The 144179-nt window shown below is 40.5% G+C and overlaps 2 protein-coding genes across 2 annotated transcripts; both read left to right on the top strand.

Annotated features, from left to right (window-relative positions):
- Window positions 1-36367: 36367 nt before the first annotated feature.
- ALG14 (ALG14 UDP-N-acetylglucosaminyltransferase subunit) lies at window positions 36368-119050 on the top strand (the record flags this gene model as incomplete). Its single annotated transcript, XM_084242665.1, has 4 exons — window positions 36368-36509; window positions 41143-41294; window positions 64663-64794; window positions 118820-119050. 4 exons carry the CDS (start codon window positions 36368-36370, stop codon window positions 119048-119050), a joined length of 657 nt encoding a protein of 218 aa, XP_084098791.1.
- A 3889-nt stretch (window positions 119051-122939) lies between these two features.
- LOC311177076 (small nuclear ribonucleoprotein E-like) lies at window positions 122940-123218 on the top strand (the record flags this gene model as incomplete). The annotated part of the gene is made up of 1 exon (XM_084242830.1): window positions 122940-123218. One exon carries the CDS (start codon window positions 122940-122942, stop codon window positions 123216-123218), a length of 279 nt encoding a protein of 92 aa, XP_084098956.1.
- Window positions 123219-144179: the final 20961 nt, after the last annotated feature.

Raw genomic sequence — 144179 nt, 5'->3', positions numbered from 1 at the left:
AGCCCCTTGACCCCTGCTCTCTCTCTTAGACAACTGAAGTTGCAAAGAGCCATTATTCTTTCCAACAAGGTAAAGGCGGCTTAGGAAGAAAGGAATAGGAACAGAAAGCTAATGACTCCAGATAGGCCAAACTCAAAGGCCACACACTAAGGATTCAAGTGGGAGGGAAATAAAGTGGCAAAAGGAGTCCAAGAGCTAGTGACTTTTCTAACTCAGTTTCACCCATACAACTTAAAGAAAAGATAAGCAAGGGGGAAAATTCTCTACTTCGTATATTACACACTAACAGGAAACAAGTTCTCTGTCGCCTTAACGGGATACACAAAACGAAGCGGCTTCCATTCTATACCATGTGTAGTCAGAGAGCAATATTTCATCTAAAACACACAATCCAAGATCCATTTCCCTCCACTCCATTGAGCAAAGATTGTGCTTAAGTAACAGCTGTTTCCCCACTTCACACATCCACTTCTAACATCCAAGTTCTTCCATCTTGTCCCCAAACTGATAGTGAATTCCTTAAAAATTATCAATGATCACTCTTTGGAAATGACGCGAGCGTTCAGGATCCCATTTCGTGGCTGGGTAAACCGAGGCATTTAGTTTAATAAACTTGCCCCGGGTTACCATGATAGAGCTCGAAACAGAAACCAATTTCCCCCTCTGACTCTGTGCCCAGTCCCTCTCCCACCACACTCTTCAGCACTCGGTGGCTGAAAATGGGACCCACTTGAGAAGTGCAGGGGTAAATAAAAGCGACTTGCTGGGGGGGGGGGGGCGGGGGGGGGACTTACCTGACTGTGTCCCGGCCTCTAACCAGAAAGCTCTCCCCGAACGCCCAAAGCACCCACCCCTCCCAGCCCAGCCCCGGCCGCCCGGATCGCGCGGGCGAGGAAGCGCGTGGAGCGCGGGGCGTCGGGCGGTGCGGGAGCGGCGGGCCCCGGGACTCCGCCTGCGCCCCGGAGGATGCTGCGCCCGCCGCGCACACCTGCTGGGGCCCGCCCCGGCCCCGGGGTGCCCCCCGCCCCCCGCGCTCGGGACGCCCACCGGCCCGGGCGCGGAGCCCTCCGCCGCGCTAGGCCAGGGGCGGGAAGCCGGGGCGCCCTGCCTGCGGGCTCCGCGGGGCGGCGCGGGGCGGCCGCGGGCGAGGGGAGCCCGCCGCCCTCCCCGAGCCCCCTCCACACCGCGTCACCTGTGCGGGGTCCCGGGGCGCCTGGCGCGCGGGCGGCGGCTGCGCCGAGCCGGGAGAGGGCGGCGGGCAGTTACAGGCGCCGGGGCATTCGGCCCTGCCCGAGGGCTCGCGCCGGCCAGAAGCACCCCTCGAATGTTCGGCGGGAGCCAGGGGAGCCGCCGGCTCCGGGCCGCTGGGAGGAGCAGTGGCGGAGGCTGCAGCTAGCGCCGCGGCCGCCGCGCCCGCCCGGACTGCGGGCTCGGGTTACCGCAGAGCGGCTCCTTAAAGGGGCCGCGGTGGCTCGGCTCGGGCTCCGGCTCGGGCTCGGGCTCCGGCTCCGGCTCCGGCTCCAGCTGGGTTCCGGGCGGTTTCGACCCTCGGCCAGAGTGGGCGGGGCCCCGAGGCCGGCTGTCGGGCCGATCTCAGGGTGCTGGAATTTAGGCACAGAATTCGGACTCCAAAATAAAAGCAACCCAGGTGGGCTGCATTGGATCCTGGAAAAGCACAGCTCGCAAGGGACAGAGCGTGCGGTTCCCTGGCGAAATTTCCAAAGCAAGTGACCGAACTCGAGAGTGGGGAGAACGATCTGAGTGTACCTGGTCTCGCCAGTAACCAAAATTATTTTTCAGATGTTGTCATTATGTTCCTGCCTTAAATGCCAGCATTCTGTGTAAACGGAGTGAATGGTTTACTCGTAAGGAGATAAAAGGGCAACTGCTGATTTTTCCTGCCAAGTTTGTCTTGGCCAGAGCCCTGCCCTATTCTTGCTTGGAGCTGCAGGTGTATTTCAAATGAGTAGGGGCTGTGTGTGCAAGAGGCTGTACTTGCAGCAGACTCCTCCGGAATCCTGGAAAAACACCCACAAGAATGCACCAGCACTCCACCTACACCCTGACCTTCTCTCAGAGCGTTTAAGTAGGATAAGAATTTTTTTTTTGGTGCTGGCTAAGAATTCCCAGTTGCCCAGTGCATAAACTCTGCCAGTAAATAGTAATTCTTCTGACCTGTTACCTTAAAAACTTCCCAGTGTTCTGTATCAAGATAGAATTGTTTTAAATAAAAGAGAACAACGAATTATTCTTAATAAAACAAAACATTTAGGCTGATACAATTTGCACAAAGCAATTAAAAATCTGTTTCAGGGAAGAGGTAAATTCTGAAGAAACTAATTTTAAGCACCTTCATTAATAACAGAGCAGTTATTTGTAAGAAAAGTCTCGCAGTAGAGGTAAATACAACTTACCTAACATATCCATGCACACAAATACACATACATTAGCTAACTGAGGCTCAATTTCTTCATCTGCAAAATGAGGATAGTAATTTAGTTATCCCTAAAGGCCCTGGTCTTGACAAATAGATCTCAGAATGACCTCAGAGAAGACAAAAGCTTTTCTATCCTGCAGGGATAGAACCCACACACACACAGTCAAGGAGGAAGGAAGATCCTGCAGCCCCCCAAGTGCATGTTTCTCTTACCCCCAAGAATCTCAAGCACCAGTGCCCTCTGAACATAGCCTGTCTCATCACAGTTGCTTGGCAACGTGCATAGACCTTGGTAACTTTGGTTTACTTGCCTATTGCTCTCCCCTACCTATTTCATAACTCTCCATGGGCAGGATGGTTGCATCTGCTTATCTGTGGGATTAGTCCTGCAAGTACATGTTGTACAACACCATCTCAGGACTCTGCCTCAAGAGTGACTCCTCCAAACACTCTCCTATGCTTGTCTCCAGTGGCTGATAATTGCTCTGTTCTTTCCTGATAAATGCACCATCATTATCTTTGATATGCATATTCCCTAACACCAACAGCAGTAGCTAGGGTCAAGTTAACCCACAGAAACCCACAGTACTCTATGTCCCACTGTATTCCTTCATGCTAGGCCTTTACAAATGCATCACAAAATCTGCAGGATTGTTAGAGGATATACAGAGCATGTAAATGAATACATCAATGACAAGGCCTGAGAACTAAAAGAAATTCAGTACAAGTTGCATTTTTAAACTTTTAATCAAAACTCAGTGACCTTAGGAGGTACAATATTAACAGCATATTTTTTCCTCAACATTTTTGATGCAGTTTTTCATCTTTAAAATATTCATTTCATTATTCATATTTAAATCTTTAATCATTCCTAACTTTTACCAATACTCCCTTTACCAGGACACTTCCCCGAACTTTATTATAGTACTTTTCCTGCATTTTAAATTTTAAATTTGAGAGCTTAATTGCACTGTTTATATTTCGGCTCATTGAAATAATTCAAGGATATAGTTCAGAGAAATGAAATTATCCATCCTGCTTAAAAGGAGAAATACAAATATGGATATTCATGAGTCCTGGTAATGTGTTTATGCTCAAAATTTTTGTTTTTTTTCTTTTCCCTATTAAAGAGAAGTTAGTTATTAGGTTACTAGTTATAATTAATATGATGAATAGTGTCAAATAAATTCAACTATTAAATGCTTTTGTTTGCAAAGGACAGTTTTATCCTAAAACAGCAAATCTTGGGCTTTTTAAAAAAACTCTATATTCTTGAGGTGTATTAAGAAACACAAAGAACTACTTTCATGTAATAATTATTGAAAGTTACTATATTAAAAACTGATAAGTTTTAAAATGATACATAGATTCACTTGATAGCAATCATGGATGTATTGCTTATTAACACAAGTAATATAAATATGGTGGTGGTGGTGGTGGTAGTGATGAAATTAGTTTGACCTTACTTGCAGATTTCAGAGACATCAAGAGTGTCATTTTGTTTTTAGATGTATTGCTATGAAATATAACTTAAAATGTGACTTTTTTGGTAACATCTGACTCTGTAAAGAAGCTATGAAAATTGCTAAATTCACTTAGTTTGACAGGCTTACTTCCTTGGTTTACTGATTAATGCCTTTGCCTAACATATGAAAGTTTATTCTTACCTCTCTATGCCTCCTACATAACCAAAATTCTGTCTTAATAAAATAATATTCTGTGCTCAAAAAAAAAGGAGAAATACAAAAATTGTTTTGAGACAAATTTGCCTGATAAAAATGTTTCCTAAAATCCTAAAGAGAGCCAATTGTATGGAAAATTGAGACCAAAAGCTTCTTCTTTTAAAATAACAAGGTAGGGCCTCCCTGGTGGTACAAGGGGTTAAACACCACACCATGAAGCAATCCATAACCTCTGAAGCACAAGTTCAATCCCAGGCCGGCCAGGGGGCAACCCACATGGCAAAGCAGACCTCTCCTGCCTCGCCCACTGCTCCCCTCAGCAGTGTTTCAGTCAGTCTGTCTGTTCTGTTCCCCACTTTGTCTCTGATGAATCCTCTCACCGCCCCCCCCCCCACATCTCTGGCCTGTACCCCACTCTTGTATGTATAAATAAATTTTTAAAAAATAAAATAAAATAACAAGGCAATTGAAACAAAAGTATTTTGGAAAATTGCCTGAATTCTTCACACTGCTTTGTTAGTGAAGATATAACCAAAATGGCATCAAACATTTTGATCAAAAAGGTTGACTTAGTAAAAAATGAATAACACAAGGTACTATTTTCTTCTTTATTGGCAGTTTTGGTGTGGCAAGAATTTTGTAGGTTTTTTATTTTATTTTTTTTTAAGATTTATTTATTTATGCATACAAGAGCTGGGGTACAGGCCAGAGATGTGTGTGGGGGGCGGTAAGAGGATTCACCAGAGACAGAGTGGGGAGCAGAACAGGCAGATAGACTGAAGTACACTGCTGAGGGGAGCAGCAGCTGAATGGGGAGAGGTCTGTTGTGCCCTGTGGGTTGCTCCCTGGCCCGCAGGGGATCGAATTCGTGCTGCAGAGGCTGTGACAGCTTCACAGGCTGCATCTTAATCTCTTGAGCCACCAGGGAGGCCCCAAATTTTGTAGTTTTAAGAATATTTTAAAATATATTTGTTTGTTTTTCAGAATTTCTCAAAAAGAAAGCATTTAGGAATATTAACAGTGATTATCTCTGGATGGATGAGATTCTATGATTTTTTTTTTTTTGTATTATATGTATTGCTTCTGTTTGCCTTTTTTTTTAAAGATTTTTATTTATTTATTTATTTATTTATTTATTTATACAAGAACCAGGGTATAGGCCAGATGTGCGGGAGAGTGAGAGGATTCACCAGAGACAGAGCGGGGAACAGAACGGGCAGACTGATGAAATACACTGCTGAGGGGAGCAGTGGGCGAAACAGGAGCGGTCTGCTGCGCCCGTGAGATTCTCGTTGGCTGGCCGGCAGGGATCGAACTGGTGCTGCAGAGGCTGCGGACAGCTTCACAGCACTATGCTCAACCACCTGCGCCACCAGGGGAGGCCCTCTGTTTGCCTTTTTAATGAAAATAATACATCATGAAAATTCAAATGGCTCCTAAAGATATAACAAAGAAGACCCATGAGTCCCATTGGCTCCCTGACCAACTTTCACTCATGTTCCACATGATCCTGCTGTGTGTTCTTCATTTCCTAAGTGATATGCTTAGACGAATGTTTCTTGATTTTCAGTTTTAGAGAGTATGTATTGAGAATTTCACTCTTTTACACACACTTTTGACTTCACTTTTCCTTGGAACATAAATACATATCCTCCATTCACCTCAATAAGTAGGGTTTACATCATCCTGATGATGTAAATATAATGCATTGCTGCTGAATCAAGTTAGGAGCCATAAGATTAACTTACTCTTCTGTTCTTCCTGGAATTAATAATTGCCTTGCTTTTTCACTTAATGTTTTTAAATGTATCTAAGCTGTATTTTATACAAATGCTTCAACATATCTACCACACTCTTATCAATAATATTTTCTAGTGCCCAAGCACATGGTTTTTAGCTTATTCTCTTATTTTATTGAATAGACCCCACTGGCTTATTCAGAGGGGTATAAAAGAGATAAAATTTTAGAGTGCTTGCATGTCTGAAAATGCCTTTACTATAGTCTAATCTCTGATAAGTTAGATAAGTTGAAGATCACTTTCCCTCAGGAGTTTAAAAGCATTGCTTTACTGTCTTCAATGTTGCCACTGAAGTGTCTAATAACTTTCTTGTTCCCATTCCTCTGTATCTGACCTGATTTTCCTTCTAGAATCTTCCCATATCTCTAATAGTCTGAAAGTTCATAATGATGTGTCTTAGAATGGGTCGTTCTTCATTAATTGTGCTGGGGACTCAAAGCTCTTCAATAGTTGCAAAAAAAAAAATATATTATTGCGATTTTTTTCTTCTATTATTTCTTTGTTAACTTCTCTCCCATTTTCTTTGTTCTCTCTTTTTGAACTCTTATTGATAGAATGATGGGATTTCTATATTATTCTGCAGATATATTGTCCTTATATCCTATTGATCATCTTTGTATCCTTTTCTACTATCTGAGAAGAGATTCTCAAAGAAGAAAGGTTGACTCCACTCCAGATATTTGATAATGTCTGGTGATATTTTTGGTTGTCACCATAGGAAAAAGGGGTGTGCCCTAGCATCTAGTGAGTAGAAACCAGGGATTCTGCTTACAATCTTACAACAGATAACCCACAACAAAGAATTTCCAGCTCAATTATCAATCAGGCCAAAACTGAAAAATCCTAAACAAGAAGACCTTTAATTTTCTGACTTTTAATCTGTTTCTATTTCAATCATATTTTTCATTTCCAAAAATACTTTCCCATTTTTTTGGTTAGACTTTGAGTTCTGGGAATTCGCCATCAAAAGATAAACTCCATTCTCCAGAAAGAAATTTCATCCCCCACAGAGAGATCAAATTGGTGTGGTACCATCAGGGTGAAGTACATGAACACAAATTGACTCTATGAGATAGGAAAGGGACCCAGCAATCCAACGAGTTTTATAAACGACTTTAAGGCAATCTCTCTTCTTAAGGCTTATGCCTTAGCCCTGCCTTCCACAGTACAGTGGATCTCCAACATGCTAAATCACCTCTAACCACTTAAGTTACCCCCTTTTCCACTTTGCTAGTGAATTATCTCTACTCCATCCAACTCTGGTTTTCAAAATCTCTCATTTGCTGCAGACTATTTTCCTGTTCTCTTTTTCCCTTGTGGCTTACATCACGTCAACCCCATTCTACATATCATTTGAGCTGCCTCTTTGCAAATGATAAGTGATTAAAATTTTAAAAAATTAAGGGATAGAAAGGGATTCACAACAGAGGAAAGGGAAGATCTATTTTCCTTAAAGTCTTTTTGAAATGTGCCCAAGAATTTCATGGATTTTTAAAATTTCACAAGTTAGTTATTGCCAATCACTAGTTTATAATTTTTAGACCAGTTTGTTTAATATCCTTCCATATATTTTTCCATAAATACGCACATGTATATACTTGAGGCTTTTTTTTTTTTAGTTTTTTTTAAAGATTTATTTGTTTGTTTGTTTGTTTGTTTATTTATACATGCACTGGGTACAGTCAGAAGCGCAGGAGGGTGAGAGAATTCACCAGAGCCAGAGCGGGGAGCAGAGCAGGCAGAAGGACCAAAGTACACTGCTGAGGGGAGCAGTGGGTGGCAGGAGAGGTCTGCGCGCCATGTGGGACCCTCCTCTGGTAGCCGGGGAGCAGCCGGGGATCAAACTGGCGCTGCAGAGGCTGTGGGCAGCTTCGCAACCCAGCGCTCAACCACTGCACCACCGGGGAGGTATACTTGAGGCTTTTTGAAACAACAGTAGAAAGGATTAAAGCAGTGCATATTATTTTGTAACTGCTCTGACAGCTCTATTCAATGGATACAATGTATTTAACCAATCTCTTATTGTTGGACATTTATGGACTTTACTGTTGGACCAAATTTCAGTTTTCCAGATAGAGCAAAGTGATAATTTGACTAAAAAATAATTTTAAAATCCAAAACCACTTTCAAATTTAATGAGGAAACACTAGTGGACTCATGCTCAGGTCAAGAGTTGAACAGGGGGATGCCCACTCTCCCACCACTAATAAGTGGTACCAAAGTTACTAATCAAGGGAACTGGTGAAAGGAGAGTCATAACTATTGGAGAAATTATGAAAGATCAACTGAAAAACTATTGTGAACAGTTGAAAAGTAAGTATGAGAACAGGATTAAAAATTAATTTATGGAAATCTGTGAGCTATACATGTGTCTGTATATATAGATTATATATATGTATTTATGTATATATGTCTGTTAAATTGTACACACATATTTGTATATACACACACAATTTATAATTGCAGCAAAAATTATAAAGTGCTTAGGAATAAATTTAACACGAATATGCAAAGCTTATATGAATAAAGCTTTAAAACACTCCTACAGAATCCAAAAGTAGACTTGAACAAATGAAAAGACAGACCATGTTTTCATATTGGAAAAGTCAATGTATGTCAATTCTCCCTAAATTTTAATTTTTAAATTTATCACAATCTCAATGAAAATACCAGGAGGCCATTTTTGGAACAGGTCAAGCTAACTCCAAAGTTCATGTGAAAAAATAAATAAGCAAGAATAGCCAGGAAACCTCTTTTTAAAAGGAAGACTAGCCTTCCAGGTATTAAAATATATTATAGGACCGGAATAATGAAACACTTTGAAATTGTTATAGAAATAGATGAATGGAATAGAACAGAAATTTCAGAAACAGACCTAAATAAGTGGCATGTCAAATCAGTGGAATAAGGGACTTTTAAATAAATGTATAACATTTGGGAAAAATTAATCAAATGTGTCTGCTATGCTTGTATAAATTCTAAGTGAGTCAAATATTTAAATGTAAAATAAGAATGCGCTAATAGGTGAATTCTCTTCTTACTTTGGAATGGGAAGGCCTTTCTGTGACTCAAAATGTAGAAGCCATAAAATATTAATAAATCTAACTAGTTAAAAATAAAAAAACTAGAAGTCCAAAAATAACATAAGCAAATTTGAAACACAAATTACAAACTGGGACAAAATATCTGGCACTCCAATCACAGATAAAGAGCTAAATTTCTTTTTTTTTTTTTTTTTTTTTTTTGGTGGGACCCTCGCCGGTGGCCGGGGATCGAACTGGTGCTGCAGAGGCTGCGGGCAGCCTTGCAACCCAGCACTCAACCACTGTACCACCAGAGGAGGCCCTAAATTTCTTAATATATAAAAAGTTTCTAGAAATCAAAAAGAAAAAAAATCACCTGAGAGTAAAACAGAGGTTACTACTAAACAAGTCAAAAAGATATATAAAAATATTAGCTTATAAATGGTTCTCATTCATAAAAGATATGAGAATTAAAACTAATCAATGTTATCCATAAACAAATTGTTATCCTCCTTTCCCATTATTTTCTGACTTTGGAGCATTCACCCCTCATGATATCCTCTTCAATTGGCTCTACCCAGAACCATTTTGAGAAAAAGTGGGAAGTTTATGAAGCTACATTTTTTTTTCTTAATTCTAGATCCTAAACACCTCATTAACAATAGACAAACATGGATAACATTAAAGAATCATCATTTTTTTAAGCAGATAAACTCTTCTGCCTTCATCTCATGTTTACTGTTTTGAAACATAAAAGAATCCATACATAAATATGATAAAAAATTAGAACAAACATTGTCCATGTCCTATTTCTATGAACAAATGTTTTTTTCTAAAACACAAAGTTGATTTCAAAGACCATAGTATAAAATCTCAGGATAAATACCTCCTGCCACCCACATCCTCTGCCAAATATATTCTAGTCCAAAAGAATCACATTTTTCTTGTAATATAAATCAATTATTTCAATGGTCATATACCCAAAGGACTACCTTAAAAACAACTAAAAAGATAAAAAAGAACAATTTTCATGACTATATTTTAATGACACAAAATATTATCTCCCTTTTACGCACCAATCTCCTAATATCATTAAGACTATTGTCTATGCACTAACATTACTATAAAATCAAGCCACCTCACACATTTAAATTAAATTCATTGGTAATTTAAGTTCCCTTTGCAGAGTCTCCATATAAGTTAGAGGCCTCCAGAATGACAAATATAATTATTTTCATATCAAAGGTGTATATGCTGCACTATTTACAATAGGTAAAACCTGGAAACAACCCAAATGCCCAAAAATAGATGACTGGATCAAGAAGATGTGGTGTGTGTATATATATATATATATATATATATATATATATATACACACACACAATGGAATATTATTCAGCAATCAAAAAAGATAAACTCATGCCATTCACAGCAACATGGATGGAACTAGAAGGAATTATGCTCAGTGCAATAAGCCAGAAGGAAAAAGAAAAATATCAGATGGTTTCACTTATAACAGGAATATAGGGGAACCAAATAAGACATCAGTGTAAAAAAAAATAATAACAGTATAAAACACAACAAAGCAAAAACAGGCAATTATAAATCAGAGACATACTGCATGGGAGAAGGAGGAAGAGGGATCAGAGGGAGGGAGGGAGGAGAGTAGGAGACTGTGGTGATGGTGCACTGGTGCCTTGGGGAAGGAAATTCTATAGGGACCCAGCCTGAGGGGGTGAGGGGGAAGCAAATATTGTTTAAAAAAAAATTAAAAATAAAATGTATATGCTGCATTGAGATCTCCCAGTCTTGAGGCTTACACTCTTTGCATTTTAATAAAAATAAAAGATTTTGCATTACAGCAAGTAATATTTTTGAAAAATTACTGGGCCTCCCTGTTGGCGCAAGGGATTAAGATGCAACCTATGAATCTGTCTGCAGCCACTGCAGCACCAGTTCTATTCCTGGCCAGGGAGCAACCCACATGGCGCAGCAGACCTCCCCTGTCTTGCCTGCTGCTCCCCTCAGCGGTGTATTTCAGTAGATCCACTTGTTCTGCTCCCCACTCTGTCTCTGGCGAATCCTCTCACACACCTCTGGCCTGCAGCCCAGTTCTTGTATGCATAAATAAATCTTTAAAAACAAAATAAACATTTAAATACAGAAGTTGAGTGTGGAGATACTAGACTTAAGCAGCCTGTTCGGCCACCATTCTTTGTTACCCTGCAGTTCTGCATTCCTTTACAAGGTCAGAACTGCCCAGTCAATCAGTCATAGCCAGACCTTACAAGGCACCTTTCAAATCAATCAAGAGCAGAAAGCTTGGTCACCCTGGTAAGGGTATGCATCATGAGGGATGACAGTACACCCTGGAGGGCTGTTGACATGTATTTATGACAAGGGACCCCGGAAGCTGATCAGTGGAATGCCTTGTTCATAAGATTAGAACCGTGGCTGGGGATCTGCAGTATGGTGTTGATAACAATACTTGGTCTTCAAGTAGATAAGAATTATCTGGTCAGCAGACTCATGTCTCCCTGAAGCCCTAGATGACAAAAACACATTCTTTAGTTTCACCCATCTTTTTCTCCTTGTCTTCCTATCCCCATGTAACTGAGGCTGTATGATTATTCTATCAATAAAAAGGCCAGGATCTTGCCTGTTCAGCAGCATCCTGCATTGTGTAGCCTGCTCACAACTCCTAATGTGTGGTATTGCTGAAGCAATGTTAAGGTTTTCAGAATTTGGACCTTTGGCAATAATCAGTTTGCAGAAAGAATGTTATCTGCACTGGTTCTTCCCTGCATGGCCACATGATCCACCAAACCATGCTAAGAACTGGGAGTTACCTTTGACTGCTTTCCTGACCCACAGAAGTTTAGAGTGTCTGTATTAGAGCAACCACCACCAAGTTAGTCTCCTGTGCTTCCGTCCTGCTCCCACTACTTCTTTTTTTTTTTTTTTTTTCATGGTCAAAGTCAATTTTTATTTGTTCTCTGATTTTCCCCCCCAATTTCTAAAAGTGAACCTGTTGCTATTTTTTTTTTTTAAATAAATTTTATTGTTATATTCCCCATACAATTGCAGCCCCCCCATTCTGACCCCAATCCCTCCCCTCCCGCCCCCCTAAAAGTGTCTCTGGTTCATAGTTTTTTGTTGATTTTGATTTTCACTATCTTATAGTTATTCATTTTCCTGGTCCCTTATTTAAGTTTTCTAGATTCCTGCTATGAGTGAGACCATCCGGTATTTTTCTTTTTCTTTTTGGCTTATTTCGCTGAGCATGATCCCTTCCAGCGCCATCCATGTTGCTGCAAATTGCATGTGTTTATCTTTTTTGAATGCTGAGTAATATTCCATGGTATATATGTACCACATCTTCTTGATCCAGTCATCTATTTTTGGGCATTTGGGTTGTTTCCAAAGCTTAGCTATTGTAAACAGTGCTGCTATAAACATAGGGGTGCAGGTGTTCTTTGGAATTGATGTTTCTGTGTCCTTTGGGTAAATACCTAGGAGTGGAATTGCTGGATCATATGGAAGCTCTATGTTTAGTAGGTCCAGAAATCTCCACACAGCTTTCCACAGTGGTTGCTGCTCCCACTACTTCTACTTTACCGCTATTGCTCTCCCCACTAAGAAAACAATAAGTATTTTCTGAATATAGAAACAAATGAAATCATATATTCACCCAAAGTCCGACTTTCTTGGACAAGCACCGAATTGTCAAAGCCCACCACCAATAGAAGAGGCAACGTTATGGCACGTGCAGGTCCAAAGCACAAACAACAGCCTCACAGCCATGTTCTGGGGGTTTGGTTAATGAACACACCCGGATTTTAAGTTGCTTAAAGACAAAGATTCTGTCTCATACACTTTTTTTTTTTTTGAAGATTTATTTATTTATATAAGCACTGGGTACAGTCAGAAGCGCGGGAGGGTGAGAGAATTCACCAGAGCCAGAGCGGGGAACAGAACAGGCAGACTGACAAAATACACTGCTGAGGGGAGCAGTGGGCATTGGCAGGAGAGGTCTGTCACACCATGTGGGACCCTCTCCGGTGGCCGGGGATCAAACCGGTGCTTCAGAGGCTGAGGGCAGCTTCGCAGCCCAACCGCTCAACCGCTGCGTCACCAGCGGAGGCCCCTGTCTTATACACTTTTCTTTCTTACTTGCACCCTGCAAGGTAGGTGCTCTGTGTGTATACTCCCCACATGCATTTTCCCTAATTTTCTCAGCATATCAAGGAAATCATTTGGGAAGTTCAAAGTTCTATGGCTAGGAGAGAATTTCAATTGATAATCTACATTCTGGCAAGGAAAAAAGCAAAAGAATGTTTCCCTTCATGTTTAATCATAGCAACTAGTTTAGGAGTTCACAAATGGGAATCAAGTGATTTAAATAACTGCTTTGTCTTTCCTTTTGGAGCTCCTGAGAGGAACTGTCTTCTGGTTTACAGTGGAAGTTCTGTACTAGGTGATATTATAAAGATTATCAGGATTTAGCTTTTAACAGTCTTATGCACACAGTATTTCATTAGAGCAGAAAAAGGAAAATAGTATTTCTAATACATCAAAAGGAACTCAATTTCAATTCACTTTATCATAATCCAAATTATTAATTTCTTCAACAAAGAATGCACATTGTAAGAACATCATGGGAAACTTTTAAAATTGCATAAATTCTGATTGCTAGCCATATAAGAAATTCTTGGAAAATAAGTAATTATTACCAATAGCTAAAAATACTGATTATCTAGACCAAAGGGGAGGAGGGAACAAACAGGATTAAAGTGCAAAACCACATGAGTCCTAAGTAATTTAGATATGAGTTTTCTAGATCTACCCTTCTTTGGTTTGTAATGACAATTTCAGCAATACAAACCAATCATCCTTTGACATTGGAAATCAATATAAAAATATAAATATTTAACCCAATGGCATCCTTATTACTGCTTCATCACCCTGAACCCAGAAGATGTAGAACTCTGTGGAAAATTATCTCCAAGTATTTCATGATTTTCCCCAAGTTTACTTAAGATTCAGAGGTTCTGAGGCATTGAATCGTCTCCCACTGGCTCTATGCTTCTTTCCTATATGGGAATTGAAAGATCATCTTCTGTTGGGAAAACTCCTTAAAGTTTAATTTCTTACCTAAGTAGCTCTGTCAAACAAATACAACTCTATACTTAAAGCAAGTCCTGGGGAAAACATTCTTCAAATAAATATACCTTCTTCACTCTCATTTCTTAATAAGCTCTTGGTTTCTCCTTTTTACATCTCCAAGTTTTGCTCATGCTGCTTCAAAAACACAGAGTACGTTTCTTCACAGCTTTCCTTATGAAAACTGTTCCTAATTTTAAGGTCCAGATTAAATGCCACTTTCTCCATAAAATTTACTGATTCCTCCGGACTTTTTCTCTTCCTTTTCTCTCCTGTGATTGTTTGTAACAATTTTCCTACAAGTGTTTCATTTCTCCTGCTAAAAATGTGGTAGCCTGGTTGTTCAATACAGACTACCTGGAACAGAGTAACTGGAGCCTTGTTCAAAACAAAAACCCCTCCTGAATCAGTGTCCTTTGTCACAGGACTCAGAAATCTGTGTTTTGAAAGCATGTTCCCAGTAAAGCACACGGCAAAGCTGGAGCCTTTAACTTGCAGAAATGGGAATTGAAACCAGTCAGATTGGGAGTTGCATTGTAGTTTTATCTCTGCTAAAAGACAGTTATCATACAAAGCTAAAGTGATTCTCATACAGACAGAAAGAGAAAAAGAACATTAAAGAGTTTATTTCACTCATTCAATGAGGGAACCAGGCAGATGTTAAACTGTCCAAAAGGGAATCTCAACAAGATAATTTACATTGAGTTGTAAAATATCTCAAAGACAATCAGATAACCCAGAAGGATGTGCAATATCTCAGACACAATGAAAGGCAGGAGTCAGATGACCTAGAAGGTATCCTCTAAGCAATGCAGAGATTTCTATTGAAACATGAGATTTTTCTACATCTCTTATTAGCTGTGTTGCTTTGAGTATGTTATTTAACTTTTGAGTTTCAAGCGGTAAAATCGTAATAAAATTTCATAATTAAAAAAGGCATGGGGCTGATACTTACCTAATAAAGCTATTTTGAGAACTAAATAAGTTCATGAGTGCCAAGAGCTTAGGACAGTATTGAGTGCATGCAACTTGATAAACATTACCCATTGCTACTGGTACCAGTAGTATTGTTACTCCTAACTCTAAGTCCCTTCAGATTCTCCCTGTTGTTTAATTAATTAATGTTTTCATTCATCAATCAACCAATACATGTTAAATACCTATTTGTGCTAGGTTTCCTGGATAATAAAATAGCTCCTGTCCTCAAGGCATCCAGGCTAAAAATGGAGATGAGAACTGAAATAATTACATGAGATATAATAAGTAAAAACAGAGATATGTGAGCACAATTGACAACATGACTAACATTGGCAGAATTTACAGAATATTTATAAAAATGCACTATCAAGGGCCTCCCCTGGTGGCACAGCGGTTGAGCGCTGGGCTGCGAAGCTGCCCACAGTCTCTGCAGTGCCGGTTCAATCCCCGGCCGCGGCAAGGGTCCCATATGGCACAACAGACCTCTACTGCCACACCTGCTGCTCCCCTCAGCAGTGTATTTCGTCAGTCTGCCTGTTCTGTTCCCCGCTCTGGCTCTGGTGAATTCTCTCACCTTCCCGGGCTTCTGACTGTACCCAGTGCTTGTATAAATAAATAAAAATAAATCTAAAAAGAAAAAAAAAGCACTATCAAGTAAATTTGAGATGAATCTTGAAGGGTAAGCAAGAAATTACTAAGGAAGCACAGTGTGCTAATAATTATTGTGCTAGATCATTACATGTGTTCATCTTATTTAATTCACACAAGAGCTGTATAATAACAACTCACTTTAATTGAGTACTCACTATGCGTCACTGCTGTTTTAAATAACCATCATTATCCTATTTTATGAAGGAAAAAAATCTAAGGCTTAGAGAAATCAAACAATTTTTCTAAGATGTTACAGCCAGTGAGTTACAAAGCCACAGTTCATCCCAGATAACCTCTTTGCAAAGTATAGGAAATGTAACTCAATTTAAGAATAGAAGAATCAAAACCCAGAGAGATTAAAGATTTCCTAGCAGAGGCTGACATTGAGTCTCTGATTTTTTTAAATTTTTTTAAAGATTTATTTTATTTGTTTATCCATACAAGAGCTGGGGTGCAGGTTAGAGATGCAAGGGGTGAGAGGATTTACCAGAGACAGAATAGGGACCAGAACAGGCAGATCCACTGAAATACACTGCAAAGGGGAGCAGCGGGTGAAACAGGAGAGGTCTGCTGCATCATGTCGGTCAGCTCCCTGGCAAGGATCATACTTGTGCTGCAGTAGCTGCAGATAGCTTCATAGTGCTGAGACTTAACACCTTGTGCCACCAAGGATCCCGAGTCTCTGATTTTAAAATACAGACCCCTGTGGTGGAAGACGAGACTCTAGAAAGAGGAGAAACATGCAAAACTCTAAAAGAATGGAAGAACCTGGCATTCTGCAGGAAGTAGAAATGTTTGGAACTCAAACATTTATGAAAATAGCAACAGAAGATGAGGTAACTAATGTAGGCAGAGATTGTGAAAAATAAATCATGCCACTCTAAATATTGCAGAATCTACTCATGAGAAGATGAGATAACAATGAAAGATTTTAAGCAAGGAATTGAGATCAAAGGTTTAGAAAGGGAGGCAGGGCAAATAATTATGAGACAGCAAAGGCTAGTGTTATTGAGATCAAGAGTTTTGACGCCAGACAACCTGCCATTTATCATGACCTAAGGTAAGAGAACCTCTTTGAGCCAGATACTCCTCATCTGTAAAGTGAATATAATAATAGGGTCATTACGAGGTTTCAGTGAAAGAACATTCGTAAGCACCTGCTACTTCAGATCTGGTGGACATTCAATACATGGTGATGCTAGTAGTCACAGTTGTTTACAGATACGTTTGTTGTGATACAAATACATTGAGATCTAGGTCTTTTTGAAAGCAGAACATGTTAAATATACTTACTGATACTCTTTGATGTACGCTTTTTAAAATTAACCCACTACTACTTGATTTGTACAGACATAATAGATTGATCTATATCCAAATAACAAAGCCCGAAGAGCACAAAGAAAATCAAGATTTCAGGAATGACATCCGCTTACCAAAAATTTATGTCCCTACTCTGGGACAAACACTGCATTGAGTAGTACATATATAACAATGGTTAAGGCACAAGGAGTTAAGAATCTACAATACAGTCCTTTTGGTTGTGTTTCTTTATCTTAGATCCCTGGCCTCCTCTCTTATTTATAACTTCACATTCACCCCTTGCATCTAATATTTACACTACTCTTGTAGAAGTCATCTTGATTTCCCTATTTTATTACCCTGACCACTTTGGACTACTTCCTTCCCTGGCTATTCCAGGTGGATGAATCATACTTTGCCTGATCCAAACCTATCCTCAGAACTCTACCCTAATTCCAAAACACCTTGTTACTAAAGTGACACCTTGTTACTAAAGTAATCAGTTCTTTCAACAGTTAGTACTAGAATTCTTCTCAGAGAAAAACACCTGTATGAGTCTTTATTAGTAGACTGTGTGCTTGCAATCTTGGGTTAGCAAGATACAGAATAATAAAAGACTATTCTACATTAGAAATTCCTAGGGGGTATGTTTATTGCTGTACCACTTATAATAAGTAAGCTATGGAAGCAACCCAAATGCCCAAAAATAGATGACTGGATCAAGAACATATGGTATATATACACCATGGAATATTACTTAGCAATCACAAAAGATAAGCTCATGCCATTTGCAGCAACATGGATGGAGCTAGAAGGTATCATACTCAGTGAAATAAGCCAGAAAGAAAAAGAAAAATACTGGATGGTCTCACTCATAGCAGGAATTTAGAAAACCCAAATAATGGATCAGGAAAAAGACTAATTATAATAAAGTAAAAATCAAAATCAATAGGCAACTATAAACCAGAGACACACTGTGGAGTGTGGGGGGGAGGGAGAAGGAAGTAGGATCAAAACAAGGGTGGTGGGAATTTTACGGGGACTATAACCAAGATGAAAATGCGTACGTTGTACAAAAATGAAAAAATGATGTAAAAATATATAAAATAAAATTAAAAAAAAAAAAAAGAAATTCCCTAGGGGGTATGGAAGGAGTTGGGGGAAAAAAGAAGGGGAAGAGACAGAAAGCAAATTTATAGTATACTTAAAATACTTCTTAAAATGTACAATATCCTAGGTTATTTGCATTTCTTTAACTCCCCTCACATCTTCCAAATCATCAGTAAGCCTTTCACTACCCCTAAGCTCACACCTCCCCATAATACACCCAGTGTGAGTGGAGGTACTGGTGGAGTAAGTGAAGAAATCACGGGGCTAAGTTCCACTGCTAGATCAAAAAGGAGCAGAATGGAGACCGCACACCCAGAGCCATAAGTCAATCCCTAAGCTGAACCCCATGTGCAGGAGTGGGGCCTAACGCAATACTAAAATCACAGAAGACTGAAAAACTGGCAAGACATTTAGGAGGCAAGACATTTATTTAAGAATAGTGTAATAAGGAATTGAACGAATGTTACTTAAAATACAACACAGATGATACCAACTGATATATGGGTCATGAATTCTTCAAACTCATTAGTGACTCTTGTTGTACCTGAGTTACTACAACAGTCTCCCTGGAACTGACAAATACTTTTTAAAGGCCCATATAGTAAATATTTCAGGCTTTATGAGCCCGATGATCAAACACTCAACTCTGCATTTAAGGCCTGGCATCAACTATAGATGATTTATAAATGAATGGGTATGGTTGTGTTCCAATAAAACTTTATTTACAAAATCAGGGGGTGAGCTTTCTGTTCTTTTTTTGTTCTTCACATCATAGTCAGGGTACTGTTCCTAAATGTCACTTCTCTGCTTAAAGACTTAAATGGTTCCCATTGTCTTTGAGATGAAATCCAAATTCCTTAACCAAGTAAATATTTCCTCCCATTATACTCTTCTCCAGCCTTTTCTGTCTTCTCACTCAATTTTTCAGCAATATTGAATGGCTTTAAATTTCCCCAAGTTCCCAGCTCTTTCTGCCTTCCACACATTCACATATACTATTCTTTTGGCTTAGAATATTTCTGTCTTCCCCCTGCCACACTCACTACCACCTCTCCCACTACCTCTCAGTTTACTTGATGCCTACTCATCCATATTTCAAGCTTCATATTAAATATAACTTCTCCCAGGAAGTTTTCCTTTATCTTAAATTCTCCTGGAGTAATTAGATTGCCAGTTTAATTGTCTGAATTTCCTTAGTTCAAAGTTGTGTAGGAATAAGAAATTGGTCTGTTACTCCCTATTGTATTCCAAGGTACACAATAAATAACTGGTGAATAATGGATTCTTTACTGATGAGAAAGGAAAAGACAAAGTCAACCTAAAAATGAAGGGGCCCTTCGAGGACTAATCAGGAGAGAATAAGCTGAGATGGCTTAAACTCTTCCCCCTAATCCAAAATCTGCTCCTACAGCATTTCCTATTTTCTAAGTGTCACTTGCAAAGAGAGTTAGGAAATGTACATCTTCTAAATTTCCTAATCTAGCAATCAAAGTCCTAATGGTTTCACTTCTGCCTGATTTCCAGTCTATTCATACTCTCATTGGCTCCTGATCTCCTACCTCTTACCTATTTATTTTGTTGTATACAATAACCTTATATATGTGGTAATTCCTCTTTCATTGTGACGTTGGCTCACTTTTCTGACCAATAGTCACATCTCATATATCACGTAGTGGGCATATTAGTGCCAAGCATACTTATGTTGTAAGTCAGGCCTATAGGGTTTAATAATTTAGTTTTCATTCAAGCCTCATAATACTATTATGAGAGCTTTCCATTTATTTGTCCCACTTTACAGCTGACAAAATTAAGACCTAAAGAGGTTAGGTTACTTGCCAACGTAATAGAGCAGCAATTGGCACAGCTGAGCTGTGACAGAAGGTCTGACTCCAAAGCTCAAATTTTGAATCTACAGGTAATTCCCTGAGGACGATGTCTGTTTGTCATCTTTCTGAATACTGTTTGTGCACAACCCCAGAATTATTCTACTGTACTCCTGGCGAATTTAATCCTGAATCTCATGGAAAGTATCGTTGAATCCAAGGCAAGCATAATAAGCATTTATTGAGCATGGTCACTGTGCTAAGTGCTATTCATTCATTTCCTCATTTCACAGACCCTAATAAAGATAAGGTTAGCTCTGCTCTACAGATGAGGAAATAGAGGTACAAAGAGAAAAAAAGGTCAAACAGTTAGTAATAGGAGGAGTGAAAAGTTAAACCTAGGTAGTCTGTAGCAACATGAATGGAGTTGGAAGAGATTGTGCTAAGTGAAGTAAGCCAGGAGGAAATAGACAAATACCAGATGGTATCGCTTATATACTTAGATATGGAATATAGAGAAACCAAAAAGAGGGTCAAACAAAGACAAACTTTAAAACAAATCCCTGAAAACTTACTATAAATTTGAGGTATATAAAAGGGGAGGAGAGGAAGAATGGGAGGTGAAGGGTGAAGGGGAAGTGCAATGGACTTGGTCAAAGACTACGGGATGGGTGCTTTGGTGGTAGGAGAGCTATGATAACCACACCTAAGGGAAGAAATCCTACATTACCAAAATGTTAACAAAGATGTAAAACTATGGTATTTTTAATATAAAAATAAGCCTAGGCAGCCTGACTCCAAAACCCAGGCTTCTGGGTAAGAAGTGAACACAAAGGGAATTGAAAAGTGTGGGTGAGATAGAGTGATTCAGGCTTTAATCATCCAGGACAGGGGATCATAACTAAGGGTATCTTATTTATTGCTGCCTAAACACACTCACAAAATTTCATGGCTTAAAAACAATTTTTGTTAGCTAACAATTTTGTTAGCTAACAATTCTAGGGGTCAACAGTTTTGGCTGGACTAACCTGGTTTTGCCTGGGCTCACTAATGTGGTGACAGCTGGGGCAGTTTGGAAGGGTTTTAATGGCCCAACATAGTTTCTCCAGCAGTCTAGGCTGACTTCATTGGGTGTGTGACTTTGGCTCAGTTTATTGTTCTACTGTTGCTGCCTTGAAATTCTTACTAATAGTGGAACAAGGAGACCTTCTGGGCCTTGCAGATTATGTTGTCAGATGACCTAGTAGTTGGTATTGGCTGTCAGCTGGACTTCTTTCTTCACAAAGCCTCTCATCCTCAAAGAAGAGAGCCCAGGTTTCTTCATTTAATGACAGAAACTTTCCAAGACAATGATGGCAAAGAACACAAGGCCTCTTGAGGTCTAGGTTCATGATTCCCACACCATCACTTCTGCTGCATTTTATTGACCAAAGCAAGTCACAAGGTAAGCCCAGATATAAAGAGGAAGAGATCCACACTCCATTTCTTGATGGGAAGACAAAGCTCAAGGGAAGATGAGCTCTAGGTCTAATTAGTATCTCTGAGGGAAGTAAAGTATTCTCTGTTATCTCTAGATATGGCCACATGTAGTCCAATGACCTCTTAACAAATTAAATATTAACCTATTAGCTAAAAAGAAAAGTCACAATGGAAAGGGACATGTACAGAGGGTGGGATGAGTTTGTGACCATTTGTCATAATCTATCACAGAGAAGGTACATGTTTAAGAAGAAATGAAATATTTTCAGTATTAGACATGTTATGATTGAGATTTCTCATGTGATAAACCCATGCAAAGATAGTCATGGATAAGAGTTCTAGAACAAAAGAGGATCCTGATTGGACATACAAATATAGGAGTTGTCAACATGCCAGTGATAGGTTTCCAGATAAACAAATCAGAACCTCCAGAAAGATGTCATTAATTAAGGTGAAGGTAAACAAAAAGATTTAAACTGTCAGACCAAATATCTGAGTGTACACTTCTTTCCATACATCTCAACTTCCCTAAGAGACCATCTGTAATCCTATCCAGTTTCTGTAGCCAGTTCAAGGTCTAATTAGTATCTCTAAGGGAAGTAAAGTATTCTCTGTTATGTCTAGATATGGCCACATGTAGTCCAATGACCTATTAACTAATTAACAATTAACCTATTTTTTTAAATGTTTTTTATTTAAGTTGCTATTAAGTTGTTTTTTTTTTTTTAAGATTTATTTATTTATTTATACAAGCACTGGGTACAGTCAGAAGCACGGGAGGGTGAGAGAATTCACCAGAGCCAGAGCAGGGAGCAGAGCAGGCAGAAGGACTGAAGTACACTGCTGAGGGGAGCAGCGGGCGGCAGGAGAGGTCTGCGCGCCATGTGGGACCCTCCTCCAGTGGCCGGGGAGCAGCCGGGGAACAGCCGGGGATTGAACCGGTGCCGCAGAGGCTGCAGGCAGCTTCGCAACCCAGTGCTCAACCGCTGCGCCACCAGGGAGGCCCAACAGTTAATCTATTAATGAAGAAGTTACTTGATCCCACTCACAATGCAATATACAAAAGTGAGGTAGAAATAGAATTACAATAAAAATTCCATTTGAAAAAGAATGTGAAACATGCAGCAACCAATAGTCCTTAGTACTCTTCTCCCAAAACATGAATTCCTACCTTGGCCATGGAAGACGTACTTGATTAGCCCATCTCAATGCTTTGGCTATATCTACAGTGCCCTGGTTTTACCCTCCTGGAGGTTCTTCCTTATCCAGTACTTCCCAGGTACAAAACTAAGTGGATATTGGGAAGTGTGATTCTCGGGAGATTGTCTGAGGACACAAACAATGGCTGGGACTTGAAGGTCAGATTTGTAGTTTCTTTAGCAAGACAATATCCTCAAAATTTAATAGGTTTCTATGCTCTTTTTCCCCAGTCTATTACATATGCTAGACTATACCCCAAAATCCGAAGCTAGCTCTTAAACTTTCTTAGTTCCTAGCTTCTAAGCTTTACTCATTGTTTTCTCATTGTTTTAATGGTGATTTCTTTGAAGTAATCTTAAAAAATAGATGAGGACAACACCTTTAATCTGATCTTCACAGCAAGGCTAGATGTCTGTCTTTGGCTGAGGAATCTTAATAGAAGGCCCTTAAGAAAGTCTGGAAAACAGACTTCTCTTCTATTTATTTACACTACAGAAATAGTTGGCTTTTCCAACCCTGTGAGTCCCCAGTTTTCTACCTACTATTTCTTTCCATCTCTGCATGCAAACCAATCATTTCTCATGTGAGCTCATTTCTTTCTCAAAAAAACTTTTCTAAACTCAGCAAGGAGCAACCATCATGTATTTATATTCTGGTTCTTTCCAAATGTTTTGCCTAAAATTCAGCCATTGAGTAAATATGATGAGACTTCCAAGTTAAGGAGGTAACACTTTCACCAAGTATTTTGCAATGACATAACAAGGATCACCAGTCTTCCATGCTGCATGACCCACTTCTACGCTACCAACTGATTAGGTAATGCTGTTTTAAGATTTTGTTAGAAGTTTATCATTTCCAGGCATCAATTTTTGTGTTAAAGGCTGAATTGCTACAACAAAGAGAACCCAGAATTCAGTGACATAAAGAAAATACAAGTTTCTTTCCCTCTCACATACTAGTTGGGCCTAGATAATAAACTGTTCTGTGAGGAGATTAGGACACAGATTTCTTCCATCCTGATCTGCCCTCTCATAGGATGTTTTTCTCACCTTTGTGGTTGCAGCTGGTTGTTGACATATCCCATGAGGGGACAGAAAGCAGTCCAGGCACGCCAACTTGTTTAAAAGGGTAAGACAAAGTTGTACTCATCACTTCTAGTAATATTCCATTGGCAAGACTTACCCACAAAAATCACACCTAGTTACAAAGAAGGATAAGAAATATAGTCTCCAGCTGAGTGAACAAGTGACCAGGAAGAAAAGAATTGTTTTCAGATTGACCATTATTCTGCCACAAAAAGGAAAAAAAAAAGCACCTAAAGTTAAGAAAACTCAGGGGAAAAAAAAGCTAAAGGAGGGAGGAGGTGGTAAATAGGGATTTTGTTTTTTTGGTTTTTTTTTTAAAGATTTATTTGTTAATGCATACAAGAGCTGGGATACAAGCCAGAGGTGCAGGGGTGAGAGGATTCACTAGAGACTAGCAGGGAACAGAACAGGCAGATTGACTGAAACACACTGCTGAGGGGAGCAGCGGGCGAGACAGGAGAGGTCTAGAGGTCTGCTGCACCATGCGGGTTGCTCCCTGGCTGGCTGGAGATCGAACTCGTGCTGCAGAGGCTGCGGATTGCTTCATAGTGTGGTGCTTAATCCTTTGCGCCACCAGGAAGGCCCGATTTTGTTTTTTTAAAGGGAAAAAGAATGACACTCTAGCGGAAAAAATGACAATCTATTTGGTAGGTGCCCAAGTGTCCGTGTTATTATTTGTAGTACTTTTCTCAACATATTTTAACATACAAGTTCTTTTTAATTTTAAGGGAAATAGATGAAGACCCAAGAAGATGTGAGGAGAATCAAAAGTCAATGGAGTAAAGACAGTGGGAGAAAAAAATTCAATTGCCAAAAGCAAGAAATCTTAAAAAAGGAAATGCTCTTTAGACTACAAAATCTAGAGGTTACTGGTGAATATTTATGGCAGAAGTTAAATTTCAGTGAATTAAGGAGTGAGCATGAATAAGAAAAATGAGACAGCAAGCATGGACTAATCCTTTTTAGAACATAAGAGATAACAAGTCATGACTAATTTCATTGCATGTGGACTAAGATGAGAACCAGTCTCAGGGGGCTGAGGTGGTGTGTGGTCTCTAGAAACTCAGACTGTCCACAGAGCTGGCAGCCCAGCATATTAAAAATGTGCATCTTGAACATCCGGAAGAACAGAGCACCCTGCCTTTCAGAGGTTGGTAAAGTTTTCCCAAAGTTCAGCACTACTCTTGGATGTGGTAATGGAAGCGAATAGTAATGGGTCCTGAAGCCTCTAGAAAGAGTATCTCCATCTCTACTCTCACAGCTGGTAATTGCCACTTCTGCATGCGATAGCTTGATCCTAGAAGAATAAAGGGATTCAAGGGAGGTGTGAAAACAAAAAAGGACCCAAAACACCTCAGCCACAGCTTGAGCTTAAGAAAAAGCCCTCTAACCCCCTTTACAATATCAATGCAGGGGAGGAGGTGGAAATTCAATAAATACGAATGGAGGAGAGGGGTAGGAATGGAGAAGAAGGAAATGAAACTTATAAACTTCAGGCATTTTTGTTGGTAGACTGAACTGGAAATATGACCCTTTTTACCCCAAACCCTCATAGGAGGGAACCCAGAATCAACTAATTCTGTTTAAAGTTGGTTGTATTTCTTCAAAGTGGCTGAGAATATAACAACCTTTTGTTCTTATATGATAAGGCCAAAATTCCTTTAAGGAAGAAAATTGTTCATGGACAAAGGATTAGATTCTGTTGTCTCTGAGGAAAATGAAATTTTCTTTTTTTATTTTATTTTATTTTTTTTAATAGAGGCATGTTTATTTATTTATTTATTTATTTGTTTGTTTATTTGTTTGTTTTTTGTTTATACATGCACTGGGTACAGTCAGAAGCACGGGAGGGTGAGAGAATTCACCAGAGCCAGAGCAGGGAGCAGAGCAGGCAGAAGGACCGAAGGACACTGCTGAGGGGAGCAGCGGGCGGCAGGAGAGGTCTGCGCGCCATGTGGGACCCTCCTCTGGTGGCCGGGGAGCAGCCGGGGATGGAACCGGTGCCGCAGAGGTCGCGGGCAGCTTCACAACCCAGCGCTCAACCGCTGCGCCACCAGGGAGGCCCGGAAAATGAAATTTTCTTACTGCAATTTCTGCTTATGTTCTAGATGGCACTAGTGGGAAGACAAAAGCAACTTTTGGGAGATTCATCTTTAACCTTACTTATGAGGTTTGAGCCCATGACCCTGTGGGGCCCCAACTGACTGGACACACACAAAAAAAATCATGGATGTTCATGCAGATGAAGTCTGAGGCATGCGTGGTAGGAAAGAAGGAAGCAAGAGATGAAGCTGAATGGTGGAAATGGCTGAATATTTCTGAAAGATAAGACAAGGCCACCAGGCTGAGAGGTTTCAAAGAAAGAAATGCAAGAAAGTGGGTAAGAGGCACCAGAGGAGTAGTTCTCTTTTTGAGGTCTAAGTCTGAAAAGTTCCTCTCATGGGTTGGTCTGTCAGGCTTTTTTAGAAAAGTATTGGAGAGCCACACGGTGGTAGCAGACAAGGAAGGCTGGCTAAGATAGAGCAAACCTAATATGTCCCATTTATTTGCAAGTTTTATCAGGAAAGGAACTGTTTTTATTTGTAGGAGGAAGTCGGGTCAGTACTAATTCCACCAAGCTCTCAGACCCTTTGTGGAGCTGCATAGTATAGAAGTATCCAGGATGCACAGGGCAGGGTCAGTCCAGGGCAGGCCTGTGGCAATCAATACCTGGCTTCTGTGGCACTGGGAGGGCCATATGCCGAGAGAAACCTCCATATGCTTGGAACCCATCAAGAACAAGCTGCTTAGTAACATGTTCAGAATGACCACCTCTCCATCTCTGAAATACAATTTTGCTCTGTGCTCACCAGACGACTTCAGTTCCATGAAAATAGCCCAATTGCATAAAATGAGACTGGGAGTGGAAAAACACTCTGGCAAGGGGATAAAAGGTGTGGTAAGACTGCAGCGCCATTTTAATGTGGTTGGGCTGTTCCTGACTGGTAGTTTAAAGGAGTTATGCTGAGTCAGACTGATTGAAGGAGGGTTTTATTGATTTTGCTTTTATTTTTTAATGGGAGAGACTTGAGCTTTATAGGCTAAGAGTAAAGACCAAATGAGAGTCAGTGGTTAAAGATTCAGGAAAGAGAGGGCATAATTGAAGGAGGAAACTGACCATAAAAGATTTTATTTAGTTTATAGCATCTTTTCAGAAAGGGAAATTTAGAGATTTTTTTTCCCTAAATTTCTAAGTTAAAACACAGTTATTCCAAAGTTGCCTAGGCAAATGCTAATCAAGCATTACAAACACTTACAAGCATTAACACTTGCTTGGGTTCATTTAAATTATCTTTGAACTTACTCCAAAAAATAGACATAACAAGCAAAGATCCCACTGGAGTACTGGTATAAAATGGGGAAATCAAATTTGAGAAACAGCTAAGTTATCTGCGATTTCTATCAAAAAAATTTGCCCACAAATTAATAGTCCTGTTTATAACAAATTGAGAATGGATTCGCAATGAGTAGGGCAACTAATGTTGATTACAGATGAACAGGATATTAAATAAATCATGGAAATAGTGAGAAACCAGGTTAAAGAACACAGCAAGAGTTATATATCCACTGCTATTGCTTTCACAAAACTTCCAAGAGAAAATAACACTAACCTTTAAAATTCTGTAAATTTTATTCTTCTTATCCTCTTCTTCTTAATGTACTTTCTGCATATGTACCTTCCCTAAGCAACATCTCTATGTCGCTGAAGCCATTAGATAGCCATAGAACATCCACAGGAAGTCAAATCAAAGGACCAGCAGTGTTGATTTAACATGGAAAAGCTTCAATTTCCTCACCTACAAAATGGGGATAATAATAGTCCTTAAGTTCATAGGATGGTTCTGAGAGGTAGTTGAGAAAGCACCTAAATGCCTACTGAATGGTAGCCTGCATGTATTATTATGCATATGAATTTCATAGGTTTGCCTTGTTTCTTCTTCATATAAAGTTAAGGAATAACAGAGTCAGATAAGAACAAAGACACAATGTGTGTGTGTTTCTATCAAGAACAAAAATCTCTGTGGCAACAGAAAAGGATTTCACAGAGGTATAGAAAAAATTGCAGATATAAAATAAAAAAGAAAGGGCCTCCCTGGTGGCGCAGCGGTTGAGCGCTGGGTTGCGAAGCTGCTCGCAGCCTCTGCAGCACCGGTTTGATCCCCGGCTGCCGGGCGAGGGTCCTACATGGCGCGCAGACCTGTCCTGCCACACCCGCTGCTCCCCTCAGCAGTATATTTTGTCAGTCTGCCTGCTCTGCTCCCTGCTCTGGCTCTGGTGAATTCTCTCACCCTCCTGTACTTCTGACTGTACCCAGCGCTTGTATAAATAAATAAATAAGTATTTTTAATAAATAAATAAAATAAAAAAGGAAAGGACTTTATGGAGGTGCAAGGCAGAGGCTTTGGGGCAAGAGAGGTTTGGAATAAGGAGCAAATCACTGAAAAGACTTCAAAGACCAACAGTGTTTAGTGCAGAAACAGAACTGTTTATTTATGGGTCTAAAACTGAAAATATGGCAGCTTTGAAAATTAAGAAGCTACTGTTGTGACTGTCATTAGTAAACAGTGTAACGTGGTATGAGACTTCTCATGAGAGAGTGGGAAGGCAGAATTTTTTAAATAAGACTCTAATGACTTATTGGAACTGATGCATTTGGGGAGTACAAGGGTAGAGATTTAGAAACATCTCTGGAAAAAGGCAGATGAGATGAGATGAGAAACTAAAATTAGTGTGTCTTAGCAATCTCATTGTAAATTTCTCTTAAACAAGGCTTGAACCACACTCTAACAACTCCTAGCTTTGTGACTCAGAGCAAACGATGTGATCTCTGTACCTTAATGTCTTCATTTGCAAAGTGAGGTCAGTTAAGTGTCTACCTCATAGGGCTGTAAGGAGAGTTAAATCAGTTGATCCACGATCTGACTGCCTAGTAGCATACAGTGAGCACACAATAAATGCCAATTAAGTATTAAACAGTTGCCTAAGTCTTTAAGGATTAGTATTCAAGGAGTCCTAGGAAGCGGCTTCATCCAGAAAAAGCTTGCGACTTAAACATATATATTTGACAAGGAAAAAAAGTCTTGGCTATACCCAAGATTATTTGGATTGTACTGGGACAATTTCTGTCACCCAGCCTTCCAGAAGATCTTAATGGTCCTGGTGGTCACAGTTTTGTCTCAAGTCCAAACTAAGAACTCCTTTCCAGCTTTATCCTACCTCCTCATGGGAAGCATAATGCTGACCAATGTGGTGTCCTGGACTCTTGCAGAAAAGCTTCAGTCTTTTTTACACATACTTGACTACTCTCATGAGGACTGAAGGTTGGTGGACTTTGATGGGAAGGGACCTTGCCACCAAGATGCCTGCCAGCTCATTAAAGCATGGGGCAGGGGGCTTTTCTCTAGGAGGCCCTGTTAAGAGTTACATGGTTTACATAGTCAGGCTCATTGTTAAGTCACTGCTGGGATGTTAACTGTTAGCACCTTAGCTAATAAGGCCCCATGCCCAGACCAGTGTGCAGCACATAATAGGTATTAGCAGAACTGAACTGAACTGAGCACCTACACACTCTCAGTGGGTAGGGATAGCGACCCATATCCCTATTTACTTCAATCCCCAGAAATCTCCCAGATCAAACATTAATTACTTTTTTAATCAATAAATAAATAAAATAAAAAAGGAAAGGACTTTATGGAGGTGCAAGGCAGAGGCTTTGGGGCAAGAGAGGTTTGGAATAAGGAGCAAATCACTGAAAAGACTTCAAAGACCAACAGTGTTTAGTGCAGAAACAGAACTGTTTATTTATGGGTCTAAAACTGAAAATATGGCAGCTTTGAAAATTAAGAAGCTACTGTTGTGACTGTCATTAGTAAACAGTGTAACGTGGTATGAGACTTCTCATGAGAGAGTCCTGGTGGTCACAGTTTTGTCTCAAGTCCAAACTAAGAACTCCTTTCCAGCTTTATCCTACCTCCTCATGGGAAGCATAATGCTGACCAATGTGGTGTCCTGGACTCTTGCAGAAATCTGACCCCATCCCCATTCATTACCAGTCTTCCAACCCTTTCACTGTACCGTTTGGATGTCCTGACTCATAATCTGAAAACTTCAACTTCTTTTTGAATTCTTCTGTACTTCCCTGCATAGCCTCCATCCTTCCTCAGTGTTTCACCAAGAGAGGGCATTTGTTTCTCACACCTGCACAGGAGGAGGGAAGGCATCCTTTTGATCCCTCTTGCCAATTCCAAAACATTTCTTCTTTCAAAAACTCCAGCTCCTTTGATGTTCTTGTCACGCAGTTGTACTATCCTGTATCAGGGTTCCCAATAGGAAGAAGACAACACAGTCATATTAGTTTAATTTGAAGGTGATTTTAAAAAGGGATGGTTTACAAAGGTGTAGATAAGGTAGGGAAGGCAAAAGGGATAGTGCATTAACTCAGGGCTAGTAATAGTGAAGCTGCTGCCACTCACGGGTATGATGGAATAAGGGAAGGGAGAATTGGGATCCAGAAGGAGAGACATGTTTAGGAATTTAGAGATAGCTACATTGAAAAGAGCAGATCTCTTCAGTCAGGGACACATAGCCTCCCTTCATCAGATCTGCTAAGGATCCCCACTGGCAAACCCAACCAGAACCCTAGAACAAGGAAACCTGTTGATTGAATCAATAGGTTTCAGCTCCTATGGCACGCAGTGGGTTTAGAAGTGTAGAAGATGGATCTGGAAGGATTAATGGAAGATATCTGGCTTATAACCAATACTTATTCATCCATCCCTACAATTACCCCCTATATGCCACCAGTAATAACAATATTGACTACAAGCACCACATTCACTACCACCTCTTACCACTATGGTTCACTGAGTCTAGCTCTTTCATTGCAATTTTTAACCTTCTTTAGGCCTTCAATTTGCTGACCTTACCATTCCACTATTCATTCCACTACCATTCCATGCTCCCACCTCCACTCTCCAGTCTTCACTTCTATTTTGGTCAGAGGAAATTCCACAGCCCTCCCACCCTTGAGAAGAAAAGTTCTCTCTTTATTCACAAGTCTAAAGTCTAACTCTGGTTAAAGCCAACAAGCTACCTTTTCCAATAGCGGAAAAATATATAAAATCATGCTGACCGGTAACTCTATATTACCACAAACTCTAAATGGGCATTCAAATTTCTGGTGGTCACAGTTTTGTCTCAAGTCCAAACTAAGAACTCCTTTCCAGCTTTATCCTACCTCCTCATGGGAAGGCAGAAATGCTATGCTGGTCCAGGTGGGTATGCCACTCTTGAAGATGATTGTTTCTCATCTTTTTTCTTGAGCCTCTTACACTTTGTACCCCCTATCTCCATATCCTCATCTATTTACCTGCAATTCCACACATATCCCAGGATCTGTATCCACAGATCTGCCCTCTCTCCTGTTACCATGAAACAAGGGTCACTCTTCCTCCTCCCAACTCCTCACTTGTGTGCCATATTTCAACCCTTTTCATTTTTTAAAGAAATCTACTCCAACCTCATTCCCTTTCTCTCCAATGTCAATTTTCCCCTGGTAGATCATTTTAAACATCAAATATAACAATTCCATTTTTAAAAAATAAGTTTCTTCAATTCCAAGTTTCCCTCCACTTCCCACCCAATATTTCCATCCCCTTCAAAGAAAAACAAAAATACAGGAACTGCTTTTCTTCATCTCCCATTCCTATCTGCCACAATCACAATTCCATGGAAATGCTGCTCCTGTTACAGTCCCAGTGACTTATCTATCCCCAAATCACCACTAACAGCATGTGATGTGAATTCACTCTTTCTTGAATCCTTTTCCTCAGTTCCTCAATCACATGGGCCATTTGTCAAGTGCTCAATAGGTACATGTGGATAGTGAACAACATGGTCATAAACACATCATCATTGCAGGAAGTTCTATTAAACAGGAGTTTAGTTGTCCTAACCTCCCTGCTGAGATAATCTCTCACTCAGTCCCTTGGCTTTAAATACCATCTATATTCTGAGTTCTAAATTTATACCTAGCTCCAACTCAAACTTCAGATTCATACACAAACTGCCTATTTGATATAACCACTTGAAGCTCTAACAGGCTATTAAAAAACTAACATCCTGAGCAGAACATTTCATTTTCTCCTCTTCTTTCCCCACCCACAAAAGCTTGTTTCTTTTCTTGTCTATCTATTATTAGCAAATGACACCATCCAACCAGTTTTGAATTCAAAATCTGGGAGCCATCTTGATTCCTCCATTTTTTTTTTAACCTCCAATATCTAATCCAACAATAAGTATTATTAATTCTATACATAAAATGTCTCAACTACTCCCTTCTACCTCCACTGTCTTCTTCCTAGACTAAGATTCTTGTCTGGTCTACTATCACACAAGATCTCCTATACCTAAATTTAGCACATAGCCCCTAGACAATTAGATATGTTGAATAAATAAACAAGTATAATCCTACTGAATAGTGCAAAGTAATCTTAACTTAAAAAAACTTTCATAATATTTATCAATAATAGATACTTTCCATAGAAACTTTAGGAAATAGATTTAAGAAGACCCTAAAAATCACCTTCCATACACTGTGATTAGTTATGGCTCAATGTCATGATTCATTTTCCCAACCACTAATACACTTTTCATGCTTTTCACAGCACTATAATTTACCTCCATGCATCTGTTATCTGCATTGTCACTGATACTCATTTCCCCCAAGAGACATTTTAGTTGTTACTTCTTACTCAGCTTATCTTTCCTGCTGAATCTAGTACAGTTTTGACCTCTTGATTATCTACACATTTGGGGTCTGTCACAGTCCAGAATTCAGCTCACCCAGCAGACATTTTTGGTTTTTTTGGAATACCCAACTTCGTTCCTCCCTTCAACTTTCTTGTGAGGAACATGGAAGAGTTTGACCCTAGGCTTAATTCAATACAACTCAACCAATAACTCCAAACAATATCTGCCATTGTCCCTCTTTGATTCTCTGCATTCACAGGGACCTCCTAAATGCCTGATCATCCCATTCACCCCAGCTGCATGCTAAGTGTGGTCAAGCTGATTTTTCCTACAGATACAGGTGACTACAGTAGTAAGGGGACTCCTGAATGTAAGGGTGTATACTGGGGCCCTGGAGAATAGTAATTATTAATGTGCCGGACATCTGCATTGCCTGGGTGTTTACAAAGTTATCTCTGGACACATCATCTTCACAGCAATCCACTCACTATTATTTACCTACCCAACAATCAGCTCCACCCTCCTGCAACTTCCTCCACTCTAAAAGAATGCCCATTTTGTTCCCTATCCACCTTCCATCCGATGGCCAGATTAAACAGGCAAAATGTCCTCTTTCTCCCTTACCCCAGCCAGTTTTGTGGTCTCATTCCTTTTAAGTGGCCAAGTGATATAAATATGGCCAGAAGTGAAAAAATCTGCTGTGAAGGGTTTTGGAAAAGGTTACCTCACCCTTAACAAAAGACCCAATAATAAGATACCTTTGGAGATTGCCTAGTTTGGGTATAATTTCTGAGACCTCTAAAGTCTTCTTTTAAATTTAAGGGGACTCTCTTCATTTTGGTGGTGGGCTGTTTTGTGTTATATGTTCTGAGAGGATTCCTGCTGCATTTGGAAGTGAAAACATTCTCGGCCATAACAGTTGATAGTGAGAGGTTGAAGATGGAATCCAAAAGGAAGGCAGGCCTGGGCTTTCAGCACCCTGTGTCCCTGCCCCAAAGTGGCACTGGGAATGCTTCCATAACATTTGCCTTAGATACCCTAAAAATCAAGTGGGTTGGGATTTGGACATGCTCAGTAGGAATGGTTAAAGGCTAATGGTACTGTAAAGAAATGAAACTTTAAGAGATTGAAACTAGATCTGTTTCACTTATTTCCTAAACTGGAACTCTTGGGTGCTGTAAGTCCTGGATATACAACAGATAGCAGTACTTTTCTTTAATGCATGAAGATGGATGACTCTTCAAATTAAAGATGGAAGCTGACTTTCTCACAAGAAATGGTTTATAGTAACAGCTTACAAAACTGTAAGAGGCATGGGGCCTCCCTGGTGGCGCAAGGGGTTAAGATGCAAACTATAATGCTGTCCACAGCCACTACAGCACGAGTTCAATCCCCAGCTAGGGAGCTACCCACTTGGCGCAGCAGACCTCTCCTGACTGACCCGCTGCTCCCCTCAGCAGTGTGTTTCCGTTGATCTGCCTGTTCTGTTTCCCACTCTGTCTCTGGTGAATCCTCTCACCCCCCTGCACCTCTGCCTGTACCCCAGTTCTTGTATGTATAAATAAATAAATCTTAAAAAAAAAAGTAAGAGGCAGCAAAGGAAAGAGTTAAATGTTTTTCTTCTAACATTCTTAGATACTTTGCTAGACTATAAACTCATGAAAGCAGGAGAATTTCCTTATCCTTAATGCCTAGCCCAGAATAAAGTATCACATATTAAAACAACATTGAGATAACTATTTTACTGCTATCTGATAGGCACAAATGAAAACAAACAATTCTGACACATACATGTTGCTGAGTTTGGAGCAATGGACTATGATCTTTGCTGATGAAATTTGTTATTACTTTGGAGAGTGGTTTGGCAATATCTAGTATTTGGAGATGCTTATACACTCAGTCTCTGGGTTTTCTGTTCTATTGAAATTCTTGTCAAGGAGGCATGTACACAAAGCTCATTGCAGTATTGTTTTTAATTGCATAAACCTTGAATGACTGTCCATTGAAGAGTGAATAAATTGCGATACAAAAAAATAAACAAATTTAAGGGGAGAGTGCTTTAGATTGAAGCTATTGATAGGAATGGCAGTGTGGGCAGATGAAAAAAAACCACATCCTTTGTAATATTCTTTTTTTTTTTTTTTGAAAATCAGTTTTGTTTTTTTTTTAAGAGCTATTTATTTATACAAGAACTGGGGTATAGGCCAGAAGCATGGGAGGGTGAGAGGATTCACCAGAGACAGAGTGGGAGGCAAAAAAGACAGATGGACCGAAGACACTGCTGAGGGGAGCAGTGGGCAAGACAGGAGAGGTCTCCTGCGCAAGGTGGGTATCTCTCTGGCTGGCCGGGAGTCGAACCCATGCTGCAGAGGCTGTGGAGAGCTTCACAGCACTGTGCTCAACCCACAGCGACCCCTTTGTAATATTCTTAAGCTGTTTTTCACACTACGTTAGCACTGAATTTCCAACTATGCATTTGTAAACCCAGGCAATTCTAATTCCATAAAAATTTGAGAGACACTGACTTCTAAGCCACAACTATGATCTTTTTCCATCACTTACTAAGTTAGCTTATGGATTCTATCCACATTTAACGTTTATGGATCCTAATTGTAAAGAGAAGGAATGCTATTCACCTTATTACTTTATTGTAGGGACGGAAGATTAAGAGGATTTGACTTAAGACTGGATATGGTAAGTACTGTGAGGCCCAGCAGCCTCACAGAAAATGCTGCCAGAAAAATCCCTAAGTGTTTTCCAAACTTGACTACTGATAGAAATCGCCACACTGGTTAGATAAGCTGGACCCAGGCCTTTCCCCTGGTGATTCTAATTTAGTAGCTCCTCAGTGGACCTTGAGAGACCACATTTCTAAATCCACATCTAGGTTCTAGCAAGTAATAAGCAACTTTGAACTTAACAAAGGAGTATACAATGTAGTACTCTTACGCAGTATGAGAAAGGATTTCTGGTTTCTAATCCTAGATCTACCACTTTCACCTTTCTAGACAAGTCTGATCATCTGCACACTTGTCCTATGTAACCTAAAGGTGACAGCAAGTGATATTGGGGTGAATGGCCTTCTCTAATCTCAGCACTTTTATATTGCTACTATGTGTTAGTAAACATAAAAATAAGGAAACTTGGAGTGGGGAAGGTGTTTGCTTTACAGTAAAATGAACTAAACATTATTTGTAGGTCCAAGTATTCTCTACCCTGCCCCCTTGAGCTACTGAGTTTCCACTCCTCTCCGGAACATGGCATAACTTGAGGTGTCCACCCTTAGCTACATTTGTTAGGGTCTGAAATTTATGAAAACTCCTAAAAAAGTTTTCAAAAATAATTGGGGCAAAAGATTTGAATAAAGGGCCTAAATTCAATTTTTTATACCAAGGAAACTTTCACTGGCAAAGATCTGCAGTGATGTCTTCAAGTGCAAAAGAAACACTTTCCTCGGCTTGAAAAGGGAGTTTGCGAGGGAGCTGACTATGCCTTTGGCCTAGGGAGGAATCCACGAGGCTGGTTAGAGCTGGATCACCTCATACTCGGGAGCTCCGGGGTCTGCAGAGAGTGCAAGAGGCCTGCCCTCTTCTAGTGCGGAAATCAAACTTCTCCAGCTCTTAACTTCCAGAATTTCAGCTTATGCCCGGGCACAGCCGCGCAGAAGCCCGCAGGGCAGCCATCTAGAACCCGGACTTCCGCTTCTGCCCTTAGACTCCTCCCAGCGCAAAGCCCGCCCCCGCCCTTATTTGACTCTCCTCGGTACCCGTAGTTCATGAACTCTGACCCCCTCCTCCGCGGCTAGTGCTGACGGCGGCGACGAAATTACGCATGCGTCTATTCTTTGCATGGCGAGCACTTGTATTCTAGCTGTAGCGGGGATCGCGGTGGCGGTGTTACTGATACTGACTCTGAGGCTGTGGCTAGTGCTTCATGCCCAGGTCGCTGTGCCGCGTGAGTCTCTCAGCCTCCTGGTGGTGGCGGGGTCCGGTAAGTAGCAGGGCGGAGTGTCAAGCGCCTGGCTGGCACTACAAACCCCAGAGTGCACCGCGCACTCCTCGCTGGTCTCTTTGGCAGGTTTTTGTTATTGCCTGCTGGGAGTTGTAGTTTCTCTGAATTACCGGAACCGGTTGGCACAGCCGATGGAAAATGCTGGTTTGCTCCCGCAGCTCAGACGTATTTTAATCGCAAAAGAGCAACTTACATTTGTCTGTAATTAAACTTTTTCTGGCAGAGTATATTTTACTAGTAAATTATTGATCAGAGGGAACAGAGGGCGCAGAAACCTCTGAAATCGCTAACATGCAATCTCACTGTATAAAAATTGTTTTGCAGGATTCATGTAGATATTTTGTATTTAATTTAGGAATTGCAAATACTACATGATACATACATGAGGCAAAGTGAACTGTCTCACTTATATGCATATGCAAAATATATAAGGATAAAAACAATTTTCTACTGACCATAGAACAGTGCACACCCCAGGATATCTGTCAGAGTATGAACCAACTGCCCTACCAGGTAATTCAGTGTCAGACACAGTCCAGAACTTCTGTAGGCGCTTACAATTTAAAATTTTAATAATGTACATTCTGTGTATAATCCCTCGGAAATGCCAGGGGATTGAATCCAGATAGAATAATATTCATAGTACAAACAACTGTTTTAACTATGTTCAAGTATAATTCATTTCTTTATTCAGTTAATGTATGTTGAGTCATAGAGAAACTAGACACTATGCTGTACTCTGGAGATATGAAAATCGATAAATATTACTTGCCCTGGGATGCTGACTGTGCCCCAAGCACTGAAAGGCATGAGGATACAGCAGTGAATGAAATGGAGAAAATAGGAAAATTAAAGAAAACAAAAACAAAATGGATACTTGCCACAATAAGTGCTATAATCCTAAGTACAAACTATAGTGGAAGGCTTCAGGAAGGACATCACTTTATCTGAACTTGAATCCGGAAGCTTCCTGGAAGCTTGAAAAATAAGGAAGAATGTGGGGAGGTAAGCACAGTCCAGATCCTAAAAAGAGTTTTAAACCCTGCTCTCTGGAGCTATTAGCAGCAATCCAGTACTCTGTAGCTTGTAGAATTAGGACCATAAGCCTCAAGATTAACATAATACTGAGTTGAATCACATCTCTGCCACTTATTAACTTGGTGATCTTGGGCTAATTATTGTTTCTGAGCTTTTATTTCCACCATGAAAAATGTGGGATGAGAAGAAGTGAGGAAAGATGAAATGTGATAGTATTTAAAATGTTTAGCAAAGTGCTTGATACATAGTAATAAGTTAATAAATGGTACTATTATTAGTCCTGGTTGCAGAGGGGTCTTTTAAAGTGTTTTTTAATGAAAAGTGACACAATTAAATCTCACCTTCACAGAGGTCATTTAGCCTGCATTATCAAGAAAATGTCATGACAAAGAATGAGGTAGGGAGACAAATCAGAGCTCTAAAAATAGTTGAAAACAGATTATGACAGTGTGATGGGTGTGGGGATAGAGAAAAGTATATGCATTTTAAATGAGATTTAGGAGCTAAAAATCACATAGGACTTGTAGATTGAAAGGGGGATCAGGGAAGGAAAGACTCAAGAGTGATGTCTAAATTTGTGAGTTGAACTAACAAACAAATGGTTGTTAGAGCCATTCACTTAAACAGTATTAATTTATTTTTTTATTTAATTATATCTTTATATTCCCCATACAATTACAACCCCCTTATTTTGACCCCAAGCCCTCCTTTCCCTGCCCCCCCCACCCCTCATAGAGTGTCTCTGGTTCATAGTTGTTTGTTGATTTTGATATTTTCTTTCTTATAGTTATTCTTTTTCCTGGTCCCTTATTTAAGTTTTCTAGATTCCTGCTAAGAGGGAGACCATCCGGTATTTTTCCTTTTCTTTCTGGCTTATTTTGCTGAGCATGATCCCTTCCAGCTCCATCCATGTTGCTGCAAATTGCATGTGTTTATCTTTTTTGAATGCTGAGTAATATTCCATGGTGTATATGTACCACATCTTCTTGATCCAGTCATCTATTTTTGGGCATTTGGGTTGTTTCCAAAGCTTAGCTATTGTAAATAGTGCGGCTATAAACATAGGGGTGCAGGTGCTCGTTGGAATTGATTAAACAGTATTAAATTTAAATTGGAATACTGGGAACTAGAATTAAGTTCATCTGGCAAATATGTCCTCTGTCTTTCAAACAATTCAAGATGGAGAGAGGTCAAGGATCTCAAATGATTATTCACGTCAAAGAAAGACCTGTAGATAGGTTAAACAGTTTAATAGTTCATGCCCAAATGTTGGAAGAAGTAGACATTTTCAATGTTTACCTTAAATCTCAAGACATTTAATCTTAAGATACTGTAAGATATCATTAATCAACCAATTACGCTCAAAGAACATCAATCATAAATTACTACTTTTCTTTGAGACACCATGTGATCTCCTTAGGCAAATTTTAGGTTTAATATTGAATTCCCATCTATCGATTCATTTAATAATTGGAGTGACTTCTATTTTCTAGACACTGGAGATACAGGAGAAACAAAGTGAACCAAAATTCCTGCTTTCATGGTGCTTACCTTCTACTGGGGCAAGGTGTGTGGGGGGTGGTGTAGTGCCAGCAAGGCACAGAGCAGGTTCTCCATGATCCTCACAGATGGGTAAAGGAGAGTCCCGGAGCCCTCAGTGACTTTTTCAGGCTTTTATTGATCTTTCTACACCATTTATAGTGTGGCATCCATGTACACAGCAGGCCTCCCAGCCCCCAGTGAATCCTCACTCTTTCTGGGCTCTCTGGCATCCTCTCACCGTCTCTTCTCCTTTGCTGCTCTGCTCTTTCTGCTGGCGTCCCCGGGACGCTGCCCTTATAAGCCTAGTCTCAGCTCAGGTGTGCCCACCTATGCATGCCCACACCCTCCTCCAGGTGTCCGCCATCAGGCATGCATGTAGGACCACAGGGATCCATCATTAATGCTAATGGCGACAGGGCAGAAAAGCCTGATAATTTTTCACTTACCCTACAGTAACACAATCAAATGGAAAACAAAGCCCATCATTTTAATGACTTTATTCAGTAGCAAGGTTAAATTTCCAAAGAATATATTCAGTGAGGGTTTCCTGGGGGGAGAAGGGGGAGAGACTGTTCTAGAAGCATAATGGAGTTTTAATTGCGGTGGAAGGTGTTGTGGACATGAGCTTTTACTCTTGTTTCAGCTGTGAAAACAAGTACCTACTTTGCTAACCATCACACTTTTAAATCTAGAACAAAAACACTAAAATGAGTGTAAGTCAGATGTGTAAATTACTTGCCCCAGTCAAGAAGAAGGGTGACAGGTTTTATGATGTAAGTATTGTTCTAATTCCTGAAACTCATTGGCTATTACTCTATGCTAATTTTATTAGTATATTAATTCCTTCTGGAATCTAGATAGCAACCCTTACCTTTCTACTCTAAGAAAGTGTACCCTGTGGGAGAAAACATAATTTGTTTGATCATCAATTGGTGTGTTCACTGTATCATTATTGAAAATTCTTCCTTATGCACTAAGGGAGATGAAATAGGGGAGATTTGTAAGTAGGGGAAATAGTGTGAGCAGAGAAAAGTGGTAGACAACAAATAAAATGAATACAGAGAACGTTCTGGACATCAACCTGGCTGAGGCCAAGAAATGAAACTAAGGTGTGACAGGCTCATTGATCGAGTTTGGTTGCTTTGCTTAAATGGCATATAGTTAATGTGAAAGGGAGATGATTTGGGGGTATTTTTCCATGAAGGAACTTCAGTGAACACAAGTGATTTTTAAACACATGGTTTTGAAATTAAAGTAGTAACACTTGGAGACTGTACAGTTTCAAAAGTTCAACATGCAGTGGCTGTTTGAGGACCTGCGGTGTGCTGAGACCACTACTAGGACCTCTACTAAGAGCAGTGGTCACCAAAAGTCTCCGTAAAGAAGACCCGAGCCCTGTGGGACAGTGCTCCTGGCTCCCTGATGTTACTTCTCAACATAGACATTTTCCGTGACTGTCTTTCCATTTATTAACCTACATTCCTGACCTTGGTTCATCCTCATCCTTCTTCCCAGTTTTCCCACCATTCCTTGAACACGTGACTCAGATCTTGGTATATCATGCCCTAATAATTCCACTCCCTCCCCTATAGCCTTCCTACTCCTAGCTATCCATTAGCTTTACCTTTCAAGCCATTGTAAGCCTTGACCAGTAATATCCCCTGCTTTTATGGTAATGTTTTCTCATACCATTTACTTGGTTCTACCTACCATTTGCATTTTTCTTGCTTTCTTGCATTGTTTTCTGTGTGTCTTGTTCCTTTCCCACCTGATTTCTTGATAATAGAAACTGTGTCTTACACTTCTTTGGACCTTCTTCCACACCTATTGCTGCTGCTAATTTTATTTTTAGACATTTTTTATCTTCTTCCCTCCTATCAAAATAGTACTTACACAAGGGCAATGATTATGGTTTCCAAATGCTCCTTCTGGCTTTTGGGAGACACCCAACGCACAATGATAGTATAACATGGTCAAATGGATATGTCCATGGAGGGTTTCATAATCATAAGTCTTTCAATATTTTTTTCAGGTGGACATACCACTGAGATTCTGAGGCTGCTTGAGAAGTTGTCCGATGCTTACTCTCCTAGACATTACATCATCGCTGACACCGATGAAATGAGTGGCCAAAAAATAAAATCTTTTGAACTAAATAGAGATAATAGAGACCCCAGTACCACAGTAAGTGGCAATTTCTATTACATATTGGTAACGCATTGAGTTTTATTGTCCATTGAAAGAATCTCATGTACTTTTTAAAAATTATTTTATTTTAGATAATTCTTACATCATTTTTCATTTTTGCACAATGTATGCATTTTCATTTTGGTTATATTCCCTGTACAATTCCCACTCCCCTTATTCTGACCCTAATCCCTCTTCTCCTTCCCGCCCCCCCAGCCCCCTGTCCCACGTGGTGTGTCTCTGGTCTATAGTTGTTTGTTGATTTTGATTTTTACTTTATTACAATTAGTCTTTTTCCTGGTCCCTTATTTATGTTTTCTAAATTCCTGCTATGAGTGAGACCATCCGGTATTTTTCTTTCTCTTTCTGGCTTATTTCGCTGAGCACGATCCGTTCCAGCTCCATCCATGTTGCTACAAATTGCATGAGTTTATCTTTTTTGATTGCTGAATAATATTCCATTGTGTATATGTAGCACATCTTCTTGATCCAGTCATCTATTTTTTGGCATTTGGGTTGTTTCCAGGTTTTACCTATTATAAATAGTGCTGCAATTAACATAGGTATACAAGTGTTCTTTTGAATCAATGTGTTTGTGTTCTTTGGGTAGATCCCTAGGAGTGGAATTGCCGGGTCATATGGTAGCACCATTTTTAGTAGACTGAGGAACCTCCATACAGCTTTTCATAGTGGTTGGACCAGTTTGCTCTCCCACCAGCAATGTAGGAGAGTTCCTTTTTTCACTACATCCTCGCCAACATTTGTTGTTGCATGTTTTTTTGATATGTGCCATTCTTTTTTTTTTTTTTTTAAAGATTTATTTATTTATTTATACAAGCAATGGGTACAGACAGAAGCACGGGAGGGTGAGAGAATTCACCAGAGCCAGAGAGAGGAGCAGAACAGGCAGACTGATGAAGTACACTGCTAAGGAGAGCAGTGGGCACGACAGGAGAGGTCTGCGTGCCATGTGGGACCCTCGCCAGCGTGGTATCTCAGTGTGGCAAAACCCACATTTTCAACACAAACCTGCTTTTCCAAAAATGTGAAGACCTGAGAAATCAGAAGATATACATTCCAGTTGTTAATGGCTTAGAGTTACCCAAGTAGCATGGGAATTTGCTGTTTTTTCTTTTCCTTTATTTTTTTTAAGATTTATTTATTTATGCATAGAAGAACTGGAGTATAGACCAGAAGTGTGGGGGGGTGAGAGGATTCACCAGAGACAGAGTAGGGAACGGAACAGGCAGATTGACTGAAATACACTGCTGAAGGGAGCAACCGGTGAGGTAGAGGTGGTCTGCTGTGCCATGTGGGGCACCTCCCCTGCTGGGGATTGAACTCATGCTGCAGTGGCTGTGGATAGCTTCATAGTGCTGAGTCTTGCTTCATAGTGCTGCTTCTTAACCCCTTGTGCCACCAGGGAGGCCCTCTTTTCCTTTTTTAAAGTAAAATGGGTTTATAACATTTTATGGTTTCAGTTGTACAGACTTACATATCAACATCTGAATATACTACCATATGCCAGTCACCAAAAATTCAGGTTTCCATCCATCACTGTGCAATTGATCCCATTTACCCAAATTGCCTACCCCTTCCCTTCTGGTAACCACTCTTTTGTTCGTGTGGTCTTAAGAGTTTGTTTCTGTTTGGTTTTATTCACTCATATGTTTAGTTCCATTATCTACTATATATGAGTGAAATCATCCAGTATTTGTCTTTCTCCTTTTGACTTATTTCACTTAGCATAATGCTTTCAAGATATATCCATTTTTGTTTCAAATGACAAGATTTCATCTTGTATGTGTATATACCACATCTTTATCCAATCATCTGTCTATGGGCACTTAGGTTGTTTTCAATTTCTGACTATTCTGAATAATGCTGCAATAAATGTGGTGATGCACAGAGCTTTTCAAATTAGTGTTTTTGTATTCTTTGGATAAATAGCCAGCATTGGGATACCAGAATCATATGTATTTCTTTTGTTAATATTTTGAGGAATTGACTTACTGTTCTCCATAATGTCTGCACCAACTTGCATCCCCACCAACGGCATGTGAAGTTTCCCTTTTCTCTGCATCCTCAGCAAAATGTGCTAATCCTGTCTTTTTTATAATAGCCATTCTAACAGGTATGAAGTGATAGCTCATTGTGGTTTAGGGTTTTCTATGTATATAATCCTAGCCTCTGCAGAAAGTAACAGTTTTACTCCTTCCTTTCCTATTTGATACTTTTTATTTCTTTTTCCTATCTAATTGCTCTGGCTGGGACTTCTAATACTATGTTGAATAATCGTGATGAGAATGGACACCCTTGTCTGTTCTTGATCTTACGGCAAAAAATTTCAATTTTTCACTATTGAGACTGGTGCTAGCTGTGGGTTTCTCATATGTGACCCTTATTTGTTGAGGTGTATCAGGTCCTTTCTTTCTGGACTCATTTTACTAAGAGCTTTTATCATAAATATGTATTAAATCTTGTAAAATGCTTTTTCTGCATCTATTGAGATGATCATATGGTTTTTATACTTAATTTTATTGGTGTGGTGTATCACATTAATTGATTTATGTATGTGGAGTCATCCCTGCAGCTCTGGAATAAGTCCCACTTGATCGTAGTGTGTGATCCTTTTAGTATATTGTTGAATTCAGTTTAATAAAATTTTGTTCAGGATTTTTGCATCATTGTTTTTTTCCTCTGTGCTCAGGAATTTTCTATTGATTGGTAAATAATTTCTGATAAGGAATTATTCAATAATTCTCTAAATATTTAAATGCTCATATTTGTCTATTTATGTTAGATATCAGCAGAATTTTAAGCTAAATTTTAAATTAATGTGATTTGTTAATTTTTTAGAAGATTATTTATGCATTCAAAAACTGGGGTATAAATCAGAGATGCAGGGGTGAGAGGATTCACCAGAGAGAGTGGGGAGCAGAATAGGGAAGATCCATTGAAATACACTGCTAAGGGGAGCAGCGGGCAAGACAGGAGAGGTCTGCTGCACCATGTGGGTCAGCTCCCTGGCCAGCCGGTTATTGAACTCGTACTGCAGTGGCTGGCAATAGCTTGATAGTGCTGTGTCTTTAACCCCTGTGCTGCCACAGAGGCTCTGGTTTTGTTAATGGTAGAGATCAAATACTTTTGTTGCAGAAACTTCACATTTCTTCCAATTCCTTTGATTCAAGGTAATTTTTTTTTAAGATTTATTTATGCATACAAAAGCTGGGGTGCAGGCCAGAGGTAGGGAGTCACCAGAGAGAGAGTGGGGAGCAGAACAGGTGGATCTACTGAAATACACTCCTGAGGGGAGCAGTGGGCAAGACAGGAGAGGTCTGCAGTGCCATATGGGTAGCTCCTTGGCTGGGGATCCAACTTGTGCTGCAGAGGCTGTGGATAGCCTCATAGGTTGTGTCTTTACCCCTTGCGCCACCAGGAAGGCCCTGATTCAAAGTAATTTTTAAATACTATTTAAATCTTTATATATACGGCCTCACTGGTGGCTCAGGTGGTTGAGCACAGTGCTGTGAAGCTATCAGCAGCCTCTGTAGTGCCAGTTCGATCCCCGCTGGTGGTGGAGTAACCCACATGGCACGGCAGACCGCTCTTGCCGTCCCCACTGCTCCCCTCAGCAGTGTATTTCAGTCAGTCTGCCTGTTCTGTTACCCGCTCTGTCTCTGGTGAGTCTTCTCACCCTCCTGCACATCTGGCCTGTACCCTGGTTCTTGTATAAATAGGCAGCTGACTTCCTTGAGGCAGCAGGTCTGAGTCGCAGGACCAGCGGGATCTGGAGATCTGGAGCCCCGAGGGGCTCCTTGCACAGCCGGCCCAGGCCACCCCAGCATGGGTGTGAGAAGTGCCTTCTCCTTCCCCAGGATGGACTCTTCTCGGCTCAGGCTCTGCTGGTTGAAATCGATTCACTGTACAACCTCTTGTCTTTTCCAAGAGAAAAATGGTATCAACCACCGTGGATTTTGACAAGATCCATTTTGCCTTTCTGGGTACAGAAATAGCCAGTGTAGCCCCAGGAGGGGCACTGAGTCACCCAAGGACTCTTTGGGGCAGAGACTCCTAGAACAGCTTTGTGGCCCTGCCCTGGGGACCCCCCACAACTAGCCATCTGGAGCCACCCACACACTCCTCCGAGGCGAGGTGCCACCGCGCTGCTGTCCAGAGCGCTTGGCTGTTCCGCGGGACTCCTCTGCCCACGCGCTGCTCCTTCTGCCTCTGTTCTGCTGGGGGTCTGCAACCACTCCCTGCTGGGGGAGAGGACAAGGCCCTGTGGCTCCCAGCTCCAGGCACCAGTATCCACCTGGGCCGCTGCGGGTCCCCTGCAGTCAGGTTGGACAGTCCTGGAGGAGGGCCCCGGATGCACTTTCTGGCCGACTTCTGCTGGCGTCGGCCACAGGACAGAGCTCGCAGGCGGCCTGTGGGCTGGGCTTTTGTTCATTTCTTCCTCAGCTGGTAACTCAGGGTTATCTTCTATGGCCTTTCTAATAAATTTGCAGTTGAGTTGAAAAAAAAATAAATAAATAAAATGAAATAAAATAAAATGAATAAATAAAATGAAATAAATAAATAAATAAAAATAAATTCATAAATAAATAAATAAAAATAAATTCATTAAATAAAATGAAATAAAATAAAATAAATCTTTATATATATAATTCATTTATAATTGTGCAAGAGTGAAGAGAAATGATTATTTCTGTTATACTTTTTTTTTTTAAAGATTTTTTTTTTTTTTTTTGTATTTATTTATACAAGCACTGGGTATAGTCAGAAGCACGTGCCGGGAGCAGAGTAGGCAGAAGGACCGAAGTACACTGCTGAGGGGAGCAGTGGGCGGCAGGAGAGGTCTGCGCGCCATGTGGGACCCTCCTCCGGTGGCCGGGGAGCAGCTGGGGATCGAACCGGCACTGCAGAGGCTTTGGGCACTTTCGCAACCCAGTGCTCAACCGCTGCGCCACCGGAGAGGCCCTATTCCTGTTATACTTTTAAACTCTGCTATTAGCCTGTGTTTCTCTCAGTAGTTTTGCTAGCTTTTTAAGAGAAACAGGTTTCTCTTGGCAGAAATAATTCAGTTCCACTCATATAAAGCAATTGAGTTGAGAAAGATGAACAGTTGGAAAGCTAAGCAAAAAACAAACAAAAAACCAAAATGAATAATTAACTGTGAAATTACTTATATGAAAAGATCTTAGAAAACTTTCTAATAAAGTATAATTTCCACTGGGATTAGTTTTAAAGAGTAGCTAAAGTCATATCTTCCAGAAAAATTGCATAGTAACCTTTCCAAATAGGAACAATTACCAGAGTTATATAAAGTTAAGTGAAAAATCAAACCAGAACATTCTGGAAAGCTGTAGGCTCCTTGTTGGCTCGTGTCTTAGTAGGGACATTTACCCTGGGGAGACATGGAAGGAAATGAGGCCCAGATATTGCACTGTGGATTTTGGTTCATCCTTTTATTTGCTTCTGTATTTGAGTCTTATCTGTAAACTGCCTCCCTTGACAACTATTACTCTTTGTGACTTCTGTTAGAGCATGAGTTGGCACCTTTAGATAATACCACTAAAGTAAAAAAACTCAGTGAGACTAGAATAAGACATTTTTAAAAATTGTATGTAAAAATTAGAGTCGGCTTTGTTCATATATAAAGCAAAGGGGGATTGCTGAAAACTGATTTGAAGGATTAAAAATTAGAGCCAACCTTTTGCTTTTGGGTCACTTAACCAGATTTCCCACTACTTTATAATTCAGCTTATAATGTTTACCAAGAAAGATTATTTATTTATTCATTTATAGAAAACACTAAGTTAATGTCAATTGTGCATAAAACACTGTGTTTATTTCAGCATATCTTGTTGAATATACCCCACAAGGAACTGTATTCTAAGTTGTTATTTTTCTTTTTATCTACTCTCTTCTGTTCTTCCCAAATTTTATTTCTTTTCTTTTTTTTTTTGGTTCCTTAATTCAAAAGCTTCAGACAGTAAGTCTATAATGTAAAAGCAGAATTTACATTACAGTAAGTCTATAATGTAAAAGCAGAATTTACTTACATTATAAGTCTATAATGTAAAAAAAGCAGAATTTCCCTTTCACTACCCAGGCCCACTCGCTAGGGGTCGATACTGTGCCAGTTTGAATTCCACCTTGCTGGTGTGCTTTTCCTCATGTTTCTAGTGTCCATATAACAAAATATAATGGATAACATATATACATGTAAACATAACCACTTAAACAGTAGGGAGGGGGCACATGTATGGCTAGCTTATAAATCACACTCTATATATTGTTTTCAGCTTTTTTCTTTTTAACTCCCGACCTTGATAACTTTCCATGTGGGAATGTATAGGTGTACCTTGTACTTCTTAATGCTTCCATAGCAGCCTCTAGTACTGCTGGACATTTCTTCTCACTGTTTTCAGTTTTTCACTAAATATAGCAGTGGACATTTTTGTACTTATACATATTCTGCAAGTATTTTTAGAACTTACCTAGTTTTTACAATACATATGGGTGTCATTTTGATTAGAAAATGGGTGAACATACAACCCACATCAAATAACCTGCTAACAATCAAGAACGTGTCAGCCCTTTTCAACTATTGCACTCTGCTGGATTCTTTATTGAATCCCTGTTTTGAAGTAAACAGAGTAAGCGTATGACAGAATGTAAATAGAGACAAATGTAATAGATACTCAGTACTGTTGTAGTCACTAAAGAAAGCCTCTCTACTCTCTATTCATTTTTTTTAAAGATTTATTTATTCATACATACAAGAACCGGGGTACAGGTCAGATGTGCGGGAGGGTGAGAAGATTCACCAGAGACAGAGTGGAGAACGGAACAGGCAGACTGACTGAAATACACTGCTGAGGGGAGCAGCGGGCACGACAGGAGAGGTCTGCCACACCATGTGGGTATCTCACCGGCCGGTGGGGATTGAACCCAAATTGCAGAGGCTGCAGACAGCTTCACAGCACTGTGCTCAACCACCTGCACCACCAGGGGAGGCCCTCTATTCATATTTTTCAGCAGTTGCCTCAGGCCAGTAATGCTGAGGGCCTGTTGCATGAATATCTGCACGTCCTGCACTTGCTGTGGAATCTCAGCAGTGTCTGCCGCACATTTTGTATCCATGGCCGCCCAATTATATAAGCCTAAAAACACTGCATTGCAAAATACCCCATTATTTAAACATTTTTGTTGGTTCCTAGAATGAAAAAGGTGCTTGAATCAAAGGCAATGCCCATTCTTTTTCCCTCAAATCAAAACCAAAATAAGAATACCTGTCATTATTCGTCGTATTTTTTGTTTGGGCCCTCTGCTCGAATGAAATAAGAGGTATAAATATTGAAAGAGCAAAAGCAAAGTCATATTCTATAAGGATATTAAAAACAAAATCAAATAATAGAAAAGAGTCAGATACAAGTTGAATATGTAAATATCACTAACTTCTTTATGTCAGCTCTGTTAGAAAAGAAAATGAGAAAATAGCCCTTGGATATTTAAGCCCCGAATAAAAGGGAAGGATCTTGAATACAGAAAAAAACAACCAATACAGGCACAAAAGTGAAATATTTTTGAGAGACATTAAATATGATGTGAATAAATACAGAAATGTGTTTCTGATATTTAAAATGTATAAAACTATATGATATTTAAAACGTAACTTTAGTTTTCCAATTTTTTAATGTAATAGCATTAGATTTCTGTTTTCATTTTTTTTACTTTGTTTATTCAACAATAAATATTTGCTTTCCATTTGGGAGACATCACTATGGGCAGTAAGATCTACCAAAGAACAAAATAGACTAGAAAAGTTCCTACTGTCATGGAGCTTACTCAACTGCACCTGTATCAGAAAGACAGTCAATATTAGGTCTAGTGGATAAGAAAATCATAAAGGTTGTTAGGAGGTGATTGATGTTATGAGAGGCTTGTAGGGGGAAGGGGGATTGAGAATTCTGCTCATAGGACCTTGAAGAATATGTGACTCCTGAGAAGAGTGTTTCAGGTGGAGAGGAAAAAGCCAGAGAGGGCATTCCTGGATGTTGGGGGAATAACTGGGTGTTCTGGTGGCAGGAACAGAGTGTGTGGAGGGAGATGCAATGGAGAGAAGAGGGGAGGGTGGGACAGGGGCCCAGATGAAATAGGGTCTTCAGGCCATTGTAAGTATGTCCTCTCTACTCTGAGGAAAACTGGGAGATGTTGGAAGTTTTTGCTCAGAGGAGTAACATCATCCAACTGCTGTTTCAAATAGATAATTCTGGATGCTGTGTTACAAATAGACCGTAGGAGACCAGACAGGAGATTTTTAAGGCAAACCAGACAATATACAGCATGACTTATACCAGTAAGGGTAGGCATAGAGGAAAGTGGTTGGATTCTGGATATTTTTTGAATGTAGAGTTAATAGAATTTCCTGACAGACTAAATATGGGATGTGAAGAAAAGAGAAGTCAAGGAGAACATCAAAGGTTTTGGTCTGAGCAATTGTAAGAATGGAGTTGCCATCTCTGACCCTGGGATGTCTGTGAGTAGAGCGTACCTGTCTCTGCGTGTTTATAAATAATTCCTCAGACCTCCCCGATGAGTCAGTGGCTTCTGCTGGGGGAACTCAGACACACCCTGGGATTCTGAAACTGTCCAGCCCCCTTGGACCACACCAAAGCCATTTCCTAAGTCCTATACATGTGTACTCACCCTCATTTTCTTTCCTCCCCTCTCCTCCTCCTACTCTCCCGTGCCTCTTTCCCTCCCTTTCTCTTTTTCTCCCACCTCTCCCTCCCCAAAAGTGTCCTTCTGGCTTCAGAAATGGTCCTGGGGAGAAAGAACATTGTGCTCTCCTCTGCTGCCTCCCCAGCCCACATCATCCCTGTGCGTTGCCACCAGGTGGCAGTGCGCTGCTGAGCACTGAGCTGTTGGGACCTGTGTTACTTCTCCATAGAGGCAGGAGAGGGCTGAACTTGAGAATGGCTGACAGTGGAGATTTCTGGTATATTTTAAAGACTAACATGGGGAAGATGACTAACATGAGGAGAGGTTGTCTCCACTTTTCCTTTAGAAACATTTTTGTATCCTTGCTAGGGATGGTTTTCATCTCCTGAGTTTGCAAAGGTTTTTTATTGCTATAGAATAGTCTTTCCATCAAGAGGGTGTTTTTATTTAAAATCTTTATTCACAAAACAACTTGCTGAGGTTACAGGACCTGGTGTGTTTGTTTCATGTGTTCTACTTTGTTAAGGTAGAATAGCTCCCTAGAAACTTTGCCTTCCCCAGGGTAAAGTCCTTAAAAATAAAAAAAATGGTCTTGATTTAGTAGTTTCTATGTGCAAAATTTGGACTTAAGTTTTATGAGGAATGCAAAGTATGGAAAGGAACTGCCCTTTTGCCTCAAGTTTTAGGTGCAGTTGAAATGGCAAAACAAATACTGAAAATCTTCATAGCTAATTAATAAAGGTGTTGCTGGACAGTGCTAGAAAATAAAAAAAAATAAAAGCCTCTGGAGCCTGGAGTCCTGGGTGGGTCTCGATTCAAGACTACCTATAACCAATTAGACTCTCAGACCCTCTATCCTCCCCAAGATTTGCCCTCTGCAAAGATTAAAGGACCTCAAGCCAAACTATGGTTGGAGTGAAACATTGTCTTGAAAACAGAGGGATTAAGGAGAGTGGATGACAAGGGGACCTGTTGTCACTCTAGGGCCCACCACTTAGGTCTCCTTTGTGGTCCACTCAGAGGCTATATTATCTCTTCCTCAGGCTGGAGGTTGAAGATTAGCTTTGGAAGAACTGATTTGCTCAGGCGACTAGAATGTAGGTTCTGATCCTGGGGATTTCCCCAATGAAATAATCAAGTCCTGACTTTATCCTCCACTTGGCAAGGCCAGCCCAGCACATGAGCTTTTAGTCTGCCTTTTAATGTTTCATTCTTTAGTATGAACTAGGATTTTTCAACCTCAGCACTTTTGACATATTAGCCCAATAAATCTTGTGACGACATTGTTTTCTGTGTGGTGGAATGTTTATCGCTGGTTTCTACCCACCAGGCCCCTGGAGCAGTCCTCTCTTCCCAGCTCATAGCGCAGCACCTCCAGTCTTGGCAACCAAAAATGTTTCTAGATGATGGTCTCACTTACAGCAGGAATGTAGAGGATCCAAATAAGGGATCGGGGAAAAAAAACTAATTATAATAAAGTAAAAATCAAAAACAACAGGCAACTATAAACCAGAGACATTCTGAAGCAGGGGAGAAGGGAGTAGGATCAAAACAAGGGTGGGAAGAGCACAAGGAAATGTGATGATAGTTCACAGATGAATGGGTGGTGGGAATTTCACAGGGACTATAACCAAGATGAAGATTCATACACTGTACAAAAATGGAAAATGATGTAAAAAATATATATATAATTAATTTTTAAAAATGTTTCTAGACCTTGTCTAAGGTCCCCTGGGGAAGAAGTCTCTCTACCCTCTTGAGAATCACTGATTTGAACCAGCATCCACAAACTATCAGCACTGGAGGGCAGCCTCTACGTAAGGGAAGCAAAACTCAGTTGGGAAAGAATTTTGAGAAAAGGAGTCAGGGGAAAGGGCAATGCAAGGAGGAGGGAGAGATGAGGTGCCGAAGGGTAAACAATACCTTAAGGGAGGACAGCATGTCTTTAAAAAAAAGAATGAGGTCTGTTTTTTTTTTTCAAGTCACAAGACAAGAAAGATCCTACCTCTTAAATTTTTGAGTATTAGGAATTTAAAAAATCAAAAGCTTGGAAGATCATATTGAAGAACTCTCATGTAAAGCAGAACAAAAAGAGGGCCTCCCTTGTGGTGCAAGGTTACTTACAATGGCCTGAAGACCCTATTTCATCTGGGCCCCTGTCCCACCCTCCCCTCTTCTCTCCATTGCATCTCCCTCCACACACTCTGTTCCTGCCACCAGAACACCCAGCTATATTCCCCCAACCTACGAAGCTATCTGTAGCCGCTCCAGTGCGAGTTTGATCCCCATCCAGGGAGCTACCCACAAGGCACAGCAGACCTCTCCTGGCTCACCCGCTGCTCCCCTCAGCAGTGTATTTCAGTCGATCTGCCTGTTCTCTTCCCCACTCTGTCTCTGGTGAATCCTCTCACCACCACCCCCCCTGCCACATACACACACCTCTGGCCTGTACCCAGTTCTTATATGCATAAATGAATAAATCTTTTTTAAAAAAAAAAGAACAAAAAGATAAAAACAGTAGAGGAAAAATTTAAAAATTAGGTAATCAAACTGGATGTTGAAGGTCTGCTATGCAGAAAGAACCAAGGACACAGGGGAAAAGAATTTTTAATAAAAATATTTCCAGGACAGCAAGGATATGATCTTCAAACTAAAGGATTATCCCCAGCCCGGATGAACGGGAGTCACAAGATGTAGTGTGTGATTGCAGAAGTAGTGATGAAGAGAAGATACCGAAAACTTCCAGGGAAAAGAGGAGTCACATTGGAGTCCAGAGTGACAGAAGAGCATTGATCCAAAACCAGTTCCTCATTTCCCCTTTCACAGAAGATGTGCTCCTCCAAAACCAGGGGGCCCATGAGAAGGAAGACTCGGTCCTGGAGTCTGTGCTCCAGCCCAGGAGAGAAGCGAGGGAATCTCAAGGCCTGCAGTGCGGTGACTTCCAAGGTGAAGATGCAGTGGCAGCCAGTGGGGCATGGAGCAGAAGAACTGAGAGCTCCCAAAGGGACCATACCAAGGAGGCCCCAGAGATCATTACCTGAGGAGTTGCCTGCTCAGGCAAGTTCCATAAGGAACTTCAAAATCTGCGAGCATGTGTGCACATATATATGATTTCAGCAAAGGACAATAAGAGCTGTGGACTAGAGCGGCCCTGAGGATAGTGGCTTCCCAAGAACACTGGGGAATTTGAAGAGGGGAGACAGCCTGGGAAAAGGAAGTTGGAACTCGCGGGACGTGTTCAGATGATTGGCAGGTGTGTTTTGACAATTATTGTGACAGAAGATTGGGAAAGAAATCAGTTAAGATAGAAGACAAGGAAATATTTCAATTTTAGAAACCTGAGATCATCTTAGCATATTTTCAGTTGCAGAAGGGTGATTGAAGTGAGCTCATAGTTTGTAAGATTTACAAAAAGGGCGTGAGGATCATCTTTGAGTGATGAAAAATGATTAATTTTTGTTTTGGTCTTTGCACATTTTCTGTATATCACAGGTTACACTTGAAAAAATGAAAGTTATTTTTTGAAACAAAGCTGAAAAGAGATAGAAAACTCAGTGGAAGGAGTAACCTATTGGTTGGAAATGTTTCCTTTCTAAATAGCCCAGACATGTCAAAGCACCAATATTTGGAGACAAAATACTTGTATTTTGGAAGCACATTTGTTTTTCTGTTACTTTAATAAATAGGGATTCTTTGCATCTCTTAGCACATAAGTATGTGCGAATCGTGGCAGTATGTTGGTTACAGTCCCTCTGAAACTGACAGGCTTCCATCTAACAACACCTACTGTTTTCCACAAGGTGGGGTGCTAACTTCACACAGTGGGTTGTGGCTGTATATTACTCACTGAGACTTCTAAATCGAATGCATTTGGTATCCCAAGCAATTCTAAAAGAAATGAACTTATAAATTACATCATCACAGTTATGGGGTTTATTTCCATTTGTAAATTCTGCCTTACAAGTCATGGCTTTACATAATTAAATTTTTGGAGTACACCTAATGTGTATATGCATTTTCCTTCCATGAGCCTTAACTATATTCAGTTATAAGTAAAGGTTAAAAAAAAAAACAAAAACCCTCTACTTTGAAGGAAGATCTACTTAAATGAGTGGAATTGCTGAATGAGAAAATATTTGTCACTTATTACAAATTGAGATCCTGAAGTAGCTCTTTTAGTGAATAAATGATTACTTACAAAACAACACATTAGATAAATGTACACATGGTTCTAAAGTACTTTATAGCTTAATTTCTTAAATTTCTTTCTAAATCTTAATTATCTCCTGCTCTATCTCTACAACTCAGACATATTAGGTTAAACCTTTTTGAATCAGATTCTGAGTCAAAGGAACTGAAATAACTGTGGATAACATATTGCTGTTATTTCAACCTTCTGGTAATTTAACCAGAGCCCCTGTGTGGATTCTTACAACATGCAGAGGCAGTAACTTCTTACAATATGGTGCTGTCATTTCTCCATTTTAAAACAAATCAAACACATTCTAATAACCAATGCTAGAATTTAAACATTTGCGTGGATAGCATCATTTTTTTAAGTCATACTTGTAATATGGACCCAAACATACTATAATTTATTGTTTGTTGTTGTAAAATCAGGACATGACTTGTCTCCCTTTGATCGTTCCTTTCGCGAAAATGGAGATTCTTTCCTTTCTTTTTGCCATTAAACTCCAGGAGTAATTCTGGAGCTTGGTCTATACAATCATGCCAGCGACAACATGACCCCAAGCCCTTCCAGATATGAGAATGACTGGTATTATACTTAGGATTGACCAAAGGACTGAACCTGGGGAGGAAGCAGAAGAGGAATAATGAGTGCACAGGGATGTCCCATGGCCTTGAAGGCCATGATAGATGTCACTTCATATATAGAAGTGCCACTAAGAGACCTGTGAGTGAAGGTGCTTTGGACCCCAGCCTGGATTCCGCTGATGACCAGCTCTGTCACCTTGGATGACTTGATCTCTCAGCTCCTCAGTTTCTTACTGTGAAACAAGGAGACTGGCTGAAATCAGAGGATCTTCAACAGCCACCATAATGCCAAGTCTGACTTGTCCAGGATAAGCAAGGCTGCTGCTCCAGGCCACGCCCACTGTAGGACCTGCCAGTAGCTGCTTAAAATCTGAATTTCTAAATTCTGCCTTTTCCTGTACATTCCCATTTGCCTTGCTCTGTCCAGTACCTGCCAGGTCAACCCATTGCCCCAGTTTCAGGGACAGACTCCTGTCTGCCCCATTTCAGTCTGAAAACAATCTGTCACTTACTCACAAAATTATGCTCCAGACCAAACCATGGTGAATAATGATAATGCCCTTAGCCTGTTTTCCCTCTTACTGTTCACCCCAGCTGCAAACCTAAGTCACCCCAAACTCTCCAGCCTCCTCAAACATCCCCATTTGCCCTGCAATTCCTTATGCTACAAGTATCCTGTAGGCCTTCAAATCATTCTCCCATGCACTTCAGATCTCCCAAGTGATTTTCCCTCTCTGGTTGAAACCCACCCCTTCTGTCCATTCTCTTCATAATTGCCAGAGTTGCTTTCTCAGATGTAGATCTGGTTACATGATGCTTCCTTTTTAGCATTCTTCAGTGGCTTTTCATTGTCTTTAAGATACAATCTACTATTTTCTTTAGCTCCATTGGGCTCCCTGCAGTGCTGCCTCCAGCAGTTCCAAACTCTCCTCCCAGGGTAACAAGGACTAGTAGTACCTCCTGGCTTTACACCTTTGCAGTAGACTAAGGAAGAAGATCTCTTCCAGCTTGTGAAAAGAGAGATGATGCTTCTTTTCCTCCGTTAGTTCCAGCAAATATCTCCTGCTGGCCCCAGTTGGGTTATATTCTAACCTTTTAGCTAGTCCTTGTGGCCAGGGATGAGAGTTATCCCATTGTACACAAGCTACTCCAGGCCAACTCTTGGAAGTAAAGATTGGGGGTAGAACTAAAATCTGACCAAAACCATTTGGCTAAAAATGTGAACAGAGTAAGTTACCCAAGGAAGAGTGGGTGGTTGGTGACAAAAGAAAGGCACAATAAAAGAAGAGTGAACTAATGTTCACTAAAAAGGACTTTAGAAATCTTTTGGGCCAGAGTTCCATAATTGTTTCAAATACAATTTTTTTACTTCCCTGAAGCCAAGAAACCTTCAGTCAAGGAACAGCTCCTTAAGGGAAAATGAGGAGTGGCTGCAACCAGGTGCCAGGCCCAGAGCCTACCTGTTTGAGTCACTTAAGACCCAGTTGTAGAATCTTGGTGACTAGTTGAGGATTCCTAATCTCAACAGACTTCCTTGTCTGACAGTGAGAGACTGAGGTCGCACTCAGAGAGGTTGCCTCACCCAAGGTGACAGAGCTGGTTACCAGCAGAACCCATTGCTCCTTCACTCCTAGGTCATCTTCTTTATCATAGCACTTTATCCACTTCGATGAAGTGAGCAAGCCACCAAATACTTGAACGACAGGCATATACAAACATTTTTTTGGTGATAAATCTTGGCCATCTTGATTACAGAATAATTGTTTGAACCATCCAACATACTTTTTAAAAATATATATGTACTTTATATTGTTAAAAAATAGTTATGAAAGAAAACTGAAACCACTTTTGGTTGAATGAAATGTTGCCATTTCAGTTTTGTCTTGTTTCCAAGATCCTGCAATAGTGTGGCATTCATTAAATAATAAACTTATTGTACATTTCAGTGTGTGGTAATAGCAAAGAATGACTTCATAGACCACTTATCTGCTCTGTTGTGGTTTATGATGCCATCTGGATTCCTTCGTGAAGTTATTTCCATCTAAATCACTATAAACTTCTATTTAGTTTGTCACAAATCTGAAGCCAGATATGTTTGTGGTTTTTAGCAATGATGTAATTCTGGAAGATACTTTGAAAGTTACAAGTTGTCATATGTGATTAGTATTTAACTCAGTGTTTCACATAATTTCAGACAAGCTAGAAGTCTGAAAAAAATCCATTTCTCCACTTTACTATTTTACTCTTAAAACATCCTACCTGTCTTCTCTATCTGTCAAGTATGTGTGAGAGGTGCTGGGTGGCTGTCTGGGCATACACAGTGCTAGAGAATGTGATCCCTGCCCTGTCTTAATTAGACAGATAGATAGCTAGACAGCTAGAAAGGCTGTTTCACTAGCTATATGACAGAGGGAGAATTTTATGTTTTATCTTCTGTATTAATGGCAGTTATGTGTAAGAGATTACATTATGCGCAAGGCAAGCACATACCGCAGGATATGCACATTGAATTGCACAGAAAGAAAAGACCAACTAAACATACTTTCTAGAAGTGTGTTACCCAGTTAACTGCCAGGTAAAAGTAATAGTAAAACAATTGAACTTACCGGAAGGAACTTGGGACCTAAGGTTTTACAGAAAAGCCTGAAGATTTCTAAGACCCTATGTTTTTATTCCAATTTTTCCCTAAAAAGGCTCAGAGCAGGAGAGGGAGTCTTTAGTAACAATGGAAGGTGGGGTTCATGTGGAGCACCAGGCAAAAGGGACAAGGAGATTGGAAGAGGTTGAGAGCTCAGTTCCCATAGAAACAGGAAGGGACAACAAGTGTTATGGGTGGGAACTCTGTAGATATGTAAGGTAGATGAGTTAAAAAGTGGAAGGGAAAGGAAATGGGCCAGAATTGGCTAAACAAAAGAGCAGTAGGGGGCAGGGAGCCTGCCTCTGGGAAGCTAGTTCAGTTTATTGTATATCCAACAGGGAGGCGCAGAGATATGCACAAGGTCTATAAAAGGGGAAGCTCACAGTACATCTCAGGACACACGGAAGAAGACCTGGGTTCAGATCCTGGCCCTACCCTGTCCTGTCTCTGTCACTTTGGAAAAGTTCCGATTTCTCATCTGTGAAATAAGAAAGTTGGATTAGTTGGTCTCTTGCAATCAGCGTCTACTTAGTATAGACCACAGACTGTACTTCCAGAAACTTCTAGAAATGGTAATAAGTAATTCGTTTTGCAATATTGACTGAGCACCCATAATATGTGACGTATCAGTCTGTACACTAAGATTACAGCAGTGAACAAGGATGAGATCCTTTCTCTAAAGGAATTCATGTTCTGGGGAGGGAGAGAGTCAACACTCAAACAAAAATGAACAAGCTAGTTTGAGGAACCTTCATAATTGCTATGAAGATGGTAAAATAAGATGGTGTGGTAAAAGTGACCATTATTGGGGGAGGTGCTGGTGGTGGAGAACTGAATTCTCTGAGGAGAAAACGTTTAAGCCTAACTTGTAGGAAGGAGCTAACTATGAGGCAGTGTAAAGGCAAAGCAAGACTATCAGAATAAAAAGAAAAGTCCCTCAGGTAGAAATGAGTTTGACACATTCAAATGGCAGGAAGACCCGTATGGCTGTGAGTGAGCAAGGCGCTGTGGAGAGGTAAACCAGCACCAGACTACATGGGACCCTGTAAGAAATTTGGATTTTACCCCAAGTACAGTGATTAGTCTTTGGAGGATTTTAAGCAAGACAAAGAATGGAAAAATCTGCACATAACAAAAAAGATCACTCTGTTAATTCTTTAGAGGATAAACTACAAGGGAACAAGGAGAGAAGTAGTGACAGGTAAAGAGGCTATTCTAGAAGTAATGGTGAGAAATGCTGATGTCCTGGGGGTGGCAGGGACATTGGGAATAAGTAGATAAACATGGAATGTATGTAGAGGTTTTGGAAGAAGGACACATGGGAGCAGCCTCCTACCACTGTCCCTGCCAACCCTATATGGTCTTCCTAACTGTGCAGGATATCTATTTATGATAAATTCTCCTCTTCATTTGTTGACTTCTTGCTTGGAAATGCCAGAGTGGCGTGTTTGGTGGTAATGTGATAGTTTAGTTTTGAGTTGTTATAGTGAATAGAGGAACACTAAAACAAGTATGTGTTTCTGAGTTCCAGTAGAATGGATTTCTAGCCAGTTTCGCTGCCCCGCTGTCACTCAAGGGAAGAACTTTCCCTGGATTTCTATACAAAGCCAGAAGAGCATTGATTTAGTCATGTGACCACTCCTGAACCAAATGTTGGGTCTGGGAAAAGGGCTAGAGGTGGAAAATGCTGGCTGAAGCATCCTTTATATCCTGCCTCCCATTAGTAGGACATAAAAGAGGGCCTGGGACAGTTCCCTCAAGGCAAAGGTACAAACTAACAAAAACAATATGTGTGTTAAGCTGCCTTCATTTGGATTTCTCCAGCAACCACAATCCCTGGAAATGCCTGGCCAGAGGTCATGGCCAGACCTGAACTTTGGCTCTCTGAAACTGAATCCCATTCCTTTGTCTTCAAAAGAACTTTTGTTAAAACCAAAACACAAGCCTTCTATTGATGATTTTTCTTCTCTGATTTCCTTATATGTTTGACTATTTTCTAAGACCGTGTAAGGTAATAAGAATTCTCATAAGATTTTGCCACAGCTTGGCTGTCAGTGTTTCTTCTAGGTGACACAGGACATCAGACTCTGAGGGTCACGGTAGCTAGTCTGAGGGTCCTATTTCTGTGAAGATGGCCCCAGGCTCCCATCTATTTGACTGCAAGCCTGCACAGCAGATGTATCACAGAAGCAATTGGCATAGACTTTTCCAAGCAGTTTTAAGCGCAGAATGGGATGCTCTGTTCCTTTCATTTTTTGCATTCATACCTCAAAGCCTCCAGTCTCTCCTCTCTCATGGACCTGTTTACTAGGAGAGGACTCATGAGGCTGAGACATTTCTTGTGGCCCTTGTGAATGGTTGATTTCACAGAGGGAGGTCTCGGCTGTCTACATAGGACACATTGTTAGGGGAGGGGACATTTGTGTTTGGTTCCTTCTCATCTTCCTCCTGTTCCCTGAACCTTTAGGGTTTGGTGCCTTCTATTATAAACTCCCAGTCCTCTGCTTTGCTCCTGCATTTTCCTTTTAGCCCCAGGAGTTTTGTTCAGTTCAACATATTCATTGAGTGACCCTCATAAATAAGGTCCTAACTGTGTACTCTGAAATTACTTCCTTATCATCGATTCTGTAAGTACCTCTCAGCTAGGTGACAGGAAGACTGAATTAGTTTATACTAACATGCAATGACATACTGCATGATTCATTCAGTAAATATTTATCGAGCACCAGCTATACACCAAGTACTCCTTCAGGCACTGAGATTGCAGTGATTAAAAGTCCCTGGCCTCCTTCGATAAGTTTGTGGTAACCTGTGTGGTAACCATGGTCCAAGAAATCCCCAGTGAATCTCATTTATTCCAATGGAGGAGACAGGTTTTGTGTGTGTGTGTGTGTGTGTGTGTGCGCATGCGTGCGTGCGTGTACATGCATGTACCTGTTTGTGTCCAGTAATTTGTGAAAACATAAAACAAGGGTTGGTGAGGGGGAGAAAAGAGTATCTGTGCATGTGGCAAGGGGTAAGGTTATTTTAGAAAGGTTAATCAATAAGAGTCTTAGAGAACAACTGGTCTGTCTAAACATAGGGGATATGTGGGTGGAGGTTTGGATGGAGAGAAATCGCTCTTGGTGGAATTTCCAATAATCATAATCCTAACTTACTGTCAAAAACTAATCATGGGAGGAAGATGTGGCTGGATTTGGAGCTGTATAGTGGAGAGTGATAAGCCAGAAATTGGCACCATGTGAATTGTCCTGTCCATCCTGCCACTCAGTCATGGTTAGGAACGCTTGATCCCCACACACCCCCATCCCCCAAGCTGGTCAGCTCTTTGCTATTTCCCTGTTTGTCTTGCTGATAGGACTTTCAGCTTGGTTTTCTTCCCACCTATCACTTAAACTCTCATCCTTGATGGTTTCACATTCTCCCATCACATCACCTCAAGCTGTTCCAATAAATATCCTTATTATAACTTGGAAGAAGCCACTTATTGCCCTACCCAATGAGTAACAATATGCCTTATCATTGAAATTGGGACCTTTCTAAAAGTGGAAGGGGGCACTATTATACATTATGCTGGGGCTACAGATATAAACTGGAACTGTCCTCTGCAAACTGGGGGATTGGCCACAGTAAACACATGGTCATGGCCACGTAGCTCTACCCCACAACTAGAACCGAGAATCACCTTCAAACCTAGCATTGGAGGCTTAAGTGGGCTCCTTTTGTGGTGCTTGGAGAATTCCAGAGGTCATCACTCTAGTCACTAGCCTTGTTTCTTGGGCCACCTTTTGCAGTTTCCATCTTGGAAACCCCTCATTTTTTGCCCCTGAACATGTCCCCATTAGTTTCCATCCTTCTCAGAATGCACTGGGGACTTCCTAAACCCATTTCCTCTTCTTCTACAGGCTGCTCCACAGGATGAGATGTAGACTCTTCTAAAAGGAGTCTAAGGTCTAAGAAAGCTATCTCCAGACCCACTCACCCTTGCACAGCCCTGGTTGTTTGCCTACTTGGAGCTAAGATGTAATCAGAGAAGCTAGATTTCTGAGCTGGAGTGGAGTTGATCACCTTTGCATTCCTTAGGACACCTTAAAAACATCCAGAAATATTATTCATTGCACCTTCACAAAATTATATGCTCATACCTTTAAAAAGATTCAAGGGAAATGATAAGTACCCATGCTTTTTTGAGGAAAATACAGATGCTGAGATCAAGTCTTAAAATTTAGAAGTAACGTTGAAAGATCTTCATAATGACACTCTACTTGGCCTTTTTTTTTTTTATAGAGGCATTTTTTTAAAATTTATTTGTTTGTTTGTTTGTTTGTTTTATACATGCACTGGGTACAGTCAGAAGCGCGGGAGGGTGAGAGAATTCACCAAAGCCAGAGCTGGGAGCAGAGCAGGCAAAAGGACCAAAGTACACTGCTGAGGGGAGCAGCAGGTGGCAGGAGAGGTCTGCGGCAGGAGAGGTCTGCGCGCCATGTGGGAACCTCCTCTGGTGGCCTGGGAGCAGCCGGGGATCGAACCTGCGCCGCAGAGGCCGCAGGCAGCTTTGCAACCCAGCGCTCAACCGCTGCGCCACCAGGGAGGCCCCTTGGCCTTTTTTTTTAGCCACAGTAACAACAGTGACATGACATAGTATTGGATTCAAATGTTACTTTTATTAAAGATTTGTTTATTTATATATACAGGAACTGGGGTACAGGCCAGAGATATAGGGGATGAGAGGATTCACCAGAGACAGAGTGGGGAACAGAACAGGGAAATTGACTGAAATACACTGCTGAGGGGAGCAGGCAAGACAGGAGAGGTCTGTGCCATGTCCATAGTTCCTTATCTAAAATCAATTCCTTGACGTTCTGAAAACTGAAAAGAAAAATCCCAAATTTGTCCCAAATTTATTCACAGCAAAACCTGATTTGAATTGGCATAAAACTTATCATCTGTATCCCACTAACTGTGAATATTTATGTTTTGCTGCAGAAATATTGTTTGTTTACTTCCCCAAACTTCAAAGAGGAATATTATATAGTGAATGCATAATTATACTGATTAAAACAATTCTGCTCCAAAAGGCTTCTGTTAAGAAATTTGATTCTATAGTATTACTTTGCCTATGACATATTTTTCAATGAATAATCTCTGTCAATTCAGGAGCACAAATCTGAAACAAAATTCCTTACAGTTTGCCCCTACATGGCTTGCTCCAGGTATGGTCTCTCAGTATATTTTCTAGTTTAACATTTAGTACCTTAATCCTTTGGAAGGAAAACATTGATTTAATAAATGATTAACAAATAAAGCTAGTATAAACATATTGAGCCCAAATCTCTCCTCCTTGGGGTAACATAGAAGAAAGAGGAAATATTCTTTATCATTATGTGGGAATAGAGTGATTATATGTGCAGTCCATTTTCATTTTGTGCTCCTGCCTTCCTGAAGCATAGCAGAAGCCTCCAAACATAATTTCATACCTTTTTCTAAGTGTAAAAAAACTTAGGACTGGTAAATGTATGCTTCCCACAGGTGTAAGAAAGGGCCTTTATATTCTTTTCTCAAGGGACATATTTTTCCTCAAGGCCAAAGGGGAATAGAGAGGGAATGCAAAGAGTCCTTTACTCTCTGACTTAACCTGAGTGGTAACCAGGATCCAAGAAATCCCCAGGGAATCTCACCTGGTCTTCAAGCCCTTGTGTTGTCCCTTACATGTCGAATAGGGTCACCTATGTAGGATTTTGCAGAAATGACAAAGAGTGACTTGTGAAGTTAGCTCATATACGACATTGTGATTTTGCCTTGCCCTCTCTTAGATCACTGCTTTTGGTAGCTAGCTGTTGTGAAATAAGGCTCCAGGTAGCCCTATAGGAAGGTCCTGTGGCAAAGAAGGACTATCTTCTGCCAACACCAGCACAAAATTGCTATCCATGTGAGCAGGCCACCTTGGAAATGAATCTTCCAGCCCTAGTCAATTCTTCAGATAGTTGCAGCCCCAGCCAACAACTTGACTCCAATTTCATCAGAGACCCCAAGCCAGAGCAATCCAGCAAGCACTCCTAGGTCCCTGATGCCCCCAGAAGTTGTGAGAAACAAACAGTATTTATTGTTTGAAGCTGTTAAGTTTTGGAGTAATTTGTTACACAGCAAAGATTAATGAACACACCTGAAACTTTGATTCAAGACAGAAATGTTGATTTCTGATTATGAAAGTGATAATACAGTTTGTTCCAAATTTCAAACATAGACCTATGTGACCCAGAAAAAGAAACAATCTTATAATATCACCCCCTTCACAATTTGTGGCAAATAGTTCCAGGTTTGCCCTGTGCAAATACTAATGTGTGTGCGTGCATACACACATAGATATAAACACCTATGTGTGATTATAGTAAACATACTGTCCTACAACTTGTATAATCATTTGAACAACTTATTTTGGTACATCTTCATTTAAATCTATATAAGTCTATGTCATTTGTTCATATATCCCCATATATTTTACTATATAGACTTTTCCTCTGAAGGATATTTGGGCTGTCCCAGTTTCCACAAATATAGTGATAAGGTGTATAAACAAATCAGTAAATCTACCCATATATTTCTGGAAGCAGAATTGCTGAATCAAATGTAGGCACATTTGTTAATCTGGTAGATATTTCCAGATAGCCCTCACAAAGAGTTGTACCAGTGTATTTGAGCAGGGAAGAAAACTGTTTCTTTTCCTATCTCTCAACAACACAATGTATCCATAATCTTTGTCAATTGGCAAGGTGAAAATGATTCATTGTTTCCTATTGTGTTGAATTGTTCCCTATCCTTTCCAATGTTTATTGGCTGTTTTTGCTTTTCCTGTTTGGAATTGTCTTTTCCTCTCTTTTGCCTATCTATTCCAGGTCTTATATACTGATTTATAAGAACTCTGTACACCAGCAAATTAAGCCCCGTGCCTAAAACTTTTTATAGAAAATTTTCTGCAACTTCTTGTGAAAATTGATTTGAACACTTCTCAATCATATTTGGAATTTTTCTGTCATAACCTAGTGATGTGTGTTACATAAAGTATGAAAAGGGCTTTGCAGCTTAATTTAAAAGTAGTTGGAATGAAAATTTTAAATAATTAAGACAGTATTTCCTATTTGTACAAGTGTTGACTGTTACTGTGTTTTACTTTGGTACCAGAGGCCAGATTGATTTGGATATTTATTTTTTTTTTTCTAGTTTCCCAAATACTTCATTCACCGCATTCCAAGAAGCCGCGAGGTTAAGCAGCCTTGGCTGTCCACGGTGCTCACCACCTTGTACTCCACCTGGCTCTCCTTTCCACTGACTCTCCGAGTGAAGCCAGATTTGGTACGTGGACTGTCACTGAGGGAGGAAGTAGCTCTCCAATGACTTGATCCTTCGTTAGTAACAAGATACAGTTTTCTTAAATAACTATCCTTTATCAGGGTGCCAGACACTATGCTCAATCTTTTACTAAAGTCTGCTAAAGTTTATCATTTGAATGTACTTTGCTGAAAGATGTGAGAAATTTGTCTTCCCTTTGTATCTATAACTTGAACTCTAAATCTGCCTTCTTCTCCTACTTGGCTTAACGAGATAAACATTGAAGGAGCAGTACCTTTAACCGACTTCTGTTCCTATCCACCTGTGGTTCCTGAGCCGACGTCCTATGCTAGGGAGGAGCCAATTTTTTGTGCTTTTTCAATACTGCTCTTGCTTTTGTCAAGATTTATCAGAAGTATTATTATTAGATACAGTATTTAGTGAGCAGAATGTCAAACACATTGAGATTTTTATAGGAAGGTAATACAGAAAATAAAAATGTGAACTAAATTAGTGCACCGTTAACCTTTTCTCCCCTTATTTATAAACAAATGTTATTTTTTAATATTTATTTATTTATGCAATAAAGAACTGGGGTACAAGCCAGAGGTATAGAGGGTGAGAGGATTCACCAGAGACAGAGTGGGGAACAGAACAGGCAGATTGACTGAAATACACTGCTGAGGGGAGCAGCAGGCGAGCCAGAAGAGGTCTGCTGCACCAAACAAATATTATTAATAAATTTCTTATTTCTCTGTAGACATCAGAATGAATTCTATTATAAATCTCAAATGTACTGCAGTAGACAGTGCAGATCAGTAGCTGTGTCATTACAGGAGTGTACGGTTCTTAAATAATACTTTCATTCCTATTGAATGCTGAATCCATTAACCAGAATAGCCTGAAAGAAAATGCTTTCCTTACTTTCCATATACCTGAGTTCTGGCATGAAGGATATTATGCTCATAAATAGTTGAACAGAAATTCATTTAGCTATAATGATGTTGAAAGATCCCTATTGAGTTAGTCATTGCCTTTAATCAGCTGGATTGCAAGTCTCTCATTTGGATGAGAACTTTAAAAACTGAATTTGATTTTTCTACATGAACAGTTTAGATTGTTTTTAAAAGATATAATTTACATACAGTGAAATGCACAGATCTTAAGGGTATAGTTTCATTCCATCACTGTCAAGACACAGAACATTTCCATCACCCCAAAAAGTTTTCTTCTGCCCCTTCCTAGTCAGCCCCTGTCCCAAGTACCCACTTTTGGATTAATCTATCACCATTAATTAATGTTGCTTGCATTTATTTTTAAATTTCTGACAACATATGTTTATCTCACAGTCTCCAACCACATTTTTAATGTGTGGAATTGATGTTTCCTTAAAAGATCAATATTTCCCTGAAAGACTTAGTTCATTTTGAAAACTCAGACAACCAGGGGCAGTAGGGGGAAAGATTTTAGCATTTTAAGCTGGAAATTTGGGGTTTACATTTACTAACCCACTAGAGAGGCAGACCCACTGTCACTGGCAACAGTTGGCTGGAGTGTACCTTAAGACTCTAAGGGGTTAAGGCTCAGCAGGAAGAAATGATATGCTAAGTGATTTCTGCTGTGGACACAGGCGCTCTGGTGACTGCCTGGCCAAAGTACTGATGTCCTTGTAGTGGAAAGAGTGGCCAATGGGGTGTTAGGACACTTGGTTCCAGGCCCACTTTGGATTTTATTTTATTTCAGTCAGTTCCCTTCTGGGCCTCATTTTTTACCTTAAAACGAAAGGATTGTACTAGATGTCCTTCTAACTTAGTTTAAAATTTTATGGCTGCTATAAATTTGCTTGTAAAAGTGGAAGGAAAAAAACTATTATGAGTTCCTAAAGGATTAAGAGGAGAGAAGCAAGGAAATGTAAAATAGTTATTTCCATTTTAAGCTGAGTTAGTTAAAAAAATTATTTCAATCTTGAACATTGTCTGATCAGTTGCTTTGATATGGTTGACTTCACAAAATGAACTCCCACTTAATGAAATTCCATTTTATAGAGGAAAAAGTTAATGGTTAAGAAACCCCTTATACTACACTGAAAGCAAAACTAAAGCATGCTGATCTTTCCCTGATTTACTTATGTCATCTACCACACAGCACCCTTCCTTCTTCTTTAAAAAGGTGAAAGAAAAATCCACTCTTAGAAAGAATAGTACATCATACCTAAAATGACCAGAGTTGTCTATATAGCAAGATGCCTTTTTGCTTCACTTTAACTGTGTGTACCTGAGCTAGGAACTGCCACTCCATTTCGCTCTCTCTGTCCCTCACTTTGTCATCTGTGTGGTGTAAACAAAGACACTTTCCTTATTCTTCCAGAGTGAGTGCTGGATAATAGAAATTTCAACTTTTTAAATGGAAATTCCATCTGGTATATTATAGCACACATTTATTGAGCAAACTTAGCTGTGCCAGACCTGGTACCCACTGCTTGCATTCATGCTGTGTGAAATAGGTAGTACTGTTATTCATATTTAATAATAGGAAGCTGAGACTGAGACATGAAGTTACTTGTCCAGAGTTTGTACCACCAGCCAATAACAGAGTTAGGACTACAGTCGAGGTCTTTATGATTCCAGTGCCCAAGGTCCGAACCATTGATCTGTAAGCCTCTATTTCTGGCTCAGGCCATGGAAGACTATGTTCATGCAGGCAAAGTAAGAATCAATTAGTAAATTGATTAGTAAATTAATTCTTCAAATAATAGTAAATTTTATTTTATAAATTGTAAAATTGTATTTCATAAATTGAAAATACATCCCAGCAGCTCGAGTGAAGTGCCTGTTTTCTTAGTAGATGCAGCAGATTGATCTAATTGAATAATAGAATGTATTTCAAAATTATACATCATGTATATTTTTCAAAATAAAACATTTTCTAAACTCAAAGTGAGCAATAAAAATAAGTGGGAATAGTATTATTAAAGAATTCTACTCATGAAATTGACCTGGAATATTAATTGAATTCATATTCAATTTCCCATTGCAGAAAATCATGTAAAACCATCATGAGGAAATGTATAATTTGATCCTTTTTGTGTGTAGAAGAACTGGGGTGTAGATCAGAGGTGTGGGGTGGCGGGGTGAGGAGAGTGAGAGGATTCACCAGAGATGGAGTGGGGCATGGAACAGGCAGATTTACTGAAATACACTGCTGAGGGGAGCAGCGGGTGAGACAGGAGAGGTCTGTTGGGCCATATGTGGGTTAGCTCCCTGGCCAGGGATTGAACTCAGGCTATAGAGGTAATAGTGCTGAGACTTAACCCCTAGGCTACCAGGGAGGCACAGTATTTAATGTTTTGATTGACTTTTTGAATGAATTGATAATCTAATCTTCAAGTAATTTAGAGGAAAAAGAACATAAATCTGTTTACTGAGTGTATATTAAAAGTCATGCTTATTTATCTAAGCTAATTATTAGCTTAAAAAAGCCTGTCTTAGAGAAAAGTTATAAATGCTGTCTAGCACAAAGAAATGGAGAGACATCCCCTGCTCATGGATTGGAAGAATAAACATTATTAAAATGGCCATCCTTCCAAAAGCAATATACAGATTCAATGCTATTCCAATCAAAATTTCAATGTCATTCTTCAAAGAAATAGAACAATTATTGATGAAATTCATATGGAATCACAAAAACCCCGAATAGCCAAAGCTCTCCTGAAAAAAAAAGAAGGGAATGGAGGCATCAGACTCCCAGACTTCAAACTATACTACAAAGCCATAATCATCAAAACTGCATGGTATTGGAACAAGAACAGACATACAGACTAATGGAATCGAATAGAAAATCCAGAAATAAACCCACAGATTTATGGTCAACTAATCTTTGACAAAGGAGCAAAGAATATGCATTGGAGCAAAGAAAGTTTGTTCAATAAATGGTGCTGGGAAAACTGGGTCGCTACATGCAAAAGAATGAAGCTTGACCACCACCTCACACCATACACAAAAATCAACTCAAAATGGATTAAAGAACTAGACATAAGACCTGAAACCATAAAATATATAGAAGGAAATATAGGCGAAACACTACGTGATTTGCACATCAAAGACATCTTTACAGACACATCACCCAAAGCAGTGATAGTGAAGGCAAAGATAAACAGCTGGGACTACATCAAATTAAAGAGCTTTTGCACAGCAAAAGAGACAATAACAAAAACAAAGAGAAACCCCACCAACTGGGAGAACATTTTTGCACCCAACACTAATGATAAAGGACTGATCACAAAAATCTGCAAAGAGCTGATGAGACTCAACAACAACAAAGAAAATAATCCAGTCAAAAAATGGGCAGAAGAGCTTAAAAGAAACTTCTCTGAAGAGGAAATGCAAATGGCCAACAGGCATATGAAAAAATGTTCAACATCACTTGTCATCAGGGAAATGCAAATCAAAACTACCATGAGATACCATCTTACACCAGTGAGAATGGCACATATTAAAAAAACTAGCAACAACAAATGTTGGCGAGGGTGTGGACAAAAAGGAACTCTTCTGCACTGTTGGTGGGAGTGCAAACTGGTCCAACCACTGTGGAAAGCTGTGTGGAGATTTCTGGACCTACTAAACATAGAGCTTCCATATGATCCAGCAATTCCACTCCTAGGTATTTACCCAAAGGACACAGAAACATCAATTCCAAAGAACACCTGCACCCCTATGTTTATAGCAGCACTGTTTACAATAGCTAAGCTTTGGAAACAACCCAAATGCCCAAAAATAGATGACTGGATCAAGAAGATATGGTACATATATACCATGGAATATTACTCAGCATTCAAAAAAGATAAACACATGCAATTTGCTGCAACATGGATGGCGCTGGAAGGGATCATGCTCAGCGAAATAAGCCAAAAAGAAAAAGAAAAATACCGGATGGTCTCACTCATAGCAGGAATCTAGAAAACTTAAATAAGGGACCAGGAAAATGAATAACTATAAGAAAGTGAAAATCAAAATCAACAAAAAACTATGAACCAGAGACACTTTTAGGGGGGCGGGGGCGGGAGGGGAGGGATTGGGGTCAGAATGGGGGGCTGCAATTGTATGGGGAATATAACAATAAAATTTATAAAAAAAAAAAATGCTGTCTAGGACACCTGGCACTAATGCTTAACAATAAATGGAATGGGTAATTTCTTCTTTTACAAGATCATTAAATACTTTTTAGGTGGTTCTAATGTTTCCACATTGCATTTTTCAAGAAAAATGGCTTTTCCAGGCATCTATGAATAAAAATCCTAAGTACTTAGGACTGTTTTTTCATTTAAAAAGATAATGGAACTAAAACCAAATAAATGCTTGTTGGCATCTGGGGGGAGGAGCGGGATTAACAAAAGAACTTGAGGGAACTTTTTGGATAAGAAACTGTTGTATATCTTCATTCTGGTGGTGATGGTTTCTTGATTGCACACATTTCTCAAAATTCATACCTATGCTAAAAGGGGTAAACTATTGTGTGCAAATTGTATCTCAGTGATATGAATCTTTAAAAAGTTTAAAGTAGGTTAAAATAAGAGTTATTGCCAGAAACATCAAAACATTTGGCTTCCAGTAGCCTTGTTTCTGGCATTTAGCTTGACAACTAAACAGGCCAGTATAGCAAATATTTTAATTGGGTTGACAACATTTGTCTGAAATTTCTGACTCAATATACAGTACCTTTGTATTAAAAATATGGGTCAGGGAGCAACAACTGCCGCTCAAAATGACATATTTCATTTAATGACCTGCGATCTCTGGTCATTTAAATCATCTGTTTTATGTTTGTCCGTGTCACCTTGGAAGTACTAGATGCAGGTAGTCAAATTTGGAATGCTGTATTAGATGTCTGATGTGTAGACGAGCTATTGTCCTCAAAGTGGTAGCTATTAAAAGTATGTACCGAGTGCCTGCTGTGTGCCACTTTCTGAACTGGTCCAAGACAGTAGATATTCTCTACTCTTTCCCCATCTTGTTAAGTTTGTGTGAATCAAATTGAGAGATGAATTTCTCTCTCTCATACCCTATTTTCAATAGCAATTTCTGCCAGCCATATCTTAAAATGTGTCCCCCAACCTGTACCGCCATGCATCCAGCCCCTTCTCTCCCTGCCCTCCTGATATTTTACATAGTCTCATAACTAGTGCAAGGAAGAAGTTCATGACCCTGTAATTTCTTCACCTTTTAACAACCAATGTAATTTTAAAACAATGTAAATCATGTTTTGTCCCTTCATACTTAAAATCTCCCAGTGGTTTTTGTGATCTTAAAGTCCATACTTCTCAGAGCAGCCTGAGCACTTCAACCCCTAACCTCTTCTCTCTTCCCCTGATTTACTCTGCACCAGCCACACTTGCCTCTTTTTGTTGTTGTTGTTGTTTTTTTCAAACAAACCGCCTGATTCATATCTTGGAGTTTTTGTACTTGCTGTTCCTGGAGCTGGGAAATCTGCACCCCTGATCTAAGCATGGCTTAGGCCCTTTTTGTTGTCAAAGTTCAGACATTACCTGCCCCAAAAGACCTATCGCCACCTCCAGCCCATGTCCTCTTCCCTGTATCATATGACAGGCTTTATTTTCTCTGTAGTTCTAATCCCAATGAAAAATTATCTCTGTAATGTCTTTACTGCCTTTCCATTAGAAGCTGTGACCGTCTTGCTTACTGCACTCATGGAGCAGTACCTCGAACGTGGCGGCAGCATCTCTGTGCCTGTCCTTAATGCATGTTCCAGAATAACTAGAATGTGTGCTAGTTACTCAGGGTGCAAACATGAGTGAGACATGGACCCTGCCCTCAAAGAGCTTACTCTGTAGTGGAGGAGAAAAATGGGAAAGTAATTACAATGCAGCATGCCGAGAGCCTTAATGACAGTAAGTAAAATTGCTATGGAAGAAGCCTCCCTGGTGGCAGAGGGGTTAAGTCTCAGTGCTATTACTGCTGTGCAGCAGACCTCTCCTGTCTCTCCTGCTGCTCCCCTCAGCAGTGTATTTCAATAAATGTGCCTTTTCTGCCTCTGATGAATCCTCTCACTACCTCCTGCATCTCTGGACTATACCCCAGTTCTTGCATGCATAAATAAATAAAAAATAAATCCTCAAAAAAATTGCTATGGAAGTATTAGAAGAAGTCAGTGGTTTATTCATTCACAATTTTTTTTTTAAAAATTATTTATTTATTTTTGCGTAGAAGTACTAGGGTATAGGCCTAAACTGCAGAGCGGGGGGATGGTGGTGAGACAATTCACCAGAGACAGAGTGAGGAGCAGAACAGGTGGTTCTACTGAAATACACTGCTGAGGTCTGCTGTGCCTTATGTGGGTTAACTCTGTGGCCAGGGATGGGACTCGGGCTGTCTTAGTGGGCCTTCACGGTGATAGTGCTGAGACTTAACCCCTAGCCACCAGGGAGGCCCCACAAATATTTTTTGAGGATGTTATCCCGTGAAAGAAATTGTGTGTGAGAAGTATAAAATTTTAAGTATAAAGATCATATATATCTTTTTAAAAAATAATATGTTGATATATCACTTTTTAAGGATAATTATAAATTGTGAATGTTATGGTCTTTCAATTTAGGTTTCTATATGTTTGTTATTAACTTAGAGAAATATAACTCATCTTTGTTTTTTGATCATTAATCCTGTGATTTTGATGAACTTGCTTATTAAATCTAGGAGCTGTTTGTTTTTGTTTTTAATTACATAGACAACAACCGTGTCCTCTGCAAATAGGGGGGAGTTTTCTTTCTTACCTTCCAGCCAGTATATCATTTGTTTCCTTTTCTTGCCCTGTTGCACTGACTCGGATTTCTAGTATTATGTTGAATAAGAGTGCTGAAAGCAGGCCTCTTTGCCTGGTTCCAAATTGTAGGGAGGAAAATGTCATTCTTTTCCACTACTTATGACATTAAATATAGGTTATTTTATGGATGTTCTTTGTCAAGTTAGGAAAGTTTCCTTTCAGTATTGAGGCTTTCCAGAAAAACTGAACCAGAACAAAAAGGGGACATGTGCATGTATGTGCACTTGTGTGTGTGTGTGTGTGTGAGAGAGAGAGAGAGAGAGAGAAAGAGAGAGAGAGAGAGAGAGATGTATATGTATGAAGTGAAAAGAAGGGAAAGTTTCCTTTTACTCAGTTTTTTTGTTCTTTTCAGATCTTCGATTGGATGAGTCCGATCCCCATTAGGGCAATCTGCTTTACTCAGTCAACTAATTCAAATGTTTTCTCATCCAAAACACCCTCACAGATATACCCAGAATGTTACACCAAATGTCTGGGTCGCCCATGGCCCAGTGAAGTTAACACATAATATTAATCATCACAATCTCTATTCCTATTTCACTGATTTTTTTCATGAGTGTTGAATTAGGTGACGTGCTTTTTTTGTATCAGTTGATACAACCATGTGATTTTAGCTTATTCATAAGGGTGCATTGCATGAATTGATTTTCAAATATTGAGCAACCTTGTACTCCTGGAATAAATCCTACCTAATCATGGTGTGTAATTATATAATATTTTTATGTATAGATTTATATGGATTTGATTTATTGAGAAATTTTGTGATGATATTCAGGCTGAATATTTGTCTTTAGCTTTCTTTTTTTTAGACTATCTTTGTCTGGTTTTGGTAATGAGGTAATACTGCCCTTATAAAATGATTAGGAAGTATTTTATCCTCTTTGTCTCTAGAAGAGGTTGTTTAGACTTGACTTAATTCTCCTATAAATGTTTGGTAGAATTCCCCAGTGATAGTATCTGGTTCTGGAGTGTTCTTTTTCAAAAGCTCTTTAGTTATATATTTCTTTAGTAGTCATAGAGTTATTCACATTCTCTGCCTCATATTGGGTAAGTTTGTACAGGCGTGGTTTTCAAGGAATGGTTCCATTTCATTTAAATTGTCAAATTTGTGTGCAAAGAGTTGTAAGTAACTTTCTTATTGTCTTTTTTTATAGTTTTTGGATCTATACTTATATCCTCTCTTTTATTCCTGGTATTTGCAATTTGTGTCTTCTCTCTCTTTATGTCAGTGTTACTGGAGACTTATCAATTATATTTGATCTTTTTAAAGAATCAACTTTTTGTTTGTTTTCGCTGCCTTTTATTATTATCTTTTTATGGTTACTTTGGGTTCAGTTTGCTCTTCTTTTTCTAGTTTCTTAAGGTCGGGTCTTAGATTATTGATTTAAGATCTTTCTTTCCTAATGTAAACATTAGTGCTATATATTTTCCTTTCAGTACTGTTTTAGCTTTATCCTAAAAATGTTGCTAGGCTAGAGTTTTATTTGGTTCTGAGTATTTTTAAATGTCTTTTGAGACTTTTTCTTTGACTCACAGATTATTTATAGTACTTTGTTTAATTCCTAAGTATTTAGAAATTTTTTTTCTCTATCATCTTTCTGTTATTGAGTTCTAGTTTGATTCTATTATGGTCAGGGAATGTGCTTTGTTTTTAGGCATGTTAAGGTTTTATGATAAAAAGATTTGGTCTCTCTTAGTGAATATTCCATGGGTGCTTGAAAATAATGTGTATTTTGCCATTATTGTGTGGCGTGTTCTGTAATTGTCTATTAGATTATGTTGATTGATGATGTTGAGTTCTTTATATTGTTGCTTATTTTCTATTTAATAGTTCTCTTGATATCTGTGAGAGATATGATGGATACGTCATTAGTCCATCCTAGAGCCATGTCTAAATAACCCTATTGATCTTGATCCTTCATGATCTTTTTGTTGCCCTTTTCCCCTACCATAATACCCACATCAATCCCACAGTATATGAGTATTAAATACTCCATATAGTTCACTGTTTTGCATATCAAAACCCAAAGATTTTTTCACTATTGTGTCTTCTTTAGTTTCTTCTAAAAGCTGAAGTCTTTGAGTTGGTGAATGTGTACACTGGTCTCATTCTCTTGAAAATATGCTCCTGAGGAGAAATTAATTTGTTTCAAGAAGAAGAGAAAGTTTGGTCTGTGAGGTTGTGCATTAAACTAAAGTAAGAGATCTGAAAATATTGGGGGAGGGGGGAAGATCTCTCAAATTCTTGAGGGTAAAGGCCATGTATTTTTATGTTTCCCATGGTCCCTTCCTAGAAAAGTGCCTTCCACATATTTGTGGAATGACTTGAAAATAGATGAATGAATGCTGGGTGGTATGAGTCATCACACAAACAAAAACACCCACTCTCTAAAATGGTACTCTGTTCAGGCTTTATTAAGAGTCTGAGAAAACAGAAGGATTTCCCAAGTCTACAGTGTTTGATTACTGGCTTCATTCCAACCTGACTGTTAAATGAAATACTCAAGGAAAGAGCTCTGCATACAAAAATGAAACCTAATTTAATTTTTAATCAAGTAAAAAATAAATTTCAGATTCTACACATAAAACAAATTTGAAAGAAATGAATCATTTGAGCCCAAATACTTTGCCCCTTCGCCTGAAGCTGAAGCGGGTTTAATTCACCATGACAAATTTCGATGTATTTATTACATGTACACTCATGCTTTGTATGAAAGAACCATTATTTTACTTAGTTATTTTTTTTTCCATGTTCCATACCCAGTTTGAGCTGTGAAATATCTAAGTTCATAGTAATATCAAGTTAATGACATGGATAGTGGGTTATTGTTCATAAGTGAGAAACCGTGATTTTTTTTAACCAGGTATTTTTCTGTGGTGAACCACAAACTGGGTGGCATTGGGATTACCACTGTTTGCATAGTATATAAAAATTTTAATGGCCTATTGATTGGCATGTGTTTGAAACATTAAGAAGAGTCAATTAACTTCTTGTTGCTATGCCAGAACCCTTCAGGGACTTTGCATTTCCCCTTAACTCCTGTTGGTTTGATTCTCTTTGTATAATGACCTTCATCTGGTATTATATTTTTTGGTGATCAAAACCTTTATAGCATGTTCAAAGGAAACCTAGTTAGACAAAGAAAAGGCCAGCTGGTCCAAGATGCCTATCTACAAATGGAGTTAAAGGAGAATAAGATTTTTTCAAGCCAAGTTAAATAGAAACAACTAGGCCATACTTGTCTGCTGCTTTATGTTTTCCAAGATAAATGAAGTCAGACTTGGGAGCCACTTACTTAAGTTTGTTTACTTCTGTTCGCCTGTTGCCCAGTCCCCCAAAATTCATTCAAATAGTGCCAGTCTGGCTTTTTCCCAGTTTGTGTTTCCCCATGCACTATAAATTTAGCAACCTTCCTGAAGAATCAGAAGAGACAGCTCTGTATTGTACATGCACTTAGACAAGGCTGGTGATGATCAGGGTGCACTGTGAGAAGGAATTTTATGTGACAATCCTCCCACATTTCTGGTTTCTTATGACTGACAAGCTGCTTCTCCCAACTGCACGGTGGAATTACCAGCTGTGCCCCGACACGTTAGCTGGGTGACAACCTGTAGCTGCTTCCATCCGCGGATGAGGTATTCCATTGACACGTCATGGCTTTTGTCTCACATTTCTAGTGACCTCAGAACGTCTGCATCAAAATTAGACTATATCATCACTTAGAGATTGCTTTGGATGATTTTTATTTTTCACCATTTTAGGAGACTCTCTAAAACTTGAAAGTGATTTTTCTTTCCTTTCCAAGTTGATACTTTTTCCACTTGGCAGGCATTACATTTTTCCCTCTCCACAGAGGCCAAGGTGACTATGCTGCCATTTTCACTCTCCTTTCACTTTGCCTGCGTCACTCTCAGAGGTGGCCACGATTCTAGCCCATCACTTATGCAATCTGGTCTGACAGGGCCGCTTTCTTTCAAGGTGAAACCTAGCCTGATTTCCTAAGGAAACAAGTGTAGCTACAGTGAAAACAAAAACGAAAGTTAAAGGAAAAAGATTTGGCTTGAGAGGGTAAGATAAGGGAAGCATGATTTAAAGAAACAAAGCTCTTTTCAAAGAAAGGATTGATCTATGGTCAGAGGCCGTGAACTTGGAGGGACCTGACCCTGTGGAAAGGGAGGTGGGAGGCGTTGGTGTCACAGTGAGAACAGAGGATGGGATAAAGGGAAGGAAATGTAAATGTGGACTTAAGCTTAAACAAATAAGTGATTCCCAGAACTAGTGCCTCTTTGAAAGTTTCATGTGAGACTGCATCGTCTATTTTCATAGCATTTGAAAATCAGTAAAAGGACTCTCTTTTAGAACTTTGAGAATCTCCCTTTTGTCTGAGGGAAAAAGAGGAGGGGAGCACAAATAAATGAATGTAGGATGGCAGGGCTTAGGGAGAGCACTGCAGGCCCTGTCGGGCAGGATGGTGAAAAATCTGGAGATGCGTGGGAGCAGAGTTATTATGGAAGTAGCCTGGAGAGTTTCTGAAAGCTTTTGAATGCAGATCGTGAACAACTTGAGGAAACATAAGATATATTACTCACCATGGCAATCCTAGAACCTATTCAAGTGCTTGGGGTCTGTAGGAATTCAATAAATATTGAAGGAGAAAAGTCATATAGGAGGGAGATAGGACCTGAAGGAGTCAGGGAAACTATTAGAACTTAGTCATGACTGCTTCCAGCTTTGAAGTGGGGTGGAAAAAATATATTAGGAAGAAAAAAAACATTGCGTAACTGCTCTTCAGTTAACTTTTGCACCCACTGAAACCCTGGAATTCATCTAAGGATTTTTTTTTTTTTGAGTAGCACATTTTTGAAGTGTTAAATATTGTCTGTAAAACCATCAAAAGGAACTGCAAGTTTCTCATTCACCTTAAGCAGAATACTTCATATTTTACTTTGTTTTTTTTTTTTTTTAATTTGAGGTGACATTCACATAACATAAACTAACCATTGTGAAGTGTACAATTCAGTGACGTAGTACATTCACAGTGTTGTGCAACTGGCAACTCTATTAGTTCCAAAATATTTTGTCAACAGTTGTTCTAGCTTGCTTTTCCTCCCTGGCTGCCTGAAGATCCATCGCCACCTTGAACGACACAGTAACGATCGAGACCAGGGAGTTCGTGGCTAATCAGGTGCCTCAGCAGAAACAAATGGTCACACTCTGGAACAGCAACAGCCCCTAAGGCAGAATTTGGGGGAAAACTCACTAAAATGTACAAGCCCTGATGCCATCTATGTATTTGGATCCAGAGCCTATTTTGGAGGTGGCAAGACAACTGGCTTTGACCTGATTTTTGATTCTGTGGATGATGCAAAGAAAAATGACCCCCAACATAGACTTGCAAGACATGGCCTGTGTGAGAAGAAGAGACTCAAGAAAACAACTAGAGGAAGGCAAAACCATAATAGAGACATTTGGGGGAGCCGCCAGGGCCAGTGTGGGTGCTGGCAAAAAGGAGGAGGAGGGGCCTCCCTGGTGATGCAGGGGTTAAAGTCTTAGTGCTATCAAGCTATCGCCAGCCACTGCAGCATGAGTTCAGTCCCTGGCCAGGGAGCTAACCCACATGGCGCAGCAGACCTCTCCTGACTCACCCGCTGCTCCCTCAGCAGTGTATTTCAGTAGATCCTCCTGTTCTGCTCCTCACTCTGTCTCTGGTGAATCCTCTCATCCCTCCTTCCTCCCCCTCCACACCTCTGCCTACACCCCAGCTCTTGTATGCATAAATAAAAATAAATCTTTTTTTTTTTAAAAGGAGGAGGAAAGATTCTGCAATGACCTTATCTGTATCTGTGCTGATTGTGCAGATTTTTCTGAGAGGATTAATAAATTAAAAGCTTTTATGCATCTGGCTGTTTAGTTTACAGGAAATGTTAGTCTTTAGTCATTAGTCTTCTATTACAGCAGATTTAGACTGCTGTCCAAGTTGACATGTTCCATTAAGCATTCAATAAAAACTTGATGTGGAAAAAAAAGTTGTTTTACTTAAATGCCTACTTGTTATGAAACTACCTGAGGTATTTTATTTTATTAAGGAAAAAAAAAAAGATTGAAAGCTAGGTAATGTTTCCTAACACCCTCTGGAGACCAAATGCCCTCTCTTCATAGTCTTGTCTTGAATTTCTCCTTTCCCTCCCCACAAGACATTGGGTCAAACCAACTTTTTAGGCTAGGATTTCCTCTATGATTTTGCTTTAGTTTGCATTTTGGTGATTTCCTTCTCTTTGATCTCTTGGTATAATTCTTAGTTTTTAGCATGAATATGTCGTGGATTGCTTTTCATGTTAGACATACATGAAGTTAAATCAACTACAGAAAGCTAATCACTTCTCTGTTTGGAGATTTGAGGTTTCACTTATACCAGGGCAGCATTTGATAGCAGCCAAGTGCACCTCAGCTTCAAGGGAGACTTTTTTTTTTAAAAAAAGATTTATTTATTTATGCACACAAGAGCTGGGGTACAGGGCAGAAATGTGGGGGTGGGTGGGTGAGAGGATCCACCAGAGACAGAGTGAGGAACAGAGCAGGCAGACTGACTGAAATACACTGTGGAGGGGAGCAGCGGGCAAGACTGGAGAGGTCTGCTTCACCATGTGGGTTTCTCCCTGGCCAGCCAGGGATCGAACTTGTGCTGCAGAGGCTGCAGATTGCTTCATAGTGCGGTGCTTAATCCCTTGTGCCACCAGGGAGACTTCAAGGGAGACTTTTACACAAGGTAAAAAGGGTAAACTCTGATTTTCTCTAAGATACATGGGTAAATAATTATAAAAATATTCTTCAAAAAGATCTTGCAATCAGGGATAAAGAAACTGTGATCATAGATTTTCTAAAAGGAATGAGGAAACACCTTCAAAATTTCAAACATTGTTATGGCATACAGAAAATATATTCGCATTATTGCTTAGAGGAGTAAAAATCAGAAACAGGTTTGAGTTTGAGTTGGCATCACACCCCCTTTAAAATAGCAAGAAGTTCCCTGCTGCATTACAAAAAGAACATGTTGTGACTGGTCACTTTTTTTTTAAAGATTTATTTTTATTTATTTATGCATACAAGAGCTGGAGCGCAGGCCAGAGGTGTGGATTGGGGGGGCGGGTGGGTGGAGTTTGAGAGGATTCACCAGAGACAGAGTGGGGAGCAAAACAGGAGGATCTACTGAAATACACTGCTGAGGGAGCAGGGGAGGGGGGCGGAGACAAGAGAGGTCTCCTGCGCCATGTGGGTTAGCTCCCTGGCCAGGGATCGAACTCATGCTGCAGTGACTGGCGATAGCTTGATAATGCTGTGACTTAGCCCGTACACCACCAGAGAGGCCCCCTGGTCATTCCTTTTAAGAGATGTGAATACCAGTCCTATAAGTTTCATATGTTTATGATGTCAGAATTTCCGTATTCTACTATGAAGAATGAAATCTGCAGTGGGATCAGCTATAGAAGTGCAAAGGGCAGCAAATTCTACTTGTGAACAAAGAACCTTTTTACAGCCTTGGTCTTCCTGATTTGCCTTTTAAGCAATTTATACAAATCTTTGAAAAGGAAATTAAAAAAATATTTATGGCTGACCTCAAAAAAACAGATTGCTCTTATGGGCTAAATAATTACTTTTCTCCAAAGACAGGTGTTGTATGCTCAAATCAGTTGTGTCCACACCTTCGAAGCTCCAGATGCTATTTTTCAAAAGATTTGCTTACACAATATAGTATCTGGTGGCTAAGTTTTGTTAGTGGAAGCAGTGCCTGCAGTTCAGGGAAGTTGATCTCTTGCTATTTTATTATTCCAAAGCCAGCTTTCCTGTTTCAGTTTTTCAAGGAGCCATGATTCATCTCTGTGAAGTCACACAGGGAGAAAAAGTTCCTCACTGCTCACATCCAATGGAGAACAGAATTGGGATGGGTGGAGAATGAAGTGGGTGGAGGTGTGGATTTCTCTCCCCCCTATGGAAACTAGGTGAGGCTTCTATATGACAAACTTCCAGTCTTGAGGTCACAGAAGAAAAGCCCTGTGTTTTTGTTAAATGAATTCCCTCAAGAATTCACCCAATGTATTTGCTTTACATTTTTCTTAAATTTCCATTGTATATTTTTTTCTCTAGTTTGCATCTTTTTTTTTTTTTAAGATTTATTTATTTATTTATACAAGCACTGGGTACAGTCAGAAGCACGGGAGGGTGAGAGAATTCACCAGAGCCAGAGCGGGTCTGCAGAACAGGCAGACTGACAAAGTACACTGCTGAGGGGAGCAGCGGGCACGGCAGGAGAGGTCTGCGCACCTTGTGGGACCCTCGCCGTTGGCCGGGGATCCAACGGGTGCTGCAGAGGCTGCGACCAGCTTCGCAGCCCAGCGCTCAACCGCTGCACCACCAGGGGAGGCCCCTGCATCTTTTAAAACATAGTTGTGGAACATAGTCATGATATAGATCCTCTTGCTTTTACAGACCACTCTGCCAGGAAGATCATTCTCTACCTTTCAAAACTGCTAGCTGCTGCTCACCTCCTGCCTGAATGACTTAGGGCTCCCTGAAATTCCTGCACCTCAAGGTTCTTAGATAGAGTGGATGCCCCAAAACTGTTTTTTGAATTATGATGGTGACTTAGATCTTAGAGTTTCTGGAGTTCCTCATGATTTATTGAAGGAGCACCCATCACCCATTCACATTTAAAAGCTTGGTTACCCTTCTGGCTCTGCCCTATGCATTCTCAGGGGCTTTCTCTCATCTCTTTTCATATTTTCTCTTTCTTTTACTCCCTCACTCATACCTCTGGCTTTCCATTGGGATTCCTCTTAAAGCCTCTGTTTTCATATTCTTGACATCCTCTCCCACCTACTTTCTTTATGAAGGGTCTGGTGTTTGGCCCATTAACCTACGTTCCTTTATGACTGCCTTGATCATCCCACTGCAGGAATTCTTCTCTCCTATGTTGTTGGGAAATAGAACTTAATTTTAATTTTCAGCAAACCTCCCAACTTTTTACTGTCCCTGAGAAAAGCACATTAACCTTTGTTTTAAGGACTTTCTTACTATTGATTATAGGAAAGAGGCATTGACAGAAATTACAAGCATTTTGGCAGCTAGCTATGTAAGAGCTTATGGATTACTAATAGACATCATTCAGATGTGAACTGGATAATGCCTTTTCTTTGTCTGCTTCGGTGAGCCCTTTAAAAAGAATTTTTCTTAGACTAGCAGGCATCAGGTTTCCTGCTGTCTCTTTGGTGGTTAATCCTGAAATAAATTAATTTATTGTGTATGTAGATACAAACATATTTTGTCTGATTCACAAAGTTGGTCAGCATTTGGACCACGTAGTTGTTCAAGGTATTTCACATTACCCAAAACCCTGTATTTCTGGCTCTGTTAGAAAAATTGGAAGAGCAAATGACTGCAGGCCAGACATCAGCCAGAGCTGGGTGATGACTGCCCTGTGCAGATACACGCTCTCTATAGTCTCTTCCCTCTGGTTGTTTCATGTATGTAGGTCCCCTGATGAGTCATGTTTGTGTCCAGCCTTCGTGCCTTTTCCTGATGACCTTAATCGGAAGTAGCAGTGGAAGAGATGGTTTGAAGGCCACATATGGGTCATGGAGGACTAAACCCAGGCCATGTATGTGAAGGCAGTGGGCTTAGTGTTGCAGTTACCAGACAAATCTGCCTTTAAAACCCTCCTTTAAAGTCCTGGAGCTGCCAATAATGTTGTGGGAGACCAGTTAATATTTATAGATGATTTCTATCTTGGTGGGTTTCTGCATCCAAAGAATAATGTATATCCTCTATTCCCCTTCCTTCCTTTTTCTTTTCTTTCTTTCTTTTTTTTTTAAAGTATATATCATCATTCTGTGTGCAGAATTCACTTTTAGACTTAGAATCATAAACTTACACAGATACTACCTTAGCAATAACTTAATTCCATATTCTCTTTTTAAAGTTTAAATAATGGGGGCCTCCCTGGTGGCACAAGGGATTAAGACGCAACAATATGAAGCTACCCGCAGCCACTGCAGCATGAGTTCATTCCCCGGCCAGGGAGATGATCAACATGGCGCAGCAGAACTCTCCTGCCGTGCCCACTGCTTCCCTCGGCACTGTATTTCAGTAAATCTGCCTGTTCTGTTCCCCACTCTGTCTCTGGTGAATCCTCTCACCCCCCACACCTCTGGCCTGCACCCCAATACTTGTATGCATAAATCAATAAATCTTAAAAAAAAAGTTTAAATAATGGAGTCAAGAAAGACCCTGCAAAATGCCTTGTCCAGAGTCCCAGACCTAACTGCAAAGCATCCATGAAGAGACCAGTTCTACTTCCAGCCCAGACTCAGCTTGGTGTCACACTACAAGTAAAACATCCTAGATCTCTCTCCTCTCTAATGATAATAACTAAGTGATTACTCTCTACCTAGGATGGAAGAAATGGACTTGTACACCATGCTTGCTAGGGTTGAGAATCTAGGTCTGACATTTCTACTATTTGGGCAAACTTAGTGAGCTATTAATTTCCATTGCTTTTTTCTTCCTCATCTATAGAATAGAAACCATAATGCCTGCTTGATAGTCTCACATGGTATAACTAGTAAGGATGGGGAGCCTCCATAGTCAGTTCCCAAGACCTCCCTTGCTGCTTTGTCACTAGGATAAATGTCCTCTCCTAAAAACTGAGAGGCTAACAAGGAGTTAATAAATATTTTTAAACTTAGACTAAGGAATGTCTGCACATTGCCCAGCCTGGATGATGTGGTATGTCTGTTTTCATGTTGATTTTCATGCCGCAGTAAGCCACTTCAGGCATGAAAACAACCAAAGATTATTTGCTTCTCTGTTCTTTTTTTTCTTGGCCTTCTTGTGTTTTCATCACAGACTCCAGCCATTCCAAAAGCAATGTCAGGATTTCGCACTATATCTCCGCTCTCTCCCACTGGGCCATCACTCAAGGACATCCTTCTGAATCTGCCTTTCTCAAGAGCTTGTCTGGAGGTTCTAGCAGGGGGGAGCAGCTACGCATACACCCTTGACCAAAGAATGGTCCATCTCTATTCAGGGAAGGCCATCCTCTTCCACTGAGCTTGGAGCTTCAGGAGGGACACATGGAGCCACGAGGGAGTAGCAGACACCCACTTAGGCACCCAGGTGATCAACGGGGCAACAGATATTGAAGCCAGACCACCCTCCCATCCTGAATCTGCCTCACCGCCTCTCAAGGAGGAGCTCATGGGCATGTTCCTGACACTCAGTTACATAACTCACTTTCTCATTTTCTGGAAACTTCTTGTGGTCCTTGTCTTGCATTATCACTTCATCCACATCCTCCTTCCTGTGAACAAACGCCTCTTGAATTTATAGTTACTATTTAGTTGTTCTCTGATCATCTTACTCCCATTATTTCCTTCCCCAAATTAGATTGTGAGCACTTTAAGAAACAAAAACAATTCTTTATTCTCCCCCTTGGAGCTTATCAAGTCTTAGATTAGTAAGGATTGTAAGAAACCAGAACGACCTTGACAAAAATTAGCAGCTCCTTATCCCTGCTCCCTCCAGAGCTCTGCAGAGCCTCTCTTCTTGTCAGTTACTTAGCTCCTCCTAGAGACCATGCTCTTTCCCCTCCCACTGAGAGGTGAGTGCTGCTCAGGGGGCACTTTATTCCTTTGCCCCTCTCCTTCCCCACCAACTCAGTTGCCCTGTCCTCTAAGTTATCAGAGTGTGGAAATTCAGGCCGCCCTTCTGAGAGTGCCAGGGCAGGTTTAAAACTCCAAAAGCTCTCTTCCCTTTGCACAGGATTGGGAAATATAACAGAAGCTCAGAAACTCACGTCTTCCTCTGGTGCCATTTTGCCAAAATATTCACCTAATTCTTTTTTTTTTTAACCATTTATTTATTTATGCATACAAGAACTGGAGTACAGGCCAGAGGTGCGGGGGTGGGGGGTGGGGTGAGAGGATTCACCAGAGACAGAGTGGGGAACAGAACAGGCAGACTGATGAAATACACTGCTGAGGGGAGCAGTGGGCAAGTCAGGAAAGGTCTGCTGAGTCATGTGGGTCACTTTCCTGGCCAGGGATCAAACACGTGCTGCAGTGGCTGCAGATAGCTTCATAGGTTGCATCTTAACCCCTTGCCGCCAGGGAGGCCCCCACCTAATTCTTTAAGGAAATGTCATTCATTGAAGAAACTAAGTACAGAGGCAGCTTTCTTACTCAGCTGTGACTGTGCAGGTGCATCTCTTTTTCTTTTCCTAATAAACCTGTCCTTTTAAAATGTAAAAAAAAAAGAAAGAAAAAGAAACTAACAGTGTAGAATTGGTTTCTAATGCCCTTTCCTAGGATCATAAAACCAAGATATTAGAGCAAGAGTCAACTGATTAACATATGAATCTATCCCTTGAAGTTATGTATACCAAATTGTATTATTTTATAAATCTTTCATTACAGTTTTGCTGCATAATGACATTTTGGTCAACAGTGGACCACATGTACAATGGTGGTCCTCAAATTTCTGTGGTCCAGTGGCATCATAGCCGTCCTCACGCTGTAGTGCCTTACGCTGCTAGCAGACTCATTCATCTCCTGTTTACAGCGCCTCTTAATGGCATCACTTTCCCTTGTGCTAGTTTTAACCTTCTGTTGGTTTGTTCCTTGTGGCCCCTAACCATACAAATCCACTACTAATGTTGCCAATAACAGTCCACATTGAGTGATTGCCTAGAAATGAGATTAAAAGTGATTAAGGACTACGCAAGTAGAAAATCAGTGATAGTTATTACAGGTTCTGTTCCACTGTAGCTGTGATGTTGAAGAACAAAGTAACAAGCTGTTAAAAATCTGCTTCATTGAAAGCAAGGACACTAACACAAATTCAAGAAATGCCTATGTAAATATGGAGAAACTTCTAATGAGCTGGATTGAAGACCAGACCCAGAAGCTGATCCTTCTCAGCACCATCATGATCACAACCAAAGCAGAAAGTTTGCCATGTTGAAAGACAAGACTATCCAACTTTGATGTTGAATTCACTAATTTTAAATGATTCAAGAGTCATTATTCATTATATTATGTTCCAGGGAATGATGAGTCTGGAAACGCTGATGTAAAGGAAGATGAAATATTTTTGGAAACTCTAGATAAGCTGATTGTGGGGAAAATTACTTGCCAGATGAAATCTTCAAAATGAATGAAACCTCCCTATTCTGGAAACAGATGCCTCAAAGAACTTTCATTCATGAGGAGGCCAAGTCAATGCCAAGTTTCCAGGCTTTTAAGGACATGATAAAAGTCCTGTGGGGCAATATAGCAGACAACAAATTAAAAACCTGTTACCTGGCACAGCGAGAAACCCAAGACCTTCAAGCTTATCAATAAGTATACACTGCCAATTTGCTATAGGAGTAATAAGAAGTTACAGATCACGCAGGCCCATAGCCTTCCTGAATTGCTGTGCCAATGAGCTAGGAAAGTATTATTTGGAGAATAATATACTTTTAAGAGTCTGCTTCATGTTGATAATGTTAACAGATATCCTCCTTTTATTGATGATATTCATCCCCGTATCAAAATGGTGTTTCTCCCTGCCAACACCACCTCTCTGACCAACTGTTTAGATCAAACAATTATAGCAACTTTCAAGGTCTACAGCCTGAGGCTATTGTTGCAACTGGGGAAGACACTATGACTGAATCAATAATGTTGCTTAGACTTAGGGTGATGTCAACAAGGAATGGGTATAAATGGCATCTGGAAGAAGACACAAGGTTCATTCATGACCTAAAAGGATTGCCAAGGCTGAGGAGGTTTCAAAATCAATAAGGCTTTGGTTGAGATGGCAAGTGACTTCAGACCGGGTGGGGATGAGATTGACATTGAGGAGTTCCTAGAAGCAGGTGATTCATGGGAAATTGACTAATGCACAGTAGTTAGAACTGGAGCAGCAATGCATGGCTGAAGAAGAGGCTAGAAAAATGGAAGAAGTAAAAGAAAAGCCCTCAAAAAATTCACAGTGAAAAGTTTGGCAGAAATTTTTACAGACCTCAAGTAAGCTCCTTAATAAGCTGATAAAAGATGGACCCCCAACACCAAAAGTTTTATCATTAATACAGAGCTATGTTCATGGTGCAGTCTCTGCTTACAGAAAAATCAAATGAAAAAAGAAACAAACCAAGCCAACCACCATGAACATATTTCTGAAAATAGGAAGGCCTCCTCAACAAGGACCTCAGACAGGTCCTTCGGGATATTTTCCAAAAGTTATTATTATCATAGGAGACAATATCTCCATGCAAGTTACTGCCTCTGAAGTCCCCCCAGTGGGGCCATATATGGAGGCCAAAGACAGTGGTATTGATGATCCCAACTCTGTAAGCCTAGGCTAATGTATGTTTTCTGACTTAGTTTTTCACAAAAAAATGTTTTAAAAGTAAAATAAAATAATTTTAAATACAAATAAAGGATTGAACATCTTACCAAATTATGCTTTTCTTGTGATAACACTTCTGATCTGTAAGATTCCTTCCAACTTAAAAGTCTGATGTGGAGGGCTTTCAGTATCCTGGCAGAATGTGTGGTGTGGTAACATAACACTGGAAGGGTATGATCCTGTACCTCTAAATCATATTTAATGTTATAAACCAATGGTGCCTCGATTAAAAAAAAAAAAAAAAAGGCTGATCCATGATTCTAAAGTGATGAACTAGAAATTCCACCAAAGCAGAGCTGCCTGGAACAGACCCATTGGCCCTGGAGCAGAGAGGCTCTCAAGGGGGAATCCAGTAGAAGATGATGATGATGATTATGATGATGATGATGATGATGATATAGTAGTGGCGGACCTGAAGAGTACTGTCTAATTAGAGGTACTTCAGAACTTTCCTTAACTCTGCTAACACAGCCTTGGTGACTACTAAATGTGGATTGTATTTCTTAGTAACAAATAGCCATTTCCTAATGAACAGCAACACCTTACTGGACTCTACCACTATAGCATAGTATCTTGCTCTATGAAGATAAAACAATTGTAAAATAGTTTATAAAAGTTTATTTCTAACTCTACTTCAAATTATATTTACATGGTAGTTCCTATGATGAAACAGAAAGTAAAGACCAAACAGTTGACCAAATTTAGGTTTTGAATGTGAATAATAAGAAATAATAAAAATATTTTTTTAAAAGATTTATTTTTATTTATGCATACAAGAACTAGGGTACAGGCCACGGGTGTGGGGGATGGGTGAGAGGATTTACCAGAGAGAAATGGGAGCAGAACAGGTAGATATACTGAAATACACTGTTGAGGGGAGCAGCGGGCAAGACAGGAGAGGTCTGCTGCACTGTGTGGGTTGCTCCCCTGCACCACAAAGCAGGCCCAAGAAATAAAAATTGTAATCCTGTTTTATGTGGAAATAACTAGGATCTTAAGGTTTCTAAACTAATTTAGGTGCCCTCACCATCGCTCACTCTTTTCTGAGTTGGCTTTCTGATTATAATGTGGCCAGATTAACACACAGTATTCTAAATATATGGTCAGAACAATTCCTCTGACTTTGCTCAGTTTCTTTATATAATGAAGAATTTGCTAGGTTTTATTTCTACTTGGCCCTCTTTGAATTATCGTCCTCCCTAATTTGTAGAACGTTTTACTAAATATTAATGATATTTTGATATTTCTTCTTCAGTCAGCAGCTTTCTTTCTTCTCCATCAGAGAACGGGTGGGAAAAAGACTTAAGCCCTCCTTGTAATATTTTCTAAATTTGAACTACAAGAATGAGCAGTCACATAACTAATAGAAATAGCATATCAGGAGCTCATTGTTTCATTTTTATTTTTTTTTAATTTTTTAAAGGTTTATTTATTTATTTATACAAGTACTGGGTACAGTCAGAAGCGTGGGAGGGTGAGAAAATTCACCAGAGCCAGAGCAGGGAGCAGAACAGGCAGACTGACGAAGTACACTGCTGAGGGGAGCAGCGGGCGCAGCAGGAGAGGTCTGCACACCATGTGGGACCCTTGCCTGGCGGCTGAGGATTGAACCGGCGCTGCAGAGGCTGCAGGCAGCTTCGCAGCCCAGCGCTCAACCGCTGTGCCAACGGGGAGGCCCCTGTTTCATTTTTGAAGAGATTTTATTTTTTAGAGCATTTTTAGGTTTGCGGTAGAATGCACAGTGATTTCCCATCTACCCTGTGCCCCCACATATGCATAGGCTCCCCGGTTGTCAATCCCCCCCCATCAGTTGTCACCATTGGTGAACCTACCTTAACACATCATCATTTAAGTCCTTCCTTTATATTATCACTCACAGTTGGTGCGGTACAGGCTATGGGCATTGACAAATGAATAAGGACATGTAGCTACCATATTATAAAGTCACACAGAATAGTTTCACTGTCTGCACTGCACTTATTCATCTCTGTGCTCTTTTTATTCATTCCCCCCCACACACACACACACAAGTTCTGGCAACTGCTAATGTTTTCTTTGTCTCCATTTGTTTGCCTTTTCCAAAAATGTCATATAGTTGCAATAATATGTAACCTTTTCACATTGGCTACTTTGTCTTAGTAATGTGTTTAGGAGGTTCTACCATATCCTTTACTGATTTGATAGCCCATTCTTCTTAATGCGGAAGAACAGTTCATTGGATGTAGACTAGCTTAGTTATGGATTCATTCACCACTGAAGGACAGTTTGCGTGCTTGCTTACTCGCTCCCAAGTTTTGGCAATTGTGAATAAAGCTGATATAAACATCTATATACAGGTTTTGTGCAGACACAAGTTTTCAATCCCTTTGGGTAAAAGCCAAGAAATACAAATGCAGTAAGAGTATGTTTAGTTTTGTGAGAATCTGCCAAACTCTCTTCCAAAGTGATTATACCATTTTGCATTCCTGCCAGCTATGAATGAGAGACCCTGTTCTAATTCTGGTCAGCCATTTGGATTTTGGTCATTTGTATGAGTGTGTGCTGGTATCTCATTGTTGTTTTAATTTAGCTCCCTGATATGACATGCGATGCAGGAGCATCTTTTCATATGCTTATTTGCCATCTGTGTATCTCCTTTGATGAAGTGTCTCTTAAAATCCTTGGCCCATTTCTTAATTAATTTGTTCATTTTCTTATTGTTGCATTTTTAAAAGTTCTTTTATTTTGGATAGCAGCCCTTTATCAGATATCTCTTCTGCAAATGTTTTCTTCCAGTCTATGGCTTGTCTTTTCATTCTCTTGACATTCTCTTTCTTCTTTTTGAAAAACAGAAAAATTTTATTTTAATGATGTCCAACTTACCAATTATTTCTTGCTTTTGGTGTTATATCTAAAGGTCACCACCAAACCCAAAGTCATCTAGATCTTCTCTTGTGTTATCTTCTACAAATTTTTATTTTATGTTTAGGTCTGCTCTATTTTTTAGTCTTTGTGAAGGATATAATGTTTCCATGAGCATGTATGTACCATTACTCCCACACCATTTGTTACAGAGACATCTTTTCTCCACTGTGTTGCCTTATGCTCTTTTGTCAAATATCACTTGACCATTTTGTGTGTTCTTTTCCTGGCTCTCTTTTCTGTTCTTTTCTATTCCTTTCACCAATACTACACACTGTCTTCATTATTGTAGTTTCACAGAAAGTATAGAAGTTAGGCAGTGTCAGCCCTCCAACTTTGTTGAAGTATTATGTTTCTATTATGTGTTTTGCCTCTCCATGTAAACTTAGAATCAGTTTGTCAATATCCACAAAATAACTTGCTGGGATTTTGACTGGGATTTCTTTGAATCTGTAGATCAAATTGAGAAGAACTGATAGCTTGACAACAATGAGTCTTCCAATTTGTGAACATGGAATATCTCTCCATTTGTTTAGTTCTTTCATTTTGTTGATCAGTTTTATAGTTTTTCTCATTATGATGTTGTACATATTTTGTTAGATTTATATTTAAGTATTTTTCATTGTTTGCAGTGCTAAATATATGGTAATGTGTTTTTCTGTGGGTTAGTATTTCAATTGGACTATTTCAGTGGTTCAGTGATTTGTGTGGTAACTTTATATACTATATCCTTGCGGTCACTTATTAGTTCCAGAAATTTCTTTCAGATTTTCTACATAGGTGACGTACCATCTGCAGAGAGTTTTAAGCTTCCTTCCCAATCAGTACACCTTTTATTTCATTTTCTTATATTATGATATTATCTAGGATTTAATCTAGTATTGTTATAAAGATATCTTTACCTTAATCCCTGATCTTAGTGGGAAAGCATCTAGTTTCTCACCATTGAGTGTGATGGGAATTATAGATGTTTTGTAGGTATTCTTTATCAAATTAAAGAAGTTCCCCTTTATTACTATTTTATTGAGAGACTTTCTCATGAATGAATGTTGTATTTTGTCAAATGCTTTTTTTTTTCATCTATTTGATAGGATCATGTGATTTTTCTCTTTAGCCTGTTGATGTCATGGATTTTATAAATAGATATTTGATTGTTGAGTCTGCCTTATACATGGGATAAATCCCACTTGATTGTGACATATAATTCTTTTAAAACATTGTTAGATTTGATTTGCTGTATTTTGTTGAAGATTTTTGCATCTGTGTCCATGGGCAAAGCTGTTCTGTAATTGTAGGGGGGGTTTTGGTTTGGTTTTGTTTTTTGTAATGTCTTTATCTGGCTTTGTCATTAGGACCATCCTAAACTCATAGAATGAGTTTGGGAGTATTCCTCCTGCTACTAACTTCTGAAAGAGATTGTCAAGAATTGGTATAATTTCTTAAAAATATGAAATGCTTTATTTGCATGTGATCCTTACAAAGGCCATGCTAATATTCCTGTTTTCATTCCAGTTTTAGTGTGTATATATAGCTAAAACCTATACTTTCTCTTTTAAGACAAAAAAGGCATTTTATCATCGAAAATGTACTGAATTCACCTATAACCAATTTCTACATTATCTTTCATTAGTTGCAAAGTTCAGTAAAACTAGAAACATAAACTTAGATATAAAACTAGAGGTTTGTATTGACTTGGATGTAGTGATGGACATTCACATAAAGTTTCACCTCTACATGATCTACCTGTAATGCCCAACCCTACCACACTCATCAGACCTCCTGACATTTTACTTTAGGTTCTCTAGAAGGAAGAAGGAGTACTTAACTGAAGAGGACCGAGAGGCAGAAATGCAGATTAATGAGCCTCTGACTCATGACAGTTTGCTAGTTTGTTCATCTCATGATTAGCACTCTTGTCAGAATAATCTAGGATAGGGAAGAAGCAAGTTTCAAAAAAAGGGAATGCTGGGCAAAATGAAGATAGATAGATACCAGGTCATTTCATTAATTCACTCAATGAATAGTTGTTGAGCATCTGTTATGTGTTAAGCACTGCTGTAAGAGCTTAGGATGCATCAATTCACAAAACAGACAAGTATCCCAGCTCTTATGTAGTTCATCTTTGAGCAGGTCTCGTCAAACTAAAAAAGTTTGCTACAGATGTGATATAAATGGTTGAGCTTTCCATGGATACCCTCTCCATTGTATGTTGGTCTATTAGTTGAAATCATTGCATTCTCAGGGATAGCAAGCTAGTACTCACAGCAGAGTCAGGTCCTAGAGAGTTCTGCTGGAGCCTCCAAAGGTTCAGACCAGTGCATGCTGTCACTGTGGATCGTGAGTCCTTAGCATCTAGAATGGGGACATAAACTGGTATTGATTCAGCCTTAGGGCACAGCTTGTTGGCACAAGCAGTCAAGTTATTACAGGATTTCAGTCTCAACCTAAAATTGGATGACAAATCAGGAGCCTAGATAGAATTACACATGGTGGGGCTCAAGCTGAGGTTCATTAGACACAGTGGAATGCAGGGGTTTTCCACACACCAGGTCCCGGATTAAGTCAGAAATATGAATTCCCATTTATAGGCCATGTCACTGAAAGAGTGGTCTCCCTGCCAACCTTAGAGTGACTTGGGACATGGCTAGGGTCCAGCTGGTTGAAAGAAAGGTGTATTCAGATGAAAAATGACTGTGATGGCAGTGAACAGGTGTTATCAGCCAATAAAAATATTTGTGTTTATTAGCCAGACCCAAAGATTTCATTTAATCTTAAAAATAAACTGGGGGGGGGGAGGGGGTGATCAGAACTCTAGTTGCAAATATTAAAAATTCAGATTTAACTTGCTTAACTAGAAAAAGAATTATTTTCAGTACTGGCAATACAATGATGATTAAGATATCCTCCCCTGCTCCCTCCCCATCCTGATCTCATTGTGTGCAGCGATAACATTTCCCCCTTTGGGGAATATTAGGAAATATATATTTCAGCTCTGGATAAACCACATTCAATTCTAGGCACCACACTTTTGAAGGACCACTGACAAACTGGAACATGTTCAGAGGAAAATGACCCAGCTGGTGACGGAATATGGAGCCAAGTTATATGAGAAACAGTTGGAGGAAGTAGGGAGATTTAGCCTAAGGAAGAGAGAGAGTATTACTGAGACCGCAGATTTTGAAATAGATACTACACAGGCTAGAAGTTCATCATATTCTGCCCACCAGAACCTCCCAGAATAAGAGTCATTGTGGGGGAGATACTGGTAGAACTTTGAGATGAACTTGAGATCAAATCCATGCCCAAAAGGAATGGACATTACCAGCGCCAGTTGCCATCCCTCCAACAGCATGGCAGTCAGTGCCTGCTCACATCATACAGTCATGAGTCATTTGATGATGGAAAATGTGTCATTTGATGCTTTCGTGATGCGAACATCACATAGAGAATACTTACACAAACCTCGGCGGTGCAGCCTCTGACACACCTAGGCTATATCCAGGGACCACCAGCCCATATACCGTCCATCATTGACTGAAGCAGCATCGTGCTGGGCATGACTGCCCTTCTTCATGGGCTTTCTCAGTGTCCTCTTGGCAGTGGCCTCTGTTCCCCTTGTTCTTCCTTTGTACTTTTATCTCCCTGAGGTGCTTCCATGATTTCCCTTATATTTTAGTTCCTTTTTTTTTGGTGTCTGTCTCCCTATAGTGATTCTCAACCCTTTCAACCTGATTATAACAAGTATTTTTCAACATACCCTTTTCTATCTTGAAATGAAGTGTGTAGTTAATAGAACCTACCTATGCCATCCATCATCCCAAATATGCAATATAATGCCCTGGTTGTAATAAGAAGGAAAAATTAAAAGAAAGTAATGTGTAATCAGTTTGTGAACATGTTTACAATAGCTCCACACCAGGAGACACAAATAGATGTGAAATGTGGACTCTCCATTTGAAGAAAGTTTCAAAAGAGGGAATGCTGGGTGAAATGAAGATAGATATCAGTTCATTTCATTAATTCACTCAATGAATAGTTGTTGAGCATCTGTTATGTACTAAGCTGTTGTAAGGGCTTAGGATGCATCAACTCACAAAGCAGACAATTATCCCAGCTGAGGACTCTTGCAGTGTAGACTAATGCAAGTGTATTGGTAACTCAAAAACTACAAGTGGGTTTGCTGCCACGATGTTATTTTCTTTTTCTTTCTTTTTCAATTTATCACTTTTTAAAAATATATACACCTAACATGAAATCTACCATTTTAGCATTTCTAAGTGTGCAGTTCTATGACATTTAGTATGTTCACATTGTGGTGCAACCATCACCAACTTCTATCTCCAGAACTTTCTCACCTCCCTCAACTCAGGATGTAATTTTCTTTAATGGTGAATAGTTTTTAACATATAAAGAAACTAAATATACTCTTCTCTCAACTTCCACAGTAGTTCTATTTGGGAAAATTAAACAATCATCTTTCTATGTAAAACAGTATTAGATCATAAGCTCAGATAATTAATTATAAATGGATTATCTCCCATATGTACATCTAGTGGGACATTTGAAAGTCAAGAGAGATGGAGACTAGGGCATTGTTTTGTTAAACAATCCCAAATATTGCAAAATGTCTGTTTTTGTGGCACCTGTCCACTAAGTGCAAGAAACATCCTCAGTCACTATAATAACCAGAAATGTTCCTATTAGTTCCTCTATACTTTGCCAGATTATATAGTATGTGAACTCCAGGAAGGCAAGACCCAGCTATGTTCTGGTTTCACTTCCTTACAGCACGGGCTCAATGTTTGGTAAAATAGAGAATGAATTTCAGAGGATGTCTAGAAACTCATCTTTTCTGAGACTGAACTAAGGTATCATCTTCCTCTTCTCTTTCCCCAATCTGTCTTACCTCCTTGGTACTCAGTCTTCACAAACCATCTACAAAGCTATCAGGTATCAATTCACTCCTCCACTGTCCACATCCAGTTGGTCACTAGATTATATCACTCCTGCCTTAGAAACCTTTCCTAACTCTGGTATCCTCCATTTCCCCTGCTCCAACTCTCTTTATATCTTCACCCAGGCTACTGCAATACCTTTGTTTCCTGCCTCTGGGTTCCCTCTCTAGACAATTCACACACATACCAGACCCCCCATGCTTTGGTATGTGCAACTCCTTATACCTAGAGTAACTTTTTCGCCTAGAACAATCCCTTCTCATGCATCAAAGTCCAGCTTAGACTTATCTCAGGTCCTAGGTCCAAGACAGAATTACTCAATCTGTGTCTCTGTTCTTATCCTTGTTGTGGCATTTCTTGTATTAAACTTTATTTGTTCACATGCCTGTGGTCTCTGCCAGACTGAGATTCCTTAAGTAGAAGTTAATTGTGCAAACTTGAGAGTCTGTGGCTGGAGTTTGAATCCCACATGATTTAGGAATTTTGTGGTCTTGGGCCAAGTCCTTAATATGAAGCTCCAGTTTTCTGATCTGTACAATGGGGGTAATATAATGATTAATTATGAGTAATATTTACTAATTTAATAATAAATATTTTAAACAAAGCTTAAAATGCAACCAATTTCTGTATCCAGTATTTCATCAGAAGCATAATAGAGAAGATGCTTACTAATTCTAAATGAAGGAAGAACTGATGATATTGTCAAAATTTGAAATTTTATTATTACAAAAACAGATGTTGTATTTGGCCATTTAGCCAGGTTTGTCATGAATAAATTTATCCATGGGGAATATTCTTAAAAGAATGACCTAATTTTCCCCTCTAAGTTTTTTAGGTACATTAAAAAGAACATCCCTTCTAGCACAATAATGTAGAAAGCCGGCAGTGTATAAAATCCATGCCCACGGTCAAAAATTATGTGATTAAAACTCCTATGTTTGGGGGTTTTGACTCATATCTTTCCAAACAGGAAGTAGGGAGCAGGGCACCTTCTCTCATTAACCAGGATGGTAAAGAACAGCAGGCACCACTGGTGATGTTGAACTTGTTGACTTAAATAAATTGAACCAAGCAATTTTTTCTTACATTATTAAATATAAGTGACTTTAAAGAATGAAGATTCAGGACTCAATTTTATTTTTTTTTTTTTTTTTTTTTTTTTTTTTTTTAATAAATTTTATTGTTATATTCCCCATACAATTGCAGCCCCCCATTCTGACCCCAATCCCTCCCCTCCCGCCCCCGCCCCCCTAAAAGTGTCTCTGGTTCATAGTTTTTTGTTGATTTTGATTTTCACTTTCTTATAGTTATTCATTTTCCTGGTCCATTATTTAAGTTTTCTAGATTCCTGCTATGAGTGAGACCATCCGGTATTTTTCTTTTTCTTTTTGGCTTATTTCGCTGAGCATGATCCCTTCCAGCGCCATCCATGTTGCAGCAAATTGCATGTGTTTATCTTTTTTGAATGCTGAGTAATATTCCATGGTATATATGTACCACATCTTCTTGATCCAGTCATCTATTTTTGGGCATTTGGGTTGTTTCCAAAGCTTAGCTATTGTAAACAGTGCTGCTATAAACATAGGGGTGCAGGTGTTCTTTGGAATTGATGTTTCTGTGTCCTTTGGGTACATACCTAGGAGTGGAATTGCTGGGTCATATGGAAGCTCTATGTTTAGTAGGTCCAGAAATCTCCACACAGCTTTCCACAGTGGTTGGACCAGTTTGCACTCCCACCAACAGTGCAGAAGAGTTCCTTTTTCTCCACACCCTCGCCAACATTTGTTGTTGCTAGTTTTTTTAATATGTGCCATTCTCACTGGTGTAAGATGGTATCTCATGGTAGTTTTGATTTGCATTTCCCTGATGACAAGTGATGTTGAACATTTTTTCATATGCCTGTTGGCCATTTGCATTTCCTCTTCAGAGAAGTTTCTTTTAAGCTCTTCTGCCCATTTTTTGACTGGATTATTTTCTTTGTTGTTGTTGAGTCTCATCAGCTCTTTGCAGATTTTTGTGATCAGTCCTTTATCATTAGTGTTGGGTGCAAAAATGTTCTCCCAGTTGGTGGGGTTTCTCTTTGTTTTTGTTATTGTCTCTTTTGCTGTGCAAAAGCTCTTTAATTTGATATAGTTCCAGCTGTTTATCTTTGCCTTCACTATCACTGCTTTGGGTGATGTGTCTGTAAAGATGTCTTTGATGTGCAAATCACGTAGTGTTTTGCCTATATTTCCTTCTATATATTTTATGGTTTCAGGTCTTATGTCTAGTTCTTTAATCCATTTTGAGTTGATTTTTGTGTATGGTGTGAGGTGGTGGTCAAGCTTCATTCTTTTGCATGTAGCGACCCAGTTTTCCCAGCACCATTTATTGAACAAACTTTCTTTGCTCCAATGCATAGTCTTTGCTCCTTTGTCAAAGATTAGTTGACCATAAATCTGTGGGTTTATTTCTGGATTTTCTATTCGATTCCATTGGTCTGTATGTCTGTTCTTGTTCCAATACCATGCAGTTTTGATGATTATGGCTTTGTAGTATAGTTTGAAGTCTGGGAGTCTGATGCCTCCATTCCCTTCTTTTTTTTTCAGGAGAGCTTTGGCTATTCGGGGTTTTTTGTGATTCCATATGAATTTCATCAATAATTGTTCTATTTCTTTGAAGAATGACATTGAAATTTTGATTGGAATAGCATTGAATCTGTATATTGCTTTTGGAAGGATGGCCATTTTAATAATGTTTATTCTTCCAATCCATGAGCAGGGGATGTCTCTCCATTTCTTTGTGTCTTCTTCTATTTCTTTTAACAGTGTTTTATAGTTTTCTTTGTATAGGTCCTTTACCTCTTTTGTTAGATTTATTCCCAAATATTTGATTTTTTTTGTTTCAATAACAAAAGGGATGGTCTTTTTGATTTCTTCTTCTTCAGATTTATTGTTTGTGTATAGGAAGGCTACTGACTTTTGCGTGTTGATTTTGTATCCTGCCACTTTACTGAACTGATTGATGAGTTGAATTAGCTTTTCTGTGGAGTTTTTGGGGTTCTCTATGTATAATATCATATCGTCTGCAAATAGTGATAGTTTGACTTCTTCTTTTCCTATTTGGATTCCTTGGATGTCTTTCTCTTGTCTTATTGCCCTGGCTAGGACTTCCAGTATTATATTGAAAAGCAATGGTGAGAGTGGACATCCTTGTCTTGTTCCAGATCTTAATGGAATTGCTTTCAGCTTTTCACCATTGAGAATGATACTGGCTGTTGGCTTGTCATAGATGGCCTTTATGATGTTGAGGTATGTTCCTTGTATCCCAAGAACTTCAAGGGCTTTTATCATGAATGGGTGTTGTACTTTGTCGAAAGCTTTCTCAGCATCTATTGATATTATCATATAGTTTTTATATTTCTTTTTATTGATGTGTTGGATAACGTTGATTGATTTTCGGATGTTAAACCATCCTTGTGCCCCTGGAATGAATCCAACTTGGTCGTGGTGAATTATCTTATGGATACATTGTTGGATTCTGATAGCTAAAATTTTATTGAGGATTTTTGCATCAGTGTTCATTAGGGAGATTGGCCTGTAGTTTTCCTTTTTTGTGTTGTCCTTGTTCGGTTTTGGTATTAGTGTAATGTTGGCTTCATAGAACGTGTTTGGTATTGTCCCTTCCTTCTCAATTTTTTGGAAGAGTTTGTGAAGGATAGGCACTAATTCGTCTCTGAATGTTTGGTAGAATTCATTTATAAATCCATCAGGTCCTGGGCTTTTGTTTTTGGGGAGGTTTTTGATTACCATTTCAATTTCGCTAATTGTAATTGGTCTGTTTAGGTGTTCTATTTCTTCTTTATCTAGCTTTGGGTGATTGTAGAGTTGTAGGAATTTGCAGGACTCAATTTTAAGCCTAGGTACAGCCTCTAGACAGCTCTGGAAAGCTGCCCTAATTCTGAGCTTCTCAATGAGGATTTTAGAGAGTCTGCAAGGAAAACATTTTACATTTTCAAGGATTTGGGCGGACAAAGTCTGGAGAGGTGGTGAGCTAATGTATCTATTTGATGTTGCCAGTGTATTGAGGAAACAAGGAGGGTTGTTAAAATTTACCTTATCTAGTTAGAACCTCATCTTCCGGGAATTGGGCGCATTAGCAGTGCCATTAGCCTTGAAGCCTATCTTTTTTAGCAACTACTGATTAGCTTGGAGGCAATTTTTTGTTGCTGATACAGCTTCTTTGCAAGACCAGTTTAGCTGTGCCTTAGCTCTTTAACTTGCAATCCTTCATTGAGACCAGGGAAAGGGGTGCCCCTTCAATTTTTGATTTGAGTTCACAGATTAAACTCACAACCAGTCTACAGTTTTCTCACCTTCAATTAAAAATGTCTTACGTGCCTGTTTGCAATAGAAACGTCAGTCCTAAATTTTGAAAACTTCCATGGCTAATACTCTCCTAAATGTTTAAAGCCTGACATTTAATCACCATGAACTGGAGCGCTCTGATTTCACTGTTTGCAGCAAGTAAATGTCACTCTAAGCATTGTTGCTTTCACTCACACTTAGGCGCTTTCATCTGCAGTGGGGGCAGCGTGTCAGAGAATTCTTTGTGTGCCACTCTAGTGAGGGGAAAAAAGGACTAAGCCCTGCCTTTAAATAGAGTGAACAGAACTGCTTGGAAGGCAAAGAGGACCCTGTTTTTGTATGGTATTGGTGAACACACAATTCTGAGTTCTACCAGACACTCTTAGAAAGCAACTGTACTGGCCCTCTCAGAGCAGGGTCCCGCTGAGCTCCCAGAGTTGTCAGCCAAACAGCTCCCCCCTTTTTTGTGACTGGTAGGGGGCAGGGAAAGCAGAGCTAGTAGATGCTGTCATTACTTTAATTTCACTTTTGCCTGCAGGAGGAATCTGGTCATCTTCTGGTTCCCCAAACTGTTTTCACCCTGGGTGCTTTATTTCTTAGTTCCTGATGGCTCCTGGCACACAGGTCAGCTCTCACTTTTCATCATGTTGAATGAAATGGAAAATCAGTTTGTGGCTATTTTCATGGCAAGTGATTCACTCCTCTTCTGTTACATCTCCCCTTTTTATTTTTTGTTTGAACATATTTGTATTTCCCACCTCCACAACCTTTTGTTCTCCTAGAAATGTTCACCTTTCCTTCCCCTGTCTCTTCACCATCCTCTCATCCCCTTAACCCCTTCATCCCCTTCTTGGCCCCCTGTCCCCTCACGCTGCCCCATTTCTGCACATCTTGCTTCCTGTCTGAATGCCTGCCCTTCTCTTCTTCCATCTGTTATAAGCACTGCCTCTCCACATCTTTCCAGTCCCTCCTCATATGCCTAAATGTGTTTTTAAACTCTGTCAATGTTGGCCTAAGATAGAGTGATAACAGGCAGATAGGCTGAACTCAGTCCTAGTCACTGTTCTGGCAAATAGCTTGTCAGCAAAGTTCTTAGGCATACGTGTGTTTTTAAGGTCGTTAATATCTACACCAATCACTGTTTTCAGTTTCTTGTCACCCATAATGAACCCTGGCTTGAAGCTTGGAAATAGAACATTCCACAAGAAGCCACTGAAGTGGAATTTTAAAAAAGCCATGGGCTTTTCTGTCAGACATGGGGTAAAGTCTCTACATTGCTGCTTATTAGCTGTGTGGCCTTGGGCAAATTTATTCATTCATTTAACAAATATTTATTGAACATCTATTATATGCCTCATATTTGACTTTTAGGGGGTGTCTTCCCCTTTTATAGTTACAACCAATTGAGAAATAAGACTTGAAAATGAAATTATGAGATTTATCAACTGAGAGAGGTCGAGATTGAAAGATGTGGCCTATGTATGTGGCAGCAAATGGGTTTACTAGCACTTTTTCCCTAAGGTAGACCCCAGGCCTGTCTCTATTCTTCCCTATTCAGCACACAAGTCAGGATATAGAACAGACAATGCTGAACATGAACAAGCTGAAGAAAAAGAGAGTGTTAAAGCCTGTGGGGCTTGGCTGAGCCAAGCCCCCTAATCTAATCTCCTGAACTTGGTGATCAAGATAAGCCACTCCGTCTCCCTAGAGAAGATAGAGGCAGATGAGAGTCCACTCCTGCCTCCTGCAGCCTGGAGGTTCCCTTCCCTCCAGCAGGAGGGTTAGGTAAACCATAGTAAGCAAAATAAATACTTTTAGTGTATTTCCTCATTTATGAAATATGGATAATCTTACTCACCTCTTAATATGATTATAAACACTAAAATGAAATAAGATACTACTTACAAGAAATATAAATACCTGTTAATGTCATTCTTCAATCAGGACCAGCCTGAAGTAGACTTGGCCATTCAGTGGGCATGTCTTCATTGCCCACGCTTTCTTTTTTCTTTCTAAACCCAATTGGACTATTTTTTCTCTTTCTTGCTTCTGTTTTTCAAAAAAGTGGGAATACTAGTCCTGAAGCTTTTAGATTTCCAGTAAGCATGGGTTGAATTAAAACATACTGGCCAAATCTTGTCTAATCCTAGCTTATGTTATAAAACTCATTAATTTGGACAAAGAAAGCATCTGGAATAATAAAGTCTCCTTTAGAATTACAAAACTGGTTGGACCTGAAGGGTCACCAAAATACAATAAATAGGTTTTACTACTTGAGAAATGTATGTGCTGATTCCTCACATTTGTTGTTGTTATATTAACATGAATGAAACTCATGAGCTTCTCTGTTACCATAGAAAATAACTCAGGTGAGCCGTGAGACCACAAAGGTAAACAAAAGCAGAATACATATATTGAGTTTTAGGAAGTAATTTTTTTCTTTTTAAAACACATTTAAGGACGTCCCTGGCTGTACAGGGGTTAAAAACACAGTGCCATCAAGCTATTGCCAGCCACTGCAACATGACTTCGATTCCCAGCCAGGGAGCTAACCCATGGCGCAGTAGACCTCTCTTTTCTTACCCATTGCTCCCCTCAGCAGTGTATTTCAGTAGATCTGCCTGTTCTGCTCCCCACTCTGTGAATCCCCTCACGCATACCCCCACACCTCTGGCCTACACCCCAGTTCTTGTATGCATAAATAAATCTTTAAAAAAATAAAAACATGCTTAATAATACATTTTAGCTTTTTTCCCCCAAAAATATTACTAGGGATTCATTTATTGCATAATAAAAATAAATGTAGTAAGCTGAAATCAGTTTATTAAACATGTGTAAATTTTTTTTAATAATTTATTTTATTTGTTTTATGCAAGAATCGGGGTACAGGCCAGATGCATGGGAAGTGAGAGGATTTACCAGAGGCAGAGCGGGAAACAGAACAGGCAGACTGACAAAATACACTGCTGAGGGGAGCAGCAGGCACGGCAGGAGAGGTCTGCCGTGCCATGTGGGACCCTCACCGGCCGGCAGGGATCGAACCCACATTGCAGAGGCTGCGAACAGCTTCGCAGCATGGTGCTCAACTGCCTGCGCCACCAGGGGAGGCCCAACATGTGTAAATTTTAAGACATCTGAAATATTCAGCTTTCCTATCGTTAAAACGCTTGTACAAACCAACTTTAAATTTTATGAAAACATAAATGACAAACACTATTCTTTTCCCAAATGATACTACCTTTTTCTCACTTAATCTTCTCTATTTAAAAGGTTTTTTTTTTATATTATGGCGTTATATATGTTTTAGGTGTACATCATTATAAATCAACATCTATACTTGTTCTATACTCCACTCAAAGTCTTAATTCCACCCTTCTACATATAGTTGACCCCTTTTACCTGATTTGCCCACCCTTCTTTCCTATCCCTTCTGGTAACCACTAGTTTGGTCTTATATTCTAATAGTTTGGGGTTTATTTATTTATTTATTTATTTAGTTTATTGTTTGGTGGAAGAAATTTTAATTCAGGCTCTTTAGCCTTTGAGAGGAAGCCATTGATGATAAATGATGGAATGATCAGATTGGTGTTTTAGGAAAAAGTCATGTGACAGCACTATGCAGGATGAAAGGGAGGAGGAGGTGAAGCTGGGAAAGCAGGGCAGAGGCTCTGGCCAGCCAGGTGAGAGGGGAGATGGCTCACACAGGTAGTGAAGATCAAGAACTGAGCCCTGATTTGAGAGACTTGAGGAATTAGAATTGTCAGGATTTGGGTAAGAATGGGAAAGGGAAAAATATGTCAGATAAGAGGGCTCTTCCTTTAGTTAAAGTTTCCCTTAAGTTAAAATAATTTGATTTTGTATGGAGCCAGAAGCCCTTTCCTAGCAGCATTAGAGGGAAATACAGCCTGGAAAAGTGAGTTGCAGCCACAGGAGAGATAGACTTGGCCAGTAAGAGGGCTGGGCCAGTTCCCCCAGCTGCAGCCGGAGAGGGACTTCCCTGGCAGATGAAAGCTGCAGGGCATGTGGAAGACAGAGATTGGTCATCCACTGACTGAAAAGAAAGAAAGTAAAAAGAGAAGGAGTACGGAGGACAGAAAGAGAAATGAGTCAATGTCTGAGGGACACTGGGGGCTGCATGCTTTCAAGTTGCCAGGACATCATAGCTCCCCTGTCTCATGCGTCATCCAGTCCAACCGTTCAAGTAAAACACACGAAGCCTTATTTCAGCTTTCTTACAAACAGATCTAACAAAAGTACATAATTAGACACTGAGCTGGTTGATGTTTTTATATTGTAAACTATATATTTTCTTAAGGTTTTTAAAGTCATGTTATTTTTTTGCCTTAAATTGCCTAGGATGGAGGGAATTCAATTCCTGGGATGGGCTCCCCCCTAGTAGTCTGTTTTTAGAAGATATTATAAAAATTTTTAGATTTCAAAGCCAGGATCTAAAACCAATGAACAAGAAAAGATTGGTGATACTTTTGCTCAGTGTAAGGAAATGAAAAAAGAAGCAATTTTTATGACATTAGAACAGTTCCTAACAGTATTCTTTCACCCTCTTATATTATCTAAAGTTTTTATTGACAGGACCAATTAATCTGTGCCTCTCCTAGCAGAGTGTCACTGGCCATATCAGTGGTAAACATACCCTGCAGTTTTTCTACGTGGGTGCATAAAACAATGAAAGAATATTTTCTATCTGTTTAAAGACTGAAGCTTTCCCCTCCATTTCATAGGTTTTAAAGACTCAGTATTGGAGCAGGGAGTTTTCAACAAGTAGCATATTATGAAAGGTTTTTGTTCACATTAGCAGAGGTAATGTACAAAGCTATTGTTTTGTTTTATTTTAAGGTATCCTGTCATGTTCAGCTGCCCACACTGCTAGTGAATCAGCAGTTTCTGTCAGCTCCCCATGTAAGACTTTCAAAGTGTACCTATTTTGTGAAAAGTACATGAAAGGAGTAGAATGCAGCACCTCATTTCTAGATTATAGGCTCCCTGATGACTGACTTATCTTCCTAGACCTCAGTGTCAAGGAAAATGTAAGGCACCCTTATAATACCTTATACATTCAACTTTGTTTAATCCCTACAACACCTCTGTGAGTTATCTGCCGATTTATCTCCATATTGTGAATAAGAAAACTGGGGCACAACAAATTGGACCTGTGCAAAATCTGATGCCTTGCTAAGTGGCAGAGTCAGGATTTGTACCCATTAGCCTTAACTACAGTCTGGTCATTGTCTATCCTGTGCTAGCTTGCTGCTCAGGTCGTAATGATTGAATTCGTGAATAATTTTCCTAATGAAGCCATGCATATGAGCCAGCCAGGCGATGGACTGGTGGTAGATACTGGAATTACAACATGGATTTTCAACCTAAAGTCAGGGTCAGTCACGTGTGAGTGTCTTACTTTAAATCCCCTCCAGTTCCTGTTGCCAACATTCCCCTCCACCAAAGGGAGCCTGCCTTTGTGTTTGGACTCAGCTCTCTGTTTCAAAGACTCAACTGCGGTGGGCCAGCGGGAAAGCTGAATGGGGTCGGACAGCCATGGGGATAGGAGTCAAGAGCAACAATGAGGGGGCGGCGGGAAGGCTGCATGCGCTTGTTCTCCCTGGAAACGCGCTGTCAGACTCAGGAAGTGTGATTTAATCCTGGTTAAAATCATTCCACTTTATACTCCAGAAAGGACTGTCCCTCTAATAGAATTTTGCTTTCAGTCTTGCCCTGGGAAACCTTACCAGTAAATAACTTGGTGTATGTTGTTTGCCCTGTTAGTTCAAATACACAAAACAGGCATTTATTCTTCTGCTATCCACCTGCTTTTCCCTTAAAAAGCTCTCAAAAGAGGACCCAAGAAGCTGCTGCCCCCTTGGAAGATGCTGGACTGTGGCCCACAACGCCCTCAGTGAGGCTCGGGGGAGGAGAGGAGACTGTGATTTAGTCAAAAGAGTCACTGTTGGTCTTAAAAGAGCCACAGAGATGCCTTGCGGTTCCCACTTAAGCCCTAAGGCCCACTTGAGGTGTTTGTTGTGAGGTAGCCCTATACAGAGACTAAGAAAAATAACAGCAGCAAATATGCATCAGGGATCTGCTGAATGCTAAGTGCTTTGCAGACTTGACCTCGCTTTATCCTTACTATAACTCCTTGTGGGAAGCACTACTTGAATCCCCATTTTACAGATGAGGAAGAGAGGCAAAGAAAACTGAAGTAACTAGCCCAAGATCACACTACAGGTAGGACATGACGGAGTCAGCATTGCTCCCAGGCCATCTGGCTGCGAAGTCCGTGTTCTCACTGCTCTCCTTTCCTTGGCCCATCAATGCCTCAAATATCCCATCATGTTTATAATTAGACAGAAAATATTGTTTTTAGAAACAGGGGCTCCACATCGGAATTTAAGAACCTGGAGGCTTGGCTGAGAATCTCCTCCTTAAATAAAATTTGACTTTTGTTCAGGCAGGATGTTGCCCAGATTATCTATTGGATTAAAACTTGTTGTCCCAGCCCATAAGACAGTCCCTGCAGGGGACTCACTGGTGCTACTGACAGACTAAGCTCCGCCTTCAAGGCCCTACTTTTCCAGCCCTGCCCTCCCCAGAGACTCAGGTCATAATGCCAAGCAGCACATAACAAACCACACCCTATGTCTACAGAGATGCTCCTTTAGTGCAGGCAGGTGGGACACCTTGGCAACTAATGTGACTTTGCTTGGCAAAGGATATGCTGCCTTGTCACGTGCCACTTACCTATTAATGACCTTTTCTGCCCTCCCACCCCTCAGTTGCCTTTTCTGCATTTTATCCTTACTCTCAGCTACTGTCAGGTAATCCTTTTGAGAGCATCTACAGACCATTAAAATGCTACCTCCTAGTCCTTCATATTGGACTCCTCCCAGGGATATTTGCTTTCTAAGAGATGGCTGTATGTGTAGCCAACAGAGGTAGGGCCATCCTGCTTGATATCCTCGTTTTCTGGCAGTTCTCTCTGCTGTTGGGAACCACAGGCTTACTGAAAAGTCTCTCCAGATGAGGTCAGCTGGATTACTTGTTCCCAAAGTAGTTTTGAGCTGGATGAGGGAGAGAGAGAAGGAATGACCTTGGATGAGTCACCAGTACTCACATCTCCTCCTCCCTGCCTCATCTCCCTTAGTGCTCACAGACCTTTTTTGCAGGTGCAGATGGGGTGTCACTTCTGAAGTTTACCAGCCCCTTTCTGTAGCACTGGTTTCCAAGCTCTACTTTGCACTAGAACCACTTGTGAGTTCAAAATGCAAATTCCTGGGCCCTGGAATTAGAGAGTCTGATTTGGAAAGAATCTATACTTTCGACAACTACCTCCAGGTTAATGTGACGTGGAGACCAGAGAAACACTATCATAGAGTTCTTTCTTTAGTTACCTGTTGAAAGGCGTTTCTCTCTCAATGAAACTGGATAAACTCATTGCTTCCCTCGGGTCCTATCAGTGTCCTTTCTTCTGAGTCTATAATAGGAGGGAGTCATTAGTGCTGCCAGCATACCTAACAGAACTCAACAAAGCACAACGTCAATAAAAACCCTGATTTTATTCTGCTTCTGCAGGTTACTGATGGAGGCAGGTGCACCATTGCTGGGAATTTGATAAATGTGTGGACAATGAAAGGAAAACAGTGTTTGAATGCCTGAGTGCACAGCGCGAAGTGTGTGCTTCTTGGAGAACCTTGACAGCTTGTTCAAGGTGTGGAATCTGAGCTGGGCCCCACAGAACCATATTCTTTTTTATTTTATTTTTTGCATAGAAGAACTGGGCAGTAGGCCAGAGGTGTGTGTGGAGGGGGGAGATGAGAGGATTCACCAGAGACAGAGTGGAGAGCAGAACAGGAGGATTTACTGAAATACACTGCTAAGGGGAACAGAGGGCAAGACAGGGGAGGTCTGCTGCGCCATGTGGGTCACCTCCCTGGCTGGGGATAGAACTCAGACCGTAGCAGTGATAGAGCTGAGACTTAACCTGTAGGCTACCAGAGAGGCCTAGAACCATGTTCTTTAACCACAACAAGCTAGTGCTACTTACTGTGCATCAATTTGTTGAAATTTATTTTCTTGTTTCTGTTTCATTGTCTTGTCTTCAAGTATACATGTTGTCTTTCTGTTGCACACACATGCACACATACACACACCACACACATACTCTACCTGAACCTTATAAACAGGTGTTCTTAAGTAAATTTTGGCTTAGAATTAAGGAATCAGGGAAAATTCTTAAGCCTATATTATACTGCAAAAATCACCTTCATAAATTATCTCAGGAAAGCTGCTGACTCAGGAAAGATCTGCAAGATAGACATTTTATACATATTTACTTGTTAAAAAATCCATACAGGGTGGGATCATGAAGAAAATATCATTTACCTACTTGAGAGAGGGCCTTCACAGAAGCAGGAGTTATGTAATTGCTTTGAATTCAAGCCAGTTCTTCCTGTTTGGAGAGGATACTCCCTTTTCTTTTGAAAATATTAACTTATTTTATCTACTGAAAAGCTTCCCTAATTTATCTTAGTCGAATGGCATCTTACAATCTGCCACTGTTCTCTGTTAGAGCTTTAAAGTACTAATAACAATTGCTAGAATTGCCCCTTTAAGGAAATTCCCTGTGTTATTCTGGCCTTGGAGCCAGGTTTGCCTTCAACCCCTTCCAACTAATGCTGGATCTGGATGGCAGGTGCAGGACAGACCCAGACCAGTATGGTGGACAGGAGAACCTCAGACTTGTTTTCGCAACGCTGGGTTTATCTCACCTAAACACTAAGTAGCTCTGTGATCTTACATAGGTCATATAGTTTGTCTGTGCTTTCATCGCCTTCTCTGAAAAATGAGAATAAGGATACATCTCAGAGAGCTAGTGTGAGGTTTATGTGAGGTAATGATACAAAATTCTCCTGTGCCTGGTAGGTAGTAGGTGCCCTATAAATGCCAAAGTCTTTCCCAAATTGAATTAAAGAATCCTAGAAGCTGCATCTAGCTCTAGCAATCTGTATTTTGGGGGGAGCCATTTAGTACAGAGGTGGGAAAAAGAAAAGGAAAAAGTACTGGGTTATTAGGATTCAGAGACCTTCATGAAAACATTTCAGAGGATTGAAAATACAATGAAAACAAAACAAAACAAAAAACCCGACCAAGAAGGCAGGAAATCGTCACCTTGACCATTTGGTCCAGAGAACAGGAAAACTGAAAGATTTAATTTCCTCAACTAAAAGTCAAAGCAGCCAGGAAGATTAGGAAAACAATCCTGGGTTGGCCTCACCATGATCTTTGACCATGATGCAGTGCAGGCTTGGCTTTACTATTCAGGCAAAAAAAAAAAAAAAAAGGGAGGGGGGATTTCCTCAAGTTTTAATTTTATCAAAGTATTTTTTAAGAAGAGACATCAGGGCAAGGGAATGAAGAGCCAACCCATTGTGGGCACTGGCATCCTCTGAGTTCTTTTGCTTATTCTGTGCTAGTAGTCAGAGGAGCAGCTCTCAACAAGTATGAAGTGCCCCAGCTGGGGACACCTTTGGGTCTGTGGCAGCTTGGAGCTGCAGTGGGAAGTCCCTGAGCTGTGGAAGAGACTTTGGAGTCTGATGTCATGGGTCTGTGCCACCTATGTTGGGAACACCCCTGTAGCTCAGACCAAACCCAACAAATCAGGATGTGCATATAAAGTTGGGAAATCTGTTTCCCCTACAAGGACACAGTAGGCATCTCTGGTTTTATTTATTTATTTTTTTAAGCTTTATTTATTCATTTATACAAGCACTAGGTACAGTCAGAAGCACGGGAGGGCGAGAGAATTCACCAGAGTCAGAGCGGAAAGCAGAGTAGGCAGACTGATGAAGTACACTGCTGAGGGGAGCAGCGGGCGGCAGGAGAGGTCTGCGCGCCATGTGGGACCCTCACCCGGGTGGCCGGGGATCGAACTGGCGCTGCAGCGGCTGCAGGCAGCTTCACAACCCAGCGCTCAACCGCTGCGCCACCAGGGAGGCCCACCTCTGGTTTTAAAATGAAAAGGCCGGTCCTCCCCAGTGGCGCAGAAGTTGAACACTGAGCTGCATAGCTGCCCGCAGCCTCTGCAGCACCATTTCGATACCTGGCTGCTTGCGAGGATCCCACATGGTGCACAGACCTCTCCTGCGGAGTCCGCTGCTCCCCTCAGCAGTGTACTTCATCAGTCTTCCTGTTCTGTTCCCCGCTCTGGCTCTGGTGAATTCTCTCACCCTCCCATGCTTCTGACTGTACTCAGTGCTTGTATAAATAAATAAATAAATAAATCTTTTAAAAAATAAATAAAATGAAAAGGCCAGACTTACCTCTCGTGTCATCAGGCTTATATACCTTGTGATGGTCACTGACTTTCAAGGCCCATTGGCCATAGGCTAAGAAGTACACTACAGGGACACTGTCCATCCAGAGCAGGGAAGTTCAGGATCCTTCAGTCATCCTCCATGTATGAAAATCCAGAAAATACCACTTCTGATAATCAGGCTCCTCCTATCATTTTTTTTTTTTTTAAACATCAGCATCACTTGAAGAGGATCTGGCAAGGCTCAAAATATGGCTAGAAGGCAAAGAGAACAAAATGGATGTTTAGCTACTCTTAAAATGTACCCTCCGAAGAGAGGAATAATGATGTCAGGTCATATTATGTTACCCTAACTGGCAGAGTAAACAACAAATACAGTAAGTACTCTTAAGAGTTTGAAAAATACCACAGTATACGGCTTTAATTTGGGGTGAATTCTATTAATAGCTCTCACTGAATTTTTACCTTGGGCCAAGCCCTATGTTATATGTGTCGCACATATTTCTTATTTAACCTCCACAGCGACAGTTTCCCCCATGTTAACATTTGTTTCTGGTTGTATTACCATTCCCCATCCCTAATTTTCTCTACTGAACCCCCCCTACAAAATTCTATAAAGAATACAAATAAGGGCCTCCCTGGTGGCGCAGGCAGTTGAGCACATTGCTGTGAAGCTGTCCACCGCCTCTGCAGTGCCGGTTCGATCCCCACTGGCCTTGGAGCAACCCACATGGTGAGCAGACCTCTCCTGTCTCGTCCGCTGCTCCCCTCAGCATTGTATTTCGTCAGTCTGCCTGTTCTGTTCCCAGCTCTGTCTCTAGTGAGTCCTCTCACCCTCCCGCGCATCTGGACTGTACCCCGGCTCTTGTATAAATAAAAAATAAATCTTTTTAAAAAAAGAAAGAATACAGATAAGCCACCTTCCAAAAGGACCATCAGAAGCAGTTTCATCTTACCCTGCATCTTTGTTTACCTTGTTTACAAGAAGTTCAAATCCCTGATACACAGTTTGAGCTGTATGTATCAGCTGTGTTCAGTTATAATCTGTCGTAAGCTCCCACCCTCTCTAACCCCACAAACTCTTTCATTGGCCCTTGGTAACTCATAGTTTGTCTACAAAATCTACATCATCCTTTATCCTGCCTCTTTCTCTAAGTGATATATGTTTTTCCCCTAATCCTGTACCACTTCATCCAATATATACTCACAAATCACCTCCTTCCACATCTTCTTTAACCTCCATTTCTCCCCACTCCTTTTTTCTGCCGTGTATTATGTATTCATATGTGTAGCTTGTTTTCTGCTTACCTACTGGAGTATACACTTTTCAAGGGTGGAAATTTTTATTCACTAATATATCCATAATGCCCAGAACAGTACGTGGCATATCATCCTTTCTCAAACATTTATTGAATGAGTGAATTCATGAACGAGGTAAGAAAGACATGAAATGGAAAAGTAAGTTGACGCTGATCACATTGCTTTTAATCAGCCAATCCAGGTCTGTGTGATTGCAAAACCCTGTCACCTAAGCACCATGTTATTCAGCCTCAGTGGCTTATGTGAATGCAGAATGAGCAAGACTATTCTGGCCAAACTCGAGTAATCCATAGTGGAATGTCAGTATAGGAATGTCAGTATAGAGAATTTATCAGAATTTTGGCAGAATCTTAAAGGATCATAGTTTGCAGTGCTTCTCAGTTATTTATTTAATTGTACAGTTATCAAAGAGGTTAATTACTTGTGGTATGGTTTAAAAAGATAAAAGCTATGCCAGGGTAAAGAGAAGTAAGGGAAGTGGACTAGATGAATTTAGTTTCACCAAACAGACTCTGAGAAAAGGATTGGAGTGTAAAGGATTTATTTGTAAAGTCAGCTGGACTGTGGTATGTTCATACAGTGAAGCAACTGGTTGGTGCCTATCAAGAAACTTGCGATGAAAGTTAATGTAATTGGAAAAGTGGAGCTTAAAATGCATATGTACACAATGATGACAACTTTAAACTCTGGGGTGTGCTAACAATAGACGAGATCTTGATGCTCATCATTGGTGATTCAAGTGTTAGGATTTATGTGGTTATTTCATGTTGGTCTTGATATTTGCATGTTTCTGTTTAACTGTTACTACTTGGATGACTAAATACACAATGATCGATTTATTAAAGAAGATGGATGATTAAATATATAAATAAAAAAGAAGAAATATAGTGTACCAGAATGTGAGCCAGGCGAATGTGTCATCCCATCTGCCGCACATCCTCTTCCTTCCTGTTGTCTGTCTCCACTGATCACGGGCACCCAGCACTGCCTGTCATCCGACCCTCTGCCTGTAACCCCTGCATGTTGTGGGCCACCAACCCTCCAACTGCCTTTGCCCCCTGATTACTCTCAGATGCTTCTCTCTCCAGTTTTCTGAGGCTTTTCCCCTCTGCTCTTGCGCTCCTCCTCCTGGCTGAGGCCGTCTGCGTTATCCCTTCCATATGCTGGAGCACTCACCCGGCTCTTTTGGCTGCGTAGTCCTGATCCGTGTTTCACTTTGTCTGCTTCCTGCCCAGTGCTCCTAGCCCTGCCTGCGGAAATCCTATGACTGTTCTGACGTCATCCATTCCTTTCTAACTCTGCACTTACTGCTCTCAAAGTCTTTATTCTTCCCATACCAGGCAGGGTTCTTGGTAACAAACCATAGAAATCCACTCTGCTGGCTGAAACAGTAAAAGAATTTAATGAAAGGCTGTTGAGAGCTCTCAGGACTACCAGGAAAGCTAATGAAGAAGGATTAGAAAACACAGACAAAGGGAGAGCTGAGCACTAGAATCATCGCCAAAATTCCATGGTCACAGAACTGGGGGGAGTGGGGGGTCGCTGCTGCTACTGCTGCAGCACAGTGCACCCTGCAGCCGCTGGTGCTGGATGCTGGACTCTGCCAATGGTGCATTTGCCACCAGGATAGGTTTTCCTCTGGCCTTGCTTCTTTGTACCACTAGCTGCTGGTCAGATCTAGACAGAGACCCTGGCTGGCACCTTGCCCATATGCAGCTGCAAAGTGGTCCGGACAGGAGTGTCTCCCTTCTGCCATGAGATGGGCTCTGGCTCCTGCCACAATTCACACAGTTGGGAAATGGCTCACACAGAGTCCAGGTGAGAACCAAAAAACAAAAGGCCACATGGCCCGACCCCATCCATGGCCATTATTTTATTTAACTTTCTACAACTTCCTTTAGTCCTTGAAGCTGTTGCTTCTAACCCCTCACTCAGCAAGAACTCTGGAACATAGCTCAAGGCAAAGTTAAAACCTTACAGATTTATATACAAAGATGTTCACAGCAGCATGAGATAGCAACAACAACAAAAAAAATTCTGACAGTAATGGAAAGTTAGATGAACTATGAGATATCTTCAGGATTAACAGCAGTTATTAAAAATAATGGGTTTTTAAACGCTTTCACAAAATACAATGTGCGTATGAAGACACTGGAAGAGAGTACACCACAGTGTTAACTGGTAGATAGGATTAGAACGCCTCTTCTCGGGCCTCCCTGGTTGCGCAAGGGGTTGGGACGCAACCTATGAAGCTGTCCGCAGCCACTGCAGCATAAGTTCGATTCCCCAGCGGGCCAGGGAGATGACCCACATGACACAGCAGACCTCTCCTGCCTCGCCTGCTGCTCCCCTCAGCAGTGTATTTCATCAGTCTGCCTGTTCTGTTCCCCGCTCTGTCTCTGATGAATCCTCTCACCCCCCACATCTCTGGCCTGTACCCCAGGTCTTGTATGCATAAATAAATAAATCTTAAAAAAAAAAAAAAAGAATGCCCCTTCTCTTCGTTAGGGCTTTTCTGTAGTTTTGACATTGAGCTGAAGAGTTAATGTTTAAAATAAAATCCAATGAAAACAAACATCAGTGCCATTTTTATCCTTTGTCTTGCTCTCAGAAAGGACAGTTTTTCCCAAGCTAACCTCAAACTTAGTTCTCTAACTGCTACATTTTTCTCTGGTGTTGAAAGAACTCATCCTGTCCCATATAATAGTTCCTCCTTCGCCACCTGTTTGTTCCCACTGACCTCTGTATTCACATATTATTCAATTCTGTAAACCCTTTTTTCCCCAGCCCTGCTTATTAGCTCAGCCGACTCCTGCTTGAGCTCCTCTCTCCCACGTGCTCACTCCTCTCTGTATTTATCCCAAAATATCTCTGAAATAGTCCTCTCTGAGGCTGCCATTACTTTTCTCTTAGACAAATCTAAAGCTCTCTTTTCAACCTCTACCCTTGTAGCACTGATGGCTGCACGAAACTATTGATTGTTTCATCTTGTTGACACACTTCTAACATAGGCTTGGTCTGGTAGATGGGATTTTTCTTATTTCTCTAAAATAAGAGGGTGTGTTTTTCAGTACCTTAACTGACTTCGCTTGCTGCTAATCCTTGCAATCAAGTTATTCTTCCTGTGTCTCCTGCTCCTGCACCTCAGTGTTTGCTCCCTTCCTAATCATCCGGCTTACCATCTGCATAGTGGCGCCTGAAATGAAAGCATTGATTTTGGCAGACCTTTGCCCTCCATGTGGGCTGCCGGCCTGCACCAGCTCAGCTTCCACAGCTGGCCCCAGTTCTCCAGCTTCATGGCCTAGAAGCTCAATCAGACCCCTACGCTGTGCTCCCCTGTTCATGAATCCTCTTTAGTCACTGCTTTCACCAGCAAGACACTATCCAAATATCTAATTTTCAGCCAGTGCCTCAGACTCGGACTCTGCTTCTCTGCCCGTCTCCTGGATTGCAGCCTCACTGGGCTCTCCAACTGGCTTGCAGCCTCACCTGCACATGGACTCCTGTATCCCCCTCAACTTCATGGCTGAAGTCTCTGACCTTTAACCAACCCAAGAACTCCAAGGTGTTGGCCTATATTCTGTGTATGGCATTCTTACTAGACTAGGAGTTGAGACTACCCAAAGTTAAATATGTCTTTTCATATGTCATTTCATAAATGTCTTTTCATATGTCATATCACATGCTGATATGATGTTTCAGCCAATAGCACTTGCCCTGTGGTGACACAAATGCACAGAATAACAATCCTCTTCTAAGTTTTCTTGATCCTTGACTTGACTCATCTACCCTCATGACTTCATATTTATACTACCACCGACCTCTTTCTGCTTTCTAGACCCTTACTTTAGTTTATCTCTTGAATTTCCTACTCTCAGAGTTTATTTATTGATTTGTTATTTCTTCCAGCAGGCACATATTAAATACCTACCAGTTGGCACTGCAGATGGTCAGAGGCTAGTCAGGGAGTTAGACAAAATAAAAAGCTGTTCCAGTTAGATGCATGTTAATGCTAGTGACAGAAGTCCTGATTCAAACTGGCTTAAGTGAAAATGGAATGTATTCACTCATATACCTGGCAAGTCTCGGAGCAGATCTGGTTTCCTTCAGGCACAGCTGGATTCGTGGATCTTAAATGCTACCTTTGGGATCTGCCCTGTCTTCCTCTTTCAGCTGCGCTCTGCTCCATGTTGGGATGGCTTCATTCTCAAGGGCTCTAAGATATGACAAGACAGATGTTAACAGTGCCAGGTCCATATCCTCTGAGATTCCGACACAGTAGAAAAAGAGCAGCCCCTCTCAGCCCTAACAAAAGTTCCACTATGTCTTGTGGTTTCTCACTGGATTATGTGCTCTTCCCTGAACAAAGACCTGTGCCAGGGAATTTGATGCTGTGATTGGCCAGTCTAGAATTGTATCTCCTCTTCTTATAGCTGGGGATAGAGTCAGCTCTACTCCAGCCCTTAAATTGACAACAAGCGACACGAAAGTTCCCCTTAGGAAAAAGTGGCAGGTTTGGGATGGTAAAAAATGGCAATAATTTTAAAAGCTCTCAGTGACAGTCATTATGGCAGCCAAGTCCCTGGGTGTTTCTGATAAGCGTGTTTAGATAGTTACAAACAGGGTCAAGTCTGACAAAGGAAGCATTTGACTATATACAATAGACAAAAGATTCCCTCCTCCCTTACCTCCTCATTCCTTTCTGTCAGCAAAATTTAGTGAGTGCCTATTTTGTTCCAGGTACAGAGCATAGAGTATACTAGAAGCTGGCCCTGCCCAGAAGACAAGGTAGTGAGGAAGAGGGATCAGGGTCATGGACCCATGCTGCTCGAGATTTTCTATTTTAAGGGATAGAGATGGGAAGAATGCTTTAACCATTATTTTTACAAAGTTGAAAAGACAACTCCAAGTATTATATGTATGTCATCTTTGCCCAGATCACCTCAATATATTCTGTTTTGTTCAGTGCTTGGAATAAGTCTCTCTGGTATGCCTCCTTAAGTAGTGGAAGCGCCATAATCCACAGTTTTTAAATGTTTTGCCAAGCCTGCTATAAAAGTCAGGGTTAATAAAACCTATGCTTAATTAAAATTGGATTTTCTGAGCCTGATTTTTCCTTGAGATTAGTTTGCTTTTTTTTTAATATTTGGTTTATGGTTTTATTGTGCCTATGACTTTCTGTAGTAAGACGCCTCAAGATATAGAAATACAACAGAGATAATAAACAAATTTCCTTTAATTTCTACTTTTACCTTAACAGTCTCTGCTTCTAGTCTGTGTCAGGTTAATGTATCTCCCACCAATGCCCTGTCATCTCCCCTTCTGTAGACGGCCATCTCCAGCAGTATACTCACAGCTTACAGAGAGAGGACCGACCACATATTGAAATGAAGACATGGGCTTAGACATTTTTGTAAAGGCAATAAATGTGAAAATATTTTTGTGACATTCAAGATCCAAGAAGTAAGCAACACGTTCTTTTTAAGCTGTGGGTTATGTTTTGTTCTGTACTAGAGAAAAACAGATTGAGAACAACAACACAAATAATCCAGTTTTGGGGAATACATTAATACAGTGGTTTTCAGCTGGAGACATTGGGCAATGTCTGGAGATTGTCTTGTCTCTTGCAATCTTGTGGCAGCAGGGGATGCCACTGAACATGCTGGAGGACAAAGGACAGGCCCCAAAATGAAAAGCTGTCTGGTCCAAAATGTAAATGCCACTCTTGAGAACCCTTGCATTCATAGGATTTTTAGAATTCTGAACTCTGAAAGGATTCAGAGCGAGCTTGTAATTTAGGCTGATGACAAAACTAGAGGCAATTTAGTCATTGAATTATATAATCCTGGAGCTAAAAGGCAAAGTCATTTAGTCCAGTCTCCGGGTTTTCTGCGTTGGTAATAGTCACAGGAAAAAAGTGACCGGAAGTCACAGAACACCTCCACCTCCTAAACCTGGGATTGAGCCCCCTTGCTTTCTCTGTACTGTTTCCTATTCTGCAAAAAAGAGTTAATAAAACTTGTGAAAAAGAGATAATAAAACTCCGATGATTACTGTGAGAATTAATTAAAATAGTAGATGAGAAATAGTTGGTACCATATCTGTCCTCGCTGTTAATAAATGGTGGTGAGGGCCGAAATGGTGATGATTGTGGCTGTTGTTGCCTGTGGTCACTGAGCTAATTCCCAGGTTGTTTACCCCTCTGCTGACTCTCAGTCCCATTGTCTTTCTACTACCCTGTGTTGAGAATCTGTGAAGAAAGGTTATAAGGGCAACTCAAGGGAGATTAAAGAAGAACATCTGGAGAGCAGCTTAAAAGTGGTAATGCAAGACAAAGTTTGAACAAATGTTTTCCACAAAAGGCAGGGAGTTAGAATTGTAGGTAGGAGTTTTAAGCCAGATACAAAAGAGACTGACTCCTTCCTGAAACAGACTACTTTCTCTCTTCCCAAAGTTCTATGGGTGATGTGCCAGGTGATCTCACCTCCAGGATGGACAGAGCCTGCATTCACATGAGTATTATTGGACCCTAAGAGACTTGACTTTGAAATATCGGAATGGTGAACAGTATATCTGGGGACTCTTTCAACTTTTAAGCTTTTGTGATGTTTAATACATTTATGGCCGTTGTGCTGGAAAAATCACATGACGTTGTAGATCATGCCCAGTAGACATGTAGACAGCCACGAATCTCCTATATTATGATTTATGGAGTAAAAAGTACTTCATTAGGTTAAACTAATTCAGGCGACATGAGCATGTGATTAAGATGTTGTCTAAAATGCCTTTTCCCTGTGAAAATACTAATAAATTATCTTACCAACAATTCTGTGAAATAGGTTTGGTTTCATTTTCTTAAAAGACTTAAAAAAATCCTTTTTGGTTGTTGTGTGAGTTGAATTTTTATTTCTCTTGTTAGGTTCACCAACTAAATTATTTTTTTGTTTTTTCTTAGCTGAAACATAATTAACCTATAACATGTGTAAGTCTGAGATATACAAGGTGTTGGGCTTGATGTGTTTGTATATTGCAATATGATTACTACAGTAACATTAGCTAACACCTTTATCATAGCACATTATTATTTTTTTTTTGTGCAAAGAATAAGATCTAGTCTCTTAGCAACATTGAAGTTTACAATACAGTTTTGTTGGTTTAATGGCTGTACAGTGTATTAGTGCTCCAGTAACTACCTACTCATTGCAAGTTTGTCCCTTCAAACAGCATCTCCTCAATTCCCCCACCCCCGATCAAATAAATTGTTTTTAACCAATGACTTTCTATAAAAATTAGCAGAATTCAAAAGCATGAACACTCTGGGTTATAAGCTTAAGTTAAATTCTCTTGAAAGAAAATCTCATTCATTTAATAGCCTTCTCTCATCTACCCGACTTATTGGCTTGAACTACTAAAATTATTCTACATAATTAGTATTTTAAAGTCATTTTCTCCTGCATTTTAACATGCTGGTGCTCCAGCTAGTGTAAAGATTATTTTTAAAAATCAATGAGAACAAGTTTGTACCTGTGAAAACAGTGAATCATAAGTGATTTTGTTTGTTTCCTATTTATATGTGTGATATTTGAAATGCACAAAGCAGTTGGAGAAGAACAGCAGCAGCTGGAGAGCACTCAGGGCCAATCTAGACCCCTCCTGTAGGACACGCAGAGGCCACAAGGGCGGAGAGGTTAAGTGATTTGCCCCAGTCTCACACGGGTTGGTAGCTGGAGAACCAACAACCAACCACACAGCCCTGCCTGGCCCTATGTGTGTGCTCGTTAATTGCTGGATCTTGACAAGGAACAATTTAAGTTTTGGAATAATTCAAAATCTTCTCTAAAGTTTGACTGTTTTCAATTTTAAATGATTCATTTACATTAGTATTCTGTATTTTAACTTGACCTTCAACTTTTTTTTTTTTAAGGTATTGTGTAACGGACCAGGAACATGTGTTCCTATCTGTATCTCTGCTCTTCTCCTTGGGATACTCGGAATAAAGAAAGTGATCATTGTCTATGTCGAAAGCATTTGCCGAGTAGAAAATTTATCCCTGTCTGGAAAGATTCTATTTCACCTCTCCGATTACTTCGTTGTTCAGTGGCCAACACTTAAGGAGAAATATCCCAAATCTGTGTACCTTGGGAGACTTGTCTGACAAATGACAACTTGTAGTCAACAATATTATAATAGGCCGGGGATGGGCCTATTATACATGTTTATTGTGTAAAGACTTTTGAACGTCCTGAGAAATTTTGGTGGTCAAAAGTAAAAAATGTGTAAATAATTCAGTGAAGAAAAAGGTTGCTCTTATAAAACAGGCACTAATAAACTTTTAAGTATTTGTGTCTCTGTGCACCAACTTTCTTTTCTATATAAAAGTATCTATCACTCCCTCATCTTATCTTCTGACTTGTTTTAGTGATGTGTTTTCTAGAACCACAAATAGAATTTGTATGGCTAATAACATTTCCTATTCAACAGCTTATTTTTTTTTCCAAAGCATTCTTCATTGTCAAAAGGAAAGAAAAAGAAAGGGATTTCTTAGTTTTTGTTCAGCTACAACAGGCTTTATTTCCTGTATGGCAGCAGTGAAGTCCCTGGTGAATCCAGACAGTTTGCACTCCACAGAATTCTAGAACCATAAACATAAACCATTATTTTTATTTTGCTCTTCAGTCTTACTTTGTGAGTAGTTGACCTCAATCCAGAATACCTTTTAAAAAACTGTTGTTTAAAAAAAAAAAAAAAACTGTTGTTTAATTGTTCAAATTAAAAGGTGACCATTGTCATAGTAATAAAGATAGATTTTGTTTATCTGGAATCCAAAGTCTCAAAATGCTTTTTTAAATGTTTTAGTAAATTCATGTTTGTAGTTCTTTGATATTTTGAGATGTTTAGGCTCAACAGAGTAAATACTTACTAATCATTCATATAGTGCTTGCTATATGGCAGGTGTTTCAAAATGCTTTTCAAATGTTTATTTAATCCTAAAAACAGCTCAATGATGTGAGGACTCTTCTTACCCCTATTTAAAAATGGTATGTCCAGAATCACATGACTAGTAAGTGGCAAAGCCTGGATTGAGAGCAAAGCCTGTTTTGTGGGTATGTGCCTGTACAGTCACAGGGGACCCGACACTGAGCAGGGTCCTTCCTGCTTTTGGTTCAGTATTCAGCTGTCATTTTATTGAATTTCTTAAATGATTTGAGCAGGGGACCCATATTTCATTCTGCTTCAGATCCCACAAAGTATTTAGCTGGTCCTGATTGAGAATCTGTGTTCCTGATGATGCCATGTCAAGTACAACAGAATTATAAGCCTTAAAGAAAGCCCACCCAGGTAACTCCTCAATAAATAAAATAAAATTCCAGGGGAATTCCATCCCCCGGCCCCTTAAGCTCTGCTCCTTTTACAAGGCAGCACATAATGAGAAGGCCTGTGGTAGTATTTAAGTTTCCTTCTTTTTCTCTTAACCTTTTCTTTATAAATATGATATAAATCTGGTAGAAAAATTCTAAAAAATTAATGAAGAGATTGACTTTGAGTGAGAAAACCCTGCTCACCTGAGACAATGTAAAATTTAAATGCCAAGACTGATCCAGCCTTTCTTATCCTCTTGAAACATTTCTTTCTCTGGATAAAGTGAGTCCATCTATCCTTGGGACATTTTCCTAGGTTTTCGGCTGAAGAAACACATGGCATGAGCCTCTCAGAACAGTGAAAATACTTCACCATGTGGATTCATGACCATGAGACAGCCAAGCAGTAGTTCACTGTGTTTTGACTCTAATTCTCAAAGCTCAGGCGCTGACTCAGTATTCGCTGACGTAAAGGCCTTGTGTTTGTATCACAGCATGTTTGTGTGGTTCAACCAGGAGCTGAGATGAAATAAGCCTCTGCTACCTAAAGAGGAAGTGGGGGGTGTGTGAGAGAGAGGGGGGGGGGAGAGAGAGTCTTTAAGGGAGGACAGCACAAGCCTTTTATTCCCCTTTGAACTTTTTCTTTGCTGCACTTTGTTCCTCAGTAGCACTAGGTAAATAGTTGAGTGAAACTGGACTGCATTCAGTTCTGTTAATGCCTATCTGTGCTCTAGGGCAGCTTTGCAGGTGGGGGAAGTGGCTGACTCTATTCAGTAATGCGCTACAGAAGTTCTAGTAGGCCCAGGTTTACAATGCTTAAGCCAGGGGGAGTTATAGAAAAGATGCTATTATTTTTTTTTTGCAGAAACATATGTCCCACGTGTTTTGCAGAGCCTTAATCTAGACGGTGGTTAACCTAGAATGTCAGAGAAAGAATCTATATGTGCTATATCAATACAAGTTTAGAAATATCTTCCTGGTTCAGGCTGCTATGCTCACATGGAGAGTCAGACTGGGGCACAAATTATCATGCTTTCTCGCTCAATTCCCATTCATTTGCTAAACAAGTGCGTGTTCTGCTGTGTTATTATTATGACTGATTCACATTCTCAAAGTCACTCTAGGGAAGGTACTGGTTTGAGTTTATAGCTGGTTTAGGGGGATGGTTTCCCTGACGAGCATTGCTGTGACATAGGGTAGAAGGGGCTCCAGTCTCAGCTCTGAGGCTCAGTAGCTAGCTTGTCCTTTCCAGTTTCCCTTAAAGCCCTCTGGAATGCCACTTGAAGAGTTTGTTCAAAAAGAAGAATTCTTGCCAATGAGATCATGAACATATTCATATTTCAAATATACAAAAATTATGTTTCCAGTTATTAGTTTGCTTACTTTTGCATATCAAAATAGAGGCATAAGGATATATGCAAAATAATAGGAGAAAATAAAGCCAAGAAATAAAAAAAAAGAAGAATTCACTGCATCAGCCTTTAAATAAGGGGGAAATTGCACATCCTGCCTACACCTACTTCCCTGGAAGATTTTTATCTACAGCCCAGCCATCCTAAAGGGTCTCAGCAGCTTGCCAAGTCAGAAAGTAAATGTTACGGATAGGACATCCAAAAGTCATCGCAGGAAGCTTTAGCCTGGAACGGAGAGTGCTATAAAACACTGTCAACAAGAGAATGTTGTACAGTTTTAAGTTGAATAGCAAAAGGTCCTTGCTAAAAGGGCACACTTCCCTTATAAAAGCAACTTGAAACACATGGTGTATTTGGCCTTCTAATACAGGTTATAGAATCAGGAAATGTGATATCCCTTACTGTTGAGTTCCTTTTGAAAACCCCCGTCTCACCAAAAGGAGTTTGATAGCAATGTGTTAAGCATCTTTTATGGGTAATAAGCACATCATTGAACAGAGAACCGACTGGTGATTATCTGGTCAGGGCCTGGGGGGCAAGTGAAATGGGTAAAGGGGTGTACTTATGTGATGGTGAAGGGAACTAGACTCTTGTTGGTAATCATGATGTAGTTTATATAGTACCAAATTGCAGTGTGGTATACCAGCAATTATACAGTGTTATAATCTATTGCTACCTCAATAGAAAATTATTTTAAAAATATAACATCATCATGAGTGCTAAAGATAGTCCTCCTGCAGCCTAGGTTTTGGGACTTTATGGAATTTTGTGCCTATGGTTTCAGCCCTGATACACAATGTGCATATGCTTAGATTTTCTTGTCTGCCCTGAACTTTCTTCTGTTCAGGATCCTCACCCAAGCTCTCTAAAAATGAACTGTCTATAGTTGTGTTCTTGTTACTAACTCACTGTAAACATATATTTGTCATAAAGCCTTCTTTCCCTCCAGAATACTAGCCTCTGTCATAGCTCTCAAACAACAAATTTTGGAATAGATTTTGGTTTTTTATTCTTTCTTTTATCCACGTATAATTGGTTGCATATACATATATATATGTATATGTATATGTGTGTGTGTATATATATATCCAGAATTATTCCTCGTTCTCTCATCCTCTCCTTGTCATCTGAATGCACTCATTGATTTTGCCTTGGAACTAGCCCATATACACCCTTTCCTCTTCAGTCTGTGGTCCTAGCCTAAGCTAACACTTCATGAATGTCTTGTTTTTAAAGATTTATTTATGTAGTGTGGTCTTTGTGAGCTTCCACCATGGTGTACCGTGGCCAGGGTCAGAAAGTGCAGAAGGTGATGGTGCAGCCCATCAACCTCATCTTCAGATACTTGCAAAATCAATCTCGGATTCAGGTGTGGCTTTATGAGCAAGTGAATATGCGGATAGAGGGCTGTATCATTGGCTGTGATGAGTATATGAACCTCGTATTAGATGATGCAGAAGAGATTAATTCTAAAACAAAGTCAAGAAAACAACTGGGTCGGATCATGCTGAAAGGTGATAACATTACTCTGCTCCAAAGTGTCTCCAACTAGAAAAGATCAATCAAGTGAGGGATGGTTGAGAAGATAATTCAGTTAGCTTTTTTTACCTGTTCTTTATTGGGACGATAGTTCTGAAGCATTTGTTCCTATTGTTTGGATAACCCTTATGTTATTACCAGATGGCAATAAATTCTGTGGAATTGTTTTTATTTAAAAAAAAAAGATTTATTTATGTATACAAGAACTGGGGTACAGGCCAGAGGTGAGAGGTGGGGGGGTGAGAGGATTCACCAGAGACAGAGTAGGAACAGAACAAGCAGACTGACTGAAATACACTGCTGAGGAGAGCAGCGGGCAAGTCAGGAGAGGTCTGCTGTGCCATGTGGGTAGCTCCCAGACCGGGGATCGAACTCATCCTGCAGTGGCTGTGGATTGCTTCATAGGTTGCGTCTTAACCCCTTATGCCACCAGGGAGGCCCCCTGAATGTCTTGTTTTATTAGCACATTTTTTGAGGAACTGAGGTATAGAGAATAATTTACCCAAGATTATATAACCTAAAATGACACAGCTGGCATTTGAACCGACACTCCAGCTGCAACCAGGCTTACATGAACATCTAGATATTTAAAAAAAAAAAAGTGTTAGAAAAGAAATAGTTTGCTAACCTCTGACATAGCCACCTATACCATAGGTAAGCACTGGCCTAATGATATATACTATCATATTGGAACACCTATGGAAAGAATAAATGAATGATTTTACTCATCATTTTTTGTTAGCCTTACTTTAGGATATATCCCGCATACTGCTTTGGTGACCTTGCTCCCCTCTCAGTCATATCTGTCACTGTTATGGACAAAATCTACATATTAATTAAATTGATAAATCTCTGTGCTTTAGGCTTCATCTGGGCTTACTTAGTTACTCGTCTAACATTTAGTTATACTTCATCTAGTCAGTGGTTTTCAACATTTTTATCTCAAAACCTCATCATGCTCTTAAAAATTCTTGAGGAGGGCCTCCCTGGGGGCGCAAGGGGTTAAGCACAGCACTATGAAGCTATCGGAAGCCTCTGTAGTGCGAGTTTGGTCCCTGGCCAGCCAGGGAGCAACCCACATGGCACAGCAGAACTCTACTGACTCGCCCGCTGCTCCCCTCAGCAGTGTATTTCAGTCAGCCTGCCTATTCTGTTCCCCACTCTGTTTCTGGTGAATCCTCTCACCCCCACACCTCTGGCCTGTACCCCAGTTCTTATATGCATAAATAAATAAATCTTTAAAAAAATTGTTGAGAAACCCAACAAACTTGTTTATATGTAAAGTTATTGTGAGTATTTTCCACATTAGAAGTTAAAGTTTTTGAACTCAAGAATATTCAAAGACCTATTTCATTAGCTATCAGACCAATGATATCATACATTAAGTAACACTAGGAAACTATAAAAATCATGAGAAATGAGAGGGGGAAAGTTATATAAAATTGAAATCCTTCTATGTTGTGAGAGTGTAGATTGGTTTAGCAGCTATGGAAAGCAGGTTAGCAGTCGCTAAAGAAGTTAAACATAAAAACATTACCATAGGACACAATTGTACTCCTAGGTATATACCCCAAAATATGTTCAGAGGATAACGTACACAAAAGTATTCATACCATTGTTATCCACAATAGCCGAAAGTGGAAACAGCCCAAATGTCGAACTAATGAATGGATTTTTTTTTTAATGTGGCATATCCATACAATGGAACACTATTTAGTCACAATGAAGGAATTATGTACAAATAAAATATGTGATGTACCTCAATATGGATGAATACACCTTGAAAACATGCTAAGCCAGTCACAAAAAAAAAACAAAAAACACTACATTTGCATTTAGAGGAAATGTCCAGAATAAGCAGATCCATAAACAGAAATAGATTTGCTAAAGGGTGAGTCAGAGGCATTCCAGAACCCCCAAACCTGCCCACTTTAAATAGGTTCTGCCATCCGCCACATCAAGACAATTCATACTCTAATGGGTAAGACCTTTAATGGAAAGGAACTTTAATACAATTAGTATGCAATAAAGACAAAGGAAGGGAAAGAATAGATAAAAAAGGTTCCAAATCAAGCATCTAAAATTACCCATTACTCGTGGGTAAATGCCCAATGAAACAGGGTTGGTCCAAAAGTTTGCCACACATCTAAAGCACTTTCTTGTGGGAACCCAGAGGAAAGAGGCGGAAATGGCCAGACAAGTCTGGAAAGAAAAGAGCAAAATCAAAATCAACACTGCCATGGTTAATCTCCCCACAGATCTTTCACCCATGTCTGTTTCAAGTGTCTCCTTCCATGTTCCTCAAGTTCATGGTACAAGTCCGAGGCTGAGAAGCAAGCTCAGCTTCACATGTCTCTCTGTTCCATGTGCCTCCTCCAGGTCTCCTTCTGGCTCTCCATCCTGCTTCCTTCCTTCTCCAGGCTCTTCTCCAGCTTCTCCTTGCTCAGCTCTACCCTCCCTTGGGTGAGGCAAGGAACCTGGAAACTTCCCTTTCCCTGGGGACCACCTATTTACAAATTCATTGTTGGGAGTTGTAGGAAGAGCAAAAGGTGGGTGACACATGATGCCTAATGGATATGGGATTTGGGGTTAAGAATGTTCTGAAATTAGATCATGGTAATGCTTACATAACTAAGTGAATACACTTAAACCACTGAATTTTATACTTTGAATGAATTTTATGCTGTGTAAATTTCTCAATGAAAGAAACTATCATTAATAGTAGGAAAAATTACCCATATGTATTTGTGGGTGTGTATATAATAAAAAAGACAAAACAAAAAACTAAGCACAGCAGCCAAGAAGCTGCTACTGGGAGTGTTTTTGTTGATTCCATCTCTGCCTACTGCCAGACTAAACAAATAAGGAAGGTGCCAGAGACAAAGTCTGGCCATTGAGGGTGGGCTGAGGAGTAGATGAAAGGGCACAGTGAGAGAGGCCTGGAAGAGGTGGTGTCAGCATGAAACAACTCCTTCTCCCTCCTCCTTACTAAGGATGCCTCATTAAGGGCCTCCCACAGCACAGAGGCAAGGTGAGGGAAGTGAGTTCTCAGCAGGACCTGGCCACTCCTGGCATGACATGTAGACTGATTCTCTCCCATTCAATCTACATTGGCCTGAGTGACTTGTCTGATCAGTGGGATACAGTAAGATAGAGACTCAGTCTCTGGACACCACTTTGGGGTGACCTCTCAGAACCCATTCCCCAATGTTGTGAGGACCCCAAGCCACATGAAGGGACCATCTGTAGGTGTTCCAGTTCAGTCGAATCAGAGTACAACGGAGTCATCTCAGTCCAAGCACTAGACGTGACGTGCGAGCGGAGAAATCTTCAGATGATTCCACCCCGCCTCTGGAGTCACTCCCAGCCTTTCCAGTCTCTGCAGCTGAGACTCCCACACCATGGGGCAGAGAAAAGCCCTCCCTGTGTGTCCGGCAAATTTCTGATCCACAGAGCCCATGAGCAGGATGAAATGGTTGCTGTTTGCAGCCATTAAGTTTTGGGAGACTTCATTACAAAGCAATGGGTAATTAGAACAATAACCTTTCACACGGAGCCAAATCCTCCAAAGTTTGGTTACTTTGGCTTAATATTAGGAAAGGAAACGATTTTCACCCTGAAGGCAAAGGAAGAAAATGTATTTCTACACCGTGGATAGGAAAAGGATTTTTTTCCCCCTGCTCCTTGGCCTGAATGTAGCAATGAAACAGAAACCAATGAATTCTTTTAAATCTTTTAACCATATGCAGATGAAAAAGCAAATGGCTGGACTTGATTCCTAATCTCTTTTCCTTCCCTGTATAACTGAGGATCCCCCCCACCCTCCCCAGTAAAATTACAGAAGTCATGTATCACGTATATAACGATTAGCAGCAAGGATGTAGAAAAGATCACTGATGAGTGTGAAGCCTCAATTAACAGCCAGGCCATTCAAATGAAATAAGAATAATGTTTCTGGCAGCAAATGTGAAATCTTTTTTTCCATCCCTAACTTGAAATCCTTTTTTTCCCCCCTCAGTCTTTTTAGGATAATGATTTAAAATTCAATGACTGTAAAGAGACCTTTTAAAAAGTTTTCAGTGGTGCTCCAGTGATTGGAGTGTAATAATCAATCTTTCAGAGACACCTAGTAAGGTCACCCTCCCCACCCCTGAGCTCCGAGTGAATTGCCAAACCCCAAAATATGCAAACTGAGACCTGTACAGAAATCAGCAGCAGGCAGGATAAAGGAGTCTGAGATGACAGTCTTCGCCTCTCTCAAAAAAAAAGGGGGGAAAGAATTTTCATTCTTCAAAGTCAAGGGAAGGAAAAGAAGACTTTTATGGAAATACCATATTCCGAGTTGGCAGAAATTCAGTAAGAAATAAAAATTATCCCAAATGTTCCCTGTTTCAGTTCCAGCCTGGCAGCCAAGTTAAAAGAGGTTCCATTTTCAAGCTGATTTGCCCTAAATTCTCTGAACCTACAACTATACAAAGTTTTTAGAAGGACCCAGGCTTTGTCCTGATTTCCTAATCAAGCAAGCTGGGTCTAAACTTGCCAGATAGACAGAGCAAAATGTTCATCGAAACTTATAGAAAAAAAAAGTATTCATGTGAACTGATAAAAATTCTAAGAACTGATCCAAATTCACTGTCAGGGTAGAAAGAAAGGAAGGGAGAAGAGAGTGTTTATAGATGAAATAGGATTAGCTGCACATGATGGCCATGGCAGCTGGGACGCAAGACATGGGCATTAGCATACCAAACTCTCATCATAATCTCCCTCTATTTTTGTATATGCTTACATGCTTCAACAGTTAAAAGTTTTAAAAATATAAATCATGTAAGAAATCATCACAGGCTAAAAAATCGGAGAATGTGCTGATCAGAGATGAAATGAAACAAGCTAGGATTGAAAATGAGCACAAAAAAGGAAATGTAAAAATTACTTTTATTTCATGTTTAACTCATAAAGATAAAGTCAGTCTGCAAGTCTGACTCCTGAGCCTGTATAGGCTTTTCTGACTTAAAATAGTCGGTCCTGGGCCTCCCTGGTGGCGCAAGGGGTTAAGACGCAGCCTATGAAGCTATCTGCAGCCTCTGCAGCACCAGTTAGATCCCCAGCCAGGGAGCCACCCACATGGTGCAGCAGACCTCTCCTGTCTCGCCTGCTGCTCCCCTCAGCAGTGTATTTCTTCAGTCTGCCTGTTCTGTTCCCCGCTCTATCTCTGGTGAATCCTCTCACACACACACACCCCACCTTTGGCCTGTACCCCAGTTATTGTGTGCATTAAAAAAAAAGTCAGTCCTGGACTTTTCACAACAGCTTATCAAGTGCAAAATGTCACGTGGTTCTTGATCCAGGTAAGGGCTATACTTCTTGGTGTTCAGTAAATATTTGACATGTTCCAACATCAAGTTGACAAGACCTTCACAGGAGGCTTTTGGGCACTGACTCTCACTGAAGATATCTCCTTTCTCCAAGGACACACTGCCTGTGATTAAACAAGCCTCCTCTGTGGACTGTAAATATCAAAGTCGGTGCAGACTCTTCATGCTGCTGAGGAGATTTGCACGTTAAAGCAAGGGAAAGGCAATTGGTGGTGGGAGCCCTAAATTTAGGTTCTGGCTTTGCCACTATGCATGTGTTTAATTAAGGTTCATTTTAATGTTTCCATGTTCCCTTGCAAGAAGGATTTGAATCGGATCATCTCTGAGCTCCCTTCCAACAGCTGCAATGATAGTAACAATGATACTAACAAGAACATCCATCCTTGATTGCACATGAGCCACACAGTTACTATACTATGTGTGGTACATCACTAATTCATTTAATCCTAGGGCCCAGACTACTGGGGCCCCACAGTTGCCCCCAAAAGGGTACAACCACCCCAAGCATTTTGTAGACCAGATCAGGCTGCCTTAGACTCCAGAATTCCTGCCTCAGTGGTCCAAGCCTGCTTGTAGGACTCCCCTGCATCTCTTCCCTAGGTATGTCCTCCTAAGGATGGCTTCCGTGGGGGTGAGTGTGGAAGGATCAGGACTTGCAGGGGTGTAATGTTAGGGGTGGGCCTAATGAAGCATGTGTTGTTATTATTTCCACCTCCATTTTATAGAGAATAAAACTGAGAAGCAGAAAACATGAATAATTGGCCTAAGGTGGCAAGCTGGTTAGTGGCAGAGCCAGGGTTCAGACGGTGTCCATGTGAGTCCATGTTCCTCCCTTTCATGCCACACAACAAAACAGGCAGAATCTACAGATGCCCTGGGCTTTCCGGAGACAGAGACAGTCCTGAAAAGCTGCGTTCCACTGGGTAATTCACTCTACTTCACTCCTGGTGCCAAGTGAGATGTGGCAGACAGCAGTGGTGGCAAAGCTTGGTCCAGAAAAAATTACCATGGGAAGCTGATTCAAGAGAAAAATATTTGATACAAGAGTATGACAGTTAATCCTAGGATTTCACTTTTTGTACTGAACTTCTGACCCACAGCTGCTAATCCTACCACGAAATGTCAAGAAGTTACCTTAACGAAATTTTAACCCTCTTAAGCAAGTCTTTGGCCAATCAAATAAATAGGTCTTTGTTGATTTCCTTTAAATGCTATAAAGTCAGGAAATTACTTCTAATATGTTAAGACCCCCACCTTCCCCCCAAGGACATTCTGAGGCACAGGAATAAAATCTAACCAAACATACTTTCAATTACTATTCATAAGGAAACATCCAGCAAATTATAGATAATTTGAAAAAGCAAATTTCTAAAAAAAGCTATAAATATATCCTTACAGTATTTTTAGAAAGCATGATTTGACGTACTTAATACCAAGTAGTCAATTTAGTTGTTTTGGATACTAACCACAAATAGCTAAAGTTGATAATAATAATAGTAGCTAACATTTAGAGTGCTTATAATGTGCCAGGCACAATTTTTCACCTTTTACGTGTATTCATGAACTTGATGGTCATAACAACTGCCTGAAGAAGTGTGATTATGGCTACTTTACACATGAGGAAACTTTGCACAGAGAGGTTAACAGCTTATAACTGAAATTATACACAAAGGGTTTACCAAAGTAAAATTTATGACAGAAAAAAATTTAGAAACTATCTAAATTGGAATATGTTTAATAAATGATGGTATGTCCACGTGATGGACCACTGCAGTTACTGAAAATCATGTTCCTGAAAAATATTTAATGGCTTAGAAAACGCTTAAAATATTATGTGAAACAAATTTTTACATGATGCAAACAATTGTGTGTTATGAGCACAATTTGCAAGGCTATGTAAATATACGCAGAGTTTTAAAAAGCTTTAAACATATAGAATATTGACATGGATATCCCTGAGTAAAGGAATTATGTATAAAATATGTTCCATAGCTTTTTAAATTCTATTTTGATTTTGTATTACACAATGAAAGAAAATAAGGTTTTAAAAAATGAATTCTTGAGAACCATTGGTTCAGGAAGTAGGAAAAAAGGAAACATTATAGTATCTTCTAAGAAATGCCAAACTGAAAAATGTGACAAATAATAATAAAAACAATTACTTAATAAGCATATGTCCACCACTTACTATTTTCATGTAATTTTCACGGCACCTCAGGGGACGCCTGCAAAGGCACTCAGAGGTAGAGAATGTTTGTTCCCATTTTTTCAGATGATGAAAATAAAGTTCAGTGAGGACAGCATTTCCAAGGCCTCACAGACTACATGGTCAAGTCAAGGCTGGAGTCATTCATCTCAGTCCCAGCAGCCGACAAAAAGCCTCTCACCAATTTGCAGGTGGGTAAGTGAAATAGGAATGGGGAGGCCTGAGTTCTAGCCTTGACTCTGCCATTACGTAGGGGAGAGGGAAATCTTCCGACCTCTCTAGCCCCTATTTGCTTATCCAGATACAACGCAAGTGGAATCCAGCTTCCTGGGGTCCATCTTTACCTGCCAGAATCCTGTAAGTGAGATCCCTTGAGTATTCATGTTGATGTCTACTGAAAACAAGGGGGAGTGTAACAGGGTGGTACCCTGAAAGGGGGCCAGATTCCCTTTCCTACCCAAGAGAGGATGGAGCTGAACAGGGAGGGGAAACTAGAGAAAACCTGGCTGAGGAGAAGCAGAGAGAGAAGGAAGACCAAAAAGACTTGGAGGAGGCACATGGAGCAGAGGGACATGTAAAGAAGCTGCTGCACTTGCTTCTCAACCACGGATTTGTACCAGGAACTTGGGGGACATGGAAGGAGACACTTGAAAGAGACAGAGACATGAGTGAGAGACCCGTGGAGAGGCTGACAGCCTTTATCCTTGATTTTGATTTTGCTTCTTTCCCTCCGGATGCAACTGGCCCCTCTGCCTCTTTCCTGTGCTTTCTGCATCTGTCCTGCCTATTTGCTGTGCCTTTTCCCCACCAGAAGGTGCCTTAGACTTGTGGCAAGCTTTTGGGCCTCAGCGCTTCTGCTTTGGCCTAACCCGATACGGCTGGGCACTTAACCCAGGAGGGGATGGGTAACTTTAAGTGTTTAATTGGAAACTATTTTAACTATATTCTTTCCTTTCTCTTCTCTCTATTGCACACTAATTATGTTAAAGTATTAAAGTTCTTTTCCACTAAAGGTCTTATGCACTAAAGTATGTTTTGTCTTGATGTGGCAGATGGCAGAACCCATTTAAAGCAGGCAGGTTTGGGGGCCCTGGGGTACCCCTCATCCTGTCCTGTAGAACTTTATGTGGTAAAGGAATAAGAGAACTCCCGCACTATCTTTTATGAGCCCAGAGTCCTTTCTTTGGTGGAAAAATCTCCATTTGTGATGTTAGGTAACATTTCTGTGTCTCAACATGCTTTAAAGTTATGGGCTTAATAAAGTCACTCCAGACCCCCTATGGAATCTCCATTCTCTTTCTTTTTAGTTATATTTTGTTTAAAATTGTGACTACATCCCTCTGGTCTGTTAAACTTTTTTTTTTTTCTTGAAAGCCTTAGAGGACTGCTGTCTCCATAGATCAGTGAGAACTCCTGGAAAGATTCATAAAGATCCAAAACAGGTTCTCCTTTCTGTCCTAAAACAATGGGGTAAGTGGCAACATGTCTTTGGTGAGCTGCCAGAGCTGCCAACACATTCCCCAGATCAACATCAACTGGAATGATGTGGATTGAGCAACAGAAATCACTGAATGTGATTTTTATGGAAGTTTTAACTTGCTATCAATCCAGATAATTCCAATTTAGTGTCAAAGTTTTTATGGATTTGTTATTTATTCTATTATCTCATAGCCTAACATTGTAGAGGTGAATTATCCATAGAATTAAAGTCTATGAGTCTGGCTTACCTAGGATGCAGAATGTGTAGATTTCAGAATGAGGCAAGGCCTGTTGAAGGCCTCTTCCAGTTCTAAGAAGGAAAGAAGGCAATTATACAATGGAAGGATTTCCTCACTTTCTCCCCTACTGTTCCAGAGATGAATACAATGGTCTAAACTCAGTCTTGCTTAGCCTAATATGTTAGCATTACTCCTTAGGACACTGCCACGACCACTATTTTCTATGTGAGGAAACTGAGCTCAGAGACTTGAGGACACTGGTCTAAAGCTGCACAGCTGGTAGCTGTTGGGACTGAGAGCCACACCCACCTGCAAGTGATTCCAAAATCCACTGCAGACACCGATGGTGGAAAGGTGCTTTCTTCACCTTTGTTTCCTGACAGGTGTGAGTGTATTGCTTAACTCTAGCAGGTACTCAATATGTGTTTTTTTTTTTTTTTTTAAAGATGTATTTATTTATACATTCAAGAACCAGGGTATAGGCCAAAGGTGCAGAGGGTGAGAGGATTCACCAGAGATGGAATGGGGAACAGAATAGGCAGATCTACTGAAATGCACTGCTGAGGGGAGCAGCGGGCGAGTCAGGAGAGGTCTGCTGCACCATGTGGGTCACCTTCCTGGCTGGAGATCAAACTCGTGCTGCAGTGGCTTCGGATAGCCTTATATAACCCCTTGTGCTACCAGGGAGGCCCTCAATATGTGTTTTTGAAAGAATGAATAAGTGATACATTTTAGGAAGAAGAAAGCATATTAAGAGCTTGTTCAAATTTCTTTTCAACATTTTAGTTCTGTTTTATCCACCTCTACCAAGGGCATGAAAGCAACCTGCACAAGCTAACACATAGCACCCGGGTAAATAAAGAGTTTCCTGACATCCGACAGGCGGTCCAGCCCTGTGGAGCCTGCTGCCAGGCTGCCTGGCTTCCACATCCGGCTCTGTTTCACCCTGTCAACCTGGCCCCTTCCTGAGCTTCTTTGTGCCTCAGTTGTTTCATTTGTAAGGTGGGGACTAGAGTTGCAACTTCTTTATAGGGTTGTTTGAAGATGAAGTGAGTTAATAGATGTAAAGCACATTGTAACTCACAGTAAACACTCAATAAAGAGCTTTATTAACTTAAAAACCTTTTTTCAGAGCCCTTGTAAAAGTCCCTACCCTCTTGCAGTAAAGCATTCTCACAAAGTGCTGTGGACCATGAGTCCAGGGTTACCTTTGTGTTCTTTTCCTGGAGGTTCCTAAGTGTGTCCTGTGTTGACATCATATTATTAATACCTTCTGCTGCCTGGGCTGCAGCCGAAGGTTTTCAAGCTGCCCTGGATCCCCCGGGAATTGCTGCACTTCAGTGCACCTCAAAGCATGCTAACAGGAACTGAAATGGCAGAAACTGAAAGCAGCATTTCAAAAGTCAGCCAAGAAACGCTTGGCTGTTTGTTCTTTTGCTGCATATAAAAAAAAGTAAATTGAAAACCTCTAAAGCCCATGGAGTCCAGTCTGTTGCATTTCAGGGCGGTTCTGGTTTAATTTTCTAAATACCAGTACAGAGTTTTCATTCCTTCATACAGCAGACATCTATGAGTACTCTGAGTCTCCATATACATCTGGTGTCCATCCACACTGGATTTTCTAGAACAATCCTAATTTTAAATGTCTTTGGCATCTTTTCATGGAAATAAATGAACAAGGGTGGGGGGAAAGACTTTGTCAGACCCTCTGGCCAGAACTTTGTTTCATATTTACTTTCAGCTGTGTTTCTGCTTGCCCCAAGCTTAGAACCACCTAGAAAGAAGGCAGAAATCCTGCAGGGCTGCTGAGCTAGTACAGGGCATTATCAGTGAGCATCCTCTGTGCTCCCTTTGGAGGAAGAGACTTAAATGTGACATTTCTCAACTATAATTCTGGTGGTTTCTTTGGAGGTGGCAATAATGAAAACTAACCTCTTACAGAATATGTTCTTATAATATATGCTTTTACTTTATTCTTACCATAAGTGTGTTACTGGGATAAACAGTAAAGAAATAAAGCAGTAAAGAAATAAATTTCAGTTATCGATCTGTTACCAAATAAAATGGACATTCTGCTTTTAATCAACGTCACAATAAGAAATGCTCATACTGCCCCCACCCCCCATATACAAGCTGAAGTATAATTACAGTGATAACCAAGAGCTCCAAAATGCATCGTGGAGGCTCAGACTTCACTGGTATGAAAAAAGAAAGCATTTCCTACTCAATCCTAGCCAAGTGATGTAAATGCTTAGACTCTCATCATTTCATGCTTGCAGTTCTGAGAGCACAGAGGCTGCCTTCACTTCCTTGTTTATGTGACAAGAGGAGGGGAACCCCCCCCCCCAGCCTCTCCAGGCTGCCTTTTTGAGGCTCAGCCAGAAAATAAGAAGAAAAAAAGAAGAAAAAAAAAGCAGCAGTTAAATTCAGGAGCAAGGGATAGTAAGATTGGATGTTAGAATTTAGCCCAGCCAGAGGAGTTATTAAAGGCTTAATGCAACAAAAACACCTACTCTTTAGTATAAACTTTTTGGTCAGATACATAAAGCAAGAGCCACACTGTTTGGTAAGGGAGACATTTCCTGATGGCCCTCTCTTCTCTCAGGGACTGCTAGGCCTGCAGAATGAAGTCTGGGTATCCCTCCAAGAATGCCAAACAGGAAGGATTTGCTCCCATTTCATGTTTCTAACACCCACTGAGCTTCAAGGACCAGTGAGGGGGGCTGAGTGGGGGTGAGGGGCAGGAAGAGAGGAAGGAGGCAACAGACAAGAGTGCTTCTTGCTCCAGAATCTGGTCCCAGCAGTTCTGGTTAGGCATGCACAGCCAAGTTCTGTGTGGGGTGGGATTTTTCCATGGTCTGGGGGTGCAGTAGTTCTGGCCCTTTGCTAAGACCCTTTGCACGTCAATTAACCAACAGGCTTCCACTCCACCCCACCCCTGCCATGGCATCATTCTAGAATAGGAAGAGAACAGGAGGCCCCAGACTGTTGGACCCTCCCATCCTGACCCTACAAAAGAGAAGCTCTCCTGTCCCCTCTTGTCCATTACAGAGACAGGGTGTTCTTTCTGGAGGGGACCTAGAAATTGACTCCCTCATTCCTTGTCTGATACTCCAGACAAGGAAAATTCAGGAAGAACATAGGGTTAAGGTAAGATACCATTATCCTTTAAGTGTGCACACACACACAAACACACATAAATAGAATTAGCATACATGGAGATGAATATAAAAGATTTTGTTGTGATGTGTTTGTCTTTCCTTGAATCCCTACAATCCCCAGTGCAGTTCTATACCCAACGTAGACGGTCATCGATGTTTGTTGAATACATAAATGGACGTCTGCTGAAATAAAGAGCCCTGGCGTGGTGAGGGGCCTTTGTGGAGAAGGGAGTTAGTTACCTGGATTATTACAGGGTATTGACCAGATTATTACAGTCAATTTTTTAACTTCTTTTTTTTTCTAAAGATTTATTTATTTATGCATCTAAGAACTGGGGTACAGGTACAGGTGTGGGGGGGGGTGAGAGGATTCACCAGAGTTAGAGTGGGGAACAGAACAGGTGGATTGACTGAAATAAACTGCTGAGGGGAGCAGCGGGTGAGGCAGGAGAAGTAGGAGAGGTCTGCTGTGCCATGTGGGTCTCCTTGCTGGCCAGAGATCAAACTTGTGCTACAGTAACTTAGGATTGCTTCATAGTGCTGATGCTTAACTCCTTGCACCACCAGAGAGGCCAGAGAGCTGTCCCCTTCTGAGGTTCTTGTCAGGGAGCAGCTTTTCCCTGCTCTCTGATTCAGAGACCCAGGCATCTTTCGTCCTATGATCCATTATTCACCAGGCCCTCTGAGTTTCTCTGTCTAACCTGCAGAAAGGAAAATGATGATAGAGGGGGCCAGACACACATCCTGGCACTTTCCATCGCTGGAAGCCAGCAATGAAGGCTTCCTGACTCCATCAGGAAGGCTGGTGGGACTGGGTCTTGTGGTCCTTGACACAGATGCCACCTCCCAATAACTGTTATAGAGCAGGAAGCCAGAATTTGGTCGCTACCAGTCTCCTATAAGGGCACTCACTTTCATGTGTGTATTGAGTATTAAGAAGTACTAAGTATTGGGGCCTCCCTGGAGGCACAAGGGGTTAAGACGCAGCACTATGAAGCTATCTGCAGCCACTGCACCACAGGTTTGATCCCCAGCCAGGGAGGTGACCCACATGGCGCAGCAGACCTCTCCTGCCTCACCCCCTGCTCCCCTCAGCAGTGTATTTCAGTCAGTCTTCCTGTTCTGCTCACCACTCTGTCTCTGGTGAATCCTCTCACCCACTGCATCTCTGCCCTGTACCCCAGCTCTTGTATACCTAAATAAATAAATCTTTAAACAAACAACCAAAAAGAAGTACTAAGCATTAAGAAGATGTAAGTCACTTTTTTTTCCATTGGTGAATTTGTTTCCTGCTGATATGTCTCAGAGCACTTGTGTCAATTTCTTGAGTGACTGACCTCACACCATTAGCCCTTTCAAAGATTTCAAGTCTAATAAGAAAGGCGAGGTTAACACAAATAGAAAGGTCAAATCACACTAGAAAGCAGTACATTATTAAATGTGCAATGAACAGGACCACTGGTAATTACAGTGGGTATTCAGAAGAGAGGAGGAACTTCTTAGTTGTTATGTTCATAGCAGTGTACTTGAATGGAGACATTACATATAAGGGGGATTTCAATAGGTAGAAGGGGTGGGGAAGACATTCCAAGGAGGGTGAATGGAAAGCATGAGTCAGAAAACGATGACAGGAATGAGAAAGTAATTTCTGAGATATAGTCAACCAACTAATCTGACTACAGGAAATACTGGGAAAACATTGGTTTTTAAAAAGGCAAATTAGGTCCTCCCTGGTGGCACAGGGGGTTAAATCTCAACACTATGAAGCTATCACGGCAGCCACTGCAGCTCAAGTTCGATCCCCAGCCAGCCAGGGAGCTGACCCACATGGCTTAGCAGACCTCTTCTGTTTGCCCACTGTTCCCCTCAGCAGTGTATTTCAACATCCACCTGTAATGCTCCCCACTCTGTCTCTGGTGAATCCTTTCACACACACCCCCATACCCCCTCACCACTAACCTACACCCCAGTTCTTGTATGCATAAATAAATAAATCTTTTAAAAAAAAGAAAAAAAGGATTCTATTATCAGAAGAAGAAAAAGGGTGCAGTCTAACCCCAGTCGTTGGCATTTGGTTTTCCTTTTGCCTAAAAATATTTTAAGTTCTTCATTAGCCAACCAAAAATTTGAGTGCCTCTATGTTGGCTGGATTATATTTTAGTGTATCTTACATCTCATCTCCCTAGAGCACCTAAACTAATAAGGAACATAGGGTAAACACTTGCCTCAGAATTCTGGCCCAGGAATGTCTCCCATTCACCCTTCCATTCACAGTCCCCATCCCTAGCCTATTAACAATACTCTCATGCTCCTTGCCTGGCCTGAAACAAGTCCCTATTGGGCTTCCTACCACTAGTTTCTGAACTTTCTCATTCAGTGTTTGCTAACACCAGAGTTACCTTCCTAAAACTCAGGTCAGACTGTCACAGACCTTGACATAGAACAAATTCCATAATCCTTACTCTGGCTGTGTGGTAAATGGTTGAACATCTACAAGCTCCTCCCATCCAGTGTGAGTGAGCCTTTGCAATGTGATCTGACCACTTCTCTCCTTGGGGAGTGGAGTCCATTTTTATGCCTCCTTAAATCTGGGTTGGCCTCATGATCTGGTTTGACAAATAAAATGCAGCAGATGTGACCCGAGAGTTCCAAAGCTTAGATCCAACAGGTCTGGCAGCTTCTGCTTTGCCTCTTTGGAACACTGCCCTGAGACTCCTATAAGGAAGCTGGCCTACACAAATGGAGGATGATAAGCCAGGAGGAGAACTGAGGCTAACACTCAGGACCCAACACTAATTGGCAGACTTTGGAGTGGAGCCTGTTGGACCCTTCAGCCAGCTAATTCTCTAGTGACTGTGGGCACATTAATGAGTGCAGGGGAAACAACAGAGCAACAGAGGTACCCCTAGCCAAAGTAGAGACTCATGAGAAGTAATAAACCATTTTATTTATTTATTTATTTTTAAATTTTTTTTCAAAGATTTATTTATTTATACAAGCACTGGGTACAGTCAGAAGCACGGGAGGGTGAGAGAATTCACCAGAGCCAGAGCGGGGAGCAGAGCAGGCAGAAGGACCAAAGTACACTGCTGAGGGAAGCAGCGGGCGGCAGGAGAGGTCTGCGCGCCATGTGGGACCCTCCTCCGGTGGCCGGGGAGCAGCCGGGGATCGAACCGGCGCCGCGGAGGCTACAGGCAGCTTTGCAACCCAGCGCTCAACCACTGCGCCACCGGAGAGGCCCTAAACCATTTTAAGTCACTAAATTTTAGGGCAACAATGGATAGCAGTGTACTTGAATAGGTAGAATTGCTAGGATTTGTTTGGAGGTGAAGGGAGATGATTACAGGTATGGCCACTATTAATTGGGGTTTAAGGGGATAGATAATGAGTTCAGATGAGCATGTAATGAGCATTACATTAGGAATGTCCAGTAGGCAGAAATATATGAATCTGGGGCTTTCTATCTTTAGGTCATCAGTTCCAGTAGTAGGGAGTGGATGAAATTACCCATACCACCCAAGGAGTGAGGCAGAAGTCAAAGGTCAGAAGAAATAGCCTTGGAAACATTAACATTTAAGGATGGACAGGGGAAAAAAGCCAGCAGAAGCGACTGGGTTTAGTCACACAGCTGAAAGGGAGTATGTTTATGTACTTTGCTTTTATTCTTCACTTCTTATGACTGGTCAAAATAAAGGGTGGAACAATGGAAGAAACCAAGAAGTTCCCTGGGATAGTGATGTAAGGATGTCCCAAGGAACCAATCAGTCATTCTCAGGATGCAAACTACCCCTGGAAATCTAACAGGTCAGGTGTGAGACACTCCCCATCTCATCCAGAGGCCTGGGGAATACTTGACTAAGAGGTATGGCAAACTGTATGAAAAAACATCCAGCCAACCTCTCTGTCCATTCTTCTCTTCATCAGGACAGAGATCTGAGGGAAACCTAAACAATTTCAGAGAAATGTAGACAAACTAGTCACTCCGGATGAGGTAGAAGTGTGGACAGAGGCAATCAAAGGCCACAAGTCAAAATCCATGGAAGGCAAACAACGTATGAGGACAGAGACAAAATGCACAAACAGCAAAGAGGCATTTCTTCTGCTTCATATTTGGGTACATCATTAGCGTGGCATTCTGGACTACCATCCAGTGGGAACCTCAATTATTACATTCATCTATATGTAAGTATTCAATTACATATATATGCCAGAGCCAGAAAGTCCCCACCCAAAACTATCCAAACATTTAAAATTAACAGAGCTGATACTCATAATATGTAGTGTGTAGGCTAATCACATCTCCAAACCAAAAATAGCTATCTGAAATTTAGTACCCTTATTTTAAAAACATTCTAAATTTTTTTTTAAAGATTTATACTTCTATGCATACAAGAACTGGGATACAGGTCAGAAGTGTGACGGGTGAGAGGATTCACCAGAGACAGAGTGGGGAGCAGAACAGGCAAATCTACTGAAATACACTGCTGGGGGGAGCAACAGGCTAGACAGGAGAGGTCTGCTGCACCATGTGGGTAGCTCCCTAGCTGGGGATCAAACTCGTGCTGCAGAGGCTGCTGACAGCTTCATAGTGCAGTGCTCAACCCCTTGTACCACCAGGGAAGCCCTTAACATTTTTTGATAATGAAACTGCAGCACTGTTTGCAACTCTGCTCCTAACTGAAGACTCCATCTAACAAACACATACTGAGAAACTGTCCTGTGTAAAGTTCTGCAGGACACACAGGTAGGCAGTGGTATCTTGATAAACCAGCATGCCAGAAAAAGAAGACCTGATTTATAGCATTTGCCAATTATTGCAGAGTAAACATTCCCATGATTGTTGATTTCAAGCAACCCATGCTTTAGTAGCTGGTTTGCAAAAATCCTAAGCATTTAACTATCCTGAGACAAACATCTTAAGAATGAGTTGCCACATGGAAGAAATCTGAGATGCCCCAGGAAACACCTAGCACAATTGATAGCTCTGTGTGTGAAGCCATGTTGGTCTACCATTCTAAACTGAAACCCCAGCCAAAGTCAGCACAAAAACCTCCCAGTCAAGGGGGATTCCCTGGTGGCGCAAGAGGTTAAGACACAACCTATGAAGCTATTTGCAGCCACTGCAGCACGAGTTCGATCCCCGGCCAGGGAGCTACCCACGTGGCACAGCAGACCTCTCCTGACTTGCCCGCCGCTCCCCTCAGCAGTGTACTTCGGTCAATCTGCTTGCTCTGTTTCCCACTCTGTCTCTGGTGAATCTTCTTACCCCTTCACCCCTCTGGGCTATACCCCAGTTCTTGCAAGCATAAATGAATAAATTAAAAAAAAAAAAAAAGAACCTCTCAGTCAAACCAAAGAAGCAAAGAAGCATAAGTGGTTGTCAAGTCAGGAAGTTTGGGGATGGTTTGTTATACAGCAGTAGCTAACTGACACATATAGGACAGAGTGCGTGAAGAAGGGTCAGTCTATAGTGAAACAAGAATCTTTTTATTCTTCTCTTCTCCTTTTGCAGTCCCAGCCCTACTCACAAACTCCCTGGAAGTTTCACGCTTTCTCTTTGCTACACCAGACTTCCTGCACATCTGGTGCTGAATGTAAGCATTTTTCAGCTCCATGCTCTTGTCACTTTGAATATGCTGCCAGTCCAATTTTAATCAGACAGAGAACTGAACAAAGCAAATATTCGTATTTATAACCAATGGTTTTAGGAAAATTTGTTTTATTGAAAATCAAGACTGATGATTCCCTGAAGTGAGAGCAGCTGTGAGCAAGACCAACCAAAGGCGGTCAGAGCACTTAACAACACCCTCCTCCTATGTTTTATGGTCTTCCGTGAATTCTGACACTTCTTATCTCTGGCACCAGTAACAGACATCAACCACCTATAACTGATTTGTTAAATATTGACTTGATACAGTATTGAGGTTCCAGGATCCATTTATACCAGGAAACTCCATTCCTAAAGTCAGTATTTTGTGTGTGGGTTACCCTGTTTTTTCATACTTTTGCAGATCAGCCCCCAGCTGTACTTCTCCAAGCAAATTTCTCCTACTGAATATTTCAAAAGACAAGATCTATCACTTTGGCCTTTGTACTTGAATCGTGTGTGAAAGGCAGTGAGTCTGGTGCACCAGAACTGGGGCAATGGAAACACATTATTTCAAAATATCAGTATCCTACAGAAAATGATGATCGCAAAAGTCAAGATAGTATTTTCTCTCAGGAAGGGGGAAGGGCTTCATGATCAGGGAGGGACACAGAGAGAAAGCTTTGGAAAATGTTCTGTTTCTTACTTAGCTAGAGACATCACATGGGATTTATTTCAATACATTTTTTTTAAGTATTCAGATAATTTTTATACTCTTTTGGAAATGTAGGTTTGATTTCACAGTAAGAAAAACAATCATTTTAAAAATAAAGCATTCTGCATTCTGATTCCTTATTGAATCATAATAATATTTAGCAGATGAGTTTCTCTAAAGTAAGACTCAGGGATAAGCACTTTCCTAATACTTCAGGACTAGTAGTGATCCATGGCCTTACTAGATCTGAGTGGGAGGTAGAGTCTTCATTTCCAATAAGTCTCCTGGTGGTGTTAGGGGAAAAGGATGTCCTAAAGCTAATTCCATACTGGCTTCGTGGACTCCACCCCCACCCCAGGCCAAAGCCAAAGACACCGGGAACTCCAAATCCCATCACCACCAAAGGGAAGGTGGCTGGGACCTGAGGGTGGGGTTAAGCAGCCAGGTTGATATAAAGGCAGACATGTGGGCTTTGGGGGGGGTCCCCCATTTTGGCTCTCCGCCAGCTCACAGCGTCCGGCCAGCTCTGAGAGTGACTTTGGGTTTCCAGGTCGGCAGATCGGGTAGGACGCATTAAAGACTTTATTTCCCTATTTTCTCCCTGAGTTGTACATTTTCCTTATTTCCTTTTCCCTTGTAAATAAACCTTTTGTGTGTGCCTATAGTGAAGTATTAATAAGTTCCTTTTAAGCGCGCAGGTGAGGACCCACAGCCAGGAACCCGTTCAATATTGGGGCTGCGCTATAACAGTGGGACTGGTCCAGAATTCTTGTATTGCACGCCTTCCTAGTTTTAAGAGAATGCTAGATATTCTGCTGTTATGATTAATTGTTCATTTTTTCAATGCTTATTTGAAGACCAGTCTGCACCAGGTTCTACACTGTTTATGTTTGTGCTCTACAATACAACACGGGGAGATTTAGACACGTGTCTAAGTTATTTTGAAGAACACATGGATGGAAAGAAGGAAAGACAGCGGGAAGGCAGGAAAGGAGGGAAGGAGGGAGAGAGGGAGTAAGGAAGGAAGGAAGGAAAATTTAAGAACTTCCCTAGTCCAGCCCTAGCATCTCAGCACCATCAATTACTAGTTGTAAGACTGAGCAAGTTACTTAACTCAGCTGGATTGAAATGGTCTCCTCTGTATAATGAGTACAAAAACATGACCTGCTTTTTAGTTTTGCTGTAAAATTTAGTTGACTTAAACCCTGTACCTGGCATGGAGTAAAGGCTCCACACATGGCAATAACATAATGACTAAAGAAAAGGAGTAGACATCAACTTGTTGGGATAAAAACCAGATCAAGCTTATTAGCGTCATTATGATGATTACTGGATTTGTACCGATGGTGTTGGTGCAGGAAAGCATTAACACAGCAGGCCTACATTGCTTTCTGTCAAAACACCTGCTTGAAAGGTTGGCTGGGGTGTCTGGTGATATTGGTTAGGAGAGGTGTTGGGTTGAGAGAGGGAGGTCCTTACCTCTGAAAAAAGTTTCATCAGAACTCCCCTTTCAGCAGCACTCCCTTTCAGTGAGTTTCCCCAGGCAAGTTCCCCAAGAGGCAGACTTTTACTTATATCCAAAAGGGCAGGTTTATTATAAAAAGGGAAGAAAGGATGCTTGCACAGACACACGTGGGTAGAAAGAGTGGCCCATGAAAGGGACAGATTTGATAAAACAGACATCTGTATAGTGATAGGCGGGCAGCCTTGATAGGAGAGCTGCCTCTGCTGCTTTACAACCTTGGTGAAGGAAAACACCTGCCTTGAATAGTGTGCCTGAGACCAGAAGCGCAGGGAGTGTGTCCCACATCACCATTTTAGAACAGGGACATTTCTTCAGTAAAGACTACCTGCAGAAGGCTTCCTCAGGAGCCAGAGGTGAGCGGGGGAAGTTCGCCCACGCCAGACCCCCTCTGGCCTGCAGTCCAAGCCCAGAGGGGAGCAGGAACCCACCGCCGGGGCAGACCAGGCGCACAGGGGAGTGTGTCCCCACATCGGCATTTTAGAACAGGGACCTTTCTCCAGTAAAGGCTGCTTGAAACTGACAGATGACTCCTGGAAGAACCAGAGGGGAACAGAGAAGCCCACCCAAGATGCCGGCAAGTCCCAACAACACAGTGTCCCAACGCATACGGCAAATTAGAAAACAGACAGTAGGGAGGAGAAGAACCACACGCAACCTAGCAACTCTCCAGAGAAAAAGCACACCACAAAA

Source organism: Talpa europaea, assembly GCF_964194135.1.
Source record: "Talpa europaea genome assembly, chromosome: 9".
Classification (NCBI taxonomy): Eukaryota; Metazoa; Chordata; class Mammalia; order Eulipotyphla; family Talpidae; genus Talpa; species Talpa europaea.
The sequence above is the reverse complement of the archived record's forward strand: the minus strand, read 5'-3'. Positions and strand labels throughout refer to the sequence as shown.